The sequence below is a fragment of the Schistocerca piceifrons genome, chromosome 2 (assembly GCF_021461385.2).
Source record: "Schistocerca piceifrons isolate TAMUIC-IGC-003096 chromosome 2, iqSchPice1.1, whole genome shotgun sequence".
Taxonomy (NCBI): Eukaryota; Metazoa; Arthropoda; class Insecta; order Orthoptera; family Acrididae; genus Schistocerca; species Schistocerca piceifrons.
This window is the reverse complement of record NC_060139.1, coordinates 756,764,471-756,908,649: the sequence shown is the minus strand read 5'-3', so window position 1 is coordinate 756,908,649 and position 144,179 is coordinate 756,764,471. Positions and strand designations below refer to the sequence as shown.

Genomic DNA, 144,179 nt, shown 5'->3' with positions numbered 1-144,179 from the left:
TACAGTACTGTAAGTTTATTTCGATTACCAAATGCAGATAACTTTGCATTTGATTTCTCATATATATATATATATATATATATATATATATATATATATATATATATATATATATATATATATGTGTGTGTGTGTGTGTGTGTGTGTGTGTGTGTGTGTGTGTGTTTTTAAAATAAAATTGGTTTAGTCAAAAACGATCAACTGTATCAGAACGAATTTCGAAAGTGAATAAAAAGTCAAAATATTATGTATATAGTTGAGACACCCAAAACAAATTTAGACATCTGATTCAGATTTTGGTTTTCAAGTGGCTTATACTTACCAATGAAAGAAGAAGCGGAATAAATTGAAGACAAACAATTTTGCTTCAAAAAACCATCCAAAATTTTATTTTATACCTTTTTTATATTACCCTAGCACTGAATGAGAAAAATTTTATGTAAAGTTGTTAAATGTTCTCAAAACTACAATGGACTCACCATATTTTTTAATATAAACCCTTGACTTACATCCTTTTCACAAACTCAGTAAGGCACTTACAGCGTTTTTCAGAAAACGAGAGGATGGCACTTACTTCTTTTTCCATGTACATTTTGTTCCCTTTATACATATTCATAAAAAACTGCTTTCATGTTTTGTAGAGGCATTTTGATAAAATTAATATAATCATCCAATATTTTAGACACATTTATATACACTCCTGGAAATTGAAATAAGAACACCGTGAATTCATTGTCCCAGGAAGGGGAAACTTTATTGACACATTCCTGGGGTCAGATACATCACATGATCACACTGACAGAACCACAGGCACATAGACACAGGCAACAGAGCATGCACAATGTCGGCACTAGTACAGTGTATATCCACCTTTCGCAGCAATGCAGGCTGCTATTCTCCCATGGAGACGATCGTAGAGATGCTGGATGTAGTCCTGTGGAACGGCTTGCCATGCCATTTCCACCTGGCGCCTCAGTTGGACCAGCGTTCGTGCTGGACGTGCAGACCGCGTGAGACGACGCTTCATCCAGTCCCAAACATGCTCAATGGGGGACAGATCCGGAGATCTTGCTGGCCAGGGTAGTTGACTTACACCTTCTAGAGCACGTTGGGTGGCACAGGATACATGCGGACGTGCATTGTCCTGTTGGAACAGCAAGTTCCCTTACCGGTCTAGGAATGGTAGAACGATGGGTTCGATGACGGTTTGGATGTACCGTGCACTATTCAGTGTCCCCTCGACAATCACCAGTGGTGTACGGCCAGTGTAGGAGATCGCTCCCCACACCATGATGCCGGGTGTTGGCCCTGTGTGCCTTGGTCGTATGCAGTCCTGATTGTGGCACTCACCTGCACGGCGCCAAACACGCATACGACCATCATTGGCACCAAGGCAGAAGCGACTCTCATCGCTGAAGACGACACGTCTCCATTCGTCGCTCCATTCACGCCTGTCGCGACACCACTGGAGGCGGGCTGCACGATGTTGGGGCGTGAGCGGAAGACGGCCTAACGGTGTGCGGGACCGTAGCCCAGCTTCATGGAGACGGTTGCGAATGGTCCTCGCCGATACCCCAGGAGCAACAGTGTCCCTAATTTGCTGGGAAGTGGCGGTGCGGTCCCCTACGGCACTGTGTAGGATCCTACGGTCTTGGCGTGCATCCGTGCGTCGCTGCGGTCCGGTCCCAGGTCGACGGGCACATGCACCTTCCGCCGACCACTGGCGACAACATCGATGTACTGTGGAGACCTCACGCCCCACGTGTTGAGCAATTCGGCGGTACGTCCACCCGGCCTCCCGCATGCCCACTATACGCCCTCGCTCAAAGTCCGTCAACTGCACATACGGTTCACGTCCACGCTGTCGCGGCATGCTACCAGTGTTAAAGACTGCGATGGAGCTCCGTATGCCACGGCAAACTGGCTGACACTGACGGCGGCGGTGCACAAATGCTGCGCAGCTAGCGCCATTCGACGGCCAACACCGCGGTTCCTGTTGTGTCCGCTGTGCCGTGCGTGTGATCATTGCTTGTACAGCCCTCTCGCAGTGTCCGGAGCAAGTATGGTGGGTCTGACACACCGGTGTCAATGTGTTCTTTTTTCCATTTCCAGGAGTGTAATATTGAAAATTTTAGTTTGTGGCACTTACATTTTATTCCATTCTTTGTACACAATTCACGTCTCAAAATAGTTCATGGTCACTGAATAACAAATGTAATGTAAAGTTCTTACTCAGCATGGGAAAAGTGAAATGAAACCAAATTGCACAACCGAACTTAATAAATAGAGAAAAAAGTTACAGTCATCATGCAACACATCACTGATAACCAGCTAGGCAGCAGATCACTGCCTTCCATCACTCAAGTGGGTTTCCTTTAGTGGAGGGTCTTTCTCTTTCTGCTTTGCCTTACACAACTTATTGTGGTCTGTCCATTCTACCTGTGCACCCTCGGATAGTGCTGCATTTATTGTCAACATCTGGTATGATCAACCAGGGCGCCTTTTCGTGAATGGAGTGTTCTCTGCAACTGGTCAGGCTGGAAGGTCATACATGTGAGGACGTTCCTGCGTTAAATATAGCCTTTAACTTCTAGAGTTCCTTTCAGTTTTCCTCCAATTTGCATAGTTCCTGCGTAAATGATTTCGAAGTATCCCACGTTAAATATAGCTTGTAACTTCTAGAGTTCCTCTCAGTTTTCCTCCAATTTGCATACTATTTTATTCTCCAAAAAGAAATATGGAAATTAATATACATAACAATGTTTACACTTCCACTGAATATTTTTTTTATCAGATTACTCATGACTCCTATGATGCACACCCCCTTGCATCTTTGAATCCAAGTGGCAGACTAAATTGAGCCCAATTCACACTAAACATCCATGGAATGGAATGAAATGTCAGGCAGTGTGACTGCCAAATTATATTTGTATTTCTTTATTCATCCTGTAAATGGTGATTTAATACATAGTTTGCACAAAAAATATAAGATATATCAGATTTTAAATAGCACACACAAATTTATACCTAATGTGATTTAGAAAACGACATTCAATAAACGTTGAATTTTGGTAAAATAATTATAAAAACAATAAGAGAATTGAAAAAATAGTATGGTGAAGTATATATGATCCAGTACACTATATTTTCTTGGTGCTTCAAAAACTCAAAACCAGAATAGAACCTGTGATCAAGCAAGTACTCTTTTGGTTTCACTTTAAACTTGCGTGAATTTTGTATCTCTTTCAAATAGGATGGCATGTGGCTACACAATATTGTGCCAGTATGATACACTCTCCTTTATAAATGGTTGTACTTAATGTGTTGACATGCAGGTAGTGCTTCTGCCTAGTATCATGAGAGTAGAAATCATAAATATGCTTGAAGATAATTTTTTTCTTTTAATATGCATACTTTTATGAAGATAAGTATCTCGTAGATATCTAAATAAGGAAGAGTCAGTATATTGAGACTTTTAAATATTGGCCTACAGGAGTCTCTGAATTTAGCATGTGTTAGTGTTCTAACATTTTTATAGCCTAAATATTTTTCTGCTACATATGGAGTTCCACTGAAAGATAATTCCATACGTCAGCAGTGAATGGATAGTGCAATGGTACCTTGTGACCACTGATGTACAATTTCTTTTTATGAGAGGGTTCTTACAGCATATATGACTGTATGTAACTTTTTATTTACATTATTCAGGTGTGGCTCCCATTTCAGGTTATCCTGGATATGTATACCTAAAAATTTTGTCACATGAGACAGTTTTCAGTCAATGCTAAAAACTGGTGTTGCCGCATGTAGTTTCTGTGAGATGTGTAAACTGACTGCCAATGTTTTTACAGAATTCAGTACTAGTTTGTTTGTTCCAAACCACTGTGTTAAATTTTGTGTTACATCTGCACCTGTTTTTTTGTAGGTGTCTTCATCACAGGAGTTAATTAGGATATTTGTTATTTGGAAAAGTACTGCTGTCCCTTTGTTTAATTTTCTAATAGATAAGTAACATAAAGAATGAAAGTGAATGGGTTCAAGGACTGATCCTTGAGGGACTTGAGATGGATATTTTTCTGTTTATTACTATGAAAATGAGAAATTTTGTGAGTTTTTAATCTGTATTTATTTGAGTGATCTGTTGATGGTCATGCAAGTAAGAGTGGATCCACCTGTTTGGTAGTCCTTTTATTCCATAATTCCTTAGCTTCTGTAACAGGATATCATGATCAATTATATCAAAAGCCTTACTAAGATCAAGGAATATGCCAGAAATAAGTTGCTTATTATCGACTGCAGTTAGAATTTCGTCCAGGATGGTAAAGATGACTGATTGTGTTGATATGCCATTTCTGAATCCATGTTGTGAATCACTTATTAACATTTCCTTATTGAGAAAGGCTTTAGTCTCCTAACAAACAGTTTTTCAGGAGTTTTGCCAAAGCGTGACACTACTGATACAGGATGAGTTGAAAATATCTGTTAATGGTTCTATGATAAATACTGCACTTACTTTGATGATAATACCTACTATTTTGTCAGCACCTTCTGAACATTTTGGGTAATCTTTTATAATTATAAATAATTCTTCAGGTGTTGCAGGAGACATGAACATAATTCTTGTACAATATATGAATCTGACTGTAGTGTGTTGCTGTCTGGTTATGATTTGTAATGTTTCATAATCAGGTGGTGTGCTATATTTGAAAAGTAATTGTTAAATTTATTAGTCATTACTGTGAGGTCAGTTATCTGATTGTTATTTTCTTATAAAGTTCTATGTTGTCATGGTCTAATGACATAGTGGCTGTTTCTTTTTTGACAATTCTCCAGAGTGCTTTACTCTTGTTCCAGAAATTTTCTATGTTTTTGTCATTTTCCTTCTTTGCTTTTGATAAAAATTTTCTAAGTATTCGTTTGTATTGTTTAAAATAATTAACAAGGGCAAGATTTGTGGTTTGCTTCAGGTATTCACATAATTTCCTTTATGGCATCACATTTTTATTCCTGTTGTGATCCATTTATTTGCTCTGTACACAGAATTTATTACTGATGTTTGTTCAGGATAAGATATTTCAAAAAAGTGTTTGTAAGTGGCCATAAATTTAATGAACTTGTCATCTGTGTTGTTTGAACTTCAAACATCATTCCAGTTTGCTCTTCTCGAGGCAATCTTCATATTCATCAATTGAATTTCCTGATATCAGATAAAGTTTTTTGGGGTGTTGTGTCTCCTGGAATAGCTTTTATTACTATTTGGGCATTGTGATCACTAAAACCGGTGTTTACAATTTGTGTGTTCTGGGTATATTTTTCTGTATTTAGAAAAACGTGATCAGTGGCTTCTGCTGATGTACTAGTTGGGCTAGTGACAGTTGGTTTTAAGTTAAACGACTTCAGAAGATCTTTGAATCGATTATTAAATTTATTGGGCTTGGAGAAATCAACATTGAAGTCCTCAAATATGAAAATATTTTTCTGGAGGATATCAAAATTCTCTAACAGCTCTTACATATTACTTTTTACAACTTTTTTATCACTATCCCGTGACTTACGTACACAGATGATTACTGTGTTTTATTTAGTAGTTCTGCTATTAACAGTTGTGTGTCTCTATCTCTGGATAACCTATCAGATTTGGTTACATTATTGAATTCTATATTTCCTCGGACATATGTGCAGCTACCACCATATCTGGGTATTTTTCTACAAAATGTGCCTGCTAATTCGAACTGAGGTAGATGTGTCAGTGCTCAATAAAACATAAAACAGAAATATCACTCAAAGCGTTTAACAAGGCTTATGTTTCATTCAGCTTGTTGGAAAGAGTCTCAACATTCCGGTGGAGCTATTTAAAGTTTGAACCAAGGATTATATTGTGTGTTGCTTAATCACTTACCTCAGTTTTGGATGTACCATTGTTGGGAGTAAAAAAATTCTCCTCATTTTGAGCGGTGGATAATGTCTTCTTGCTAGATGGTTCCCTGGTTCTGCTTTCTTGTGTTATGATACTTCTAACGATAATCCACTTCTCGAGTTTTCATTTTTAGCAGTTGCACATCACTAGGTTTCAAACTGTTTTTACTTCTCTGAAACACTGATTTATTCAGGCAGACTTGTTGTTTCTAAGACAAATGCACCTGTATTGTACAACCGCTAATTTTAACTAATGAAGAAAGCCTACTGCATACTTACTCCTTCCCCTGTCTGTTCAAGAGAAAATCGTGACGTGTGGATATATTACATGCCACTCTTTCCATTTCAAAATTTATTAATATACTGCTTTTGTTACACGATTTCGAACAGTTCACTGTTTGCACTAAATGATGATTTACCATGCTTATTTTCTTTTTTATGTATTATTTGTCGTATTTTTTATGAACTGGGCGTAAAACAACATTTGTCTTAGTACTGATTTGGAGGACACTTGGTTAGACATTATCAGTGTTTTCAAGAATGATATTGTATGGGTCTTTAGTATCGTTTGACCCATTTTCACACTAGGTCCAACGTCAATGTCAGTTCAGTTAGCGTATCGTTAGGAAGACTACAAATTAGAGCCTCACACAATTGACATAAACCTATATTTTGAAAACACTTCCTGCTTTTCAAGCTATTTTATTCAACTACTGCACATGTGACGCACTCGCTGGCATTTATTCGCGTATATGATCAAATGTAGACAAAAGCCCACACAAGAAGTGCAGATCGATTTATGAACGATGTGTTGTACTTGATTCTATCACAGTCTATACTCTATAGACGGTGATTCCATAAAGATCTGAAAGCGGCGTTACGTATTTGGGATCGAAAGTAAATTATGTATCGTTCGGTCACAAAATGCATAAAATTTCCATTTAAAAGCTTACATACGTTTATGATAGTGGATTTTTAATGAAGTAAAGGCCACATCTTTCAAATTACAGATTATGAAACTGAAAAAGCGACAAGAAAGTAGCCGTTCCAGAGAGTTCCTTTAAAAATCTGTTTGACAAGCGAGATCTCCTTTCTGTTGCCATCATAAACACCCGTGGGGCAAGTGTTGAATACAGTGGGGGAGTGTGAAGGTAAGGCCGTATGTCTCCGGCTTCTTGGCACTGCTGTGCGAAGTGTACTATGCGCTGGGAAATTGTGCTGTCTTAAGCGCTACGACAGCGAATTGTTCGCAGCGCTGTCGGAATGTTGAGTATACTGTTCGTTGGCGAGGACCTGCAGTTATAAATTGTCTTCACTTGCGGTGGAGCAGATAAAGACGGATGATGAAAGGAGAAATGTCTGTGTTTTTCTATTGTAATTTGTTAATTTTTACCTTATTTACGACGTGTAGCCCTTCTCCAGCTTCGCCTCACATTCATGCGCACAATCGTGGCCAAGAAAGAGAGGAGGATGGCGGTTATGTTCCTAGAGATGCTCAACATTATGCTGGAGGCGAACATCATTCGGAATTTGACCATGTAGCTATCCTAGGTAAGAAAATCGTCCTACAATGAATAGAAATGGTAATTGTTTTGGTACAGAAAGTGTCAGAATCAAGCGCTAAGCAGCTAACATTTTTCATTTATAATTTTTGAACATTACCTAAAGCAGTCTGAAAATAAAATAACTATTTTTGTACCTATCTCGGCAGTTATTTTTAAAACACTCTGTTGCGTATCTATTGTGCACTTGTGTTTTATTGGATGACAAGTTCACATGCTTGTAGAAACGAATGTCAATTTTTGTTTTACTGATAATCCGCCTTTATTCGTTTTAATCACAGAACCAGTAAAGATCATCATAGTTAATTTAGCATACGCATATTTTTTACCTAAGTTGCAATAGCATTGCTGCCTTTGTGGTGGTTATAAATGGACTGTGTTCAACAATAGTTATCCAAGCGCCAAAACTGAGATATTCTTAGATAATAGCCGTCGTTGCCCTCAGAAGGGCTTCTCTAGTTTAGAAAAAGAACTAGGCCCACACAAGGACAGTAAAAACAATAATTATATGCACTGTTCCGTATTTCTATTGAAGCATGCCCCTTCTTACACACTGCCTCAACAATAATGTGAACGAGGTTTCATCATGAACGAATTAAGCCTAATTGTGAAATGACGGAAAGAGGGGGGGGGGGGGAGGGGGTATGCTAGTTGCAGGTAGAAGGAAAGCAGAACAAGTAAGTTTCTCACGCTATTAAGACATAGGAAAACCAATAATAAAATCCATATTGGAAACGGGGTAAGAACATAATTTTAGAAGTAATGGGATAAAAATACTTATTTTTCTTTTTTTACACTATGCTGACCATTACTTTCTTCCTGACTAGAAGCTTTTAGTATGTTGTTACCTGCCATGTATAACAATTTAGGATACAGCTAATTTCACAATCGGGAGACTTTTGGCAGCTGCCCTTCTCTCATAGTTGTTTATTGTACTTTGTCCATGAGAACTTCATTGTCAAGGGAGATCAAAGTTTGAGGGATTGGGTTGCCAACGATGATGTGTTCATTCAGTAGATGTGAGCTACCTTCAGGTATTGTAACGTTTTTATGGCGCTGATTAATTCTCGTGTCTATATGACAATTTGGCATAGGGAAGAGTAGGCAGCTTCAGGACAAAGTTGTAGATCTGTGAATAGTAAAATTCGCCCTGTATATAGCTGGCAAACTAGAGTAATGTGTGTAATTTAATAGCAATTGTAAAATCCTGTATTTCCAGTAGGAGATAACAATGGACTTGCATATGAAGGAGTGCATTTGTTGTTTGAAGCATAGTGGATGTTATACAGCATATACATTGTTGTACAAAACTTGAGGTGAAAGTAACATTCACATAGAAAGAACTGCTACACTGTAGTAGAGAAGCTTACTGAAAAGATGGTGTAGTGAGGCAACGGAAATAACAAATTTGTTCAAAGACAGTAATTGCACTGAAGTCATTGAGATTCAAGATGGTTCCATTGAAAGTACAAATGGCAGGATATAGTTCGTAATAGGTCGTGTGGTCACTGAGGGCAACACTTCAACAGTGTGCTCCCATGCTGGTCACAAGGTTGGAGGAGGATCTGGTGGTAGAATGTTCCATTTCTCCTCCAGCTAGGTTGACAGCTGCAGGATGGTTGTTGGTGTCTGTGGACGTGCTGCAGTACATCTCCCCAGTGCGTCCCACATGTGCTCAGTAGGTCTTTAGTTGGGGGAACAGGTACGCTAGTCCATCCGCTGAATATCCCTTTGTTCCAAGAACTCCTCGACCTTTGCTATTCGATACAGTCATGCATAAAAATGAAATTAGGGCCAAATGCAAACCTCAAAAAATGCGCATGGTGAAGGAGTACAGTGTCACAATAATATTAACTGGCAAATGTACCACGTTCAAAGCTTTGGAGGTCAGTATGTACATGCAGTATTATGCCTTCCCACACTAGCAAAATGATAATGTACAACAATGTTCTTGGATGCCTTACATGCTCCCACCACTCACCATATGAGGGTACAGACTTGTTAGACATGATTTGTTTTGGTGGGCGAGGTTTTGTGGTGTGGGGAGGTATGATGTCACATGGGCATTCTGGCCTCCAAATCTTTGAGCAAGTTACTCTCTAGTCAAAGTTATTGTTACACTATACTCCTTTTCCATGTGCACCTTTCACAGGTGAATTCAGTCTGACTTTGTCTTTATGGATTAAAATATGCAACTGTATGAAACAGCATCAGATTGAGTAGCTCTTTGAATGATACGATATTCAACAAATGGACTGGTGTGCTCGTTCATGCCCTCCTCCCTCCCCACCCAACTTACATCCCACCAAGCACATGTAAGATGCATTGAGGACATATTTCTGCTCATCCACATGCACCAGCAACCATGCAGTAGTTGGCAACCATGCTGGTAGAGAAAAGTAACACCTTACTGCAAGAACTGCTTACAAATTTCATGGCCAGCATAGGAGCATGTTTCAAAGCATGCATTGCCACCCCTGTGGTGATCTCACACCCTATTAGCAGTCATATTCGTAGAATCATCATAAATTGTCGTGTCTTCAGTATAATTATTGTCTTTAAAGAAAAGTATCATATTTTGCAAAAACAGACATAATGTCTTATGGGACAACCGCAATCAGTGATTTTATAATGTTACTTAAAATCCGGTCATATGAATAATAAAAAAAAAAATTTGCAATCAAGACGGATTTTAAGTAACATTATAGTATCATATTTGTTCGTCTGATTGCATATTTCTTTATCTTTTGCACTACACTGTTGTAGTATTTTCTATGTGTGGTCCAAAGTCATTCAAGCTATGTTGCTTGGCAGTGACACATCATACCAGTGTTGTTTTGTCCTGGTGTTTTGCTCACCAGTGTAAAGTTTCCTCACACAAATACTTTTCAGAGTCTTTTTCTCAATGAGGTGTTGGGTAGTTTATTGAAATATCATTTTTTCCTTGATTGGATTCAGCCTACTCATTAGGGTCCGATCTGCCCTCTAATTATCAATGTTGTTCTGTTGTGCCACTATTCAGAAGTTTTTGTTCTCTTCTTGTCTGAACTGCTTACTGTCAATGTTTTACTTCCGTACAAAGATTCACTCCAAATACCTTCTTAATGATTAAATGTGTATTCCACTCACTGAACGGAAGTGCTGAGTTGTTGACAGGCGCACACACAGAAGAGAAAGAAAAATTGTTACTTTTGGCATTGGTCCTTTCTGGAGCTAGAGTAAAAATACACACACAAACTTGGCCAGCATTGGGGCAGGGGAGAAATACTACTATTAATGCATCATTAGCTAATCCAATTCCTGCAGCACTGCCTTATTTAATGACCTCTTTGCAAGACCTCATCTATTTAGGTCAACTGATCCTCCAAGGCGATTCCACAGAATTACAGTGTCACTGGCAAACTTCAGTTCTTATTTCATCTTCCTAAACCTTAATTCTCTTGCCAAATTTCTTTGTAGTTCTCTTTTCTTGTTGCTCAGCATACAGCTAAGCTAGCTGAGCTTGTTTGAAACTACTGAGAATTTGTAGCCTCTGATGTTTGATTGTTAGGAAATGAAGCATTAGGACACAGAAAAATGTGTAACAGAAATAAGAAGAGGGTGACAATACCAGCCACAAAATCCTGCATTGTGTGTTTCCTTTTGTTCTCATCTGTTGTCAGCATTTCTTGTTTACATTTTTTATGTTACCATATACTAACAAAATAAGTGTAGTGTACAAATGATATCAATTGTTTTGCCAACATTTTAATAATAAAAGAAGTATGTTCACTTGTTGGTACATTAATTTTCTGTAATATATGCAAGTCCACATAATCATTTTCTACTAGACCATATAAACCGTGTTCAGATGTGTGTTACAATTTTCTTTGAACAGGCAGTGTAAAGGAAGCGGAGGCATTTGATCAGCTGGAACCAGAGGAAGCCAAACGAAGGTTACGGATATTGCTCACCAAAATGGATTTGAATAATGATCAGATGATTGACAGAAATGAGTTACATGCTTGGATAATACGTTCATTCAAGTAAGTTCATTTAATTGTTTGTGTTTGTTTCTTTATCACCTGTTTAGGGTAATGGGGAAGCACTTAATGTTCTTCGTTTTACCTCCTCTCGTTTCCTAAATTGTTTCATGCTTCACCTCCTTCTCTTCTGCCCATTTTCTTAACAACTGTTTCCTTCTTTGTCAGTCAGTGAGATGAACAATGCTTGGCATAATTGCCTCTTATTCATGAGGATAAAGAGAGTAGGCCTAATCCTTTTTAAGCCATTCAGATTTGTCTTTTGTGGCTTATGTAAATCATTCTAAGTGAATTCCATGATTGTTCCTTTTGAAAGACCATGGCTAATTTCTTTTTCCATCCATATCCAATATGGGCTTATTCTCCATTTGTAAAGACTTCATAATTAATAGATCATTAAATCCAAATCTTTCTACCCTCTTTCCTTCTATCTCCCCATTGGCGAGTATGTTCCTACTCTTTATATCCTTTCATTGAATGGTAGTAAATCAGTGTTTGTATTTTTCTAGTACACATTTTCATATTACTCCAGTCCTTCCCAAGTTATTGAACCAACTTGATTCCTGTCCATTGTCTTTATAATATTTAGCTTCAGATTTCTCTCTTCTTTCTCTGGTCATTTTCAACTGTGTCTTTGAAGTGTTACTATCTCAAATGCATAGATCACTTAGAGACTTCAGTAACCTTGATTCATAGGATCTGATATGAATATTCACTAATATAATAATGTTGTTATACACTTCTCTGGTCATATGGTAGTCAGTCGTTTTTATCCTGACTTTATCCTCTCATTAGCATTTTTAAAAAATTTATTAATCTTTCACATGATAACTTCTGGCATTTTCAGTGTACTTGTCTTGATTTATAGTTCTTACAGCCCTTTTTGCTCAAAGTTTTGAGCTGTTGAAACTTCGTGACAGGTTAGCCACACCAGAACTCAAACCAGGAACCTTGTCTTTCACAGGAAATGTATTCACTGACTGAGCTACACAGGCATCACACAAAATTCAACCTCACAGCTTTATCTCTACAGTGCCTCCTCCTACGTTCCAGACTTCACAAAAGCACTCTTCCTCACCTTGCAGGATTAGCACTTTTGGCAGGAGTGATATTGAGCAGAAATGTTTTAGCCACAGCCTTGAGGATTATTTTCATAAAAATCTAATCATTTGCCTATTGAAGCATACCGATTTGTTATTTGTTGTATGCGCCTTCACGGTGCTGCAGTTTTAAGGACAGCACTGTACGGCCTTTCCGTCGAGAGAGGAGTGTGATTTATATTGGTGGATTGCTGACATTATTGTGATGTAGCCTTAAAACACTACTGACAGCCATGGGTTCTATTGTCTGTTTAGCACTGAATGCACACTGTATACATAACCAATCTTCATACATTACTGAGAGGACTGTAAATAATCTTCATTATCCATATGCCTAAAGGAGGAAAAATAAGTGAAGAAAAATAATTCACAGTTGTACACTGATGGCAAATTATATTATTATGTAACCAATTGACCCTTTATTTGTTGATGTGTAAAATTTTGTTGAAGTTTTGTTGTCATCTGAATTACTTTTAATTTTAATCTCTGGTGCTACATTTATGTATGGCACCCTGTTACATGGTTTTGTTAGTAATCTTCTCCTATAAATGTAGTACTTACTCCAGTTTGGAAAAGAAATTTATAAATCGCAGGATTTTGTGGGATAGTGTTGCTGTGTGTAACTAAATATATTAGCGGGCAGCTATATGGAGAAATGTACTAAGTCTTGCACCTTAACTACCTCCACAAAATGGAATTTAAGATTATACAGGCTAAGAGTTGTGTAGTTATGCAGTCTGCATTGTGCTGCACATTAAGTTTGTAGGCTTTACTTTCATTTTGTTTTAATTAAATTTAAATTTTATGTCTTGATTTATTTTGCTAATTATTGTGTACTGGATTCCATTTTTAGAATGCTATCAGAGGAAGATGCAAATGACCGTTTTGAAGATGCTGATGAAAATGAGGATGGGAAGGTGACATGGGCAGAATATGCTGCTGACTCATTTGGACTGGGTGCTAATGAAGATGATGATGTTTCCAATGATAGCAATGACAGTGATGCAAAGGTCTGTAATCGTTGTTGACGTATAGGCCTACACTTACTGATTGAGCTTTTTAAGGATGTTTGTGTCCAGTTGTAAGTATAAGTTAGATCTAACAGATGGATCACATGCCGACTTTCGGATTACGGTGGGTGTGTTCTTAATATTGGCGACGCCAGATTTTCAAAACTGTTTTGTTTTTTTCTGTTAGGCCTATATGCTTTATCCTTAGTTCAGTGCCTTATACTTATCCGTATTTCCATTTTTTATGCAGAAAGATAACTTACAGAATGATTTATTAGGCCATACCAGTTTATTAACTTTCTGCATATAATGTGCTGAATCTTGTACACAATTGTATTTCTTCCATATCAAAGGTGTCAAAAGAAAGGAAAAAGAAGAAATAGTAAAGGAGTAATTGCGTGTCTAATCCATCAGTCAATCCATAAAATGGCCAATGTTACTGAGGCTGGGGTCATGCGTGAAAATTATTTTGGGGTTGTCAATTCTTTTCCTGTCCCAAGGGTTTACAGATTGCTTAATCCTTCCAGACTGACTGTTGGACTGTCAGACATATGGTTTTCTAGTACAGCTCCAATGTTGGACTATGTCAGCCAAGTTTCCATTATTGTAAAAGTAAAATAAAAGATCGGGAGAATGTAGTGAGTAGAACAATTGGGTTGAAAAGGATTAATTCTCATTGTTTTCTTCTCATATCCATGTCAACAGATCTGTATTTATTCTCTTAATGTAATGTTGAACTGAAAGTGTGGAATGGGTAGAAGTTCTCCATCAAGTATTACATAGCCAGTTGCAGTGGCTTTTTTCACAGCTACTATAAATTGTGCATTGTGCCTTCTTGGAATGGACTGTGATAGATAGCTTTTCAGGTTTGTGTTTTAAGGGTTGGATGTATAAATTTAGCTGACAGAGGCTCAATTTTGACCCCATCCCAGAAAACTAATGCAGTTAATACATTCACTATGTTATGTGGCACTTAACTTGCTTCAAATGAAAGAGGTTTATTGTTAATATAAATTAGGACAATATATGCATGACAACACTGGTGAATAAGCTATCAACATGGTTATAATTCTTAGATCACAGATGTGACATGTACATAATAGATACACAGTATTTATTATTGAAGGTTTTGTGTTGTAAAGATGGAAGAAAATAAGCAAAAGAAGGTGTTCTAAAAAAATATTTTCACAGCTATAAAATATTTTTTGCTAGAACTAGTTTTTGAAGAGTAACTTATAAAATGTTAATAATAAGATGTACATTGCAGTTAGTGATTGTTTCCTTTTTGGTTGGTTGCAGTAGTAGTTCTGTTTTTTTTTTAATTGTTGCAAATAATTTTTGTCCAGAAAACACATCAGTTTCATTGTTTATCATTCAGTCAAAAAATTGGTTAACTCTTTCACGGAATAAGCAGCAAGATCATTGGAACTCAGTTTTCTTCCTGTTTTACAATAATCAGAAAAGTTAGATATCATCTGTAATGTAAATGGAAAAACACAGCAATCCTCTAAGACTCTTGCACACAGAAAGCTCCACACTACAATAGCCCAGAATGTAGAAAGACAACAGGAGATGGTTTCAAGTCATGTGGTTTTATAAAGAAGTGTTGTCAAAATTCTCTTTATGACCAATACCAATGAGTACATCATCTGGTAGCTGATAATACACAGTCACCTGGTTGCTTGGTGCCATGGCTGATTCGACTCCGAACACAACCTGGTGCCAAGTATGGTGTCACATTGCGATACATCTTATGTATCATTGGCCATGGATTTAGGTAGTTTTCTGTGTGGATGAAAGTTCCAATAGTTAACAGGTTTCAGGTCCTCAAAATTCTAAATAAATTGTTGATGCAGAGAACGACAGAGTTATGAGTAGGTTGAGCTATTGCCAATCTGAAGGTTGATTTGAACACTACAATTACCTACTGGGAATGATTCTCTTCATGATTATTTCCTTGCCTTCCTCTGATCTTCTAAGTAACTTACCCAGCGAGTTATTTGAAAATGTCCAGTTTGATGTGGTTAATGAACATTGGTTCAGCTCAGCATTTTCAACACTAACAGATGTTGCCAGAGGTAAAAATTGATAATTGCAAGCAAAACTTTCTGAATGACTAGGAACTGAAGCCCAGATCTTTGTGTCCGTAGACCAGCACATAACCACAGTGCTACTAAACTTGGAGGCTAGTAAAGATATCAATGGTAATTTACCTACATTTGTGCCATCATCATTGTGCATGCAGTTGTCATACCAGTTTAGACATTGTGGACAAATGGTTCAAATGGCTCTGAGCACTATGGGACTCAACTGCTGAGGTCATTAGTCCCCTAGAACTTAGAACTAGTTAAACCTAACTAACCTAAGAACATCACAAACATCCATGCCCGAGGGAGGATTCGAACCTGCGACCGTAGCGGTCTTGCGGTTCCAGACTGCAGCGCCTTTAACTGCATGGCCACTTCGGCCGACTAGACATTGTGGACATCCAGCACCAAAATTACCAACATTCTGTACACATTGATTTCTATAGAATTTATGTACAGGGCACTTTTTGCTGTTCAAGCCACAAGATGTGTTCAATCATTATTAGCTACTGTTGATCTGCAGACACTTTTGTGCACTGCAAATTTTCCTTTCTTGCTTTCACAGTGTCTATGAAATGTGTTTAAACTCTTCCACATCATTTCTTATGGGAGTAATTATCTGCACTCATGACTTAGGCAGCAGACAGTTTTCTTAAACTAACTTCACAGGTTGGGGAAAAAATGTTCAAACCTCAGCAGTGCATTCAGATATTTACTTACGTATCTTTTGTGGTAGGAACTAGTTCTTAATTATTTATTTCTTTTAAACTTGTGTTTGCACAAAATTAAATCTGCTTTTTAAAGTGTTAATAGGTTGTGAACTGATGAGTGCAACTGAACTTCACTTGATCTGTGTAATTTTGCTAGTTAAAGTTGATACCAGTTCAAAGTGAAATAATGTGTGGGGAGAGATTTCAAAGTTCAGCCTGATCAGAAATTAATTTTTTATCTTAATGTCAGATAAGTTGTTTTAGACACTTTGACCTAAACAAGGCAAGGATTGACAGTGTAGGGCAGATTTTGTTTGGTAGAAGAGCTGTGATTCCTTGCATGTGGGTAGGAAAGTTGTTTTCATTGAATCTTGGTATGAAAATCAATGAGAAGTCTGACACGACTTTGATTTAGTTCAAAAGGCAACACTGCACAACACAAATTTCAATCCAGAACAGCGTTGGGGATGGTGACAACTGCAAGTTTGTAGGTACATTGGTTTGGTGGTTCTAAACATCTCTAGAATAGGGTTGCCAGCAGGATAGTGAGCAGGTTGGCAGGACAGGTTTGGAAAAAAAAGGATGGCTGCTGAGAGCCGGCCAACCATTTTGAGAAAGAGGAATTACCACAATGGGAAAAAAAGATGAAGATCCTGGTCTGAGCTGCCAGAGTTGGCAGTCATCACAGCATGAGGTGGGCTTGATTGTGAGAGTGAATGGTGTAAGTTCTTCTTCTTTTTCTAACAAAGGTTGTGAATGAAAGCTTAATTGTGCCCATCTGCTGCTTAACATGTCGTCTTGTCAGTAAGTAGCAATTTACGAGGGCTGTTCAATAAAGAATGATCATAATTTTTTTATGGTCATAATTTCTCGCACTAAAATTTGTTTGATATTCTGTTAGATTAATGTGCAACAAACACACTGTAGTAGCTTCATTGTTGGGACTCCTGGTTCCCACCTATGAGAGGCAGGCAAGGTTACCCATGTTCAGTATTGCCTACTGCTGCAATGAAGGTAACATGCGGAGAACAATATGCAGCTTTGAAATTCTGCTTTCATCTCAACAGATCTTCAGCTGAGGCCTATACAATGTTACGGGAGGCCTATGGAGAGTATGTTCTTCCCCACAGCACAGTTCGAAGGTGGTTCAAAATGTTTAAACAGGGGAGAGAATCAATTTCAAAGGAAGGAGGACCCGGTGCTCCAGTTACTCCTCTTCCAGAAGGAAACATCAGCATTGCTGGTGTCATTGTGAGAGAGGATCAATGAATTACCTTAAGATCACTTTATGAAATAAAGACCATTTCATTGGGTGCCACCCACATGTTGGTGACATAAAAATTACACGTGGCATGTTTCTGCGCGATGGGTCGCAAGACTGTTGATTCCCAAACAAAAGGACATTCGTGTGCAGGTCTGCGTGCAGTTAAAGTTGATGTTAGAGGAAGATCCAGAGTTTCTTTCAAATGTAATCACTGCTGATGAAACTTGGCTACATCATTTTAATCCTGAGAGCAAACAGCAAAGTTCAGTATGGAAATCTCCATCACCAACCCCCAAAAAAGCAAAAGTGGTTGGTTCTGCTGGGAAAGTTATGGTCATATCATTCTTTGATATTCATGGAATGGTTTGTCAGCATTTTGTACCTGCACACACATCAGTTACTGGACAATACTACAGGGATGTCCTGAAAACATTGCAAGTCCATATCAGGCCCAAAAGACCACATTTTCGTGAAGCAGGCTGGATGCTGCACCAAAATAATGCACAGCCATTTATTGCCAATGTTGTTGCTGAATCTCTTGCAAAAATCAATGTGAAGTGCATCCCTCACCCTCCCTATAGTCCAGATTTAGCCCCAGGTGACTTTTTCCTATTCCCTAACATGAAGAAATGCTTTTGTGGGAGGCATTATCAATCATCAGAAGCAGTGGTGAAGGCTGCAGAGGCGATTTTGAAGGACCTCAAAAAAAAAAAAAAAAAAAAAAAAAGGTTTCCAGCATGTATTGGAGGACTCACAGAAACGCTGGGACAAGTGCATCGCATTCATGGGAGACTACTTTGAGAAGGACCATCAAAATTATGAGGATGAGTAAAGGTGTGTTGTTAAAAACAAAAAAATAAATAAATATAAAAAAAATCATCATTCTCTATTGAATAGCCCTCGTATCTTTTCCTACACCATTAATAATGATTAAGATGTTTTTCCAAATTTAGGTCATATTATTCTTCTGGTCAATGTCTTGAAGTGTGACTATTTCATATGCTGATTGTTGTAGCATCTGTGTGTTAATGTTTATTGTAGGAACAATACAGTATTAAGGTCTCTATGTGCAGATACCAATACCCCCAGAAGGCCGCTGTCTGCGAGCCACAGCGCCTCCCGAAAATGGTGCTTGCTCACAATGCTCTGTGTCGCTACTACACATTCTGTTGAAGGATAGCACTGCCTGAAGAAAATGCTCCTGTTAGCTTGCCAATTTATATCAGACATAAAGTTCAGGAAGAACGAAATGGTAAAAAGAAACACTTTCTTCCCATTAGTACTGGCAGGTCCTTTCTTGAGCTCATCACCCCCCCCCCCCTCACGCCACCCCCTCAAGCACACATGCACACACATGTGATTGCACATAAGTGTGAGGGAGGCCGAGAAACCTGTCTTCATTATATCACAAAAAAGTGAAGCACCCTGGACAGCATGAAGATATGGAGTGATTGGTGGGAGATAGCACCTGACAAGAGTTTGAAACGGGCCTCATTGTGGATCTTCCTTTGGCTGCCTGGGTGAATCGTGCAATATCCAGGTGTGTAAGCATTAAAATGTGACAGTGGAATGCAAGGGAAAGTGAGAGCAGGCACAGTTGTCATCAAGGTTCTGGTCAACCACATCTGTCATAAGAGAGGATTGTTGTATCTGGAACCAAGCACTTTGTAACCTACTTCACATTTGCACCTGCCATCCAAGAACAATTAATAATCTGTGTCACCCTGCACAATTGGTCAAAGATTAGCAGCAGTTTGGATAAGAATTACCATCCTATGCGTAAGCTGCCATTAACACCACAGCAAAAACAGGTGCCTTTGGAGTAGTGCAGTGACTGGGAAGCATGGACTGCTGATGAATGGGGTTGTATTGTGTTAAACGATGAATTGCTGTTCTTCACAACCCCAGGTGACCACTGTTGGCAGATGTGGTGGTGGCATGGTGAGAAGTCCCATTCTTCAAATTTTTTGGGAAGGCACAGCAGTGTTGTTCCTGGCATTGTGGTTTGGGGAGCCATTACATATGACCTCAGGTCAGGGCTGGTTGTGGTTGAGGACTCTTACAGCAGAAAGGTACGTCTAGGACATCCTGTGTCGTCATGTGGTCCTGCTCATGTGACAGTATTGTGGTGCAATTTTTCAACAGATCAATGCTCATGTCTCCATAAACTGTCTGCATGATATTTGGAGACTCCTGTGGCCAGCAAGATCCCCAGATATGCCCCCAGTAGAACGTGTGTGGGACCAGCTTGGACATAATCTGTCCCAGTGCCATTATCCAGGATATCAAGGACAAGTTAGAACAATTGTGGGCCAGCTTGCATCGGGAGAGGATAAAACAGCTTTTGACACCCTTCCCAAATGAATCAATACATGCAACCAGACCAGAGACAGTGCAGTGTAATACTGATATCTGGGATTACACTGCAAAGTTCTTTGTAAATTTGACTCGGATTTTGTAGTCATTGAAATATCATATACAGTCTCAACTCATGAAGTTTCATTTTGATTCCTCCTCCATTCTGGGTGCTTCAAAACTGTCTGGCAGTGTATTTAATTTGATTTTATTGTATATTAGATTTTGTTAATCAGTTCCTGTTACCTCCCTAATCTCTGCTCTAAATTCAGCTGTGTAACATATTTTCCAGTTTGGACACAGCAGCTTTCAACCATTGTGCTAAGACAGATATTACATTCTGATCCGCTCAATTCTTTCTCCTTTATTTTCAGTCTTCTAAAGCACTGAAGTTTTCAGTGTTGTTGTTATTATCTCCAGTCCAAAGACTGGTTTGGTGCAGCTCCTCCTGGTGGTCTGTAGGTAGTTCTCTGAATAATTGATCTGCGATTAACTACTGCAGTCTACGACCATTTAACTTGCTTGCTGTATTCGTGCCTAGGTTTCCCTCAACTATTTTACCCATGACACTTATCTGCCTTACCAAGTAGACTACTCCTTGATTCCCCAGGATGTCACTTATCAGCCAGTCTCTTCTTTTAATCAGGTTGTACCCTAAATTTCTGTTTCCCCAAATTTTATTCAGTGCCTCCTCATTAGTTATCTAGCCTACATATCTAATCTTCAACATTCTTCTACAGCACTGCATTTCAAAAGCTTCTATTCTGATCTTGTCTAATCTGCTTGTTGTCCACATTTCACTTCCATGCAAAACTACACTCGAGACAAATTCTTCTTAAAAGACTGTCTAGCACTTAAATTTGTAGTCTTTGTGCATTCTAGTCAATCACTCCTCCAAGTCTTTTTGTCATCTCTGACAGAATTAGTCTCATTGCCTAACCTCAAAAAGTTTCACTTCGTATCCCTGACCTTTAATTCCATTTCTAAATTTCTCCGTGATTTCTTGCACTAGTTGCTCAATGAACAGACTGAATAGCATCAGGGATATGCTTCAGTCATGTCTCATTCCATTCTCAACTGCCACTTTCTTTTCTCATCCTACTCTTATAACTATAGTTTGATTTTTGTACAATTTGTAAATAATGTCTCACTCCCTGTATTTTATTCCTGCTATCTTCACCTTCCTTGGAGTTTGTTCCAGTCCACATTGTCAAAAGCGTTCTCTAAATCTGAAAGTGCTATCAGTGTAAGTTTTCCTTTCTTTAAACTATCTTCTTAGCTAAGTTATGGAGCCAGTGTTGCCTTGTGTGTTCCAACAGTTCTCTGCAACCCAAATGGATTTTCCCTGAAATCTGCTTCGATATCACTGTGAAATCGTCTCGAATTCACCTACTTCTTGTACCTTTTCTATAATATTGTGACCTCTTTACTTAGTTCTGGCTTGTCATCTGAGCTATTCATATTCACACAGCTGCTTTTCTTGTCTCCAAAGATCTCTTTAATTTCTCTATAGGTGGCATCTCACTTTCCCATAGCTGTGCATGTTTCATCAGCCTTGGATTTGTTCTCTTGCCATTTTTACTTTGCCTGCTAGCACTTTCTCTCAGTTTCATTTTTAAGATGTCTGTAATCCTTTGACCTGCTTCATTTGCTGGATTTTTATATTTTCTCCTTTTGTTAGTTAAATTTTTTATTTCCCTTGTTATCCAGGGATTTCTACTAGGCCTTGTCTTTTTACGTATTTGGTCCTCTGCTGCCATCACTATTTCCTATCTCATAGCTACCCATTTGTGTTCTGTTGTATTCCTTTTGCACTGTTTCAGTCCTACATTGTATTCCTCTGAAACTCTCAACAGCCTCTGGTTCTTTAATTTCATACAGATCCCATCTGCTTTACTTCGTATGTTTTTGCAGCTTCTACAGCTTTAATCTGCAGTTACTGACCAATAAGTTAGTCAGTACACATTTTCCCTTGGAAATGTTTTGTAGTTAAAAAGGTGATTTCAAAATCTGTTTTACCATCTGTCTTTACCTGTGGAATGTTTTACCGTGGGTGATACCATTATCTTTAAGCCATATAGTAGGGCTGCATGCCATCGGGAGGGGGAAGGGGCGAGGGTCAAAATGACTATAGTTTCCCTTTGATTTCAACCATTTGCAGTACCAGTACAGCAAGGCCATGTTGGCTAATGTTACAGGGCCAGATCCATCAATCATCTAGGCTTTTGCCCCTGCAACTACTAAAAGGGCTGCTTGTCCCTCTTCAGGAGTCACAAGTTAGTGTGACCTCTCCATGGATATCCCTCTGTTGTGGTTGTACCTACAGTGAGAGCATTTGTATCATTTAGGCATGAGACCCATCCCAACTTGGCAAGGTGCATGGTCCATGGGAGTACATTTTTGATAACAAACAAAAGTTCCTGGTAACAGTGCTTTCATTGCCTCATTATGTAGGGGCAAAACAGTGTCAAGCAAATTGTTATTCTGCCCCAGGACTGCTCGAGAAGATTGGTACTGAACAGCAGAAAGGGAGGAAGAACTTGTGGAGTAAACTATGATACAAGATTGTTTCAGACCAACAGTATGTTCTTGTTTTGTCCAATTTCTACTCCCTCTGCTTGCAGAAATAAAAATCCACTAAAAGAAAGCATTACTGCCATGTGGTAACTCGGAAGAGAAATCCACCATTGCATTGTGCAAGGCCTACGGTTCTGGGGACTCTAGAGATCTAACAGGAATAAGTCAGAGAATCCGTGGAATTTTTCCAAACTGAAAATTCAGAAAAAATTGCTTTGAGTTTGAACATCAACTCTTTACTTAAGTCCAGTAACCTGAAAGACAAAAATAGAATCCCAATTCAAGCTTTTAATGAGAGAGAGAGAGAGAGAGAGAGAGAGAGAGAGAGAATATGTAATAGAAACTGAAAATTTTCTCGATCAAATTAGCAATAAATAGTGCGAAAAATGCAAATGTTAGATGCTGCATTTTATGTTCATAAACAAACAGATAATGTAACAAAATTCAGATCAAGTTTAGAAAAGCTCTGTCTTCTAACTTTTAGGTGCAAAAATAAAAGGTACACCTTTATTAACCGTTGAGCTCCAATAAATGAAGGAAACAAGAATCCAAGTAAAACAGAATTCTAACACCTTCTGGGAAATGAATTATCCAAAATACTAATAGCTAAGGTTCTGTTATTATTTAATTATTTCAATGTACAAACAAGCAAAGAAACATCTTTCCAAAAATAGAATATCCTGCACACAACACAAGCAATAAAAATGCCAAATGATTAATTACTCTATGTAAAACCTTCCATTTGAAATTTCCAATTTCCTTCAAAAATTTGCAGTGAAATAGGGGACCTCGAGGTTAGTTAACTCAAGGTTAGGTGAAGTCCAAGTGGACAATGTAGCAGTACCTCTAAGAAACGTGAAGAAAATCAAGAATTTTAAAGCAATAAGAAGTATTGAATTTGACTTGGTTCATTACCCCTTTAAAGTTAAATTTGAATTCCTATATCCCACTCTGTAGAAAAGTGGCATGGTCAGACCTATCCCTAAGACTGAAAACCTACAGTCACCTTGTAATATATCCACTGTATCCAAAGCCTTGGAATATATTCTTCACAATTCGCTGACTGAATAACTAATACAATAGCACAAATACTGCACAAATTGAGGTAACTGAGGAGCTGAAATACGCTGTGGACAATTGTGAGGCCACAATGTTGACGCAACTATACTTACGCAAAGTACAATTAACTTTGATAGACTCCTCAGAAAATTTTGATGGCAAAAATTTGCTGCGAGTACACTGAATTGGTTTGAAAGCTACTTGAGAAATACAGCATCGTGTTGTATGTGAGAATGAAAAGTTGCCCTGAAAGCACATTCTCTCAGGATTGGCGAGGGGCTCACTCCTAAGCTCACTACTGTTCTCGTTGTATGTCACTGGCATTTCATGAGATGTGGTTTTCTGTAAATACTCTTTGTATGCCAACAACCTCCAGCATTACTCAAATGCCTGATGTGAAGATATAAATACTGTCATTGCCAACATGAATGATGATCTGCCTTCAGTTTTCAGATGGGTGCAGAACCTGAGACTCAAGATAAATGGGAAAATGTTCCAAGTAGTTTTAGTATTCCATTAGAAATTAATTAGCCCAGAGTTCCATGAAAAATATCCTCCTGTAGTTCTTGGTGGTAGCTCTCTGTTGTATCAGAAAATGGCGAAGATATTGGGTTCAACTTTGAGTGAACATGAGAACGGGCAGGGAATACTGTCACCACATGCAGGAAAACTTCCGGTTGTCTACATGCCCTCCAGAAGTATTGGGGGATGTGAAGTGTGAACTAGTGCAGTCACCAGCTCCGCTGAACCTCCAATTGAATCCAACACAGCACGAGTAATGAAAACCAACCATGAATGTTTGTGTGCATTGCATCTACAACAGACATCTGTTTGAACAAGTCAATGATTTATATGTCCATTTAAGATGGTAACAGTCAGGCAAGTTTTGTGATTACCATATGCAATATCTTAATTCATCAGGTCACCAGTGCACATGTATGCAGGAGCTAGTATGGCCCATCAGAGATAAAGTACCTGCCCTCTTATCAGAGTCACAACACAGGATCTCACTTAGCTAGTTTTGTAGCCATACACATCCAGTGAACAGAAATATTTGCAAACTCACTCTCTGTTGCCCCCTGGAAAAAGCTATCCTGTATTTTGCACACAGTTCAGTGTCCCATAGGAAAAGAAACCTACTACTTTCTTCTGCAAAACTCATTAAAAATTTAAACACATCTAACCTGTTTCTCTATGCCAAACAATAAAGTGAAAACTTTCCAATTTCTCATTGTTCTTTCCATTTCTCAATTGTTCATTCCACTTTCTTTTTCCCTTTCTTCAGTATGTGTATTCCATCACATTCCTCTCCTCTCCCCCCCCCCTCCCCCTCCTCCAGCCAATCTTTCTTTCACGTAAGTTGCTGTCAAAACTTGTAGTTTGAACTTACCTGGTTGTACTTTGTCATTGTTGTTTCACATTTTGTTAACAAATATAAACTGCCATTTTCACTTTTTATATCCTAGTTCCCATGGCATTTATAGACTTTCAAATAGAATTCTGAAAAGTTGTTCTAACTTAGTAAGTAATGTCCTTAGTGATATAAATGATAGTCAAAAACAGCCTGACAACCTTGTAAGTGTGTTGTAGGGTAGGTTGTGCTGAGAAATAATTGTTAACACTCTCAGTACCAGGCCTATTAGAACCCAGGCAATTTTGCCATTATTTAAAAAATCACTGCATCAAATCTACTTTTTGGATTGTGGCAAATTTGGTACCATTTTGAAGCTGCACTTTTCTACTTTAATTCTGTAAAAAAGAAACTACTTTGGAATGCACAGCTTTAATGTACAGTTATAGAAATCACATAGGTGTTTTTAAGAATTTAGAAAAGTCATACGGATAAGAGAATGCAATTTTTATTTATTTTTAACTAATATTATGATATCAATATAATGGAAGGAAACATTCCACGTGGGAAGAATTATATGTAAAAACAAAGATGAGGTGACTTACCGAACAAAAGCGCTGGCAGGTCGATAGACACACAAACAAACACAAACATACACACAAAATTCAAGCTTTCGAAACAAACTGTTGCCTCATCAGGAAAGAGGGAAGGAGAGGGGAAGACGAAAGGAAGTGGGTTTTAAGGGAGAGGGTAAGGAGTCATTCCAATCCCGGGAGCGGAAAGACTTACCTTAGGGGGAAAAAAGGACAGGTATACACTCACACACACGCACATATCCATCCACACATACAGACACAAGCAGACATATTTAAAGACAGAGTTTGGGCAGAGATGTCAGTCGAGGCAGAAGTGTAGAGGCAAAGAAGTTGTTGAAAGACAGGTGAGGTATGAGTGGCGGCAACTTGAAATTAGCGGAGATTGAGGCCTGGCGGATGACGAGAAGAGAGGATATACTGAAGGGCAAGTTCCCATCTCCGGAGTTCGGATAGGTTGGTGTTGGTGGGAAGTATCCAGATAACCCAGACGGTGTAACACTGTGCCAAGATACGTTTCATCCCTATGAAATCCCCAAACCACCTTCCCTACCCTCTGGCTCCTATCCTTGTAACCGCCCCCGATGCAAAACCTGTCCCATGCACCCTCCCACCACCACCTACTCCAGTCCTGTAACCCAGAAGGTGTACACGATCAGAGGCAGAGCCACGTGTGAAAGCACCCACGTGATTTACCAACTGACCTGCCTACACTGTGATGCATTCTATGTGGGAATGACCAGCAACAAACTGTCCATTCGCATGAATGGACACAGGCAGACAGTGTTTGTTGGTAATGAGGATCACCCTGTGGCTAAACATGCCTTGGTGGACAGCCAGCACATCTTGGCACAGTGTTACACCGTCCGGGTTATCTGGATACTTCCCACCAACACCAACCTATCCGAACTCCGGAGATGGGAACTTGCCCTTCAGTATATCCTCTCTTCTCGTCATCCGCCAGGCCTCAATCTCCGCTAATTTCAAGTTGCCGCCACTCATACCTCACCTGTCTTTCAACAACTTCTTTGCCTCTACACTTCTGCCTCGACTGACATCTCTGCCCAAACTCTTTGTCTTTAAATATGTCTGCTTGTGTCTGTATGTGTGGATGGATATGTGCGTGTGTGCGAGTGTATACCTGTCCTTTTTTCCCCCTAAGGTAAGTCTTTCCGCTCCCGGGATTGGAATGACTCCTTACCCTCTCCCTTAAAACCCACTTCCTTTCGTCTTCCCCTCTCCTTCCCTCTTTCCTGATGAGTCAACAGTTTGTTGCGAAAGCTTGAATTTTGTGTGTATGTTTGTGTATCTATCGACCTGCCAGCGCTTTTGTTCGGTAAGTCACCTCATCTTTGTTTTTATATATAACTAATATTATGGCACTACATAACATCTTTCTGTCAGTCTACAACAATTGCATACAAATTTCACACAGAATCATATTGTTTTTTAGTGTGGAAAATTTTGAAGCAAGATTCCAGGCAGTGTGTAACACCACACTGTTCACATTTGTACCGTGTCTCTTGCGAGAAGCTTTGCCGTTCTCTTTCTTGCTCCTGGCACTACACACGTGACACACACGAGCAGCATATTTCTTTGTGTAGTTGGAGTGTCTCTTTGTTAGCCGACCTATAGTTCCTTTATTCCTTTGTATGACTTCAAAGTGTGTCATCTTCAACAAGCTGAGCTGCAAGCACTGTTACGAAGTCTGTTATTGTGAGTTTCTTGTTGTGCCCTGCATTGTATAGGCAAAAAGCATTTGATACTCCCATCAGCAGCAGATGGAAATATGATTTTCGCCACCATTTCACAGTTCTGTGCTGGAATGGATTGTACTGCAGGCACTGGTCTTCAATATCCACTCCAATTTTATTCAAATTGTAATCCAGTACCTGAAGTGGTTTCATTACTACAGACCCATTTTTATTAGAATGCATACCAAATGTGGCCTGAAGCCTGGTAGACAATGTATACACATCCCTCTTATCCTTCCACTTCATTGCTAATACATTATCTTTACGCTAGAAAGACATTTCGCCCTTTCTCAGCTTATTAGATACTAAATCTTTAGGTAATCCTTTCCTACATTTGTTCACAGTACCAACAGCTCCAGTAACTTTGTCAGCCAATCGTTGAAAAAGCTCTGGACTGGAATAAAATCGGTCTAAATACACAGTATGGCCTTCATTCAGCAAGCCGCCGTCAGACAAAAATCGCAATAGAACAGCGGACGAAGAATTTTCAACAATATGCTTACCAGCATAAACTTATAGTTAACAACATAGCCCCTATTGGCTTCAGCAGCAGCATAAACCTTCAGTCCATACTTATGAGGCTTACTTTGCATGTAAATGCAGAAGCTCACTTGACCTTGCAATGGGCGTATTCCTTCATCAATTTGTCAGTTTTTCTGAGGGTCGATATGCCTGGATACGTCGCTCCTTCAAATTCTTTTAATAAGGTAAAACTTTATGAAGTGGGTGAAATCCATCTTTACCTGGTTTTTTTAATGTTTAGAAGTGTCTACAAGATGCAACCACGACACTATCTGAGTAAAACGCAAACAACTCATAACTTGAGGACAGAAGTTACAACTAAGAACAGGGTTAGTGTTCCAGTGGTCCACAATTTTTGGCTTTCTTGAAATACACATGTGGAAAAGCATACCCAAGAAATGCCTCATCTCACTTGTAGTTGCTGGCTTCCAGGAACTCAAAACTGAATTAGGCTTCATATTATTTCCTCTTCTTTTCTTCTGGATTGTTTTTGATGCATACAAATTTGCCTGTATCTTGAGTTCTTGTACGTAACTGTTAGTAAGGAACACTTTACTGCAACCCAGTACAGAACTTGAGTCATCACTATTCACTAGAATCTGCCTGGGTGTAGTGTTGACAGGAAGAGGTCGGTAGTTGTCAAATTCAATCCAGTCAATATCTTTTAGATATGTTGGATATGGCACAGTCACTGGATTTGCAGTAACACCATCATCATCATTCTCATTTGCATCTGAAGACAAGCTGTCGTCAATGTCACTCTCTAAAAGGAATATCACATTACATGTAACTACATATATCTCTTACAGAAGACACGTTCAGCAGAAATGTGAGTATTGCCCAATTACGAGCAGTGATATGCCGTTGTAAATTCGGGAGTATGTACACACCATTGTATTAAGAATCACTCTCTACATTATCCAGAGTGGCTCTATCATTGATCAAATCCGTGATTTCTGTGTCTGATAAACCCTGGTGGGACATTATTACAAACATGAAACAACACGATGACGTAAGGAAAAATGAGAATGCAAAGATAAGTTTTGACATGAATTACGCCACTGTAAACAACACCGCTGTGCCATCTATGGACGCATTTTGTTACTAAACATCTGTAAAACGTATAACACTGGCCAAACCTGTAGAAATAATGTTGCAATGTTTTGCATTAAATTAAATGTAGCGGCCCGTAAATTTTACAGGTCTGATGATTTTCGCCCAATCCTAGGCCCGTAAATTTTACAGGTTTGGCGCTTAGTATTAATCAAAAAATATGATGCAGTGTACCATCCCCAATTTAATTAGCAATGAAGTTAGCCAATTAGGTTGTTTCATGTGCAGATTCAAGCAGCATGCCAAATTGGTGTCAGTTTTTCTCATTGCGTTGATGATATTGCACAAGACTGCTCAGTCTTTGACCTGGGTTCGGTCCATACTACTATCCCATATCCAATTATTGTATCTGTTTGATTTTAGGAAACCAGATGATTTACATGTTTGGTGATGCAGTCTCTGGCAAAAATGTAGTCAGCACATTTATTCTTTTGAATGAACAGCAAGGTGGATTTAGAAAGGGATCATCATGCTCAGATCAGATATTGATTTTAAAACCCATATTTCATAACAAATTGCTAAACTCAAAGAACATAGTTGCAATTTGGATTTATTTTAAAAATGATGTGCCTTGCATGGCATACACAGTCCCCGTTCTCGTGGTTTGTAAAGTAACATGATAATGGCAGACAGAGTATTTAAAGAGTACTTATATTACAGGCCGAGAAGCTTGAGAATCAAGCTTATGCACATGTTCTTTGTTTTATAAGTAGACTTTTGTGAAATGGGGTTATTATTTGTGCGATATTTTTCCTAGAAAACTATCCCACAAAACTTGTGTTCGTTATACTTTGAAATGCTGTGGTAGATTTGTAATACAAGTGTGGGACAGAAGACAGATGTAGAACCATTTTTTGCTGTGAAGTTTGTGTGAATAAGCTCCTTATACACATGTCTTATTAAACAGATAATAAAGGAGGATAAGATGATTTTTGAAGCTGCAGATAAAAACAAAGATGGAGCTTTAGACAAATCAGAGTTTGTAAGGTTCAGCCATCCTGAAGATCATCCTGATATGTTACCACTCATATTGAAACAAACATTGAGTGAAAAGGATACAGATGGTGATGGCTTCATAGACTTCAAAGAGTTTGTTGGCGAAAAAGGTGAGAAACTTGAATTTCGTGCAACTAATTAAAACTTTGTTTATTTGTACTGCAGTTTTGCCATTTTAATGGTACTACAACCTTTTCCTAATACTCCCAGGAATGTTTCTTCTAACATTTTTTACATATTGTCAGTACCTGCCCACCTTTAACTCTTCAAAAAAAATTTTCTCTTCCCTTTTCTCTGTAATGGTACAGGGAGGGGAATAGGAGAAATCCCCTGTTGGAGAAAATACTAATAAAAATGAACTTTCATATAATGTGATTGGTAATTTAGCCAATAGAAGATCTGTCTAGCTTTGCATGCAATTTCTGAGATTCCATATAGCAGTGCTTCTAATTGCTGTTATGACCTAATGAATTAAATTGTTATAAACATTTTAGTACTTGTGATCTACAAGTATTCTCTGTGTGATGGATTAATAGTGAGCTTGTGGGTATTCCGCTGAGTAGTTGGTTTCCATTTTCTGCGCTGTATTTTGAACAGTTGGATTGGTCATTGGAGTATTATTCAGGACAGTGAAACAACAACTCGGCTAAACACTTCGAAGCTCAGTATTAATTTTAGTACTTGTTTAACATCTGTTCTTTCATATGTTTTCCTATTAAAAATGATAGGTTACTTCGCACTGTGTTGTGATATGGTAATTATTCTAAAATTGTAAAGCGTACTGTTTATTCTTTATTTCTTTTCTTTTCAGCTCGGCATGAAGACAAGGAGTGGCTTATGGTAGAGAAAGAAAAATTTGATCATGACTATGACAAAGATTCTGATGGAAAACTTAACTCTGCTGAAATTCTCTCTTGGGTTGTTCCCAGCGATGAGTATGAACCTAATGATAAACATATATTACCTAATATTTAATTACACATTGTATTTACTGAAGTACAGGGCAGTTTTGTGTTGCTCTTTTGCTGTTTTCTGTTCTACCAGTTCTAAATTTGTGTACAGTAACTCCTGAATTGGACACTTCACAACACTTGCCAGGAGAAATAGTCGTCTTTCCCTGTTATTGCCTTGTTCAAGAAGGAAATGTCATTATGACCTGCATACTGCTGAATTCTCTGCGCACTAGCTTAAGACCTGTATTGAATCGGCACAACATATCGATTTGTCTCTTACACCAGCCAACTTTGGTGTTTTATTTTGTCACTCACTCATATTTAGGCAACTGCTGGTCTAATTTCTTACCACCACCACCACCACCACCACCACCACCACCACCCAGAAATACTATACAATATACACAGAACAAGAGTTCACATGATTCAGAAAGATGGCACCCATGACTTTTCTCTTTAGAAGTGACTGAAGATTGGAAAGACAACAAGGGCATCCTGCTGCAGATTTAAAACAACATAATTAGTAAATCTTGCATGAATACCTGTCTGTCATTAGTCGACACTGTCACAGCAGGATAAGTTCTAAAGAGATAGAAGCAGAAGGTATTACTTTCTTTAACTAGTGCTTTGCAATTGCTAAATATGTATGGGAATTGGATATATGACCAAATCTCCTCCTGCCCCTTCTCTTAGTGCATCATCTCCTACCCTCTGTCACTACCATCTCCCCCTCCCCCCCCCCCTTCTGCCCTTTACCCTTGTTTATCATTGTTGCAAACAAAACTTTGATTGGGAAGTGGAAATTGCTCAGAATGAATGGGATCATCATTTACAGCGTTATGGGAGAGGTCTCATCAGCTGCTGGATCTGTGAGGATAGTGGCACCAGTGATAAGACTTTACATATTTTTAATCTGCAAATGCGTGGGGTTACAAACTTTCAGATGATACAGATTCCATGCTAGTAAGCTATAAGTACAACTTTTGTACTCTATTGAAACTGACTGCGAAGAAGAAGAAAACAAAGCAACACGTTGTGTATAAAATTTTTGTTGAAAATTATATATGGGAGAAACAATTTGTCTAATGGTTTAAATGCCCTGCTATCATAGCTGCGGCGGTCTACCATAAAGTTAGGGTGTAAATGTTGTCCTCATTGCCTACGCAAATGAATAGTAGTATTGTGAGAGGTGAAGACTTCTCATCATAAAGTATCATTGTGTTCCATAGGTGCCTATAGTTGAGATGGTGTAAGTATATCCCTGACAGCTTGCACCACTGTTGCCAGTTTTCGGCAGTGAAGTGCTAATGGCTTCAGGGGAAAACAGTAGCCACCTACAGAGCTATGAAAACACTGAAATGCTGCTGTAGAAATGTGCACCAAATTGCTTTATGTTATTGGTTGAGATAGGCGTGCGGTACTGTTGTGGTCACCCCACTGCAACCATCAGGCATCAACTTATGCTGACTCGACTATAGTTTACAAAGAGTGGTTTCATGTCTGTGTGACATGAGCTGCTCTCTGAACACAATTTAGAGGAGGTGTTCTAAGAGGTCTTCCGGCTCATAATCCTTGCCCATTGAGCCTCTTTTGTATTGTCTGTATTGACACCTGCACTCCTGTAGCTGTTTGGAATTGCTACCACTGACATTTAACATTGTGTTGAGGATTTCTGCTTGCTGTTATGCAGAGATTTCAGTCCTGCACACCTTTAGTTTTTCTTACATGAAAACCTTCAACTGATCATGCCTCTAGAAACTTGTTACAGATTTTAAAGATATAACTTTTACTCACAGCAACAGTTGCTGTGACTTCCACATGCAACATTCCCTATTTCATTATAGTAACTATATGGAGCCTCTGATTATGCGTTGTTCTCCAAACCCCACTGAAGCAACAAAACTCTCGTAATGACACGCAGCACAAGTACTGCGGTGTTTATAGGTGACACAGTCTCCCCTAGACTGCTTATATTGCCCCCTCATGGTAGAAACATGGACTATTTCTGTTTGAATTATATTACCAGGGCATGTACGCCCTGGGACAACCAGGAAGCCTGGGAAAAGCCAAGGAATTTTTTCATCTGGGAAAAATCTATTTTTTTTCTTATACTTCTGTGAATCTTTGATTGTTTTATTTTCCTGTTAAATTTTTGTAATTTTCTCTGGTAAGAACTGATACTTTAACAAAGAATTTTACTTTTGCCCACTACTACAGAATAATACTGCAGCAATGAAACATAAATGAGAGAAAAACACCAATATAAAACATAGGTTGCAAAGAAAATGCACCATTTACAACAACAGAACACAGTGCATATTCAGGCATCTATGACAGCAGAAGTACCAGAGGCTTTGGGATGAAGACTGTGCAATACTTTGTAACAACAAACTGCTTTCAGTGAGCGTGACGTCACAACTATTCAAATTAGTCTTGTTTGAGCAGTTGCCAATTGGCACATGTGTATGTGCAGGGCTGAAGTTGCATACGAGCAGTACCTTCTCCTTATTTCAGGTATGGCTGTTAGCTGTATAAGCAGTAGTTGCAGGCAGCCAGATGCTACCCTGAAAAATTTTTCTGGTGTGCCCAGGCTGCCAGATTTGTGCATGCATAAAGCAGTCCAAATTGTAATGGGGAGTAATTTCTACGTGATCCTCATGTATGTTTTGTGATTTTTGCAGCTCTCTTCAATTACAGTGCTCATGCCAGATGAAACAAAATGGATTTGTGTGGCCTGGAGCTATCAAATGAATTAAAATCTTCACATAATTACAGATTTTATTTTATTTCCACGTTATTTGCAATCGAGCATTGATCACTTTGCAGAACAATGAAGTTATTTTTGTTGGTTTGCTAAAGAAATTTGGCTTTTATTAATCTTTTCCACAGAGGCAGTCAATTTATTTGAAATGAAGTGTTTCATTCCACACTACATGCTAGTGTAAACTCTTCACAGAATTTCAAGCGCACATTTTCATATTCCGACATGTATGACATTGTGCCATAATAAAGAACTAAACATGAGATAATAGAGTACTGCTTCTCCAGCAAAACTGATTTCCTGAAAACCACACTGAAAAGCTTCATAGTTTTACGTATCAGCCATCCAAGAGACATTGTTTTTCGATCACAAGATGTGCTTCAATACTAGGCTGGTACTTCCTCTAGGCTTGACAGTATAATCTAAACTTGTTAGTTAGACATCAGTTACATCACTTATCAGGCGTAGAAATTTGAAACCAGAATTTCCCTATAGGTGGTGCCATCCATCTGTGTAGGGCACACGAGACCGTGTCTGCAGCGCCATCTGCTACCTGTAACAGCTGACGATGAATGTCAACACACAGTAACCCAAGTCCATACATCTTTATCTCTTTCAACCCGTAAACTTGCTTAGTTTTGTACCTACGAACTATGATTTGCAGATAACATTGGTTTTCTATTATCATTAGAAGAAAACTGCTGCAGAGTCGCATTGAATGCTTTTGAAGCTTTCGGCGAACATTCTCTTGGGAAAACACAGTGTTTAGAGTGGTGATTTTGGCGTGAGAAATGATGAGTGTGGGAAACCACCGAAAAAGTTCAAAGATAACGAATTGCAGGCTTTGTTGGATGAAGATGATACTCAAATTCGCAGAATAATTGAATGTCATGCAGTGATGCAGAAAGCTGTGTCTCTAAGGTTGAGAGCTATAGGAAAGGTGGAGAAAGTGGGTTCTGCATGAACTGAATACGACAGCAAGCACATTGAAAGACTACTTATGAAATGCTGCTCACCAGATAAAAAAGGAGGTTGTTTCTCTGTCGAATAGCTACTGGTGATGAAAAATGGATATATTTTGAGTCCTAACTGTCATAAATCATGGGTGAATCCAGGCAAACCATCAACATCCACTGCAAGACGAAATTGCTTTGAAAAGAAGACAATGCTCTGGGTTTGGTGGGATCAGAAGGGTGTCATTATTATGAGCTGCTAAAATGTGCTGAAACCATTAACACTGATTGCTACCAACAGCAGATGATTGATTTAAATCGAGCCTTATGAAAAAAAAATGACCGGAATATGGAAAAAGGCAACACAGTCACATTGCTCCATGATAATGCCCCATGACACACAGCAAAATGATCAAGGTGTTCAGTTGGGAAATACTAGGATGTGCGGCTTGTTCTCCATACTTGGCTCTGTCCAATTATCATCTGTTTGAATCACTGGGACACAGTCTCGCTGAACAATGCTTCAGTTTGCATAAAAATGTACGAAAATGGTTCGCTGACTGGTTCACTTCAAAAGGCATGGGCTTCCTATGTCATTGTAGCTGCGCATGCACAGTTACGCCTGTTTTCTGGCATGCTCTGGCAATTGCACAAACGAACCTATTTCTAACAGGTTGTGAGGAAATATTGTGAATGGTGGTTTGAGAAGCGTTACTTTTAAAGTAAATTTCCTTTTACGTAAGATGAATTGTTATGTTGAGAATGTTGTGTCCAGAAGACCAGCCATCTGTCATTATTTAAAATTATCCTGGCACATCTTAAAGGGCAACACACACAAAAAACGACAAATATTGTATGTGAAAACTTAGATGTTCTTGTAGCTATACTATTTGCATATTAATTTAAACTCTGAACTTTTCCTTTTTGTGTGTTTTTACTGCTGAACGGTGAGGTTGCTGATATCATATGTTCCATGCTCTGAATATCTACTGTAATTGACGTGAAATCACGTGACCTGAGCTATGATTTGCTGACAGAAGTTTGTTGCAATAGCGATTTCATTCCTTGGGAAACAAATGTGCTGTGTTTGGTGGAATTCATATTTATTCTTTAGTAATACAAAAATACTCGGCGTACATGTTGCTGTGCACCAAATATCTTCCCAAAATGTGTACGCAGGTCTATAAAACCTTTACCATTCAAAGGATTGGTAAGTTTTAGAGTTAAAAGGGAAAGTATGTCACTTAACACAGAGAAAGTGTACAGGGTGTCTGAAAAGTCTTTCCCTGATTACATAAATTGATAACTTGGGCTAGAAGTAAGATACAAATATGAAACTGGTGTCTAATTGTTTACAAACTACCAAAGTTTTTTTTCACACATCAGTAAACTTCCACATGAGCACCCTTGGTATCACGTAGCACATGTAGGCGATATTAAATTTCCGTGGCCCATCACGACCAATCCATCGCCCAGGAAAGGTCATATCGAGATAGGCACGGGCGTCCAAACCCCAATGAGGCGGTGCACAGTCTTGGTGAAACAAGACATGAAGCAGCTGAGGAACAGCATACAGTTGCAACATGTCCACAGACACTGCAGATGTGATGGTAGCCTCGGCGAAGAAGAATGGCCCGATAATTCTATCGTGCAATAGCGCGCACCAAACATTCGCCTTTGGACTGCCTCTGGTGCACTCCATGACCTCGCCAGGGGGTTGTGAGCCCCAAATGCGCACATTATGGCAATTCACTACTCCAGTGACAAAAAAAGTCGCTTCATCAGAAAAGGCAATTCGTCTGAGATAACTATCATCGTCCTCAATATGTGATAGCATTTCGACTGCAAAGTCATATCGACGTGTACTGTCATTGGGCAACAAGGCCTGAATGGTTTGTACTTTGTATGCACGAAACAATAAATGTTTGTATAAAATGTCATGCAGAGAGCTTTTTGCATCTGTAATTCATGTGAGGCCCTGCGCACCGATTTCTTCGGACTTGGCAGAAAAGACTGCCTTACAGCTTCCACCCTGTCTGCTGAGGTTCTTGGTTGACCAGACCTCAGAAGGTCAGCAACCGATTCTGTGTTCTTGAACTTCTCATACCAGGCTTTAATGCTCTTGACATCAGGTGGATTCCTTCCAAATGTTGTCTGGAAGTGTGTCTGCACTGTGGCTGGTGATCGTGTTTCATGGTACCACAGGACACACTGTGCCTTCTACTGATTGGTTAACATGGCTTCTTGGGCACTGCACCTCATCCACTACTTACATACTGCGAACCTAAAACAGAAAAAAAATTTGATAGTTGTAAACAATTCGACACAAGTTTCATATTTGTATCTTACTTCTAGCCTGCGTTACCAATTTATGTAATCAGGGAAAGACTTCTTGGACATCCTGTATTTTCATCTGGGAATTTTTCTTCTTGGCGGCATGTACAGCCTTATTATAAACAAACCAACGTATTGATACTGAAACGTACTTCTGGATCACAATGTTTATTTTGCAAGTTTTGGCAATATACAAAATTCATTTTGGCCATTGTATTATTTATATATATATATATTTATGTTTACTTTCAACATATAGTCCTCCAGTAGGTATATGAAAATATGTGCATGTTTGAATGCAACATTGTGTCAAAATACCAAACAGTCGATGAAGAACTTTCAGAGACTTAAGATTTCAAAGAAACGAACATTCACATATTTATTTATATAGATAACACAGGGTAACACCGATTCTGTGGCATCTGGTGTATTAATCAATTTCAGGTAATTTTCGTCTGCTGAGTAAGAAAGAAATGTTTTTGCTATACTCGCTCTACATTTGGAGATACAGGCAATGTAATTATACTGGAAATTAAATTGTAAAAAAGAGGAATATTTTTAAAATGTTTAAAGTTATCAGATGATATCAAACAAACAAATTACTATAAATGATACAAATAATAATACCAAAATTAATCATAACCACAAAAATATATCGTTAAGAAAAACGTTCTGTGTGGGATTTTCTAGTATGTTTTTGGTCCAGACGTTGTCTGAAATTCATTTTCGCCAATTTGCATTTTGTCCCCCCTCTGCTTTGGCAATCGCCAGTTCTTTTGCTGCCCAATGAGTAAAACTCATCTCCTACTTTTAGTGTTTTTGTTTCATGATTTCATTCCTTTAGTATTGCCTGCTTTAATTCATCTACCTTCCAGTACCATTTCTTACTTTAATTAATAATTATAACACATTTTCGAAAAATGTAGTCCATGTTGTTCATATCCTCTTCAAAGTCCCTTGCTGTCTCTGACAGAATTACAATGTCATTAAGGTTTTTATTTCTTCTCTCCTGACTGTAATTGCATTTCCAGGTTTCTCCTCACTTTCCTATAGTGCTTACTCCATGTGCAGTTGGATAACGTCAGGGATAAGCTTCAGCATTCACTCACATCCTTTTCAACCACTGCCCCCATGCATGTCCCTTGATCCTTACTACAGCAGTCTGTAAAAGCTGTAGATAACATTTTGCCATCTGTATTTTATCCCTGCCATCTTCAGAATTTCAAAGAGAACATTCCAGTCAACAGTGTAAATATGTTTTGATTGTGATTCATTGTTGGTGCTGTTGTTCTACTGTAGACAGCAGCACAGTCTTGGGGAGCAGCATCTGTGGTGAGCAGTGCATAAAACTGCAATGTATGCACGTGGGGCTATATAGTAGAATGGTTTATAGCCCTGGTATCAGTTTTCGGGACTCTGCAGCAGTAGTGTCTCCCCTAAAAATGGCAGACAGGTGGATTGCAAAAATATAGTAATGTTTCCCACTTCTGGTATTGGCAGCTAGAAAGGGCGTGCAGTTATTAATAACCTTTGTAAGAGGTGACTAAAGGACGTCTTGCACCAGTGAAACTTTTACAGTGACGACTTCGGCCATTATTTGAACACGTGCCAGTTTTAGCTCATTTCACAACATTCCCTTCAAAATTTTTGTGCATAGTTACTTACAGTCCCATTTTAGTGTTCCACCTCCACTTTTCTTAATCTCACAGAAGTGTGGGCCATTTGGGGAAGGACACCTTGCCTGGTGCCTAATCTATCCACCACGTGCTGTGATCCTCTGCAAATGTTTGAACCCAAAATTCAGTGTGGTAGCCAGTCCATTGGGAGTGGTCAGGAGGGGGAGGGGGGGGGGGGGGGGGGGGGTTGTATCCCCTCTGACAGTGGACAATGCAGCAGACTCTGGATAACGGTTATTACCCCAGGTACCCTTTGCTGTGGTGGGAGTGGGTGGCACGAGGGCGGATGATCTGCAGTGAAATGGATCAAACTCGCCCAAATCATTGGCTGTGCTAGGACGGCTGTCTTGGTGGGTAGAAAGTAAGATTTTAATACAGACGCTTACAACCCCATGGTATTTCGGTCTCGTCATGCTGTTGGACAAGAGTCGGGTGAGGAGACAAGGAGGTTGACAGTTTGCCCAGTTCTTGGTATGCTCGAGAACTGAATGAGAATTGTTCGCAACAACAAAGCCACTGGTTTTAGTTGAAAATATTTAGGATCAGTTCAGAGATGTCCTGCTATAGAGACAATGAAAAATGGGTCTTCATTGACCAAATATTGAATGCCAATCTATTGCCAGCACTTCAGGGGTGTGCTATAATTCGGGGAAATACCTGTTACCATCTCTCCTAACAGACTCAGTATTTAGGGGTGTGCTATAATTTGGGGAAATACCTGTTACCATCTCTCCTAACAGACTCAGTAGGATACAAAGTGTCATCATCTACCATTGGGACTCACACTACAGATGAAGAATTACCCACTAACCAAGAGTGGTATGGAGTCAATTTTGTTCATTGCGTCCAGAGAGGATCTAAAGATAGTAACATGGGCACTGGAGCTGTCATCATAACCTTCGATGGAAATGTTTTACAGAGAACATTAGTCATAGTTTATAGGTGTGATATGAAGACTTTATTTTCCTACTGCTGTACTAATGAGGCTGCTTGTGGGACATCCAGTATGATAACGCACGAGGGGAGCTTTTGCGAACTGTCCTCTGTATGTGTAAACTCCCCAGAACACCACCCCCCTTGTTTGCCAATGTGTTCAATTTTCAATGTAGAGAAGAAAATCCAAGAATATAAAAACTTGACTGCCTGTTTTATCAAGACTCCAAGGAAAAGTCTGAACAACTCCACCTAATTGATATGATGGCAAAATCGCAAACATTGTGTCAAAATTCAGTCCTAGTGTGATAAGATCTCAAACACCAACCCCTGGCCCTAGTCACAGGTCATTACCTATTTTTCAGGTGTGCGAGGGTACACTGGCTCCCTCGACCCCCACACGCACAACACCGGTGGTAATCGCCCCATTGGTGCCCTCTCCCGGCATCCTACTGAGGTGCCCTCCTTCCAGGACGAAACAGACCAGCAGTCTACACCAACCAGTGACCAACAGAACATAGGTTGTGGGTTGTAGAAAAGAACAGTCCTCCTCTGCCCCAGAAGTCGACAGGAAAACCCCCACAGATACTGAAACCTCATAGGGACAAGAATAATATATCTAAAGTTAAACTATATTGTGCTGCTCTGGTCTATCTGCTCCCTGTTCCATGAGAGGTCGAGCCTGTGTATACAAATGAAGAACAGCACATTCAGGTGGAGTGCGACTCAGCAGCAAAGTAACTTGTATTTCCATTTCCCCATTGCTGCCTTCTCAGAACCCAGTCTGATGTTTCTGGTACCACCATCACTGGCTGAACGCCATCAGTTAATGACTACTTTGCAATTGGCGTCACGCTTCAGGAGACACTGTTCTCAGAAACATAACTCCTTACCCATACAAATTACAAATCCTACTGTACTAATAGAGTTAACACTAAGACAGCATTTAGAGGAGTCTGCATGCTTTTCCTGAGCATTTGCTACTAATCGCTGTGTTAGAAGCAGTGGCTATTCATGTCCACCTGTCAGTTAGGGTAACAGTATCTAGTATCTGTTTACCCAGATAAACCTACACGATATCACCATCTGGTGGAACACCTACCTCTGACCTTCCTCCTGGCAAACTTCAGTGCCCACAATCCCTTGTGGAGCTTCCATACCACATTCTAGAAGGGCTGCAGCCTGAACATCTCATCTTTAATCTTGTGGTATGTTTTCGGCAAATCTCTGTAACATTTTACTATCACTACCTCTTTCTTAACCTATTGTACAATGAAACATGGACCACATTGGTCAATATAACCACATTGGTCAATATGAAAAGCCAGATACAAGGCTGTTATCTCCAAAGCAACTTTCGTGGCCCATAACGAGGAGGATACCAAAGGAGTGATACAGGATACTGTTGACATGGTTATGCACACTGTGGAAACAGTGATACCCTATTTTTAGGCTCTTCCCGAGTGATATCGGTGCCATAGTGCTCTGAAAAAATAGCTGCAGCTGTGGGAGAGAGGCACTTTAAACACCACAAGCACCATCCTCTATGGAACATTTAATAGCATCCAAGAGAATTTGAGCAAAGGCTCTGTTTTTAATGAAGAAGAGAAAGTGTGGGTGTTAGGTTTGGTGTGTACCATCTGACAGGCTACAGACTGTATGTATGGACTGAACTATCCTGCATTTGGCCCCCAACCTCCTCTCATCCCAGGAGTTCCTGGTATGTATGTCAGGGGCAGTGTTTGTACTGATCAGTGTTGAATGTTTCGTGCACATCACCAGTATACCCACATGCATTGACTACCACCTTAATTTTCTGATCCAGAAACATTTGGTGGAGTGAAACTCCATCTTTCCATGTACAAGGCTTTGAATGGCGCACTGTTCCATTTAGTGAATGGGGGATCTGCAGCTCTTAAGCAGAATGTAGAGACACAGCCCCTTTCCCTCCCAGTGATGAGAGGATATTATTATTCCTACCTTGAAACTGGGAAAAAGACACTCAGATTTTTACTAATTATCCATCAATCTCTTACAAATGGGCTGTACAAATTATTCGAAAGAATGGTCATACAACTGTGTTGTTGCCTGGAAGCTGGAGAACATGTATCGGTTTCAAAGTGGCTTTCTGGCATTCCAGTCCACAACAGACAAACTGATTTGTCTGGAATGTACAGTCGTGGACAAAACGAGCGAGATCCCTCGCCTTTTCGTTATGCTGATCCGCACGGCTTTAAAGTCTGCTACACAGCATAACAGGCAAGGCGACGAAGTGCTACCAACATACTATGCACAGGCGTGAAATTGACAAACTATCTGAACTTTTTTAGGCTGTTTTCAATAATTTGTAAGACTATATTAATGCTGATTAGTGTGTTAAATACAACACATAAATATAAGACAGAACTGAAAAAAGAAGCGCTAATTGGTATGAACTGTACCAAAAAAATGAATTTCAACTTATCGAGATAACATAACTGTTTTAGTAGGACAAAGAACCCCAGATCGTTACGAATTAGCAAAATATTATCTGCATTTGGCCACGAAATGGTCTGTGTCAACGTGCAGACCAGTCATACTGGATTACCGTTGCTGACCTACCATGAAAGTGTGCAAATTTAGCAATGCGTGAAGATTCATAACAATATTCAGTTAAACATCATTCAGTGCCACGCCTAAGTCAATTCCATTATTGACAGAAGTGGAAAAAGTAGGCAGTAACATGTATGAAATTCTACAAGAGCGTCATATTGACATCCACAGGGTGTCAGAACAGAATAAAGGTAGCGATAAAACGTATTGGGGGCACGAGAATTTCTTAAAATTGCTTTACTGATATTCTACCTGCCTCCATCGAGATTAGAACCGAAAACAAACCAGACCTTCCTTTCACAACGCTAGCAGACAACCCAGGCAAACAGCCCTCTATTATTACCCCAGACATGAATAAGCCGGCAGTTTCGCAATGAAAATGGCAAAATGATCTGCAGTTTCTGTTGCATAGAGCTTTCTGGACTCAAAAACATGAATTTTCTTCCTTTATGTCACTGCTTATGTGACAATCATTCGGGATGTTTATCGAAATAACAAAATACTGGCATTAGAGAGTAAATTTAGCAGGATAATTCTGCACCACCCCATGAAATAAATGGCTACATAGCTGCCAAACGTATTCTACACTGTTTCGAATTCTCCACTAGTCTCGCCACAGCCAGAAAACGTTCATTAGCTGAAGTGTTTCTTATGCTAGCTAGCAATGGGAATGTTCGCACTTCTAAAACACGGTGGCATTAATACTGGGATGTGAATTACCACGTGTATAGGCAAATGGATTCGATTTGCATTCCTGTAAACGTGATTTGGATCAAAAGTGTAGCTACGATTAATATGCTGATGTATCGACTGCAACTAGAACATTTCGAATAAAGAGTAGGGGGTGTTATTTATGCGGCCCTCATCTTCAGTAGCTGTCGTAGCTGTTTTCGTTGTTAGGATTTCGTCACCTAAACCGGTAAAAATGGAACCCTACTAGTCTCGCTTTCTTGACCGTCTATCGGTCTACCCAACCCTTAAAACCTGTTTACCTCGAGTACGGGTATACATAATAGGCGGAAATGTTTCGCACTTCCTGCGGTATACGGTCCCTTGGTGGTGTAAAAAAGTGAGCTTCTATGTCAACGCAATCTAAAGATATGGCCGTTTATGTAAAGAAAATTTACGCGAAAGGTCAAAAAATGACTCTAAGAACTATGCGACCAAAATGCTTAGGTTATCAGTCCCCCTAGACCTAGAACTACTTAGACCTAGCTAGCCTAAGGACATCACAGACATCTATGCCCGTGGTAGGATTCCAACCTGCGACTGAAGCAGCCGTGCGGTTCGTGATTGAAGCGCCTGGAACCTCATGTATAATGGTAATATATACTGTCTAGTGAGGATAAACTGTATTCGCCATCAACTCAGATCGTTTGATCACGAAACTTTTACGAAGCTACATTCAAACTTTGTTCGAAGTCGTCTGCAATATCCATTTATAAACACCCTAGGAACGTCGTATGCGATATCCACTTCTGAAGACGCTGGCAGATACAGCAGTACCATAACAAGTAGGTAAGAACTTATTGTTATTGGTCCATGCACGACACTTTATTTCAATACCAATTTAACGCACCTAGGTGTTCGTATATGGCTGAAACTAATGAACAAAAAGTAAATAAACAGCAAACAACTTCGATGTTCAAATCAAATGAAAGTCACATGTAGCAATTACAACATAATTTCGTTGTTACATCTACATGACTACATCAACAGGATTTCTTTGCAATCCAGACTTACGTGCCTGGCAGAAGGTTCAGACTGTTTCTCTACCGTCCCACTCATTAACAGTGTGCGGGGAAAAAGGACCACTTAAATCTTTTCTTGCGAGCCTTGAATTACATTATTACTATGGTTTCTTCCTGTGTAAGTTCCCGAGCAAATAATGTTTTGGCATTCAGAACAGATGTTGGTGATTGAAATTTCGTGAAAAGATCTCGCGACAACGAAAAACGCTTTTGTTTTCATGAATGTTACCCCAACTCGATTATCACATCTGGGACCCTCTCTCCCCTATTTCGTGACATTACAAATCGTACTACCGTTCCTTGGACGGTTTTGCGTGCACAGTCAATCACGTCTGTCAAGGATATTATAGCAGTGGACGGACAAACGTAGTGTAGACAGTGTTTTTAGTTGGCCTGTTGCGTATTCTTAGTGTGCGGCCAAAAAAACGCAGTCATTCGTTTGCCTTCCCCTCAAAAGTATGTTTTCGATCGTTCCAGTTTAAGTTTTACTGGATACTGAGATGAACTGACAGTGCTTCGACTTGTGTTTTGTCATGTAACCGAAAGTTAATTATTGTTATTGGACGCAGCTTTCGTGTTTAATGTATTCCTCATTCAACAGAGTACACTCCTCGTACACCACACATAACTGTTTCAAAGTATTAAATTGTTACTGATGTTACCAAGTTGCAGTGGTCATCTTAACTTGCCGTTTTGAAACAAAGGAAAATATTACAGCGAAATGTAGCAACTAAGAAGCTGGGTATCCAAATAAACAAACATTTCCGGTTTAAGGAGTCGCAGTAGGTCTACTACACAGTAACGTGAATTAGGAGCAAAGTCCATTAGTAGATCGTTATCAGGAAAACCAGCCCTCATAATGCAAAGTGCCACTACAAGAAAGAAAGTTTCCAAACATGTCAGTGAGTAGTCGAGGAAAGTGGACGCATTCTGTCTACTGAATCCCTACGCCACTTACGAGGGGACACGCCAAGTGTCATACCCCGATCTTGCTGAAACTTAGCTCAGTGAAAGAGCGGACAAAATAAGCAAACACGTGTCTCGGCTTATCTGCTTACACTCTACCGCTTCTGAGAAAACAACGGTCAAAGTTTTCAGTGCGCTGTTGCTATAGTGTAGATACCTCTTAGCGGGTAAGGATTCAACTGAAGCGGTGGCTCTGCGGCTACCATAGCGACTTTGGAACTTTGCACTGCGAGTTCGAAACCCGGTTTTTCCTTCCCCCTGCCTCACTCTCTGAATTATCTAGGATGTTTATTCCAATTTATGTTGAAACACTGTTGTCGTTATTCGGCAGTTAATTTACTGTGTAAAGAAAAGAAATAAGTTAAAAAGGGAACACACAGTGCGTAGTGGGGCGATCACTCTGTTGTAGAAATAATTCAGAAGCCAAGAGCGCTTAAATACTGTTTACTGTGGTTAAGAGGTGGTTCGACAACCATAGTAATATTACTGTAATGGAATGGCCACCTAAATGAGCTGACATGAATCCCATTGAGAATATTTGGGCAGAAATGGTCAGAGTAATACGAGAAAAGGGGCAGTCACTGTCGACTCGCCGACAGCTTTCTGATGTGATTCATGACGCTTGGAATGAGTTACTTGAATCTCCTAGTTATGTGACTCGAGTTGTGGGCTCAATGCCCAACAGACTTCGAGCTGTTGTGGAAGCCGAATGAGGCTATATGCGATACTAAGCAGCATCAGCAGAGGTGTCTTTTTTTTGAACCCTTCACCAATCAGCTGCAACAGCTGTTTCAAGACATGTATTTTATATAATTTTAAGGAAACGCAGTAAGTGGAATGTGGACAAACAAATTAATTCACAGCAAGATATATAATATTTAATTTGATAAGAGAAGAAATCCTCACCTTATATATTCATGCAGTCTCTAAAAAATACATGACACACGTGTATATGCAAGAAGGGTACAAAACAATTGCAGCTTAGAACAGTGTTTTCAAATGTCTGACTTGTCATTACATAATCTTTCTGAAACCTTCCAGTTTTTTCCAGGTCTCTTCCACACATGTACAGCTGTCTGCCACAATATTTCCACCAAATGTTATCAGTAATTTAATCCTGCTCTTTATAAAATTATACCAGGAGGCTCCCTCTATATACCTTTCCCCCGGTCCATGTTCTCCTGTGTCTCCTTCTCTTCTGTTTCCTGCTATTGAATTCCACACTTCAACTTTTTTCATGTCCATTTCCAACCTGAGTAATTTTATCTCTTATCATAACTCTTTCAATCTCTTCATCTCTGAAGCTAGTAAACACATAAATAAGTATTACTGTATTAATTGGTGGCTTTGCATCTATCTTGGCAAGAGTTACTTATCTACTTTGCTGCTTATAAGAGTTTACCCACATTCTTAGTTTATTATTCATTATTAAACCTACTCCTGTGTTGCTCCAGTTTCATTTTTTGTTGATTGACCTTTTCATTCTACCACTGTACTTCACAAATTTCCATTATATTTAACTCTAGCAAATCCATTTATCATTTTAAATTCCCCAACTTACCTTCCTTATTAAGGGATCTAGGATTCATTGCTTGGGCCCATATAACACTAGTTTTTTTGCTTGTCCTCAGTCTCCCATTCTGGTCTCTGGGTGGGTCCAATATTTTAGCTATGGAATGTTTTGCCAAAGAGGATGCTATCATTAAACTATCCAGAACAGCTGCATACCCTTTGGAAAATATAGGGGCTGTGGTTTTCCCGTGCTTTGAGCCATTTACAGTACCAACATAGCGAAGCTATAATGGTTAATGTTACAAGCCCAAATTGGACAGTTACCTAGATTGTTTCTATGCTGTTACCCTAAAGGCTCATCTTCAGGAACCATATGTTATTGTGACCCATCCAAAGATACACCTCTGTTGTCTTTCCACGTACAGTAAAACTGTTTGCATCTTCGATGCAAGCAAGTCCCTCAGTGTGGCAAAATTGGCAGATTGCGGGAAGGTAAAAGTTGTGTAAATTCTACCGTATTAGATGTAATGGAGTTGAGTCTGGAGTGTACTATTTGCTTGATAGATTTGACTGGGTAACCATCTTCTTTTAATAGTTACATTAATATCGTCCATTTCTAGTGACGATATTTATCATGAGCATTTCTCCTTCTTTATGTCTTTGTTTATTCCACATGAATTTAAGAGGTATGTGTTAAGAACTCAGCAGCAGATATTTACCTTTCAAACTTGCTGGAAAATATTGATATTAGTCATGTCAAGTTAATTCATGTTAAAGTATACATGTAAAGTTGCAAAGAGACAGTTGGGTGGCCAGTACATACTTTTTTGGAGGCTAAAGTTAAAGTAGGAAAAACTATCCTATCTTTTGGAACTATCTTCTTTCTCATGGGGGAAGGAGGAGGTTGTAATTAGGGACCAATCAGACCTCAAGTTTAGAGCGAACCACGTATTGTGAGGACAAGGAGAGGTAAGAATGATAGAGAGGTGACAAAGAGAGTATGGCATTTACAAATTAACTATCATTGATAACGTCCTCCTCTCTTCGTAACCTCCCCCTTTATCTTCATGTGTCCTTGTCCTCACAACAGGAGAGTTCCTTTCAACATGCGATTTGCATGACAGTCCCTTCTTTCCAAGGTTCCACAACACATCTCTCACTCCTGCCTGCAGAAGGGACTAACAGATCAAAAAGTTAGGATAGTTTTTTTGTCTCTCCCTGCTTTCAAATGTCTGTTGGAAGTACTTGAAATTTTACCCCAGAAGATTGATTTAATTCTAGCTAGCTATTCTGTCTCCTAGTTACTTGTAAGTTTTCTGTAGTGAATTGTATTTTGATACAATAATGTATAAATGATGCCATTTCTTAAAACTTCTCAAGGTTAGTGATTACAAATTATGGATATGGTGCTCACAGTAACACAATTGTGGTAATTGTTGTAACCTAAGGATCTCTATGCATGTTTCCCATGAGCTTCATGTGTACATGCTTTAAGCTTCTTGAAGAAACTAAAAATCAAGGGAATTTTATTATGTGGCCTGCATCACTATCCAGACACACTGGATGAAACAAATACAGAATGTAAATCACAGACTCATTGTCATCCTTCATTACATTTTTTTTCCATGTGCACTTGCCTTCAAGCTGAAAGCAATATATGTGGGTACCACATGTCCAAGTCACAATGAAGAGCCTGATCATGTAAAAATACACTAGGCTCTCGCTAATCTGGCCCTCAGTAGTCCAGCCTGTCGGTAATCTGGTGCACATCCAGAAACACGTGCACAATGAATTATCATATTCAACAATGGTTAGTTAAACAATGCTTTATATACTGTATTCGAAATTGTAGCTTCCTTTACAGTTCGGAATCATGTCTTCTAAAAGGAAACACGTTACACTAGGCCTCAAGCAGAAACTCGGAATTTTAGATAAGTTAAATTGAGGTTCTTCGCAGAAAGCCATTGCTGCTGAGTTCATTGTTGGACGAGCAACTATTTATGACATCAAACAGAAAGATGTTATTCGACAGTACTCTAGTCGAATGGGTAGCGTTGGGAAAACGGAAGATTATGTGAAAGAGTGAGAATGAAAAACTGGACGTAGCTGTTATAGATGGTTCATAAAACAATGCAATAAAGGAATTCCAGTCAGTGGCCTGATTATAAAGGAAAAAGCAGCTGCATTTAACAAACAACTTGGCGGCAGTAACTTGTTTGCAGTGAGCGAAGGTTGGCTATCAAACTGGAAAAAACAACATGGCATTCGGCAGCTGACAGTCATTGGGGAAAGTCGCTCAGCTGATGATAAGGATGCTGAGTCTGTAAGCAAGATATGGAAGATAATAGAGGAAGAAGATTTAACTGCCGATGTCTTGTATAATGCTGATGAGACAGGACTCTCTTAAAAGATGCTTCCTTCAAAAACAAGAATGAGAAGGAAGTTTGTGGTTACAAGCAACAGAAACAGCACGTAACATTAATGCTGTGTTGTAATGCAAATGGCAGTCATAAACTACCGCGTATGGTGATTGGAAAATCCAAACGTCTACAAAATCTAAACATCCTCGTTGTTTTCAGCACTCTGACATGAGTACTCTACCAGTGCAGTATTGCGCTCAGAAGAAAGCGTGGATGGACAGAAAAATATTCTCTCAGCGGTTTATGAAACGTTTGTACCAGCAGTGAGAAAAGAGCTAAAGAAGAAAAAGCTTCCACTGAAAGCTATCCTTATAATTGACACTGCTCCCAGTTATCCTTCAAATGTTTCTCTTAAAGTCCGATGGTATACAAGCACACTCTCCCACCCAATGTGGAAGCCCTAATTCAGCCCATGGACCAGGGAATTTCGGAATCAATCAAACGTCATTATCGACATTCACTTCTTGTCTTCTTGTTGAACGAAAGTGAAAACGACTCTATTGAGACTATGCTGAAGGTGTGGAAAGCAATTAACATATGTGATGATGTTTTCCAAGCAGCCGAAGCATGGGGATAAAGTGGAGAATGCTACCATAATGAAGAGCTGGAGAAAATTGTGGCCATCCGTTGATGCCAAGTTGGATCCAGTAGTGAGCGATGGCAATGTGCCAGTCGATATGGAATTATCAAATACTTTGTACACAGACATGTTCCACAACCTTCCAGGAGGAGAAAAAATTGATGATGATGAAGTTACTAAGTGGCTGAATGAGGATACTGTGATACGGACAAAACTTTAACAGATGTAGAAATAAGTGTGCAAGAGATTAATGATGAAAGTTATGAAGAAGAGGACACAGGAGGAGAATGGAAATGAAGTCCCATGCTTCTTTACAGAGCGTAGGGGAACGATGCGGGAGACCCGCACCGCCTTACTAGGCAAGGTCCTAATGGAGGTGGTTTGCCGTTGCCTTCCTCCGACCGTAATGGGGATGAATGATGATTATGAAGACGACACAACAACACCCAGTCATCTCGAGGCAGGAAAAATCCCTGATCCCGCCGGGAATCGAACCCGGGACCCCGTGCTTGGGAAGCGAGAAAGCTACCGCGAGACCACGAGGGGCGGAGCATGAATATTTCTCACACTGCTGGTGCCGAAGCTGCTGAGGTCTTCCTGGAGTACATTCTGCAACAACCAGATACATGCAGTACCAATGTAATGCTTGTAAAGCGGTTGCGTGATAAAGCGTGCCACCGTCGCGTATCATCGTTGTGACAGTTAAAAATTGGGGACATGTTTCATAGGAAGTGATACGACTGTATAATTATGTACAGTATACACTCAAGGACTTAAGTTTTCTTTGAGAATTAATATATTTATGGATTTTATAAAGTATATCCTTTATGTTTCAAAATTGTATCCTTCAGTTTAATAAAGTACAGTACGCTATATCCCCAATGTTTTCAAGATAAATAAAAAACAAAATAAATGAATAAAATAAATTTCAGACACTCAATAATCCGGCACCCATATGTGCCAGGAACGGCCAGATTAGCGAGAGTCTAGTGTAATGGAACATTAGTGATGTCGTCAAGAAAAGTAGGACAATAATTCTTAATTCATTGGTTATTAAGATAAACATTTTTTAAAAATAAGACATGTTTGGTTGGAAATTAAAATTCCTGTAGTGGAAGTAAAGAATGCATCCACTATAAATTATAAGTATGTCTAACTGCACTCAGAACACACACCTTAGTGGTAAGCCATTCTGTGCAAGGTGCTTGGATAGTGCATCTGGCAATTAAAAAGTGGGGTGTCCAGGTTTGGATACGAACAATTATGAAAAGGATAGATTGCTACTCACTGTAAAGGCAACATGTTGAGTTGCAGACATGCACTCCTTTCACAGTGGGCTCCACTTTTTCAAATTCCACCAGTCCCTGTCCTTCACAAACCTGGTACTGCAAAAACATATCTCTGTGGCACATCTGTTGCCTCCACAAGATAATGCTACTGTGCAGTCCCTACTACAAATTGTGCGACTCCTCCACCTGTAAACTCTGCTGGAGGGATCCTATCACAGAAGTCCAATATAACCTCCAACGCTTGCTTAGAGCTGTAGGCCCTTCCCAGAACCTCTCCCCTGAATCCATTTCCCTGTTCACCCCCATGACTCGCTGCACACCCACCTACATGCTCCCGGAAATCCACAAACTTAAGTCATTGACCCTCCCTTGTAGCTAGTTGTGTCCCCACTGAAAGGATTTTCTACTTTCAAACACTGGTTTGGATTGTTATATTTGTAAGCAGTATAAGAAAAAGTTTCCTTAGATTTAAATTCAACACTTAAAAAAACTTGATATGCTTCTTGTGTTTTAGGGAGATAGCAGAAGATGAAGTTTCCCATCTGTTTGCTGAGTCTGATGACAATGAGGATGGTATTTTATCATTTGATGAAGTAATTAACCACCATGAAACATTTGTTGGTAGTGAAGTTACTGATTACGGTGATCACCTGCATAACATTCATGTCTTTCAAGATGAACTGTGATCTTCCTGGTTTGTGCCACAATAATATTTATTCTTAGTATTTATTGTTTTTTTTAATGTGTGTAAAGAAATGAGTGACAGAGTGGATTTTTTATTGTCATTTGTAAATTGCCCCAAAAATTATGAACAGAAGATGCAACAAATATTGTTACACTAATTTTCTGGGTAACATTCTTTGTACTGAGCAAACACCTTATTCCTTTGTTGGTATGTTACTACATAAAGTGATATTTCTGGCATAAATCAGTTATGCCTGAAAGAAATCAGGGAACTGAATACAAACATCTGTGTCAACTATTTGTTTTGAGAAAAGAAGTGTGTTTTTAGCAAGCAAACGGCATAAGTATAACAAAATTTGGAATTTGTTTTACTTGTCATTTTTATTTCTTAATGAATTGTTGTTACTAGTGCATTTTCAGAATGCAGAATTTTCTCACTGCTTGTTGATCCAACAGACATGAATAAACATGCTACTCATTATATTATGAATACATTGTAACAAACATTGAAATGAAACAAAAACACTGTACCATTTTTTTTGAAGCTTACATTACTGTAGTGTGTTAAAAATAAGAAAGGAAATAACCCATGCATGTGCGCCACTTATGCCTCATCAACAACAGAAATGTAAGAAGACTTTTAAGGCAGTTGTGGGGAAAAAAAAAAAAAGAAAAAAAAGAGAAACTTGAACATGGACAGAAGTGCAGTCAGAATGTCCTGTTCTTTTAGTGTTTTCCTGATGGAGCTTTTTGATGCAGATCAGTATTAATGATTTTTTAAAATATTTTTGTCAAGTGTTTGTTTATTAAAATATTCCACTAAAATAAATGATTTTTCCAGTAACTGCAAATTTGTGGCAAGAACAATAAAAAGTATTGTAACGTGCACACTAGAGTAGAAGTTTCATTCCAAACTAAAAGCATTCCTGAGCCGCTGGAATAGAAATGTTTACAGTTTAAAATGCTGTAGAAAGAGAACTGTTGCCCAGAATGAAATCAGATTGGAACAGCATATTATTGACCTGGGGAAACACCATGGAACAATAGAAAATTTGACTAATAGACTGTGCTGTGAGGGTCACGGTACGCACACCAACGGTGCGGCACATAGCTCTTTCTCAGTTTGTGCCTGAGGTGCTCAACATGACTGTCTCCAGTGCTCAGCATGACTGTCTCCATGAAGAATCAAATGCTACTGGTAAAGTTTCACAAGAATGGTACAATGCGCCCTTAGCCCTGCACAAGTCCTGGACACTCATGGTTATGAAAAATGCATTTGCTCCAATGTCTGCTAAGGTCTGGCAAAAATGGTTACAAAACTTGAAAAAGACAGGTTCTATTGAATTGAATTGCAATGTGACAAAGAGAAAGGAAAGCAGTTGATCCCACTCCTGTCAAAGATTTGGCCACAGCATTGTAGGAGTGTCGAATGGTGGTTTGCAGACATGCTGTGCGTGGGAAATTGCCTAAATGTAGGACATGCCTGCAACCATGGTGCATAAAATCCTATGAAACATCCTGCATTACTATCCACACAAAACCACCCATGTACAGGAGTTGCTTCCAGCTGACATGCCAGCAAGACAAACATTTTCACTCTGTAATTCCTTGCCCGCACTGTAGTGGTCAATGAATAGCCGTAGAAAATTCTGTGGAGAGATGAAGCCTGTTTCTATCTCTAAGGATAGCCAGGGGACTGTATACTATTGTATACACCTCAATCGCCAATAAATTTAAATTTCATTGCAGTACCCATACCACATATAAATATTGATACAGAGTAATCTTTTGACAATTACTCATAGGTCTAATACGGACACACGTAGGTTTGTCAATAAAAAAATTTGTAGTTTGGTCAGTTCTCATAGCCGCCCGGGACTGGTGTAGTTTCCCATTTTCAATTCAGGACAAATGCCGGAGTTGGTCCTTTACAATAGAGCACAGACAATTTCTCCTGAATACCTTTCTTTCCTGACAGATTTAGTTCCCTTAAAGATGGGGCCTCTCTGCTTAAATAAAAAGAGCTGTATCGAAGATGAGTAGAGCATCTCTTTGGAGACCTCCAGCACTAACAGTGATATAATAAATAAATAATAATCCAAGTTCTCCTCATTTAGGCCTCATGTATTTGTCTGCTAAAACATTCTTTAATGCAGAAAATGATCTTCCTTACATTTCAAGAAGTGGTAATTTGGGAGAGTGTAGGGTTGAATAATTCCAGATCCTTTGCATTTCCGCCACATAAAATTTTCTAGCTTCTCTGTCGAACAGAGAGCTCTTTATTCCAAAAGTCCAGTTAGTAATAATCGCAATGTGCCAAAAAATAAGCGCTAATGCATTCCTGTTAAGTTTCTCAGCTCAAATCCAGACTGAGAGGAGGAGTGTATAAAATGATGTTGGAGCTTGACTGCTTCATAGTGGTTTGCCAAAATACAGCACTCCTAAGTAACAAGAGTCTATCCCTGCTTTGTGAAAGCACCGAGATCATTTTCAAATAGAATGGTTTTTTGTGCTTTATGGAAATTTTCAGGAAAAATGAAAAACTTGTGTGTTGTGCACATTGAACAGTACAGATGGTGTAATGTGCAACTCAAATCACAGACCCCATATTGCGATTCATCTGTCATTTTTAGTCGACCCTGTTTATATTTAGAGGCTTACAGGGCCATTCACTGATAAAATTTTCAGTCCCCCCCCCCCCCCCCCCCCCCCCCCCCCCCATGACATTCCACTTGCGTCAATAATATGTTGTTCCAATTTGATGTCATTCTAAGCAATGGTCCTCTTTCCACAGAGTTTTGAAATGGAAACTTTAATTATGGACACCCTGTGTATCTTGAACATAAGAGTAATAATAAATAATAGCTCAGACAGTACATATGTGACTGGAGCAGAAACCATAATATAATGTAAAACAGAAACTGTCTTTGCCACACTGTAGTGGTTCCTAAAGTACAGATGGAAATGAAGATAATTTCCACTGAATTCAATTAATTCTTTGTAATGATAGTGGGAAAATGGGGACTAAAATAATCAGAGTATGTGTTATATTTTTGCAATGTGATGTCGCAAGTGAAAGAGTTAAAACTCCCAGTTAATACCTTTTGGCTTCCACATACATATAATAAAGCCAAGATCTTGAACCCTTTTGATTGTTGTGCATGCTACCAACGTGCCTCAGCTCATTTAGAGTCCATTTTGTGTGCTACGACTGTGCCCTGGCCTGCCGATGCTCGTCTATTTGAGTTTTTGGAAGGGCATGGACACTTCTACAGCTGCCAAAATTGTGAGTGCAGTATTAGATATGACCAAGTGCTAAAGTAGTTCAGTATTATTTAAGTAATTAAATCTCTTGTGTGGAGAAAATGTTGGTGAAAACAATTAAGTACCCCATCAAAATACGTTGTAACATACACACAACTGTTTTTCTTCCTCTAGATTTAGTGTGCACTGCACATGTGGATATCTTACGTGATGTACGATGTACATCTGCTGTATCCAATGACTGGTCCTCAAGAAACAAAGGAATAACATAATGCATTAGGTAGTATGGGTGAGAGCACACATTGTGATCTAGCGATGGGAAATAGTTATGATGGATGTTTCACTATCAGGTCAGCCGGGCACACGGTATCAGGTGAGACTGAGACTCTGCTGTGGCTGCTGCCTTAAGGCAGTCAACGTGTTGCAGAACATGTTAACACTGTCAAGTCTTAGTCACTTTGACAAATGTGAAAACAGACTATCACCAGTTGAGCTTTTGTCTTCTGTTTATAATGCATATTGATATGTCAGCAAACCAAATACACAACAAAAAAACCATAATTGCAGCCTGATGGTAATATCTGTATGGAGTTCCACATGTGTGTCTGTAACCTAGGGGTTATCATTGACACAGAAACCCATTGCTTAGTTCCCAGTGATTACATCAAGTGCCCCCCTGCCAGTGTGGAAGTCTGAAATGAGGTACACTTAGCTTCATTTGGCCAAATGAGGATCTGAAAATTGTAGTACAGGTCGCTGGCTGTTGACAGGCAATTATAAGCCCGTCCAAGATTTCCAAAATACCCTAGAAGAATGAACTGCAGTATCATGCTCTTGCAATTAGAGAATAATACCGACTAACTGAGATTTAAATTTTCATTAAGAAGTGCATAATAAATAATAAGAGGAACAACTTTACACACCACGTACTTTTCACTTCTAAATCTCATCTAATTTAGAATCTGTTCTAGGTTCTGCCTTTTTCCATATAGACAGTTTGCTCATATAAAAATAAAGCAGTACAGCATGGAGAGCACCAACAGAAAATTTATCAGTCTTTTGAGACCAGGTTTCACTGCTGGACAGGACAGGACAGAACAGCACAGTCGTCCATGTTCATAGGACTATGAAGTAGTAGTATTACTAGTTCTGTTATATTCAGAAAATGTGTTCATACCTAAAGAAAAATAAGTGAGTCTTGATTGAAAGGTTTTTGAAATTCTGACTTTTCTTTTTAAACCAGTGAATTTGGAAGCTAGCTTTGTTCAGTAGTCTCAAATATTTGTAACCATGTGTACTGTTAAAAGCAAACTTCAACAAACATGGAACAGATTTTTCCTTTGCTCATTTTGATCACTAATGTGCCTTCTCAGCTATGTACTGTAATATTTCACTGTCAGGTACTGAGGACAGATGGGTTCCACTTTAGCCAGACCAGGACATAGTGAGATTTTCCCAAAAATCATCTAGGCACAGTACAATTGAAGTGTTTGCTTCATTCTGAATGGGTTGTTCCATTTAAAGGCTGACAACTCAGGAATGCAGACAAACATTAAGGTATTATTAGCAGTGTTCATGAGAGAATCTGGCTAGCAGTCACCATCGGCAAGTGCCACAACAAAACACACCTGAGAAAGCCACAGTGGTCTCGATGTCACACGACAGTCACCATTGGGGGAATATTGACTCACAAGGTCTGAAATTTTGTAACTGTATGAAGATGGGAGAGAGGGTGTGTGGGGGGGGGGGGGGGGGGGGGGGGGGCGAGAGAGAGAGAGAGAGAGAGAGAGAGAGAGAGAGAGAGAGAGAGGTGGGGGGAATGAACAAAACTGCCAGGCAGCGACGGCCACAAGATCAGCCAATAATCGGCTGAGCAGTGAGAAGTCTCAAAAGATGTCTGAGAACTGATTTGCATGCTGGTTTGCACAAAGGGTTATTTTCCCTCAGGAGGCATGTCAGTCTATTATATGTCAGTATATTCAGACAGTCTGATCCCTGCATTAATTCCGATGTCTGTTGTAACTTTGTGATAACTTACTTTCCATTCCATGGGACATACTTATTTTCCGTTCCATGCTGGATGGATTTTCTTATGCTCCAATGCTTGATTCTTTAAGCATCTGACTCTGTTTTCCTTGTCTGACCTTCAGCTTCCAAATATTATGCTGATGGGGCCCCTGCAGACAGTTGACACCATCTGCACAGAAAATAACACCACATTGGCCACTGGGGCCAGTATGTGGAGGGACTAGTCTGCATTTCATCCAGCAAAAGAAAGGAAGGAGTTGAGCTGGCCCAGATCATCACCTCAGAGATGCAGGATGTGGGAGCTTGCCTTTTTCTCGCATGATATCCTGCAACTAACAAAGGGGAACAGGCAGATTCCATATTCATAGATTCCCACAAAATGTCTGACAGTGCATCACTTCAGCCCGTTAACGCATTGACTGCAGCACAGTCGCCGCTGGCCACAGCAGACTCTCATATCTGATACTGTGCGTCCAGTGGTGGCCACAGCTAATGCTAATGGTCACAGCTAATGTCATGTGCCTGGCCTAGTGGTGGAACATCCATCACTAAGTGTGCACCAGGCACCATGTTATCGAAGGTCTGAGCATATGGAGTAGGTTCCCAGACATGTGAGAGACTTCGTATAGAACACTAGAATGATTTTCTCGAGTCCTGCTGGAGTGTTTGAGGACTGCCCCAGGTCGGATTAAAGAAAAACATTGAAGTACTACAGGGGCATGGCATGCTGCCACTAGTATATTTGTTACTAGTAAGTTCATGACAGGAACACATTCTTTTTGTGAAACACCATTGAGAAAATTTAGAAAACTGACATTTGTGGCTGGTTGTAGAACGACTCTTCTGCCACCAACATACATTTCATGTAAGGACCACAAAAACAAGATGAGAGAAATTAGGCTCATATGAAGGTGTATAGCCATTTGATTTTCCTTCACTCCATGTGTGAGTGGGACAGGAAAGGGAATGACTAATAGTGGTACAAGGTACCCTCTGCCATGCACTGTTGCTGGCTTGTGGACTATGTATATAGATGTAGATGAAGCCTAAGGATATGTAAATGTAGATGTTGACTACCAGCTGTCAGCCCGCAGTCATGGCACGAGAGATCTATACGTTGGGCATAATTGCATCAGCCAAACAACTGTTATGTAACACCAAATATGTCGAATGGTGAGATGAGGGGATTAATCCCCCACCCCCAAACTACTGAGCTGTGTCTGGGATTATATTTGTATTGTTGACTGAATAATGCTTGTATATGAATAACAATAAATATGAATAATAATTGTATTGTCGATTGAATAATGATGGTGATAATAAATGTATTTATTATTTTTTAATTTAATTTGTTTTTTGCACTTAGCATGAGGCCATTTGCATATCAGTCCCTCAATCTTAACTCACTACATTTTTGTGCCTGTATTGTGCAACATCAGTACCGTCCTGATGTCACATAATACGAGATTCCTATGTGCTTTATGGTTGCATCTGTGTTGGATTTTATGCTTATATATTTTACTTTAAGTAGTGATTATATTTTTACAGTTACTATGTGGGGTCACAAGGAGAATGTCATCATGACAATGACATGTTTTGTTTAAGTTTGTTTCGAGTATTAAGATAAGTTTCCCAGCAAATGTGATCAGCTTTCTTCCCTGATGATTAAACTATTCATTTAGTTTCACTACTGACAGTACATAAAACGTAGGAATGTAATTAGACTAACTGAAAGAAATCAATTGCTGTTTACCAATCATATTGTACTAGATTCAGAAATAACTTTTTTTGATCTCACCTTTATAATTAAAATAACATAATTTCTTGTAATTGAGATCTTCTCTGCTGAAAAGTTGATTATAATAGTAAATAATTATGAACACTAATTACACATATTAGAAACCACTCTTACATATTGCTGTGAAAAGTTAACATACTTTGGCCAGACAAAATCTGAATCGTGTAGGTCTCTCAAAATATGCTCAACGTATACTGCATTTAAGGAAAATGTTTAGATGACAAAAGTGAAGGCCTAAAACTGAAATGTATAGTTTTCACATTCACTACTTTTTTTGTGCCACTACAGATTAATAATTTACAAAATATGATTCGTGGTAACAATGTTTGTGGTTATGAAAGATCTTTTCACAGATACTCTAAATGGTTTCAAAATTTAAACACTCTGTCTAATGTTGGCATACAGTCAAAAATTAAATGTGAAAGTGGTACATAGGTTATCAGTAAAAAAGCTGAACATGCTTTTTAGTGTGTTTGTTTCATTTGTTGATGCAATCAATTAGACCTACAAGTGAGTCAGTCCATCCCCCCACTCCACCCCCTTCCCCTCTATTTCTTAGCTTCTACAAAACAGAAGTTTCTTTCCATAGACAACTAAAATTAGGGGAAAAGGACATCAAGTACTGTGAAATTAGTACACCATTGAATGGAAAGCATGTTTAAAAAAGAGATTTATAATCTTTAATCCTAATGTAAATAAAAACATTGCAATGGACAGTGTAAAAAGATCAAAAATGGTTCAAATGGCTCTGAGCACTCTGGGACTTAACATCTGTGGTCATAAGTCCCCTAGAACTTAGAACTGCTTAAACCTAACTAACCTAAGGACATCACACACATCCATGCCCGAGGCTGGATTCGAACCTGCGACCGTAACGGTAACGCGGTTCCAGACTGAAGCGCCTAGAACCGCACGGCCACACCGTAAAAAGATCATTCCCTGTTATTTATTAATGTCTTATTACAAATTTCATTACTTGTTTTGGAATACTGTGAATACTAACTTAATGACAAGATAAGGGTTTATACAAGGGCGATGTACTTGAGGACAATATTATGGAAATGGAAGAGGATGTAGATGAAGATGAAATGGGAGATAAGATACTGCGTGAAGAGTTTGACAGAGCACTGAAAGACCTGAGTTGAAACAAGGCCCCGGGAGTAGACAACATTCCATTAGAACTACTGATGGCCTTGGGAGAGCCAGTCATGACAAAACTCTACCATCTGGTGAGCAAGATGTATGAGACAGGCGAAATACCCTCAGACTTCAAGAAGAATATAATAATTCCAATCCCAAAGAAAGCAGGTGTTGACAGATGTGAAAATTACCGAACTATCAGTTTAATAAGTCACAGCTGCAAAATACTAACACGAATTCTTTACAGACGAATGGAAAAACTGGTAGAAGCGGACCTCGGGGAAGATCAGTTTGGATTCCGTAGAAATGTTGGAACACGTGAGGCGATACTAACCTTACGACTTATCTTAGAAGAAAGATTAAGAAAAGGAAAAACCTACGTTTCTAGCATTTGTAGACTTAGAGAAAGCTTTTGACAACGTTAACTGGAATACTCTCTTTCAAATTCTGAAGGTGGCAGGGGTAAAATACAGGGAGTGAAGGGCTATTTACAATTTGTACAGAAACCAGATGGCAGTTATAAGAGTTGAGGGGCATGAAAGGGAAGCAGTGGTTGGGAAAGGAGTGAGACAGGGTTGTAGCCTCTCCCCGATGTTATTCAATCTGTATATTGAGCAAGCAGTAAAGGAAACAAAAGAAAAATTTGGAGTAGGTATTAAAATCCATGGAGAAGAAATAAAAACTTTGAGGTTCGCCGATGACATTGTAATTCTGTCAGAGACAACAAAGGACTTTGAAGAGCAGTTGAACGGAATGGACAGTGTCTTGAAAGGGGGATATAAGATGAACATCAACAAAAGCATAACGAGGATAATGGAATGTAGTCAAATTAAATCGGGTGATGCTGAGGGGATTAGATTAGGAAATGAGACACTTAAAGTAGTAAAGGAGTTTTGCTATTTAGGGAGTAAAATAACTGATGATGGTCGAAGTAGAGAGGATATAAAATGTAGACTGTCAATGGCAAGGAAATCGTTTCTGAAGAAGAGAAATTTGTTAACATTGAGTATAGATTTAAGTGTCAGGAAATCGTTTCTGAAAGTATTTGTATGGAGTGTAGCCATGTATGGAAATGAAACATGGACGATAACCAGTTTGGACAGGAAGAGAATAGAAGCTTTCGAAATGTGGTGCTACAGAAGAATGCTGAAGATAAGATGGGTAGATCACGTAACTAATGAGGAGGTATTGAATAGGATTGGGGAGAAGAGAAGTTTGTGGCACAACTTGACTAGAAGAAGGGATCGGTTGGTAGGACATGTTTTGAGGCATCAAGGGATCACAAATTTAGCATTGGAGGGCAGCGTGGAGGGTAAAAATCGTAGAGGGATACCAAGAGATCAATACACTAAGCAGATTCAGAAGGATGTAGGTTGCAGTAGGTACTGGGAGATGAAGAAGCTTGCACAGGATAGAGTAGCATGGAGAGCTGCACCAAACCAGTCTCAGGACTGAAGACCACAACAACAACAAGTTGAAAGCACTTAATACATACCAAAATTTTAAAACATCCAATCCTTAAAAAAAAAAAAAAAAACAGCTTTTATTTACAAAAAACTTGATTTTATAAAACAAACTGACAATGAAAGTATAGGCTGTGATTACCAATCTCGTTAAGTAGAGAAGCATTGATCTTGGGAATCAACAAGAGTAGGTAATTTCTGAGGGAAACGAAAAGTTTACATGAGTAGTTAATTTTACCAAGGAGATGCTTACTGTTCCCATCTACTATAAGTTGTGTAAGCTCTTATAGATATTTTGAACTGACTTGATAATTAGGTTAATTATATCCACCTTATGAATTCTTATTGCATTGTCCCAAAAGTGGCTTTTTTTTCCTACCTCTACTCATCATCATTTGTTCTGAAACTATAATCATTCTACTTTTTGTGCTGCAAACTTTTTTTAAGCACAGGGCAGAATAAGTTTTTCATTGGGATGTCTCTAAATTGCTGGTTTCAACATGAGACCTAAGTTTCATAGCTGTAACAACATGAACAGATCATTTACGAAACTCAAGATGCTGCAAACCTTTTTTAAGCACAGGGCAGAATAAGTTTTTCATTGGGATGTCTCTAAATTGCTGGTTTCAACATGAGACCTAAGTTTCATAGCTGTAATAACATGAACAGATCATTTACAAAACTCAGTATGTTTTTTTTTTTTTTTTTTTTTTCTGTTCTGTTACAGATAAAACACTTGTAGCAGCAGTATTACAGAATATCCTTGAATTTGGCTATACATACTAATTATTTAGTATGTTTGTTAATTTATAGCTCTCCGAAGGCAAGCAAGTCAAAGTCATTTCTGAGTAGAGATATTTCCAAGAAAAGTCTAAAATTTTGCCCACAGAACCACAGTAAAACAACGTACTCTTAAATAGTGTATTAAGAATACTCCAGCAATTTGATTGTGCAAGTCAAACTCTTGAATGACATTTTTAGTATCACATTTAAGTTTCCTTGTGGAAATGAAAATAACAAGCCATATGACTGCTGAAGACCTGTTGATTACACTATTGGCAACTGCCCCTTTGCAGCACAGAAAGGTGAAGAGAACTAATAGTACTTGTAATGAAATGTCACAAATTTCTCCACAAAAATAACATCAATTCTACACAATCTAATAACAGAATTCTTCAATAATATGCTGCACAGATTCAATGGATTGTAAGATCATCAATGTGAAGTTCTTGGCTCAGCTGGGTTTGCAAATTGGACAACTTGTTCTTTAATACAGCCACACCCATTGTCACAATATTTTCAGGCCGCAAAGCTCCTGCACTTTCAACACAGAAGAAGAATTTATTAGGTTTCGCTTCCCATGTATATGGTGCCTCATCTGCAAAAATTGAATTAATTGTTAAAAGCGAAAATGTATATGCAGCCGTTAACAAAGAAACCAATAATGGTATAAATATCGCTTACGTTGGTCTTCTGGCAGTTCCGTGTAGTCACTTTTTGGCCATTCATCTGGCTTAGGGAATAGTGTGTGTCTCATGGAATTGTCTGGGTCATACTCAAATGACACACCAGCTGTAGGGTTCCATTTTGCATGTTCTTTTCCAAAGCCTTTCTTTGCATAAGCTCTTAATTTCAACTCTTGGCCCTTTCGCAGTTTTACTATTAAAATCTCTGGAAACATGAAAAACAGTAAGTACACAATTCACCAGCAGAAACAGACAGTATACAGCAAACATTTTAATGCAATTTTGTCATATGATGACATGGTTGGAGACCGTGGCTGTTATTTGAAACCAAATGTTGATAGTGTTGAGACAGCAACTAGCAGCAAATTTATTTTAAGTTCCTTTATTCAAACAGTACCATTACCAGTTTTGAATCATTACAATTCGTCGTCTTTTGATGCATGTTAGAAATGTATTCTGTGACAAATATGATACAAATTTATACGTGAAACAATAAGTGTGCGGTGGAAATGTATTCTTTGACAAATCTAAAGTGCTCAATGATAGAAATTTATGTTTGCAACAATAAGAAGGTGATGAAAACTACGAACATAATTTGATGGACGATAACTATGAAAACAAATGCTCCAGACCAACATTTCACAACAACTAATTAATAAAAAAATGCACCACATGTTCTAATGAAAGCATGAAAGTCGTCTGACGATGAATTGTAATGATTCGAAACCGGTAAGGGTACCTTTTGAATAAAGGAACTTAAAATAAATTTGTGGCTGGTTGCTGTCTTATATGGAAACATTCCACGCGGGAAAAATATATTTAAAACAAAGATGATGTGACTTACCATACGAAAGCGCTGGCAGGTCAATAGACACACAAACAAACACATACATACACACAAAATTCAAACTTTCACAACAAACGGTTGCTTCATCGGGAAAGAGGGAAGGAAAGACGAAAGGATGTGGGTTTTAAGGGAGTCATTCCAATCCCGAGAGCGGAAAGACTTACCTTAGGGGGGAAAAAAGGACAGGTATACACTCGCACACACACGCATATCCATCCGCACATACACAGACACAAGCAGACATTTGTAAAGGCAAAGAGTTTGGGCAGAGATGTAGTCGAGGCGGAAGTAAAGAGGCAAAGATGTGAAAGACAGGTGAGGTATGAGTGGCAGCAACTTGAAATTAGCGGAGGTTGAGGCCTGGCGGATAACGAGAAGAGAGGATATACTGAAGGGCAAGTTCCCATCTCCGGAGTTCTGACAGGTTGGTGTTAGTGGGAAGTATCCACATAACCCGGACGGTGTAACACTGTGCCAAGATGTGCTGGCAGTGCACCAAGGCATGTTTAGCCACAGGGTGATCCTTGTTACCAAACACTGTCTGCCTGTGTCCATTCATGCGAATGGACAGTTTGTTGCTGGTCATTCCTACATAGAAAGCTTCACAGTGTAGGCAGGTCAGTTGGTAAATCACGTGGGTGCTTTCACACGTGGCTCTGCCTTCGATCGTGTACACCTTCCGGGTTACAGGACTGGAGTAGATGGTGGTGGGAGGGTGCATTGGACAGGTTTTACACTGGGGGCGGTTACAAGGGTAGGAGCCAGAGGGTAAGGAAGGTGGTTTGAGGATTTCATAGGGATGAACTAAGAGGTTATGAAGGTTAGGTGGACGGCGGAAAGACACTCTTGGTGGAGTGGGGAGGATTTAATGAAGGATGGATCTCATTTCAGGGCAGAATTTGAGGAAGTCGTATCCCTGCTGGAGAGCCACATTCAGAGTCTGATCCAGTCCCGGAAAGTATCCTGTCACAAGTGGGGCACTTTTGTGGTTCTTCTGTGGGAGGTTCTGGGTTTGAGGGGATGAGGAAGTGGCTCTGGTTATTTGCTTCTGTACCAGGTCGGGAGGGATGTGAAAGCTGTTTTCAGGTTGTTGGTGTAATGGTTCAGGGATTCCGGACTGCAGCAAATTCGTTTGCCACGAAGACCTAGGCTGTAGGGAAGGGACCGTTTGATGTGGAATGGGTGGCAGCTGTCATAATGGAGGTACTGTTGCTTGTTGGTGGGTTTGATGTGGACGGACGTGTGAAGCTGGCCATTGGACAGATGGAGGTCAACGTCAAGGAAAGTGGCATGGGATTTGGAGTAGGACCAGATGAATCTGATGGAACCAAAGGAGTTGAGGTTGGAGAGGAAATTCTGGAGTTCTTCTTCACTGTGAGTCCAGATCATGAAGATGTCACCAATAAATCTGTACCAAACTTTGGGTTGGCAGGCCTGGGTAACCAAGAAGGCTTCCCCTAAGCGACCCATGAATAGGTTGGCGTACGAGGGGGCCATCCTGGTACCCATGGCTGTTCCCTTTAATTGTTGGTATGTCTGGCCTTCAAAAGTGAAGAAGTTGTGGGTCAGGATGAAGCTGGCTAAGGTAATGAGGAAAGAGGTTTTAGGTAGGGTGGCAGGTGATCGGCGTGAAAGGAAGTGCTCCATCGCAGTGAGGCCCTGGACGTGCGGAATATTTGTGTATAAGGAAGTGGCATCAATGGTTACAAGGATGGTTTCTGGGGGTAATAGATTGGGCAAGGATTCCAGGCGTTCGAGAAAGTGGTTGGTGTCTTTGATGAAGGATGGGAGACTGCATGTAATGGGTTGCAGGTGTTGATCTACGTAGGCAGAGATACGTTCTGTGGGGATTTGGTAACCAGCTACAATGGGGCGGCCGGGATGATTGGGTTTGTGAATTGTAGGTAGAAGGTAGGGGTGCGGGGTGTCGGTGAGGTCAGGAGGTTGATGGAGTCAGGTGAAAGGTTTTGTAGGGGGCCTAAGGTTCTGAGGATTCCTTGAAGCTCCGCCTGTGATGGGACACACATTCCTATGAAAACTCATAAAAACAAACAATACACCATTCACCAAACATACCATCTGTTTCTCCATATTCATTTGCATCATCTTCTCTGTGTCGAGATGTGACAGGCACAACACGAGGGTCACTTGATTTTAAATCTGCTGTTGTTACATGTCTTGTTTGGTCATCTGTGCATTTCACATCTAATGTAAACTCTACACTGCATTCTGGGCAGAAATCCATGCACGAACAGTCCTGAAAAACTATTCTTATATGGCAACACAAAAAAACGAGCAAACTAAGGAAAAATATAATGCTAGATTTTGTTGCTATTATGACAATTAAAACAGATTATTTACTTTACCAAGGATTACACCCTATCTGGTTTGTTACCTCCTCAAAAATCTTGGTCCATCCATCTCTTCCATATTTCTCCTCCTTTGTTTTACACTGTAGATTAGCAACGTCTCTGGAATTTACGGCTATGCCAACCCCATGGAGAAACACAATGAGCTTTCCATGCATAACATTTGTAACCCAGTTGGGGGATATTTCCTAAACTGAAAACCCTCAATGATGTGGATAATTAGACTGAACAGATTATGTACTTCAACTTTAATTGGTATTGACCATGATGAAATAACTACTGAAGCTGTAGATATAATTATTCACTACTGCTAGGTGCCTGTCTGGGGTAACTTCAAAATACAAACAAAAGTTAATATGATCAGTTCTTTACCAATGTGAATAAAACATTGACTGAACAAGTCAAGTTGTTATCATGGTTCATTCAGTAAGTATATTTATCTGTAAAATGTTTTGTAACTGGCTGGATGAGCCATTTGTCAGGTCAGAAGAAAGGAAGAGCATATGACACTCTTCCCGACATCCTCCCTATACTGTGCCCACAGATGCTTTCCATAGCCATTACAACTGTCACATCACCCTTGCCGAATTCCTGCTGTATTACCTCATTTACAAGTACACTATTAGTTACTTCAGCCACAACACTGAACATAGAACATGAAAGACAAGGCTACAAGCAAAACTACAAAATGGTTCAAAATGTGTATAAGCAAAACTACAGCTGACATGTTTACTGTACAGTTTTCTGTACTGCATGCATGCAGTTGATCGCAACCAAAACTGCAGGAAGTGAAATGGACGAGAATAAGGATTCTATCAGGTCCAGGGGGCATATTCAATTTTAGCAATTTCAGCCCCCCCCCCCCCCAAAACACTGACACTAATATCTATACCATTAATTTTTACAGTGATGTGAGAATTAAAAACAGGGACAGTGCTCCTGTACTTTCCTTAATAAAGGATCATTTAAAAAAGCAGTTAGATATCCCTGTTTTTTCTTTGCAACCCTCAATTTCAGTTCCTGTGTCATCCATTTTGGTGCCACTGATGAGCCAGAAGTTACTCTACATTTCTGCGCCCAAAACCATATGTTTCAAGTTCTTCCTTAGAATATGACGCTACTGTCTCTTTATGTAACTGAGTGAACAGATTAATCTTCCTACTTGCTTTAGTTGCCCTTTGCACTCCTTGCCAGAACTGCTTCATGGTCACTGACACAATTTTCAATGAGGAACTCCTCAAAGAGGTCAGCTTTATTTGTTGACATTTCATGTAATAGATATCCATAATGGTTGGGCTTCTGAACTATCTGTTCTAAGTGGTTTCTAGAGAGACCGTTTAGTATTCTGCATTGAATAAGGATATAACATAAATGTTAAAGTTACCCTTGTATAATGGATGCGGTCAACCACTTCATCAGATGTCAATGGTATTAATCCAATGCGATGTGCCAAAAACTCATCACTAAGGACTGTTGAATTGGCTTCAAGTTGCACCCAATCAATGGCCATCGTTGGTGTTTCCGCTATGAAAACTCTTCTCATGCTATTAGCAACACTGCAAAAACAAGTCAATATGCTAATATATGATACACTGGATAATGTTATAACAATACAGAATTCAACATGGCACACACACACACACACACACACACACACACATATAGCTGGTTGTAAGTTACTTTGAAATTATTCACTTACTGCGAATTCCTGTAATAGGTATAGATTTACGACCCAATAGTGACATCTGAAAATGTGTACCACTCTTGTATTTGTACCCGGATTTCCCGCATATTGCGAGTGCCACTCTGGCTATCTGGGCATGCTCCCCGATCCAACCCAAATTTCCATATCAAACAACGAAACTCCAGGTAGGAATATCAACATTGTAGGAAAAGACAGATTGCTACTTACTGTAAAGAAGACACCTCACATTGCAGACAGAGAGAGAGAGAGAGAGAGAGAGAGAGAGAGAGAGAGAGAGAGAGTGTGTGTGTGTGTGTGTGTGTGTGTGTGTATGTGTGTATGTGTGTGTGCGTGCGTGCGTGCATGCTTGCTCACGCTCTCTCTTTATGACGAAGGCTGTGAGCGTAATCTATATGTGTGCGTGTTTTTTTTTCCAGTTGCCTGTCTCCAACTTGATGCGTCCTACAAACTTCAATATAACAAACTGTCTACATCCTTCTATGGCAATCCTCTAAATTCATCCAGGGAGCATCACAGATAGCTGAAGTAGTTAAGACGACTGCTTGCGATAAGTGGGAAATCCAGGTTCTAGTCTTGGTCTGGCACAAATTTTCAGTCATCACCATTGAGTAGTAAATCTATACCATATACAGCTGATGTCAAGGAATCCACTTTCTATGAATTAATTTTGAAGTATTTCATACTGCTGTGGATGTTCAAAAGTAAGACATTATGCATGCAACTAAAAGATAATTGCATTTAGTGTCCCACCTGTGACAAAAAAAAACAAAAAGTTTACTGTGTATCTCAGCAATTCTGTTGATTTTGGGTTAGGAGTGACAAAACCTAATAAAACCATCTAGTGACCCTTAAAGCAGTGTTAAATATGTAAATGGCCACATACAGGATACTTCAGTATTCATTTTACACTTCAGAGGTTGTAGATCAAGTTTTACATACGAATCCATATCCCGAAATGGTTCATTCCATGTTTCAAGGAAAATATGATGTACAGATTTCACTCCTATTTACAGTGATATTACAATGACTGTTCAATATGAAGACCATACAGTTCAGTGCATAGGCCTACAATGCGTCTGTGCACTAACTTCACATAAACTCTATCCAACATGTAACATGGTTAATCACTTTTGTCACTGCCACGACTCGTGCAACCAGATCTTCCCCCGACTGTACAGGTGTCTCATAAACAAGACTCTTCATGTGTCCACGCAAGAAAAATCGAAGGGGATCTTAGTGGCCAAGCATGTGGCCCACTTTGATCGATACACCTGTCCCCATAAACTACATTCAGATTGTTTTGGAGACAAACTGTAAAATGTACTGCTGCACCACCATTCATATCGAATGTCCAATGGCACCATTTCTAAAAACTCTGCCAGCACTTTTTTCCGTAATCTCAAGCACCTGGCACCCATTAGATAAGGTCAAGTACCAGGCACCCATTAGGTGAGGAAGAAGGATGTACGGCCCAATCACATGACCATCACAGATACCTGCTCACACACTGTGGCCAAATATGAGTAGAAATCTTCATGTACACAAGCCTTTAAGGTTTTCTTGATCCCAAATGTGGCTATATTAAGCATTCAAGAACATCTTCCCTGCTGAAGTGAACTTCGTTGGCGAACAAAATTCGCCTTGGAAACTGAGGAAAATCCACACGACGGTATAAAAACCAATTATAGAAATTGACACGTGGCACAAAATACACAGGAAGCATGGCATGCACCTCCTGAGGGTGATATGGGTGGAGTTCTCGTTCATGCAGAACATGCCCAACAGATGAGTGAGATACGTGCAGTCAAGTGCAATGGCTCATGTGCTCGTTGTTGGGATCTTTTCAACTTATTTCCCCTTCAAATAGGACAGTGCACCGCTTTCTTGGAGAACCATAGTTTGCTCAGTAGCTTTTGAATTTCCCACTTTCCCACAGCTCTTGTTTTACTCAGGCAAACATGGGATGAGATGGAGTCACATGATTTGGAAATTCCTTGCGGTACAAACTTTGAGTTCTCTTCCATTATGGCCAGCTTCATCGTAAATTAACAACATATCAGTGTAGTCTGTGAATGTGTACTCAGGTATCCTGTTACTGCAGTACCAATCACCATGATGTCAATTGAAGCAAAGCATCACCAAGAAGCATAAAAGCAAGGCAGATGGAAACAGAGAACATTGTAACATTCATGATTGTGGGTAGCCTACCGTAACATGCGAACTGCGCAACCGGCATCTAGAGCACTATTGAGTAGCAACTGTTTTCCTTGTAACATGGAAATGTACCATATCTAGGTATGGGTTCCTATGTAAAACTTGGATCTACTGAGCCCCTCCACATCCTCTAGAAGCATGTAACATGAATTGGCAAACACTCTGTACAAATATTCAAAAGTAATTATGTCACACTCGCAACAGTTTTTTGGATTATTCGTAAAATCTAAATCATTTAACATTTTTAAGTTGTGTTGGTTAGTATAACTAAACTCCACCGAGATCCAATCGTACTTCTTTCTCACATGCCACACGCTTGCTGTTCTGCCTATTTTGTGGTTACAAATAGTGCCTTGTGGAGTGTGGATGGATGCATTTCAGCAACACTGACTCCCGTCACTGCAGTTTGTCAATCACAGATTAATCTGACTTCAGTGCCTTAATGGTTTACACTAACATGACTTACTATTTATTTACGAAATGGGAAGAACAATGTCAGCAGAGCATGAGAAAAGTTGCAGAATGATGCCAGAAAATACAACATTCATAAAGGAAACAAAAGAGCACAGGATAGAAAGACACAGGAAAATATGAAGATAAAGGCAATTTTTAATTGAACATCACATGAAAGAAGTTGAAAGACGCAGAAAGCATAGGTTTAAACTAAAATCTGCGCTGAAGATAAGTTTGAGACCTATGCTTCCTGGATAGGATCATATAAATGTTATTACTCTACAGGCAAAGTTGTTTCTCGGGTAAAGACGGTGCTCCCTTCTCTACTTTGGGCTAGAGTACTCCTAAAATCCCCCATTTGGGATGGTCACGACGTACACTTGATGATTTTATTGTTTTGGCTGTATAATACAATAAAAAGTTTTGACCCAAGATCCACACAGATTAATCAAATATACATTGACTTATGACCTAATTACCGGTTTCTTCCACTGGCAATCAAACTGATCGATGAAGCTTATAGTGTAACCAGCAAGCAGAAGCATTCATTGTAATAACATTTAGCATTCATCAATAAATGAAAATAGTAGTCACAAACATTGAGATTTACACTTGATATGCAGTAAGCATGAAACAGTTGTGCGCGCAGTATAATTTGCATACAGATTAGACAAATGTCACCTGCGTAATATTACACGCACCTCAAGTCTGTGTCCTCAATCTGAAATCTCACATTTTCTTCAGTCAGATCTGTGATATGTACAGTCGGCTGATTAGCATACGGCATTTTTTTTTTTTTTATAACAGACAATATAACTCTGCACTACAATAGAAAGTTACAACAACAACAAAAACTACACTGTCAACTGTCAAGGATATCTTTGAGGTTTCCACTTTCGGACACATTCAACTTGTTTAAATCGATCACGGTGAAGCCAACATATCCTTCGAAGATCTTTGAGTAGCACGTCCCTATTCACATGTTGAGATATTTCTCACGTACAAATTAAAACGCACTGTTAGTAATCACTGCAGAACTGTGCGTATTATTCACAGTGGTTCTATTGTGTGTGATGTGAATCAGAAAATAAATCACATAGCTTTCCTTTATCAATCGACAATTCATTTTTGTCTTCCGGCGCTACAAGTGGCATGTGGATATTTTGAACATCTTTGAATTCCGCAACAAGTGGCGTGTGCTTCGACCATAGATACTATGGTCGAAGAGCGTGTGGATGTTTTGAACATCTTTGAAGTCAAAAATATGTCAACATAAGTTCATAACACTTGTTTTGAAAATGGCAGCGCTGACAGCGTGGTCGCCGGATAAGAAACATAGTGACAGAGAAAGGTAACACAGTAGCGGTTTTTATAGCGACCGTGGTATATATGAAGCATCGCGTGAAATGTGTTTTAGTTGTTGTAATAGGTAACTTACTGGTAAAAGTGCTACGTTGTAGAGTCTAATAAACCACATGAACTACTAACATATTGGGTTGTAGTTTTATTTTAGGAAGAAATTGTTCCTATTCAGTAGTTTTCGAGATTTAGCATGCGTTCCAGATTTCTGCTTATATAACTACTGCCCCACAGAGTGCTATTGCTGTACAGTTTGCAGAACTGGATATGAAGGAACAAATATGGGAAGCACAAACATGAAAAAGATTTGCAGCGTAGACCTACTCATAGCGGAAAGCAATACTGTATAGATTACTGCGCTGATAAGGTGGTGTTACTGGTATTGTCTTGCAAAACATTTGCCTTCTTGTGCAATTCTGCTACTTGATATTTCTCCATACAAATGCGTTTTCTACTAGTTTTACATTAATATTAGTTAAGAGAGACTGTCGGGAGAGGAAATTGCTTGCTGCTAGAAATCTACTGTAACAGTGTCATGTACCAACAGTTACATATTTTATGAGCTGTTTTGGTTATTTGATACAGTAGATCATCAGTTTTCCATTACATTGGTAAGAAATTAAGTTAGTACTGAAGCATTGTTTCTCTGTTGATTTAAGACTGACAAACATAACTAAACGATGCTGTATATGAGTAATTTTTATTCTATTTATTTATGTATTAGTTATTTGATCATTCAATGCAACAGTATAAGGCATGTCAGATACACTTCATATATAAAATGTAAATGAATGTGGATCAGATTAGGCAAGGATGGGATAGGAAGTCAGCCATGACCTTTTCAATGGGACCATCGCAACATTCAGCGTAGGGACCCGGGGAAGCCATGGAAAACTCGGGCCAGGATAGGTGTACCACACTTGTCTGGAATGCAAGGCCTGTGACTTAACACTGTGCAGCCTTGCTCAGTATTTTATTTCGGAAGAAAATTGTCAGCAAAACCACACAGATATCGAGACCCTTTTAGTAACCTCCATGATACAAAAGTATAAACAGTAACATTATTAGAACATGAAACTTTGTAATATTACAGTTCTGGGAGGGGAAAGAACACACCAACTTGAGCCCCTGCTATCACTAATTCCTACACAACTATTCTTGTATCTGATTGTCTTTACTGAGGTGGTGTATTGCACCACGACCGAACAGAGAAAACAGGAAACCAGCAACAGAAACACTCTTGTGCATAGACAAACACAGCCAAGACGGGCTACTACTTTTGTTACCTATATTTTAGAAGCTCTTCTCAAGTAGAAATGTTTTTAACTCTGCTTGAAAAGCAGTTTCGGAAATACAGAAGCATCCGATTCCACCCATCTACCTTGACCCATGATGTCACAAATATGGTGGAAACGACCATACACCACGACTCCAATATGGTGCCTATGATGTCATTACGTAAACATGGTAACACACACGAAAAACCAACACACACATGTTCCACAAAAAACCTAATGACATAATGGGACAAGTGTGGGAAATTGGGGGTTTTTGGGTGGGGACAAAGTAAATATAAACAAATTTAGACACACACCCCCGTACCAAACTACACAACATGACAAAAAAAAAAAAAAAAAAAGAAAAGGTAACACAAAACTCCCCAAATTCCACTAAACACAGTATCTTCTAAAATTGGACACTTCCCTTGACCTATATAGCTCAGCAGCAGCTTCCGATCCCACAAATTGGAATCAAACACTTCCCTTAACCTATATAGCTCAACAGCAACTCCCGATACCAGAACACCCATAGCCACTACCACACATTGTAATGGAACACTTGCGTCGACCCCAACATACAACAAATACACTAAGAACATGAAAAATAAAAACTTGCCACAACCTAGGTCACCCACCACAGTCACACACCCATCCACAAACACACACAACCACAAACCAACGAAAAAATACACAACCAAAAGAAACACCCAACCCACCCACACCCCACCCCCCCAACCCAACCCAACCTCCCCCCCTCACCCCAAAATAAAATACCTGTAAACAAAAACAAAACACAAAATAAAAAAATCTCAATCACACACTACATCTCAACAAAAACTGCAACAAAATAGATGCTCCACAATTAAATCACAAACCAAACCCCCCCCCCCCCCACAAACAATACCAACAACTGAATCACCCCCCCCCCCCCGAGCCGCAGCCACCCACGCAAACCACCCTAACTAACCACCTTCGGCCTGTACATCTCTTCCCCTCCCAAGAACTGACTTAACGGCCCCCCACATCCCCTCTATAGTATTCGTACAAGCCCCAGTGTCATAATGTTTAAACTCTAAACTATGGTTAACAACTAAATGATTGTAACCCCTCTGACCCAACCCCCTATAAGAAGAAAAAGCATCTGAAACTACAGTGGAACCCAGTTCTACAAACTCCTCAACTAACCCCACTAATTCTGCCTTAGACCCCCCCTCCCCCCGCCCCCACAACCCTGAAAACGTTCCGAACACCCACCTCCTGGTACAACAGCCCCCCACACCCAGAGACCAACCACAGACTTATCCCTGCCATACTTCCTTTTCCCAAACTGCGACTCGTCCACCTCCATGCACAAAAACTTTGAGAGGATCTATAACAAAAGTAATACGTCAACAACACAATCTCGCGCATGCCCAACCTAGACTTCTCGAACCAGGAACTGTGACATATAGAGTGCCATAGTTTATTTCTACGGCACTGCCACATATAACTGTCCCTGGTCCAAGACACCGGAACTTTTTCCAATGTCATTTCCTTCCGACAGACAGCACACTTGACCACCTTCGCAATCAACCCAAAAAGCTGTAGAAATTTGATCAGCTCCAACTGAGTCGCACTCATTATAGCATGGAGTCGCACCCTATTTATTTTATCAGTCATATCCATACCTAACAAGACCAACAACAAATTCAGTTACTTACATTAACATACAACCTACAGCGAACAGCACTACAATAACTTTCACACAAAGCCACTAAATCGTTAACTCACTGAAACCAATTCTGCTCGAAACACAGCCAAAACGCGAACCAGCCACTATAATCAGTAAGACCAAACTGAACGAAACACACAACATTTTAAATGGTGACTTGCAGTGTGCCTTTATAGCACCATGTGTCGAGAAATGGCCCTTTTCAGCAATTTAAAAATTCCATTTATTCAACTGTTAGTTTTACCCCGAAATACTATTCCATAAGCGTGACCTGTGTAGATTGCTGTACATGTCAGCATACCCTTCTGCGATGCAGGAAGGCACGCTGACCCCGGGTCGAATCTGCCTGGCAGATTAAAAATGTGGCCAGTGTGCTGACTTGTCTGGATGTGGATTACTCAGACATTTCAAAAATATTTTCAGTCTTTTGAATTGAATAACAGTAAACAAAAGGTGGGTTACATAAATTCCGTCATGAAGATACAGGATAAGACAAGGAAAAAGAAGGCTATTCCATAAACCACAGAGGAATTGGAAGTAAATAAAATAAGCCACTCCAGCACCTTCTGTGTGACTTGTGAAATGATTCACAGAGCAAAACGTGTGTGAATGTAGGCTCTCCTGGCATGTCTTGTTGGTGAAAAGCTCTCGGGTTTCCATTTGGGTGGCAGTGTTAAATACCATGACTTCTGGCATCCCCAGACGATGAGTATGACACTCGTAGAACATTGCAGTACTTTTACACTGCCACCCAGCTAGAAACTTGAGAACTTTTCGCCAGGAGCAAAACATGCTGAAACGAGTTTCTGGGAGAGTTCCAACAGACATTGCTAACAGTTTTGTATATAATATTCCTCGTAACTCATTACCAGTTCTATTTGTAAATCCTTTTTCCCATTGAATGTAATGTTTTGTTCACAGTGAGCATCAGCCTGTTGTCACTGATCCATGAATGCAAGGACTTAAATCAGTTATTGCCAGCAGAGACTCGTTAACACTGCACATTATTAAACTATCATCTACAGTCAGCATAATCTTAGCTGCAGTGTTTGAGGTGTGTTTATCATTTATATAAACAGGGAAGAGAATGGGGCCTAAGACACAACATATTTTGACCATCTTTGCATCTGACTTAACAGATCAGTACCTTTAGAATGATCCAAACGAACTCTGCATAATCCATTATTGTTTTTTCTGTTCTTCTGCAAATTTGAAAACCACATTTATTGCTATTCAGTAACATGCGGTGATTTCAGTATGTCATGATTTGTTGTTCCATTACTGTCTTGAAAAATTTAGAGAGTGGTGAGAGGAGTGATATGGGTTGTGATAGTTTCCCGCTTTATGCCTATGACCACTATTTAGTAAAAGTATAACGGTTAAAAAAATTTAATCACTCAGGAACATTCACTCAGTAAACGATGAGTTAGTGGTGTGTGCCAAGGGCTTTGCAGTTTGTGAAGCAGTTGATATTATGAATGATACAGGTACTTCATCTGCATCTGTTGATACTTTTCACTTCAGTCTTGTAATCACCTTTACTATTTAGTGTTGACCAATTAGAAATAATCTCATACTATGTGGAGAGCTCCAGTATTTAAGTTTACACTGATTTGTGAAATTCAAGCTAAGCACTTGCAAAGCATATATAAAGCAATCATTTATATAGTTTGACAGGTCTTTCTCATCACTATTAATGTTATCTATGTTTATAAGTCAGATTTTGGTTTCTACAATTTCCCACACAGTTTATCTTGTATTCTTATTAAGCTTTAATTTCTCTGCACACAAAATTTACAAATCTTTTTAATAAAGTCTCTTAATAGTCAAGAGCACATGTAAATAACATTAAATGATAACTGGTTTCAGCTGATTGTACATTCATCTTCAGATCAGGAATAACAACAGAAAATTGCACTAAGGTAGAATACTGAAAGGGATTAGACAGACTGTAATAATACACTTAAACCTCAAAAACTATTCAAAACAAAAACAAAAAACAAAACAAAAATGTTGTCCCAGATAATAATAACCCCAACTCTAACAAGTGAACTTGACAAAAAACAATGCAACAATTGGCAAAACCTAAAAGAAAAGTTCATCAAAACAGCATAAAATTTAATTCCAATTTGAAAACACCCTTGGTGGAATGCGGATTGTAAAACAGCAGTTAAGTCTGGGCATGAGGCATTCAAAAACTGGAATAGTAGCAAAACTGAAAATGCAACACCTTTTTAACTGTAAGAAGAAAAACATCTAAATTAACCCAACAGACTAGAAAAACATCTAAATTAACCCAACAGACTAAAAGAAACTATGAAAATGCCCAACTTTTAGAAATCAAAAAAGGATTCCAAAAGAACAAGGTAAGAAACTTTTATAAAACATTCAAACCAACCAGTTACCAACCTCAAAGTCTTTGCTTCAAAAATGAAAATGGCAGTTTGGCTTTTAGCAACCAGGAAAATTGTAAAGTACTTGCTAATTATTTTGAAAGACTATTAAACTGTCCAGAACCAGTGAATAAATTCCAACCACAGCAAACTAATAACACCAGCCCTAACTCTAAGAACCGAAATAACTAAACAAGATAATATAATTGCAGAACTACTAAAATCAGCTGGCCCTAACGCTATAAAAGAGACCACTCAATTAATAAGACATATCTGGCAAACTGAGAAAATATCTGAGGACTGGAAAACTGCCCTAATTCATCCATTGCATATAAAAGGGGATAGAACCGATGTTAATAATTACTGAGGAATCTCTCTTCTTCTGGTCACATACAAAATTCTCTCACAGCGTGTACTTTATCGAGCCCAAGAACAGTTAGAACCTAAAATTGGTGAATACCAAACAGGCTTTGTACCAAACATATCCTGTGTGGAACAAATTCTTAATTTAAAACTAATCCTTAGGCACCAAAGGATTTCTAGTAACAATATTATATGTACATTTGCGGATTTTAAAAAGGCCTATGAGTCAGTTGATCATGAATCCCTTTTCCAAATTTTAAAGGAGCAAGGGCGTTATAATTAAACTCTAAGACTGATTAAGGAAACATTAACCGACACTAGCTCTAAAGTTAAATTCATGAGAGAAATTTCTGAACCATTTGATATAAAGACTGGTAAAAATAAAAAGGGGTGTGCTGTCGAAAAATGGCAACTGCATTCAGATTAAAACAAAATCTTTATAATAAAAATCACTTTCTAAATTCAGTAAAGTTGGCATTACAGCACTGTAATCAAACCTGAGTGTCTTTATGGAGCAGAAGCTTTAATTTTAAATAGAAAGAGGGATATTGAACAAATTCGAAAGAAAGAAGGAAAGAGAGGTTATTAGGAAAATATTAAATCCCAAAATTACTGATGGAGAATCGTATAGGCTGAGAAGTAATAAAGAAATAGAAGAATACACAGACATACATGGTGATGCAAGAAAGCAAAGACTTAAATTTTATGGGCACATTAAAAGAATGGCACCCACTATGTTGACAAAACAAACAGTAGAATTCTATGAAAACAGAACTAAGGCCAAAACTGAGCCAATTAAATGGATGGGCTGTGATTAAGGAGGATGTTACAGTAGCTGGTATAACTCGGGCAGATGCTTAAAAGATATTTGATTGGAAAGTTGGTGAGAGAGGAATTAGAAAATGGACTGGAACACCATGGTGTGAAGAAAGAGACTTCATTCTGAAAGGATGAAACAAATTTGGACACAACAGAAGGCCAGACATCAAAAGTGACATCGATTGGTTGTACCTCCTGTACATGAATAATAATAATAATAATAAGCAAAAGGTCAAGTACATACCAATTATAAAGTGTGTAGTGCCTTCTGGCAAAATGAGACTAAGACTCTATTCTGCATCACAGTGCGAAAAGGATCTAGGTAAAATAATAGTATAAACCATTAAGACAAAATATTTGGTACTGAAAAACTAAGAAGTAGATAGAGGTCAGTACAGAATAAAATACAAACTGCAATAAACCAAGCAAAAATGTGCAGAGTACGAACTCATCATAAGAGCCATAATTGATATATAATGTTTTGTGTACAGTATTCTTACACCACTTAGTTGTTAACCAAACAATATCATACACAGGAATGCTATTGGGCCTAGCAGTATGTGGCCCATCCAGAGTTGTAAGCAGACTGTAGTAGGCTGTGTGTGCTCATGCAGGCCCACAAGGAAAAGACAGTATGGCAGTAGATGGCACATGAGTACACAGTCACAATAAGTAAGAAAATGTAATCCATACAGATTATAAAAATGTGTGTAGCACATCACCTCCTAAGCCGCTGGAGTAATTTAAACCAGACTTGGTACACATATCACTTATTCGGGCGCTAATGACCATAGCAGTTTTGCGCCCTAAAACCAAAACAAACAAAAAAAAACATATCACTTACTGTCTGGACAGAATCATTGTGATCCGAGAACCTCCCATCTCCAAAGGGGTGGAGGTAAGAGAGCAGTGTAGCCCATGACACGAGAATACCCGTACTTAAGTTATCAATTATTGGAGAATGAGAGCACAGTGTGAAACACTTCCATAAAGGTTTAAAATTATCTTTAATAATTGTTGCAAGTCTCTGACAGTCTCCACAAAATGATAAAAGGAAAGAAAAAAAAAATGTTACTTACCACATTTTCACTGTTCATGCAGTAAAACTGCCACATGAAACATGACATTTTAATTTATTACTTCTTTGCTGCTTACTGTATTTGTGATACTTTTAGCAGAGAGTATTCACGTATACCACTGATTGTACCAGAAAAATTACAACATTGTATGACACTTAGTTCAGGAGGTAAAATTTCATGAACACTGAATGTATGAAAAACTTACCACACCATGCAAGGTATTGTAACTTATTACTTGTTTACTACAAGTGTATTCATGACACATTTGGCAGAATATAGGCACGTATAGCACTGGATGTACCTGCAAAATTATATCATTGTGCAGCACATAGTTCAGGAGATACAGCATCGTAAACATTAAGCTGCGTGAAAATGAAACTGCAGGGCAAAATTCGCTAGTCATACAAGTGAAATGTAATACACATGAAATATATTAAATATGTGTGAGATATGTTTAACATGTGCATATGTGAGCAAAGCCAATGGTAAAAAGCTGATCCTGAACCTCTGGAATGATTTCAGTCAAATTTGCTACACATATTAGTTACAATCTGGAAAGAAATGCTATAGCCTCTTATTCGGGTGTGATAATATGGAGAGAGAAGGGAGAATGGGGAGATAGGCAGAGATAGGAGAATGGGGAGATGGAGAACACAGATAGGAGGAGGAGGAGATGGAGAGAGATAGTGGAGGGAGGAATGGACAGAAAGAGGGGAGAGGAGGAGATGGACAGAAAAAGGGGAAGGAAGAGAAAGACAGAGAGATGGGGGAGGAGGAGATGAACAGAGAGGGGGAGGAGGAGGAGGAGGAGCAGCGGACAGGGGGAAGTAACAGATGGACAGATGGGAAAAGAGTAGGTTCATAGAGAGAGGGGACAGGAGGAGTTGCACAAAGAGAGGCGATGGGTTGGGAGAAGGGGGAGGAGGAGGAAGAGGAGGAGGAGGTAGGTAAGAGGTGGATAGAGAGCGGGCAAAGGTGGACATGGACAGAGACAGGGAGGAGGAGGTGGACTAATAGTTTGCAGTAAATAAATACCTAAGCAGTTCTGGGTTTTTCAGCTAGTATGCATAATAAAATGCAATAAAATAGTGGATAGAAGAATTAATTAAATGATATCCACATAAAATCATAACACAATATAAAAGTTAAGAAAAATGCATACAAAAATATATGCATATAAGGTGCGTAAATAAACAATTATTTTGACCATTGGTAAGTGATATAATTGCATGGAATCAAGAAGGAACGAAATGGGGTACAACTACTGATTAAAAAGAAGACGATATAGACTAGGCTGCAAAATGATGCAACACCAACTCTCCACGGATTATCAAACAATGAAAAGTCAAAGATGAATTGCTACTCACTGCATAGAGTGTGCGCACGCGTGCTCACACACACACACACACACACACACACACACACACACACACACACACACACACACACCCACACACACACATATGGCCACTGTCTCTGGATGCTGCGGCCAATCAGTGGCTTGCAGATTGATCTCTGTCTAGATGATGTTACAATTTGGCTGCAAGTCCAAGAAGAATGTCTTTAGTCAGAATTCTGGGAAAATCTATGTAGTCATAGGAACTGACCATAACCTTTTTGGAGGCAGCTGGGAAAACTGTTGACCCAGACAGTACCCAACCTTCTTCATATGATCAGTTTGACCTCTAGGCATCTATTACAAACAACAGTACAACGCATTCCTTCCCAGCACTGTAATGTGCATAGAAGGTGGGCAAGGGACGAGGACTGGAACCTGGATCAGTGGTGTCATTCTCTCTTCATCCGCAGCTGTAGGGTTTGTTTGATGCCTGATGTGTAAAGAGTGTTGAGGTAGCCACGATGTCCAGACTTTAGACATTTGTCACTGCTATGGAGGCTGATTTGATGTATGTGTAGTACTGGGACAGGATCCTGCAGCCACTTGTCCAGCGCTACAGCCAGAACTTCAGCAATAGGTACATTTTTCAAGGTGATAATGCAATCTTTTATTCTCTGCTCACCCTAGTATATAGCTGCACACTTTTGCAGCTGTGCAGGTGGTGCAAAAATGTCCTTGGACAATTTTTATTCCATTACACACCCTAAGGTGTCCCATAATCCTCTTTTCTTATCACACTAGTCAATTGCCTCATCACTTATAGTGTATGACATCCTAGGGCCAGAACTATTTATGAACCAGATGTTTCCAGAAGAAATCCTTCAATATGCAGGGGAGTGTGTACTATTATAAAAGTTTCTGAGACATTGTCTCACTCTCGGGTTGAATCTGAACCCTTGCCTTTCATTGAAAATGATCATTCAGGCTGAGATATCAAGGCATGACTCACTCTTACAGCATTGATTCTCCCAGTGCTGTGCTTCTCCTTTCTAAATTCTACAGTAGCTTTACAGAGTGCTTTGCCAGACAAGCACTCCTAAGGCACAGTGTATCTCAGAGGATGTCCACAGCTCATGGTCTTGCAGTAACGTTCTCGCTTCCGTGTACGGTGTCCAGGGTTCGATTCCCGGTGGGGACAGGGATTTTTTCCTGCCTTGAGATGACTGGGTGTTGTGTCGTCTTCATCATCATTCATCCTCGTTACTGTCTGAGGAAGGCAATGGGAAACCACCTCCACTAGGACCTTGCCTAGTACAGCGGTGCAGTCTCTCGCACCGTCCCCTGCGTTCCTCGGAGTATGGGATATTATCATCATCATCATCTCAGAGGATAGTGCATCACAGCCTGTTTCTGGAATGAAAGAGGCTTTGATTAATCTATTCTCTGTGGTAATGTTGCTTCATCAGTGTTAATCAGGCAGTGTTTGTAGAGGAGTTTATGCAGAGTTTGGAAAGTAGGAGAAACACTCTATCTGCAAAAACAGACGTTATGAGAAATGTCTCTGTAGTAGAATTATAAGGATCATTACTTATATACAGCACCCAGCCACAAGTAGAAGAAAGATACTGGTGGAATTGAAGCTATGAAGGCAAGTCCTGAGTTGTGCCTATATAACTTAGTTAGTGAAAGAATTTCTTTCAAAAGTCAAGAGTCCAGGTTTAAGTTAAGAGTTAGGTCACAGTTATAATATGACATGAAGTTTCAAACCACATGCTTAGTCATGGGAATCAAGATCGCCCATACTTTGCCGACATTTTCATGGACAACATAATAATAACCTGTCTGAACTACCAAAATAAGTTTCTTGTGTTTTCTTGCAGATTAATAGATGATGGCTCTTGTAAACTAGACTCACTGGCAAGAAAATAACTCCATCACTTCCTCCAGCATCTTGATACATTTTCTAAACTGTGATTCATGTGGTGCTTTGGGGGGGGGGGGGGGGGAGATATTCATTACACCTGTGGTGTTTGTTAAGCCGCATGTGCTTCCAATCTAAGGTCACTTAGTGACAATGACAAGCACTTCCCATAATCAGTACATTTTATACTAACAAAATATGTAGATAGCTTGTTTCAGTATCTCCAGTTTAGATAAGCAAACTTTTAAGAGACTGTTTTTGTACACTGTATTCTGTTAAGTGATGGAGAAATGGCAAGATGTCAACATTTCATCAGGTAACCATCCTAGAGTGTGTAAAAAGATGGGACAATGTGCATTTAAAGCTCAATTACAATTAAAACTTAGTTTCTTTAAAGGTTTTGGGAAGTGCCAGGATATAATGAATGCTGATGGAGCAGACCTGCTCATAGAGTGGGAATAAGAAGGTGTCTCACAAGAATGTATTATTATGAAAAAGCTAGTTGGCATGCTGGAGAAACTGCTGCCTTTGTTCTAATTTTTAATATGTCTTTCTTACTTGAGAACATTAAAGCAAACTTCATTCAACTAAAAGTAAGAGCATGTGGTCCAAATTCATTATGATGTTTCAAATGCCAGAGTTTTGGAAATTTTACATTGACATATATAGATAAAATGTGCAGAAGATGTGTTGATGCTCACCGTCATGCATTGTCATGCCAGTAAGCATCTAGCCTGGAACTGAGAAAGCCCAAAGTTCATTGGGAAAGACAAAATAGGAAAAAGAAAAGTAGAGTAATGGGACACACACCGTATACTGAAGCCCTTCTACACTCATGAAGCCTGCTTTGATAACACATATACTTGTACATCTAGAGCCGTACTTGAGCTAAAAAAAAAAACTGCTTGTGTTGGGTGGCAGGCCAATGGAAACAACGAAGGAGGTCTGTCACTCACTGATATTCAGAAAAGTAGTTAGTGTATATAACATATACACAACTAAATCTGTGTACCACTCACTACAAAAGGGGAAGCAGCAGCCAAAAAGTTGAGGCAAAACCCAGATCACAAACTGCCAACAACCTCCAATATAGAGGACTGAGCTATGTGCATAGCTGCATTAGTAACTGGACCATATATTCCCCAGGATCCTCCCCCTCTTTCCCCAAAGTCACTGCCATGAGAAAAGAGAAAAGGGGAAGGAGAAATCTCCCATACTCCAATGGAATTTGATTAGCTACTGGACTCTTGTACAGGAATTAAATATTATATTGTAGACGAAACATGTCTGTATATTCCTGCAAGACACACACTCCAAGCCCTCTTGATATACCCATACTAAGAGTTCCAAGTTGTACAGCAAGGATGACCTGAATTAAAAAATTTGTTGCCATTAGCACTCAGCTACAAGTGAGTGCTTTATCAGTGATTTTCCTTTTTGCAGTTATAGTATGTTATTTTCCTTTAACCCTCACAAACATGTTGTCAATAATGCCCTCAGAGAACTGATTGGAGGACTCCTCCACCATTTCTCCCTTTTTTGAGATGTCAGGGCAATTATGTGCTATGAGCTCGTTGAACACCTATCATTGGGGTTGAATTATTGAGGGTTTTCTTTTATAAGAAGATTGGTTCTAAATGTGACACTCTTCAGCACTATGACAGTGTCATTGTGTGTGCTAGACATCTCAACAAACTCCTCAGTCCTTGCAGATGCTACTTTATGAGAAGTGGTGAACCATTTGCATTCTGTGACAATATCCCATCTTAATCCATCCAGTTGAGAGAGTATGATCAAGTGAATGAATGTTATGTGTTAATTGATTGCTTTATAGCCAGGTGGCTGTGATGATGTACTGTGATAGTGTCCAGGAGTAGGTGAACCACACGATAAGATTATACACCATGCATCCACATTGTGAAATCTGATGTTTATTTTAAAAGAAAGCTCTTCCCTGTATGGGTTAGTGATTGTGAATCTGCCTTTAGGGACAAGTAGATACTGCTGCAAAGATTTGTTTATCAGTTTGTCTGCAGAAAACGTAGCATGTTTTGGACAGCAAGGCTCAAGGATAGAGGCATTTTCAGAAGAGCTCGTGGAGTGAGTACCTACGCCAAATAAACTGCACTCCATTGTTGACCAACGTGTAGGAATCTACAAGCTAAAAAAAATGTGGGTGAGAACAGTTATGTCTTTTTGCTACAGCAGTGTGAAATGACATTAATTTCTGCTTGAGAGAATGTAGTCCAAACAATGGCAGAACACTTCTATTAAATTTGCATCAGAGTAAAAATAAGGAAGGTAAGATCTAATATTGTGTTGATGATGTCATTGGAGACAGACTTCAAGCACAATTTGGACAAAGATGATGAGGAAATTGGGCACATATTTTGTAAATGAACTGTCCCACCATTCACAGCAGTCAATTTAGGAAAACCAGGGAAAACCTAAGTTAGTATAACAGAGTGGAGATATGAACCCAGCTCCTACTGAATGCAAGTTCAGTGTACAAACAACTGTGCCATTTGTTTTTTATCAGAGAAAACCATTTGCAAAACTTTAAAGAAACTGTATCTTTTTAAATATATATACTGAAACTTTACATTTAAATTTTAATAATTAGTTCTAATTTTTACTGTACTTTTTGCATCACATATAAACTTTATTGCCATATCTCAAGGACTAAATAAGTCAGATGTCAGAAACTATTGAACATGTTGCCCTAGCAAAAACTTCTTGAAAACTTTTGAGGTCCTAGTTCCTGCAATTGTACAAAGTGTTCATTCAGTTTGGGCAGACATGTTAGTTTGTTGGATCACCCATTATTGTTCATTGTATCAGACTCTTTCCAACATACCCAGGCAACTCATTATAAGAAAGTGATTTAAAATGTGCATTCTTCTGTTGGGAGTGATATCATGAACAGGATGTGGCTTTGTGCAGGAGACTAAACAAATTGAATCAACAATGTCACACAACTATCAAGTGCCACCACTATTTTTTAATTAGATAGTGCAACAGTCAGTGCAGACTTTTTCATGGATTGTAATTTGATCATATAACTGTATGGTTACTCCTAATGAACTGTCTGTTCGGCAACAGTGCCATCTACACTCTGTGTAATCTTTACCATATGGAAGCCTTCATTGTGTAGCAGTTATATTTCAAACCAGGTTAATGTATTTGTAATATTTTTACATTTTTTCCCCATCGGTAATCTAAATAAAATTGTATGTAGTACCAGATACTGTGATTTGTTGTGGTATCTGTTATCACCTGTGCGTAACACATTGACTGCTGCATATTTAGTGATGGACATATTACCACAAGGTTGGGTGAGGCAATGGTTTAAGGTGTGAGGCTCTGCTGTGGCAACATGGCAGTCAAAGTGTTAATCATCTGAGTACCATCTCTGTAATAAGGTGCTGCATAAATGGTACTTACACCAAACAGCAATAATGATAATAATAATAATAATAATAATAATAATAATAATAATAAGCAATTCATTCTACTCACAATTGGAAAGCCCCTGGAAAAGATAAAATAGCAAGTTTCTGGCTAAAGAAGTTCACCTCAACACATTCACATCTAACTAAATTATGTAACAGTTACATTGCTGACCCATACACATTCCCTGATACACTTACACATGGAATAACTTATCTGAAACCTAAAGATCAAGCAGACACAGCAAACCCAGCTAAATATCGCCCCATAACATGCCTACCAACAATATACAAAATAATAACTTCACTCATTACACAGAAATTAATGACACGTATAACAGAGAACAAAATTATAAATGAAGAACAAAAAGGCTGTTGGAAAGGAGCACGAGGATGTAAAGAGCAACTGATAATAGATGCAGAGGTGACATATCAAGCTAAAACTAAACAAAGGTCACTACACTACGCATATATTGATTACCAAAAAGCTTTTGATAGCGTACCCCACTCGTGGTTACTACAAATATTGGAAATATACAAAGTAGATCCTAAATTGATACAGTTCCTAAACATAGTAATGAAAAATTGGAAAACCACACTTAATATCCAAACAAATTCAAATAGTATCACATCACAGCCAATACAGATTAAGCGTGGAACATACCAAGGAGACTCATTAAGTCCTTTCTGGTTCTGCCTTGCTCTGAACCCACTACCCAACATGCTAAATAATACAAATTATGGATACAATATTACTGGAACATACCAACACAAAATCACACATTTGCTATACGTGGATGTTCTAAAACTACTGGCAGCAACAAATCAACAACTCAACCAATTACTAAAGATAACAGAAGTATTCAGCAATGATATAAATATGGCTTTTGGCAGACAAATGTAAGAAAAATAGCATAGTCAAGGGAAAACACACTAAACAAGAAGATTATGTATTGGATAACAACAGTGACTGCGTAGAAGCGATGGAAAAAACAGATGCCTATAAATATCTAGGATACGGACAAAAAATAGGAATAGATAATATAAATATTAAAGAAGAACTAAAAGAAAAACATAGACAAAGACTAACAAAAATACTGAAAACAGAATTGACTGCAAGAAACAAGACAAAAGCTATAAATACTTAGGCTATACCAATATTGACCTACTCATTGGAGTAGTGAAATGGAGTAACACAGACCTAGAAGCACTCAATACACTTACATGATCACAATGCCACAAATATAGAATACATCACATACATTCAGCAACAGAAAGATTCACATTAAGCAGAAAGGAAGGAGGAAGGGGATTTATTGACATAAAAAACCTACATTATGGACAGGTAGACAATTTAAGAAAATTCTTTATAGAACGAGCAGAAACTAGCAAAATACACAAAGCAATCACTCATATAAATACATCGGCTACACCACTGCAATTTCATAACCACTTCTACAACCCTTTAGATCACTTAACATCAACACATACGAAGAAAGTAAATTGGAAAAAGAAAACACTACATGGCAAGCACCCGTATGATCTAACACAGCCACACATCGATCAAGACGCATCCAACACATGACTAAGAAAAGGCAATATATACGGTGAAGCGGAAGGATTCATGATTGCAATACAGGATCAAACAATAAACACCAGATATTATTAAAGATCCCAATACCACAAAACATAAATGCAGACTTTGCAAACAACAAATAGAAACAGTAGATCACATCACAAGCAGATGTACAATACTAGCAAATACAGAATACCCCAGAAGACATGACAATGTAGCAAAAATAATACATCAACAACTTGCCATACAACATAAACTAATAAAACAACACGTTCCCACATACAAGTATGCACCACAAAATGTACTGGAGAATGATGAATACAAATTATACTGGAACAGGAACCATTATAAGAGATAAAACAACACCACATAACAAACCTGACATCATACTCACCAATAAAAAGAAGAAATTAACACAACTAATTGAAATATCCATACCCAATACAACAAATATACAGAAGAAAACAGGAGAAAAAATTGAAAAATACATGTAACTGGCTGAGGAAGTCAAGGACATGTGGCATCAGAATAAAGTTGACATTATACCAATTATACTATTAACTACAGGAGTCATACCACACAATATCCACCAGTAGATCAACGCAATACAGCTACATCCAAACGTATATATACAACTACAGAAATCTGTAATTATTGATACATGTTCAATTACCCGAAAGTTCCTAAGTGCAGTGTAACATTTACCGTACAGTTAAAAGGAAGTCACGCTTGATCAAGGTCCGCATCACTTTCCATTTTTAACCAGACATAACGTCTGAGAAAGGAAAGAAATAATAATGATAATATGAAATTTTATGTCAGTTAACACCTATCCTTACTTCTTTGCCTTTGTTTGATTTGCCATGTTTCTCAGTACTTTTCTTATTCATCTGCCTCTCATCTCTTTTTTTTTCTTTCCTATTCTCATTTCCACTTCTTTATATTATACATTTTTACATGGAGATGACATAGCCAGCTTCCCTTAACAATGTGGCCGAGTGGTTCTAGGCGCTTCAGTCCAGAACTGCGCTGCTGCTACGGTCGCAGGTTCGAATCCTGATTCGGGCATGGATGTGTGATGTCCTTAGGTTAGTTAGGTTTAAGTAGTTCTAAGTCTAGGGAACTCATGACCCCAGATGTTAAGTCCCATAGTGCTCAGAGCCATTTTTGAACTTCCCTTAACATGGTTGCAGAGTATGTAGATTGAATTCAGTGCTCTCCTCAGTGTGTTTTCTGGCTGCCATTCAGTATGGAATCATCACTGTTAGAAGTGGCAGAATGTCGCTGTTGACTGATCTATTAAATGGTACATTTCCTTTTGTTACTGCCTGTCTCGTCTTTAACTACCTTTGTATATGTGAAATGTTCTGATGAAACTGTTAAAAACACATTAAGAGTGTTGGACCCCACAGATTCACAGTAGAATATCCAGTTCGCAGGTGAATTAGGTAGAAATGTTACCACAATTTGTCACAACTACCTGAGCAGAGCACAGAACCCAGTCGTCATATGCAAGAATAGATCATGCCAGTCCACAAGTACAAGAAGATAAGTGATACTCAGATTTACCATCCTCTATCACTCATCTCTCTCTGATATTACCTGATGCAAATCATAATAATGGTCATAAACAAAAAGATTTTCTCCAAACCAACCAGCATGAATTTTATTGACACCAATCTTTTGTAACTGAACTTGTGCTTCTTTAGCATATATTACAAGTAAGAAATAGCAGGAACCAACTGCAGCCAATGGTTCTGATGTTTTGAAAAGTTTTTGATTCAGCTTCATGTTGAAATATTCAAGAGGAATTTCACTCACACGGAATATGTTGCTACATATGCAACTGGACTGAGGACTTCTTGACAGTAAGAACACACCATGAGATCAAGAAACTGAGTGTCTCATATTCCAAAATTACTTTGGGTATGCCTCATAATCATTTCAAGTTATATATTAATGACAAATTGGACAATATCAGGCATATCTTCCAGCCAACTGGGACAATCTAGGTGCCTGCAAAAAGGTAGCCATGCAGGCAGTATTCCTGTTCTCCATATTAGAGAGTAGGGAAGTATTACAGGGAAAGCACAGTTGAAGCATATATTTGACTTTATGTTATTTATTTATTTATTTATCATAGATTGGTTTTGTGTTGACAACAATGGACTTACGTATAGAATGACATTTATGTCAATCTTCATGGTAATCTGCAATGTGAAAAAACAGTTTGCTATTTACCATAAAGAAGGCACATCAAGTTGCAGACAGGCACAGTTAAAAGGCACTTGTATAAAACTTTCAGTCACAGCAATCATCAGTAAAAGAAAGACATACACGCACACCATTCACACAAACAAGCAAGCACACCTGACGCACATATGACCACCAACTCCAGCATTTCAGGCTGGAGTGCAACTACAAGCAGCAGTCTAGAGGGAGCAGAGAAGGGGAACAGATGGTAGTGTATGGGTGGGGACAGAGACAAACGCTGTCTGGTGGAGCTATACTGCCAACAGGCACAGCATCAGGAGGTTGTGGGGCAGGGAAGTGGAGGAAAAAAGGAGCAAAAAAGGAGAGGAGCAGGAAAAGATGGGGGGATGCATCGACAGAGGGTTGCAAATAAACAGGATGAGAGATGACAGGACAGAGTGGGTGGAAACTGTTGGGTGGCGGGGTGTGCAGACAGTATGTTACTGTAGATTGAGACTGGGATAACCACAGGAACAGAGAATGCATTGTAAGGATAACTCCCACCTGCACAGTTCAGAAGAGGTGGTGGTGGAGGGAATGATCCAGATGGCTGGGGTAGTGAAGCAGCCATTGAAATCATGTGTGTTGTGTTCAGCTGCATGTTGTGCCACAGGGTGGTGCTGGCCAGTCATCCTGGTGGACAGCTGGTTGGTAGTCATACCAATATAAAAAGCTGTGCAATGATTCCAGCAGAACTGGTAAGTGGCATGGCTGCTTTCACATGTGGCTTGGCCCGTAATATAGCCTCCCACATCAAAGACACCAACCACTTCCTTTATGGAGTCTCCACCATCCCATCCTGTTTACCTCCTGGATCCCTACTTGTCACTGTTGACGCCACCTCCCTACAGACCAACATCCCTTATGCCCATGTTCTTACTGCTATTCCCAACTTCCTTCAGACTCCAAACCCAGTACCTCATTCCCCATCCACGTTACTAACTTTATCCTAACTCACAACTATTTCTCATTTAAAGGGAAGGTATATAAACAAATCCACAGCCATGGGTATCTGCATGGCACCCTCCTATGTCAATCTTTTTATGGGCCAGCCTCCCAAGACATCAAACTCCTAGACTGGTTCAGTTTCATTGATGGTATCTTCATGACCTGGATGCAAGACCAAGACATCCTACTTTTGTTCCTTCACAGTTTCAACACCTTCTCTCCCACCCTCTTCATGTGGGCCTCCTCAGCCCAGTGTGGCACCTATCTGATGTTGACCACCTCCTCTCTGATGGCTCTGTCTGCACTTCTGTCCACATTAAACGCACCCATCACCAACAGTATCTGCATTTTGACAGCTGCCATCCCTTTCACACCAAAAAATCCCTCCTGTACAGCCTGGCCACTCGGGGACAATGTATCTGCAGTGACAAAAACTCTCTTGCTCAGTATTCTGAGGGCCTCACCAAGGCCTTCACAGACAGGCACTATGCCCAAGACCTAGACCACAAACAGATCTCCCATGCCATTTCCCCTCACACCCCCAATCCTCCCACCGCCCCCAAGAACCAGCCACAAAGGCGTGTCCCCTTCATTACCCAGTACCATCCCAGCCTGGAACAACTGAACCACATCCTTCGCCAGGGCTTTGATTACTTATCATCATGCCCTGAAATGAGGGACATTCTTCCGTAGATACTTGCCACCCCTCCTGAAGTGGTGTTCCAGTGCCCACTGAACCTCCATAACATCCTAGTCCCATCCCTATGCCACTTCCAATCGCAACCCCTGTCCACAAAGATCATATCCCTGTGGAAGACCCAGGTGCAAAACCTGCGCAATTCGTCACTCCCCTCCCCCCCCCCTCCCCCCCTGCGCAAAGCACTTCTAATTTATATCTGGTCACAGGTTTATCCTACCCCATCAGGGGCCAGGGCATGTGTGAAAGCAGACATGTAATTTACCAGCTCTGCTGGACTCATTGCACAGCTTTTTATAATGTTATGACTACCAACCAGCTGTCCACCGGGATGAACGGCCAGCACCAAACTGTGCCCAAGACCAAAGTAGACCACCCTGTGGCACAACAAGCAGCTGAACATAACACATTTGATTTCAATGGCTGGTTCACTACCAGAGCCTTCTGGATCCTTCCCTCCACCACCAGCTTTTCTGAAATGTGCATGTGGGAGTTACCCTTACAATGCTTTCTCCACTCTCGTAATTATCCTGGCCTCAACTTAAGGTAACATACTGTCTCCACACCCTCCTCCCAACAGTTTCCATTCCCTCTGTCCTATCATCTCCTCCCCATTCTCATCTCCCATCCTGTTTATTTGCAGCCCTCTGCCAATGCATCGATGCATCTTTCCCTGCTCCTCTCCTTTTTTGCTCCTTTTCTCCCCACCTCCTTCCTCCTTGCCCCAAAACTTCCTGATGCTGTGCCTGTTGGCAGTCTAGTCACTGCATACTCCATCAGACAGTATTTGTCTCTCTCCCCACCCACACACTACTTTCCCTTCCCTTCACCACCTCTTCCAGATTGCTGCTTGCATCCCACTTGATAGTTGCATTCCGGCCCGAGATGCTGGAGTTGGCGGTCGTGTGTGCCTGACGTGTGCTTGCTTGTGTGTGTGAATGGTGTGTGTCCCTCTTTTACTGATGAATGCTGTGACCAAAAGCTTTATATAACTGTCTTTTAATTGCACCTGTCTGCAACTTGATGTGTCTTCTTTACAGTAAGTTGCAATCTGTCTTTTCCTACATTGTTTATATTACTGGCTGGAGATTCCACTGTTTCATGACAATCCATTTCTCTCTCTCTTTTTTTAATTTTTTTTTTTCCCCTCCTATTTGAACATTGAACTAAGAGTACAGTGTCCAACGTAATATTTTTCTTTACCTTAATTTCTTTCTTGTACTATCACTTTAATATTTAGATAGCTACATATATGCTACTCTACATATAGTGGCAATCTTTGTCCACTGTCAGTCAGGTGTTCATTTACTGTTAAAGAAAGAGAGCCATTAATTCAAACAATTTTGACTAATTTTACGGTTATCTTCACACTTGGTGCTATCAGTACTGTAACAACAGCATATGATGCTGCTGCTGATAATACTACTACTACTACTACTAGTTGTAGTAGTCGTAGTAGTACAATAACAAACAATGCAGTTTTGCAAGTATGAAAAATCCCTACTACTACTACCACCAACTTGATTTTTGTGCAGCAACTGCTACTACTGAAAATTATGTTACTAATACTAACTCTAACACCAATACTTATTGGTCTCACATGACACATTGAAAGCTGTGGATCAAGGCAATCTGGTAGATGCAGTATTTCTTGATTTACAAAAAGCATTTGACTCTGTACCATCCCTATGCTTATTGTCAAAAGTACGATCATATGTGATACCATACGATCATATGTGGTATCAACTGAAATTTGTGACTGGATTGAAAACTTTTTGGTAGAGAGGATGCAGTGTGTTATCTTGGATGAAGAGTCATTTTCAGATGTAGAAGTGACTTCGGGTTTCCCCAGGGAAGTGTGTTAGGACTCTTGCTTTTCATGTACGAGGGTTGACTGAAAAGTAACACCTCCACCTTCGTAACTCTTCTACAGTTGGCAGTTTTGGTATGTGGCAGATACTGACTTGTTCCGTAACCTCTTCTCTACAGCTCCAGTTGGCGCGAAGCCTTAGCATTGAACAGTTGTGTTGTTACAGTGTAAAGTATGGAATCCTGTGCAGACAGCCGGTCAGTGCGATTTAAGCAACATACAGTCATTGAATTCTTGACACAGAAAATGAAAGCAGTTTATGGTGATTGTGTTGATGTGATTACTGTGCGTCATTGGGCGAGTACGTTTAAAGATGTCGAGGCAGGAACATCTGACCTGCGTGACAAAGATGTGGACGTCCTGTGACAGCAACCACCAAGTTTCACAAGCAAAATGTTGACAGAGTGATTCAGGATGATCGTTGTATTGCTCAGAGAGAAATTGTAAACACAATCGGCATTTCACAAGAACATGTGGGTCACATTATTGCTTTGCTTGGCTATCAGAAGATCTGTGCATAATGGGTACCCCGAATGCTGACTCCTGAAATGAAAGCGCACAGACTTGAAATTTGCCAGGAACTCCTCTCGCGTTATGAGTATGAAGGAGACGCCTTTCTCCATTCGATTGTGACTGGAGACGAAACGTGGATACACCATTACAACCCAGAGACGAAACATCAGTCAATGGAATATCGACACACAGACTCGCCCCAGAAAAAGAAATTCAAGATGCAGCCCTCAGCTGAAAAAAATCATGGCCACAGTGTTCTGGGACACAGATGGTGTTATCCATGTTTATTTCCTTGATCATGGAACAACAATAAATTCAGAGCGTTACATCACAACACTGCAGACTCTGAAACGATGGCTAACAAGGCTCCGAAAGGAAAAGGGAAATGTTTTTCTGCAGCATGACAATGCCAAACCACACACTTCACATGCCACCACAGCAGAACTTCAGAGACTGAATCTCCCCACCATATGACATCCTCCATACAGTCCAGATTTAGCACCATCTGACTTCCATCTGTTCCCGATAATAAGAGACAATATGTGGGGACATCATTATGCTTCTGATGAAGATGTTGAGAGAACTGTGAGACTGTGGTTGCGGAAACAGAGTGTTGACTTCTTTTGTGACGGCTTCAGGAAACTTGTTCATCGTTGGCAGAAATTTATCCAATTGGCTGGTGATTATGTGCAAAAGTGAATATTGGTAATTAAAGACCACATTCTAAGGGTTATTTCTGTCTTTGATTTATTAAAATATTCCCATCAAAACCCAATTAACGAAGGTGGAGGCATTACTTTTCATTCAGCCCTCATATATTAATGAACTTGGGGACAATATTGATAGTAATCTCAGACTTTGTGCAGATGACACAGTTATCTATAATGAAGTAATGTCTGGAAGAAGCTGCTCAAATATTCCATCAGATCTTGATAAGATTTCAAAGTGTGTAAAGATTGACAACTTGCTTTAAATGTTCAGAAACATAAAATTGTGCACTTCACAAAATGAAAAAAATGTAGTATCCTATGACTATAATGTCAATGAATCAGAGTTGGAATCAGCCAACTCATACAAATACCTGGGTGTAGCACTTTGTAGGAATATGAAATGGAATGATCACATAGATGCAGTTGTGAGTAAAGTGATGGTAGACTTTGATTTATTGGTAGAGTAATGTGGAAGTGCAATCAGTCTACAAAGGAGATTGCTTACAAATCACTCATGCGACCAATTGTAGAATATTGCTGAAGTGTGTGGGACCTGTACCAGGCAGGACTAACGAGGGATATTGAACTTATACAGAGAAGGGCAGCATGAATGGTCACAGGATTGTTTAATGTGAGGGAGAGTGTCACAGAGATACTGAAGGAACTGAACTGGAAGACTCCTGAAGATAGATGTGAAGTCTAGTAACAAAGTTTCAAGAACTGACTTTAAATGATGACTCTAGGAATATACTACAACCCCTTATGTAACACTCACATAAGAATTATGAAGAAATGATTAGAATAATTACTGCATGCACAGAGACATTCAAACAATCATTCTTCTTGCACTCCATACATGAATGGAACAGGAAAAAATCGTAATAACTGGTACAATGGGACATACCCTCTGGCACACACTTTGCAGTGGTTTGAAAAGTATAAATGTAGATTTATGTTTAGATATAATATAAGGGTCTCTGACCCTCAGAAAACAATTAAATATCATAGTGTCTTGGGCAGCTTCGTTGTTTCTCTTAATTGTAGTCACACACACACACACACACACACACACACACACACACACACACACACACACACACACACACATTGTTCTGTACCAGATCAGTCACATTGTCAGTTTCAGCAATATTTTTCTGCTTCCAGACTGCATGGCAACAGATGAGAGTGCATCACATATCTTTCACTAATTCTTCTTAGGCAGACTTGTGTCCACTTCCCTTCACTCTTCCTTTAATGGGCCAAACAATCCTAGAGCTATCAAGCTTTTGTCTCTTTCCCTTGGGCTGTGTGCAGGCCTTACTTATCTCTCCTGGGGTGTCTGTTAATTAGTTATGCCAGCATCAGCTAGAATATTTAGGATATCGAAGTCCTCTTTTAATTTAATTATGTTGTAAACTGTATTATTTCTTAAAGCCTTGCTATATCTTGAAACTAGGACATCCACACAGGACGTGACTGGTGTGCCGATTTTGCTACAGTCACAGCTAGTTGTCGTCCTCCCAGCAGCCATGTGTAGATATGTGAGATATGGCCTGGTCTGCAAAGGTAGTTGGCCATTCCCCTACTTAGTCGAAGCATTTTGTTTACATGACAAAGAAATTGAAACAGTCTGATTCCTGTGTCTGAGGAATCCATCTCTGCTGCCATACTAAAAATAACAAATTCCTTATTACTAGCAGATGTAATGCTAATGACTCTCCAACGTTGTAGCAGAATTCCTCACTGTGCCTTTCTCACTGTAGTAGCAACTCTGACTAGCTGAAATGCAAGTACTGGCTCTGTTGCCCCCAATTGCAGTTGATATAGACTTGCAGTGCAGTCTAATTACATTAAGGGACAAACGAAAGCTCTTTTGTCCCATATTATTAATCATTTTATTCATTATATAACTATCCATCCTTGCTACATATTCCATGTGGGCACAGAATGTCCAGTACTTGTCTAGGTACACACCAAAATACCTTCAAATTATTGCATGATTTATTTTAAGTGAGAGCCCAAATAAGTCTGCAAGTAACATATCTATATTATTAATTGACTAACCTGGTTCATAATTTTCGGTTTATTTTCCCAATTGCTCGTTACCTATCCTTCCAGGGGCAACAAAAATTTGATTTTCAGTATTTCATAAAATTAGCTCAAGTTTCAATAATTATAATGTTGTCCTAATATAACATTAAGAGGTTTAATCTTGCACTAAAGGTTGAGCACAGTAAGAAAAGTATTAAAATCAGAAACGGTGTGTATGCCTTGAGGTAGTGTAGTTCACTAGGTATGCAAATTACCCTGACTATATGCGCCCACTATTTGAGAATGAGAGTACTTAGTGACTGTCAACAAACTTTAAATGTAATTTCAGACCTTTATGAAACTTTGTCTTGCTGACCTCTCCCACAAAATGACGACAGGAAAAAAGTTTCACTTTTTATATTTTCACTGTTCTTGGAGTAAAACTTCAGCAGCAGGTATGATGTTTTAATTTATTAATTCTTTATTACGAACTCTGTTTGCAATACATTTTGCAGACGATATCCACATATACAGAATGAATATGCAAAATTATACCATTGTGCAACATATAGTTCAGGCAATATGACATCATAAAAATTAAGGTTTGAGGAAAACTAGGTTTTGCTTAAAATGGAGCTCAAATTACGCAGACTTTGTCCAGGGTTTCATAATGACAGCACTTAGTGACTGCCAACAAACTTTAAATGCGATTTCAAACCTTTTCTAAATGTTTACTCACTTACATGCTTAATATCAAATATTTAACACACTGACTCATTTAAAAAGTAATCAGACTTCAAAGCTATTTTATACACGGGAGTTCGATTCTTTAAAGAATCGAGGGTTTACTAGTGTTTGACTAAGAGAGGAAGAGGGGTATAGAACCAAAATATTAATGTCACAGTGTTATTTCAGTCTCGTAGCACAGAATGAGTAGAACACCCTAATTTGTTTTGACACACTCCTCTGTCATTATGTCATTCATTTTTGGAGTTATACACCAACTTAATTGTGAATACTTTGAGAGTTACCTTTGTGGAAGATAATTGGAAAGTAGAATTCAATATTTGTGTTTTTATTTTCCCCTTATCCGTAGTATGAAAAGGATAATTGCTACTCACTATATAGCAGAGATTCTGAGTCGCAGATAGGCACAACAAAAAGACTCTCAGAAAGTGAGCTTTCGGCCAACAAGGTGTTTTTCGGAAACAGACAACATTCAGATACTCATTCATGCAAAAGCAACTTATGCACATATGATTGAGTCACTAGCTGTCAAGGCCAGAGTAAACATTTCTGTTTTTACATATCTTTAGTGGAAAATGTGATTTGTTGTTGATCATAATTCTTTGTTTTTTAGAAACGAAGTGCCAACCATTTTATGAGTTCATGTAAAGATTTTTAAATTGCTTAGAGATACATTGTAACTTTTGACCAGAGATGCTCATTGACAAGGAATTTTAATGTTCCATAATGTTGAATTTCAGGTGGATATGTATATACCCAGCATATATAAATAGCAAGAAGACCAGAGCCGAAGGGAGAAGAATTCCAAGGGAGAAAGTAAGTGTAATAAATTACTATCTCATCTCTTCATTGACACAAAGGTGTAAATGTTAAGATGGCATTTTCTCTATTGATAATAGAGTGCCTCATTAATAACGGCCTGCGTATTTACACTGCATATGACTGAATGCTTGTTTTCATTACATTTGAATGAATTCACAAATCATCCACTGTACTTAGTCTATTGGCCATCTAATGCCTTTGCTGCCACATATATCTTGTTTGTATCAAAGGTTTGTCTTGCAACAGATAGTCCTTCTAATGTCACTCCAATTGGAGTCACTTTTAAGCATTTTCTCTTCCTCTGCTCTGTAATGCACATGGACTAGGAACAAATGGCATTGGTACAGCACAATTAGAATTACTGTCTTCCATGCTCCCCAAAGTAGTTTGCAGATTATGTATTCAGTATTCAGTCATTGCTGTAGAAAGAGAAGGTTGATTTGAAGTTGAGGGGGGGAAAAAAAAAAGAAAGAAAGAAAAAGGTTGGGGGAGATGGCAAGAAGCAGCTTATAAGAGACAGAACAGATGAAGGCACATCATCAGTGTGTATTTTGGGTTTGTATTATTTAGCTGCATGGGTACTTGATGATACAGATCATAAAATCTGAGCATGCATCCATGTGCTACTTATAGGGAATTGAGGTAAAAGTTATCAAAGAGAATGCATGTGCTTACCTCAAAGCATGTGTTGGTAATAGCTACTGGGAGTGATGAACAGTTAAAATGGTATACCAGCAACCAATTCTTAGTAGAGAATGACATAACAACAACATGGTATGCTTTTAATCTCAGGAACAAATAAGTATAAGTTTGCAACATAAAGCAGTAGTATTCAGGATTTGAATAAGTCAATTTTTTTGGGGGGAAAAACGTGTTGTGTGGTCATGGGAAATACAACTGCCACCAACCACAGGAGACACTGCAGATGTGTCTGTCACCACATCCGAAATTTCCTGTTTCATACATCACATGAAATCATTAATAACTACTTCAGTGCAACAGTTAACTGCAAACATACTATGTATACCAGTAATAGAAATAAAACTTCCTGGGTAGTTAAAACTGTGTGCTGGACCCGGACTCGAACGTCAAACCTTTGTGTTTTGTGGGCAACTCCTCTATCTCTGTGCAACCCACCCCCAAGACTTCAATTCTGCCATTACCTCTTCACCTTCCTTCCAAATTATACAGAAGTTCACTTGCATACCTTATGGGACTAGCATTCATGGGAAAACGATGGGTTAGCCACAACCTAGGGTAACTGTTCCACTGCTGCCCCATAGGACACAGACACTGATGCAGCCATCCCTCATCTCACTCACAGGCACGTGCAGCTAGTATGTCTTTCCACCAGGTGGCCCCATTACACACATTCTGCACGCACACTAACCGTGTGGCCAACTGTGCCCACATGCACTTGGCCAGTGCAGAACTATTGCATAGGCTGTGGCCCAGCTGCCTGCCTGCCTGAGCATCAGCCTTTTGTCAACCCCTGTCCACCTCTGCCCACCTCTGCCCGTGGGTGCCAGTGGCCTCTGCCGGGCACACAAGCTCGAACAGCTTATCCTAAGGAAATGTTTCCAGAGTGAATTTGAAATTTCATGGCCGATTAAAACACTGTGGTGGACAAGGACCCAAACCTGGGACCTTACCCTTTTGTGGGCAAGTGCTCTATCAACTGAGCTATCTGTGCACGACTCAAGACATGTCTTCAGGGCTTCACTTCTGCCAGTGCTTCTTTATCTAACGTCCAAACCTCATGTAAGTTCTCCAGCATACTTTTGCGGGCTAGACAATGATTGCCATAATTTATGTACTGGAACAAGGCATGTTGTTGTTGTGGTCTTCAGTCCTGAGACTGGTTTGATGCAGCTCTCCATGCTACTCTATCAGGTGCAAGCTTCTTCATCTCCCAGTACCTACTGCAACCTACATCCTTCTGAATCTGTTTAGCGTATTCACCTCTTGGTCTCCCTCTATGATTTTTACCCTCCTCACTGCCCTCCAATACTAAATTGGTGATCCCTTGATGCCTCAGAACATGTCCTACCAACCTATCCCTTCTTCTAGTTAAGTTGTGCCACAAACTTCTCTTCTCCCCAATCCTATTCAATACCTCCTCATTAGTTATATGATTTACCCATCTAATCTTCAGCATTCTCCTGTAGCACCACATTTCGAAAGCTTCTATTCTCTTCTTGTCCAAACTAGTTATCGTCCATGTTTCACTTCCATACATGGCTACGCTCCATACAAATACTTTCAGAAATGACTTCCTGACACTTAAATCAATACTCGTTAACAAATTTCTCTTCTCCAGAAATGCTTTCCTTGCCATTGCCAGTCTACATTTTATATCCTCTCTACTTTGACCATCATCAGTTATTTTGCTCCCCAAATAGCAAAACTCCTTTACTACTTTAAGTGTCTCATTTCCTAATCTAACAAGGCATAGTGTGACCAAAACTATTGTCTGTATTGCAAACCAATCATTCCTTGGTAAAACTTTGTCTTAATATCATGTAGGATGCATGTCAGTGAAATTAGCAGCACAACCATATCAGTATATACAAAAAACCCTATACAAAACAGCTACAAACTTGGCATATAAACACACTCAATCTAAAAGCAAAAAGGCACTTTATATGAATGCTGTATTGCCATATCATGAATTAAGACATCGTGAAACTGTAATTCCTGTTAAAAGGCTGATCATTGAAACTAAAGTAGTAGTAGTAGTTGTCATTGTTGTTGTTGTTATAATAATAATAGTAGTATAGCAGTGGTGGTGGTGGTAGTGGTAGTGGTAGTAGTAGTAGTAGTAGTAGTAGTAGTAGTTTTATTCATCTGTAGATGTCTTTTACAAGGATACTGGACATGTCTTAATAAGAACAACAAAATGAAGTAATGCACATATAAAGACATTTACATTCAGGTCTAATATGACAATGATGGGACAGGTAGCAGGCCATGGCATTATAGCAGGAACCATCCCAAAATTTGCCTGAAGTAATTTAGGGAAAGCAAGGAAAAGCTAAATCAGGATGGCTGGATGAAGATTGAAGTCTTCACCCTCCCATATATAAGGCCATTTTGTTTCAAACAGCACTACCTCATTCAGTTTATCCCTAGTGTACAAACACTTGTTTTATGAATAAGTTATTTAATAATGTAAAAGGGTAATGCTACAGTGCTCATTCATTTCTCACTCCCATTCATGGTGTTTCATTGCCCACATAATTGACACAGAATCCTGAATCCTGGTATGTCCCTATGTGACTCCCACTCCCAAAGCCTTGCCACAGGGGTCATATCCCTGTAGCATACCAAGTGCAAGACCTGGCCAAACCACTCAACCAGCACCTCTTACTCCAGTCTTGCCAAAGGCTTGTCCTATCCTATAAGAGGCTAGGCCATATATGAAAGCAGCCACGTCATTTACCAACTTTGCTGCAAACACTGCACAGCTTTTTATAGAACAAAGTTACTACCCAATGGTACTACATGCAACTGAGTCCAGCATGTTCAATTTTGAAGGCTGCTTCACAACTGAGTCCCTCTGGATCGTTCACTTCTACAATCATCCTGGCCTCAATCTCAAGTAACCCACTGGCCCCGCAACCTCCACCTGACAGTTTCCCCCTTTCTCTGTCCTGTCACCCCCTCCCAGTTCATGTCCCCACACTGCCTTTAGGTTGCGCCACTTCTCGCTGGCTCCTACAATCATGTATCACATGCCGAGACCATATACCTGCCACTTCCCCCTCCCCCATTCCTAGCTGCCAAACCAGCTGCCTCCCTCCGAGCTGCTAGCCACTCAGCCCCAGTCCCTCTCCCTCTCCCTGCCTCCCTCCCTCCCTCCCTCCCTCCCTCCATCCCTCCCTCCCTCCCTCCCCCCTCCCCCCCTCCCCCTCTCCCCCCTCTCCCTCCCCCCCCCCACCACCACCACTATCCCCACCACAACCAGTCCACCTGTTGAAATACAGCTTTAGTCCAGTCAGCACTGTCTAGGGATATAGGCAGGCATTTGTGTGTAACAAGTTTTATTTCTTTTATGAGTGGCTATCAACAACTCAACACTTATACTTTTCGGTGAGTGGTCTTCTTTAATCCAAAAGTATTTACCTTCTGCAAGAGCTTTTGTACGACAATTTTTAATGTGATGTAGCTTGATAACGCCCAGTGGGATGAAATACTGAATAATGAAATAAAATGTTTGTTTCAAGGTACAGTGTTGGGCAAGATGCTCAGGTATTTAAAAAAACCATAATGATGTGACTGACATAGAATATTCATTTTAATAAAATATGTGTGAAAGTGTTGTTCCAAACTATATCAAAGTTAATATAAAAACTAAGTTGAATGCAGGAACAAGTGTAAAAATGTAGGGTGCCATCAAACTAAAGTTTCAGAAGAAAATACTGAGTTTCCATTTCTTGCTTGTGCTGAATCTTGGTGTTTCTGTTATATTCGTCCAGTGACCTGCAGTCTGTGCATAGATGAACTGAAGGTGACTAGGAGCGTCCTATATGTGAGGTTAAGAAAAGGCCATCAGCATTTGCCCCATCCTTTGCAACAGCTTTTAACAAATAAAATGTTACCTTTCAAAAATGTCAGCTAAACTCAAACATCAAAATAAACTAACTTGCACTAACGAAGGGAAAATTTTCTCTGAGCCTTGAAGTGCTTCAAAGCCAACAGATCTTCCAAACAAAAATATTGTCTCCAAAAGGTAAAAAAAAGGCATCCTTGTCCATACAAACACTGTCACCTCAGAGTAAAAACAACGGTTCAGCCAAAAGTCGACCAAAACCAAACAAAATCAAATAACCTGAAAACTTTCTTCCATATAATCTATTGTACATCACCACCCTAGACAGAAATGGGGAAAATAAAACTGTCACTGATTGCTGACTCTCATAATTCAGTGGAATGTAAACAGAGTCAGAACTTGGACAGTTGAACTTAAACTCCTAGTGGATAAAAAGCATCTGCTCCTGCACCTGCAAGACACACACTTGAAAACTACTGGTGCACCTGTGATGGAAGACTCGTCTTTCAACAGAAAAGATGAACTTATTGGCAAAAAGGCGAAGTGTGCTGTAATGTTATTCATTAGTAACATGCACCACAGCTCATATGTCCACATTCACTAACACTTTGCAGGCAGTAGCTGTTGTCCTCCATGTGTCACTCAAAATCTTGTATGAACAGCATTTTCCCACCACAAGATCCAGTTGATAAAGACTATCCCATGGACATCATTAATCAGTGCCCTCAGCCATTCCTACTGGTTGGGGATTTTAATGCACACCATATACTTTGGGGTTTCAACAACAGTGCCACGGGTTCAGTTCTCGAACCCTCAGTGGCCCAACAGTTGTTTGCTTGGTATGGGCTTGGCAACCCCGGGTTCCTGAGGTGAGGAATGATAAGTGCCACCAGTTCTCTGTCACAGTAAGCTGTAGGCATGCTTCAGTGACCGCGGCAGTGGAACTTTGTGTACAACAGAGGACAGGCATCTTGGCTTGACCACCCTGTTCACGAGGATGATAAAACCTTCTATATTAAAAAAAACTCTCAATTTCAAGGTGTGCTGTTTGTTGATGAGGAGTATGTGTGTTGGAAGTGTAACAATCATTAGCGGGCAACCTCTGTTGTATAAGGCTCAGTTGTATAAGGCTTATTCAGGCAAATGGAGCTCTGTCTGAATGGACCCTTATTTCGTTAGCTGCTCATGGGACCAAGATGGAACCCTCAAAATTTCCTCCTCCTCTCTTCTCAGAGGAATGGTTGGGCTGCTGACAGGTATCAACATCCAGCCCGACAAGAGGGCTCTTATAGCCAGTCCACCTGATTCAAGAATTATTCAGAGTGCTGCCATTTATAGTAACGGAATGCATGCTTCTGGCCGGAATGTGTTTTTAATAGACAAACAGAAAGAGGGCAGTTTTGAGGAAGTTTTGGCTTTCTATACCCCAAAGGGTTTAGAGGGAATCTGTGGCACTTTAAAATCTATCAAGCACTTGTGCAGTGGGACACTGTTAGTGGAAACTTCTAATTCCCAGTGCGCAACAAAACAAAAAGCTAGATGTCTCAGTGAACATACTACTTAAACAGAACTCACATCATCTCGAACTATAGCAAAGATATTGTGTTGTGCAGAGATCGTGCAGATATTCTTATAGAGGAACTGAAAGCTGGGTGGGCCCTCAAACACTTTGAGGATATGCATAATATAATGAAAAGGGTGATGGCGATCTGGTTAAATCAGACTGATTCATCCTTACTTTCAGTAGCACAAAACTCCTAGAGCATGTTAAGGCATGTTTCCTTCACTTACATTTGCAGCATGCAGCCCATATGTCCCCAACAAAGTGCGCTTTTTAAATGCCAGCACTTTGGGTGCACTATCTTAGAATGTAAGGGTGGAGCCACTTGTGGAAAATGTGGCAAGGCCATCCATGAAGGAGTCTGTTGTTCATCTCCTCGAAAGTATGTGAATTGTTCTGAGGATCACCCTGTCTGGATTAGGGGGTGCAGTGTCTTCCTTGAAGAAAGGAAGATACACAGGATTAAAAGAATAAAACTCATTCCATATGCTGAGGCTCTAAAATATCTATAAAGCCATGCAGCCCTCCCATGTTTGCTACCTCCTTTGCTAAAGCTCTTCAACAGCCAGGTCAGAAAACCGCTGCTGCCCCACAAATGGAGGTTGCTAATGTCAGCACTAGTATCTGTATTTGTCAATGCACTCGTGCTATTGCAGTTCTTTTGAAGCCTGTACCCCCCACCAGAACATCAGAAAAGGCTGTGGTTGACAGTATTGCAGAGCTCCCTGCTTCTCCAAAGTTTCAGTCTGGTTCACTGTCCTGCACAGCCATTGCCACTGTCACTCCTTCAGCTGTGGCTCTGAAGCCTCCCCAGACAGTAAAATCAAAGGCAATGAATCAACTGCTGATGGAGATGAAAAGTAAGTAGCCAGACAGTGTCAATGTCTCTCTCTCTCTGACATCTTTCACAATTTGTATTCATAGTACAACACTGGATCATTAATGGGTTCAGGATACATGTGGAGGAACAGAAACTCCTCGCACAGAACACCCCCTGTGTTTGTGTTTACAGGAAAGGCATTTTAGAGCGTCTGATACCCGTGTACTACAGGGCTATCCCCTCCATCGCAAGGATGACCTGACTAGCAAAGAGGCCAAGGGAGGGGTAACTGTGTTTGTCAGTAACATATACCACTCCTATGCTCTCCCCATGGCTACTGACCTGCAAGCAGATACAATTGAAATTTGTGTGTTAGAGGATCACTGTTCTTACCTCCACAAGATGTGATAGACGCTGAGGCTCTCACTCACCATGCAGAGCAGCTCTCTCTGAGCATTTTTCCTACTGGGAGACTTCGGTGCTCATCGTGTATTGTGGGGCTGGACATCTACTTGCCATCGGGGTTGGGTTTTGGAGAGTTTCATGATGTTTCACAAGCTGTACATCCTCAGCACAGGCTCCCACTCATTTCTGTGCTGCTACTGGGTCATCCTCAGCCAGTGACCTCTCTTTCAGCTCTTAGCCCTCGTGGAATCTGTTCAGTGGGAAGTTGCTGATGACCTTTATTCCAGTGACATGTCCCACTCTGAGTTCACCTACTGAAAGGGTGCAGCTGTGATGGATGATCAGAAGAGCCAACTGGACACTATTCAGCCAGTTGGCTGTGTTTGAACACAACAACAGCATCCAGGAGTGGGTGGACCACATCACATTAGTGCTCCACCATGCTGCTGACTCTTCCATCCTGAAGTGTCATCCTAAAAGGCCACCTGTCCCTTGATGGACTAGTGAGTCTGTTCAGTGATCTGGGTCAGGCATATGGTTCTGCCATCAGGGCTACCCAGTGGTGAAAATCTTGCAGCCTTTCGCTTAGCAAGGACAAAGGTTCAACACATCATCAAGGTGAGCAAGGAAAGGTCATGCCAAGCATTCCTGGACTCTATCAACCATTCTGCTTGTTCTGCAACAGTATGGGAAACCCTCTGGTGGATTTCTGGTAAAGGCAGTCAGTCACTTATAATGGCATTATTGAAACAGGGGTGTCTCCAAACATCTGCAGATATCACACAGACAGTGACAGAGCATTTTGCAGCGACTACTGCTACTACCAGCCAGGATCCACCATTCTGTCATTAACCGTGTCACCGTGGAAAGGTGTGAGGTGGACTTCAAGTCCAACAATTGCAGGGGCCTACAACTGCCCATTCTCCATATGGGATGTGGATTTGGCACTGTCTGTGGCTTGTGACACTGCACTCTGTCATGACCAAATCCAATGAAGCATGCTGCAAAACTTGAAACCAGCATCAAAGAAAGCCCTCTTACAATGTTTTAGTTGAATAGGGCAGACAGGCTACTTTCCAAAATAGTGGAGGGAGGCAATTTTGATACCTCTCCTCTAAGCAGGAAAGAACTGAACATGTCCCAGTAGTTACCAGAGCATCGCCTTAATGAGCTGTTTAGGAGAGACCTTGGAGCAAATTGTTTACCAAAAACTGGTCTGGATGTTAGAGACCAGGCAGCTCCTAAGATGCTGTCAGTGTGTATTCATGAGATTTTGATCCACTGTCTACAACCTGACCTTGCTAGAGGTGGCTTCCCAGCAGGCTTAGGCTTTCCTGTGTAAATAGCATTGTACAGGTATGTTCTTCGACATCAGTAAGGTGTACGACACTACTTGGTGACAGTTTTGTAGGGCAGCTCCAACAATGGGGCTTCCATGGTCACCGCCCCATCTTCATTTGGTAATTCTTATCAAAACTCTTTTTTCTGTAACAGGTTGGTGACATTCTGTTGATTAGTTGCTAAAACAAGAATTGCGTTCCTCAGGGCAATGTTTTAAGTGTTACCCTCTTTGCCATAGCCAAAAACAGCATCACATCTATGGTGAGAAGTCATGTACAGTGTTCCTTTTTCATGGACAATCTTGCAGTTTCTGTTCCTCCATCAGGATTGCAACAGCAACCTGTCAGTTGCAACTTAAAGTAAAGAGGGTGGAGGAGGGGCTGCAAAGACTGATTTTATATTTTCTGCAGAGTAGTGTGTAAGTGTTCATTTTAATCATTCTTGTCATACCTGAATTGCGTATGTCGAACACCATTCTCCCTTTCAAAGATTGTGCAGTGTTTGGACCTAATGTTTGATTCCAAACTGTCATGGTTACCACACCAAAAGGCAAGGGCCCAGAAGGCACTGAACATTTTGAAGTGTATCAGCCACAGGTTTTGGGGAGTGGGCAGGTTGCGTCGCCTCAGGTTTTACAGGGCTATCGTGTGATTGCAGTTGGACTATGGGTGCAGAGTGTACAGGTCTGCAATGCCTTCTTACCGGAGGTGATGGACACTGAATGTCATTCAACATATGTTTTAATCCCAGGTGCAGCACCTCTCACTCTTTCTCAGTTGTGTTACAGTGTGTGACATAGAGTGATTGTGTGGTCACTGAGTGAGGTGGCGCAGTAGTCAATCCACTGGACTCACATTCAGGAGGATGACGGTTCAAACCCACATCCGGCCATCCAGATTTGGGTCTTCCGTGATTTCCCTAAATTGCTCCAGGAAAATGCCGGGGTGGATCCTTTGAAAGGGCGTAGCCAATTTCCTTCTTTATCCTAGACACAATCAGAGCTTGTGCTCTGTCTCTAATGACTTCAATGTTGACGGGACATTAAGCCTAATTTTCCTTCCTTGTGTGGGTAAACATGAGTGAGGTGTGAGTGAGTGAGTGTCATTTTGTAGGTTTCCTCCTCACTATGTGACAACAATTATAGTCATTTTATTCACATTAATTTCTTTTAATATGTTTGTAAGGGCATTGGTAACCTCACCGTTGAGTGAATGTAATCTTCAAACACGCACATTCGAGTTCTCGAAAATCCTATTGTGTCAGAAGAGCTCTATCTTCTGAACAGATGTCTTGTGACACGTTTTAGCTCTGCCGCAGGATAAATCTCAGCAGTTGAAGTTTCCTTCTGCCAACAACCTATTCCCTACCCTTATACACTTACCAGGCATAACCTGAAAGTAAGTCACTCAAGCATGTGCTCAGCAGAGTGAATTGGATGCTGTGAAACATCCATATCAAAGAGCTCAGAACACAGTAAGAGACAACATGTCATCTCATGAAACAATTAATGCTGCGTTGCAGTCAGGGTCAGGATCAGGTTCGGGTTCAGGTGAAGTTTGAAAACCAAACCATCAGGAGAGAACCTAACAGCTTTTCAGGCTTGAGGGCAAAAGCACTGCAAACAATCAAAGAGAGCAGTATACAACTGTAGCAAGACTTTCTGAATTCCATTAATCATTTCCCATCAGTCACGAGAGTATGAGTGTCAAGCAAGGTGATCTTGTGTAAAAGCAGATCAGCATCAATCTCTCCTATAATGAATGGTGGCATTATTTTGAGTACTCCAGCTGACATGGCAATGGCATGGCATAACATCTGATGGCAACAAAGATACAACATTCTTACACTGGGAAGAAGAGGATGTAGTTGGACTTTAGTTTAGAGAGCCGAGAAGAATATAATGGCGCCTTCTCTATGAGGAAATTGGAAACTTTCTTGTTTGCTGCTAAGGATACAGCCCCAGGACCAAATGGCACTTTGTATAGAATGTTGTCAGCTATGGGGGGGGACACCTACATGTGGTAATGTGGACAATGCCTAAATTCATGGAGGGAACCCATTATGACATTCCTTCTAAAATCATGTAAGAATGATACCTTCACAATCAGTTGGGACCCTTGCTGTTCATGTTGTATATTAATGACCTTGTGGACAATATTAATAGTAACCTCAGACATTTTGCAGATGGTGCAGTTATCTGTAAGGAATCGATCAGATATTGATAAGATTTCAGAGCGGTACAAAGATTGGCAACTTGCTTTAAATGTTCAGAAATGTAAAATTGTGCACTTCACAAAACGAAAAAACATAGAAGCCTATGGCTATAATATTAGGGAGTCACAGTTGGAATTGGCCAACTTGTACAAATACCTGGGTGTAACACGTTGTAGGGATGTGAAAGGGAATGATCATATAGTCTAAGTCGTGGATGAAGCAGGTGGCAGACTTCAGTTTATTGATAAATGCAGTCAGTTTACAAAGGAGATTACTTAAGAAATCACGTGTGTGACCAATTATAGAATACTGCTGAAGTGTTTGGGACCCATACCAAATAGGACTAACAGGACATATCGAATGAATGCAGAGAAGGGCAGCATGAATGAACAAAGATTTGTTTGATCCATGGCGAAGTGTCACAGAGATGCTGAAAAAACTGAACTGTAAGACTTTTGAAGATAGGATGTAAACTCTCCTGACAAAACCTACCTAACAATGTTTCAAGTACTAGTTTTAAATGATTGTAGGAATATACTACATTCGGATCTCCGGGCGGCGACTACTCAAGAGGACGTCGTTATCAGGAGAAAGAAAACTGGCATTCTACGGATCGGAGCGTGGCATGTCAGATCCCTTAATCGGGCAGGTAGGTTAGAAAATTTAAAAAGGGAAATGGATAGGTTAAAGTTAGATATAGTGGGAATTAGTGAAGTTCGGTGGTAGGAGGAACAAGACTCCTGGTCAGGTGAATACAGAGTTATAAATACAAAATCAAATAGGGGTAATGCAGGAGTAGGTTTAATAATGAATAAAAAAATAGGAGTGCGGGTAAGCTACTACAAACAGCATAGTGAATGTATTATAGTGGCCAAGATAGACACGAAACCCATGCCTACTACAGTAGTACAAGTTTATATGCCAACTAGCTCTGCAGATGACGAAGAAATTGAAGAAATGTATGATGAGATAAAAGAAATTATTCAGGTAGTGAAGGGAGATGAAAATTTAATAGTCATGGGTGACTGGAATTTGACAGTAGGAAAAGGGAGAGAAGGAAACATAGTAGGTGAATATGGATTGGGGCTAAGAAATGAAAGAGGAAGCCGTCTGTTAGAATTTTGCACAGAGCATAACTTAATCATAGCTAACACTTGGTTCAAGAATCATAAAAGAAGGTTGTATATATGGAAGAATCCTGGAGATACTAAAAGGTATCAGATAGATTATATAATGGCAAGACAGAGATTTAGGAACCAGGTTTTAAATTGTAGGACATTTCCAGGGACAGATGTGGACTCTGACCACAATCTATTGGTTATGAACTGTAGATTAAAACTGAAGAAATTGCAAAAAGGTGGAAATTTAAGGAGGTGGGACCTGGATGAACTGAAAGAACCAGATGTTATACAGAGTTTCAGGAGAGCATAAGGGATCAATTGACAGGAATGGGGGAAAGAAATACAGTAGAAGAAGAACGGGTAGCTCTGAGGGATGAAGTAGTGGAGACAGCAGAGGATCAAGTAGGTAAAAAGACGAGGGCTAATAGAAATCCTTGGGTAACAGAAGAAATATTGAATTTAATTGATGAAAGGAGAAAATATAAAAATGCAGTAAATGAAGCAGGCAAAAAGGAATACAAACGTCTCAAAAATGAGATCGACAGGAAGTGCAAAATGGTTAAGCAGGGATGGCTAGAGGACAAATGTAAGGATGTAGAGGCTTGTCTCACTAGGGGTAAGATAGATACTGCCTACAGGAAAATTAAAGAGACCTTTGGAGAGAAGAGAACCACTTGTATGAATATCAAGAGCTCAGATGGCAACCCAGTTCTAAGTAAAGAAGGGAAGGCAGAAAGGTGGAAGGAGTATATAGAGGGTTTATACAAGGGCGTTGTACTTGAGGACAATATTATGGAAATGGAAGAGGATGTAGATGAAGATGAAATGAGAGATAAGATACTGCGTGAAGAGTTTGACAGAGCACTGAAAGACCTGAGTCGAAACAAGGCCCCGGGAGTAGACAACATTCCATTAGAACTACTGATGGCCTTGGGAGAGCCAATCATGACAAAACTCTACCATCTGGTGAGCAAGATGTATGAGACAGGCGAAATACCCACAGACTTCAAGAAGAATATAATAATTACAATCCCAAAGAAAGCAGGTGTTGACAGATGTGAAAATTACCGAACTATCAGTTTAATAAGTCACAGCTGCAAAATACTAACACGAATTATTTACGGACGAATGGAAAAACTGGTAGAAGCCGACCTCGGGGAAGATCAGTTTGGATTCCGCAGAAATGTTGGAACACGTGAGGCAATACTGACCTTACGACTTATCTTAGAAGAAAGATTAAGGAAAGGCAAACCTACATTTCTAGCATTTGTAGACTTAGAGAAAGCTTTTGACAATGTTGACTGGAATACTCTCTTTCAAATTCTGTAGGTGGCAAGGGTAAAATACAGGGAGCGAAAGGTTATTTATAATTTGTACAGAAACCAAAAGGCAGTTATAAGAGTCGAGGGGCATGAAAGGGAAGCGGTGGCTGGGAAGGGAGTGAGACAGGGTTGTAGCCTCTCCTCGATGCTATTCAATGTGTATATTGAGCAAGCAGTAAAGGAAACAAAAGAAAAATTTGGAGTAGGCATTAAAATCCAGGAAGAAGAAATAAAAACTTTGAGGTTCGCCGATGACATTGTAATTCTGTCAGAGACAGCAAAGGACTTGGAAGAGCAGTTGAATGGAATGGACAGTGTCTTGAAAGGAGGGTATAAGATGAACATCAACAAAAGCAAAACGAGGATAATGGAATGTAGTTGAATTAAGTTGGGTGATGCTGACGGAATTAGATTAGGAAATGAGACACTTAAAGTAGTAAAGGAGTTTTGCTATTTGGGGAGCAAAATAACTGACGATGGTCATAGTAGAGAGGATATAAAATGTAGACTGGCAATGTTAAGGAAAGCGTTTCTGAAGAAGAGAAATTTGTTAACATAAAGTATAGATTTAAATGTCAGGAAGTCGTTCCTGAAAGTATTTGTATGGAGTGTAGCCATGTATGGAAGTGAAACGTGGACAATAAATAGTTTGGACAAGAAGAGAATAGAAGCTTTCGAAATGTGGTGCTACAGAAGAATGTTGAAGATTAGGTGGGTAGATCACGTAACTAATGAGGAGGTATTGAATAGGGTTGGGGAGAAGAGAAGTTTGTGGCACAACTTGACTGCAAGAAGGGATCGGTTGGTAGGACATGTCCTGAGGCATCAAGGGATCACAAATTTAGCATTGGGGGGCAGTGTGGAAGGTAAAAATCGTAGAGGGAGACCAAGAGAGGAATACACTAAGCAGATTCAGAAGGATGTAGGTTGCAGTAGGTACTGGGAGATGAAGGAGCTTGCACAGGATAGATTAGCATGGAGAGCTGCATCAAACCAGTCTCAGGACTGAAGACCACAACAACAACAACAACAACAACAACCCCCCCTCCCCCCCCCCTCCCCTCCCTGTGCTCCTGGTACTGCTGATCACTCCACAAAACAGCTTTGGAGCACACCATTGGTGACCCAGTATTATCCTTGTCTGTAATGTGTTAATCAGCTATTTCGACAAGGCCATGATTTCGTAAAATCGTGCCCTGAAATGAGATCCATTCTGTCTGAAAATTTTCCCACCGTACCTAGAATAGCTTTCTGTCGCCCTCCCAATCTCCGCAATATTCTTGTCAGACCCTGTCCTCCTCCTGCACTCATTTCCCTACCCTATGGCTTCTACCCCTGTGACCGTCCCCGCTGTAAGACTTGCCCTGTGCACCCTCCTACCACCACCTACAATAGCCCTGTAACTGAGAAAACATATACTATCAAAGAGAGAGCCACCTGCAAAACGACATGTCATATACCAGCTACTATGTAAACACTTGTTCAGCCTTCTACATTGACATGACTACCACCAAATTATCAATTAGGATGAAGGCAGAGGATATATACTGGCAACTCACAATATCCTGTTGCGTAGCATGCTCTACAACATGACATTTGTTACCTTGGCGCCTGTTTCACCACACACGGCATCTGTATTCTTCCCCCAGACACCAGTTTCTCAGAACTCCGAAGGTGGGAACTAGTACTAACAACATGTCCTTGGTTCTCGCCACCCACCTGGCCTTAATTTACGTTAATTTCTTCTGTCTCAGCTTTTCTTCACTGTAACTACTCTTTGCTTCACTCCGTTTTAATCTCCTACATCTTTCATTGTCTTTCCAGTCTATTTTTCATAGCCCCCACCCATTTCTGTTAAATACAATGCACTTAGCTTCTCACTCTTATTAACTTGTGCACGATGTTTTAGGAGTAATCTCTGTCTTGCATATTACTCTGTCTTCTACCTTTAAGCTCTCAGATTTTTAAATCTCGTCTGATGCAGTCGCCAACAATGTCTTTCCTTCTCATCCGGTATGGTAAGTCTCCCCTGACTTGCGGTTCTGGGTGACTTTCCCAAAATCTACCCTTTTTCCTAGACCTCTCCAGTCCTTTTCGTTCACCCTTCTTCCTCCCCCTTCGACCCTTCTGCCTGAAGAAGGCGCCACTGGCTCCGAAAGCTTGCCAATCACAACAGTCTTTTATATGTGTGTTCTACCACTTGGTGAGTAGATTTTTTTATACATCCAATTAAACAAGTTTATACAGATAAGGAACAGCAGAGGGCCTATAACACTACCTTGGGGAACACCTTTAATTGCTTCTATTTTACTCGATGACTTTCCATCAGTTACTATGAACTGTGACCTCTCTGGCAGGTAATGACAAATCCACTTACACAACTGAGATGATATTCCATAAGCACACAATTTCACTACAACCCGCTTGTGTGGTAGAGTGTCAAAAGCTTCTGGAAATCTAGAAATTCGGACTCAATTTGAAATCCCTCATCAGTAGCCCTCAACACTTTGTGTGAGCAAAGAGCTAGGTGTGTTTCACAAGAATGATGTTTTCTAAATCCTTGTTGACTGTGTATCAATAGGCCATTCTTTTAGAGATAATTCATAATGTTTGATTGTAATATATGTTTCAAAATCCTGGTGCATATCAGTGTTAATGATATGGTCCTGTAATTTAAGGGCTTACTCCTACTACTTTTCTTGAATATTGGTGTGACCTGTGCAACTTTCCAGTCTTTGGGTACAGATCTTTCGTCATGCGAGCGGTTGTATGTGATTGTTAAGTATGGAGCTATTGCATCAGTGTACTCTGAAAGGAACCTAAGTGGTATACAGTCTGGACCAGAAGACTTGCTTTTATTGTGATTGTTAAGAATGGAGGTATTGCATCAGCATACTCTGAAAGGAACTTAAACGGTATACAGTCTGGAGTGGAAGACTTGCTTTTATTAAGTTACTTCACTGTTCCGAGGATATCTACTTCTAAGTTATTTATGTTGGTAACTATTCTTTATTCAAATTTTGGAATATTTTTACTTTGGATTCTTTGATGGAGTAGTTTCAGAAGGCTGTTTTTAGTAACTCTGCTTTGGTAGCACTGTCGTCGATAGTATTTCCATTGCTATTGTACAGAGAAGGAATTGATTGTGCCTTACTGATAGCATACTTTACATAGGACAATAATCTCTTTGGATTTTCTGCCAGGTTTTGAGACAAAGTTTTGTTGTGGATACTACAATAAGCATCTCACATTTTAAAGTACACACTAAATTTCGAACTTCTGTAAAAGATCACCATTCTTGGAGACTTTGCGTTCGTTTAAATTCGGCATGCTTTTTTCGTTGTTTCTGCAAGGGTTCTGACCCATTTGTGTAACCAAGGGGGATCAGTCTGATATCTTGTTTTTTCTACTGGCGTCTTCCACGTATGTACTCCCTTCTCAAGGTTTCTCAAAGACTTGTGACCAGCACACAATTCTATTAATTTTTCTCCTTTGTCATTTCACCAAGAATGATCTCTCCAACTATTTTCTGTCACCTACCTTCACTGATGACCGTCTTCCAGTCTTCTACTATGATTATATTGTCATCCCCCTTATGATATTTAAGAGACAGTCAAATGAAAACAAGACAGATGGAAAAAGTAAGTAAACTGTTTTTTATTTCAAAAGTAATCGCTATATCTGCTAAATTACTTTATTCCACTGTGAGACAAGCCAGTCAATGCCTTCAAAAAGGTGTTTGCCATGGTCTATATAACCATAATTGTAATTGGGTGTGCACCTCTTCCTTTGAAACAAATTAACACAGACACAGACCGAGAGATTGGGACTGTATGGAGGATGTGTTAAGGGATTTTCAGCAAGACTTCTGCAGTATACTAGAAACAACCCTGATAACAGGTGGGCTCGCGTGTTGCCAAGGTTGTTTTGACTACGCTGCAGAAGATTGTCTTGTAAGCCCGTACACATCCTCCATATAGTCCTGCTCTCTCCCCATGTCATTTCCATATTTTTGGAGCCCTGAAGAAAGACTTCTGTGGTAGTCAATTTGCTTCAGACAAAGAGGTGACCACAAGGGTACGTACAATCATGGTTCAGTAGACAACTGCAAATGTTTTTCCATAAAGGCATTGAACATCTTGTCTCAAAGTGGGATAAATGTGTTTACAGCTATGGTATTACTTTTGAAAAAAGTAAACAATTCACTTATATTTTTTTCTGTCTGTCTCATTTTCATTTGACTGCTCCTTATATTTTATGATTTTGTTAATGTTCTCATAAACTGATTCAGTTTCCCTGTCTCCTGCGTCTGTCTGTGTTGTGTATAACTGTATGATTATCCATTCAATTTTGTTGTAAGCTTTTTCTTTTTTCTGTACACAATACTACATTCTGTTGTCTGTTTCCATACTCATTATTGTTCCCACTCCTGCTTCACCACTATCTGATTCAGTATGAAATAATCCTATAATCCCCACTCCAAAAATCTCCATCTTTTGGCCATTGCATCTCACTGATTCCTAAAATATCAGTTTGCATCCCACCAGTTTATACTGCTTGTATTTCTTGTTTTTCACACTGCCTGTGATATCAACATGCTCAACCTAATTAGAAAGCCTTCCAACCCCCCCCCCCCACCCCCCCACCCCCCACCGCCCCACCCCCCTCGACAGCTTCTTCTAAGTAGACACCCACATAGAAATGTGAATGTGGGATTATTTTATCTCCGACATATTTTATTTTACATATCGGTATTTTTAGCAGAGAACTGTGTATACTGAGAAAAGATAATGTGGTAGTTACTTGTTGTCTTCCACATAACACTACTGTAGCCAGTAAAGTAGTTCCTACTACACCCAAAGGCAGCATCACAGTTGCTTAGTTGCTTGGCATTGTGAGTAACTGAACTGGAGGATTCAGTCATTTGTAGTGATCTCAATGACAATAACATGGTGAGCACAAATAATGGGAACATTCTTTTTGCTATGTGCGATACAGTGAAGTTGTGAAGTGTTTAGTATGTAACAAAGAGTGTTAAGAAATGTAAATTACAATGCATTTCTCTGTGTGCTATGCCAACGAATATGAGAAATATCAAGGAGAAGAATATGTTGCAGTGCTATTGGAGTTAAAGGAACATGCTAATGTGAAGGACTTAAAAAGTAGCGAAGTGTCTGTCCATTTGAGTTACAGAATAGTTCTTCGTATAGCCCAAAAAGTAAGCCCATTTACTGAAGGAGACTCTGTGAAAGAAGTGACTGTGATGACCACTGAAGAAATGTGACCATATTTGGTAGAAGATTTTGAAAGAGTAAGTGTGTCTCCTTAGTTTATTATGTGACATATTCAGGAAATGGGTGCAGATGTGCTAGAGGAACTGGTTGTTGTGGCATGTAGGTTTGTGAATTATTCCTTAGCTGTCAGTTAGAATGGTGTCATCAGATACAACGCAATTAGCTATTTTTAATAGGTGTGTTGATGACAAGTTGAACGTCACAGAGGAATTGTTGGGTACAGTTCCCCTTAAGGGAACCACTGTGGTGTTGGACATTTTCAAGGGTGTTGAAAGAGCTGTTGAAAACACTGTCCTGGTCTTGGAGTTGGTAGCCCTGCACAAGGCCACACGTACGGAGACAGAGCTCTCGTGAAAGATAAGTAATTTAGGTTGTAATTAATTGTAGTTGAACACTTTTAACTAATTAAATACATTCTTTAGTGTACTATTCAAGCTCACCATTAAAAGTTTTTCTTTTATTTGGATAGTGTTCTAGTAATCGCAAAAAGTTCGTTTGTTTACTTACTGCTGCTTAGGCCTAATTTTTCGTGTGTGCATATTTAGCGTTATACCGGAATTGTAAATGCATTTGCTATAGTTTAACTGATTAAATACATTCATTAGGGTGCTTTTCAAGCTCAACATTAAATGTTTTTCTTTTATTTGCGTATTGTTTCAGTAATCCCTAAAAGTTCGTTTTGTTTATATTTCGCGGCTTTTCCTTACTATTCGAGTGTGCATACTTAGCGTTATACCGCAATCTTAAGTGCATTTGGTATAGATTAACTAATTAAATACGTTCATTAGTGTGCTGTTCAAGCTTGCCAGTAAAGGTTTTTCTTTTATTTACGTATTCTTCCACTTATTGCAAAAAGTTCGTTTTGGTTACATTCGGCTGTTTAGGCCTAATTTTTGATCGTGCATATTTAGCGCTATACCACAAATTTAAGTGCATTTGGTAATAGTTTACTTACATATTGGTTTCCAAAACATATTTAGTGTCCTTTTGCATCTGTGTTTAATATATTATCATTATCACTTAGTAAATCTTGTAACTAATTTCCAAACTACCATGGATACTAAGTGTGTGAGCTGCAGTAGGAAAGTTAGTTCAGGGGTTTTGTGCAGCTGTTGTGACAGGTGGTTTCATTGGGGAAATTGTAGCAGCGTGGGAATTGGGGAAGCAAACGAGACTCTTCCATTCTTTTGCAGGGTTTGCTCAAGAGAGAGGATTATAGCTGAACAGGAGGAGCGAATTAGAGCCCTTCAGGCTGATTTGGACAGAGCGAGGGAGGAACTGAAGAGGTTAAGGGGGGAGGACGGTAAACAGTGGTGGGAAGTGGTAGCTGGGAACAGGGGCCACAGAAAGAGGACAGTGTCTGACAGTTTCCCCAATTGGCACAACCAATAGATTTGCCTTGCTACCACAGTTAAGTAAGGAAGAGGCTCCAGTAGAAGTAGATGTAGTTAAGATGCAGCAGAATCTCACTAGGAAACCAACTGTTTTAAAAAAAAGTAGAAAGTAAGATGAAAGTTCTGTTGCTAGGTAGCAGCCATGGAAGAGGTGTGGGCCAGATTTTGCAGGAAAAAATAGGTGACAGGTAGCAGGTCACAAACTTTTTCAAGCCAAGTGCATGTCTTAGCCAGGTGGTAGAGGATATAGGTTCCTTGTGTAAGGGTTTCACAAAGCAGGATCATGTGATTATAGTGGGTGGAGTGGGAAACAGTATTGATAGGGATCAGGTCTACAGTATTGAGTGTGACCTGGTGAAAATAGCCTCGGCAACAACCCATACCAATGTTGGGCTGGTGTCTGCTTTCATGCGACATGATCAGCTCCAACTGAAGCGCTCTGTCAGGAGGGTAAATATGGAGTTGGATCAGTTGCGTAGGGCGGCCACTCTGACAGACATTGGATTGGTTCCTGTCGAGGCTGTTGATAGGGGGGATTTCACAAGGCATGGCCTACACCTCAATAGGAAAGGGAAGGGTAAACTGGCAGGGTTGTTAGCGAAATCCATAAGGGGGGACACTAGTACTCATTGATGTACCTCTTTTTTAGACTAATATCAGTGTCCAATGAGAAGTTCAGGCAGGCAGGTGATAAAGAGGTCCAAAACTCACAAAATTCTCACAACAGGAAAGTAAGTAATAATGTTACCATATTTAACCAAAATATTGGTGGATTAAAGAAGAAAGTAGATCCTCACAAAAGTAAAGTAAAAAATAATGTTACCATTTTTCACCAAAATATCCCGGGCTGAAGAATAAAGTAGATGAGCTCCTGGTTTGTATAGATGACACTGAATCTTATAATGTAATAGATATACTATGCCTGTCTGAGCATCACATTGTGTCTGATATGGAAAAGGTATATATCAGTGGTTATAAACTAGCTGCACATGTGAGTAGAGAGAATAAGGTGAGAGGAGGAGTTGCCATATGTGTCAAAAGTTATCACTGTGTAGAAAGCTTAGATACAAAAAATTTTTGTCTAGAGCAACATATAGAAGCATGTGCCTGTCAACTTAAACTGAAGGAGGGCTCTTTTATAATTGTAACAGTATATAGGTCCTCTTCAGGAAACTTTCATTTATTCCTGGAAAACTTGGATGCCTTGTTGTGCTATCTGTCAGATAGGGGAAAGCGAATTATTATTTGTGGGGACTTCAGTGTTGATTCACTGAAAGAGTGTAATAGGAAGAATGATCTGTAAGTCTTGCTCAGTTCTTTCAGTTTGACATCTGTCATTAATTTTCCTACTCGGGTAGTAAAGGACAGCAGCACATTGATAGATAACAGTTTTATAGACCAAGATAGGTTTAAAAACATAAATTCTTGTCCTGTCGAGAATGGCCTTTCTGATCATGATGCTCAACTAATTACAGTATATGACATAGCTCCATTCAATAATTCAAAACTACCCTCCCAAGTTGTGCATTCAATTAATGACTCAACAGTTAGAAATTTCAGAGAAAATCTTCAGCAGCTAGACTGGGATGAGGTGTACAAGGAACCTGATGCTAATTTAAAATATAACTTATTTCATGATACACTTGTAAGAGAATCTGAAAACTGTTTCCCCAAGAAAGTAGTTAAATCTAATTATAAGAAACAATGCAAAAAAACATGGCATACTAAAGGAATAAAAATATCTTGTAACCACAAAAGGGAACAGTATCTAACAACAAGAAAGATTAATGACCCAGAAACAGCCAAATATTATAAAAACTATTGTGCTACATTAAGAAAGGTTATTAAAAAGTCCAGAAGCATGTGCATCATGTCTGAGATTAATACCTCTGATAACAAAATCAAAACAATTTGGAATATTATTACAAGGAAGACAGGGCAACCAAGAGCACAGGATGACGGCATCACCATCAAAGTGAATGGAAACTTAATAAACAACAAGCCGGAAGTTGAAAACATTTGGAATAATCATTTTTTAAATGTTGTAGAGAAAGTAGGATCTAAATTTTCATTAGAAGAAGCAAGGCAGTTAATGGAAGAGACCTTACCCACACTATTTGATACAATTGAAATTCCACCCACCTCTCCTTCTGAAATTAGGAAGATAATAAACTCTCTCAAGAATAAAAGCTCACATGGAATTGATGGCATTTCCAGCAGGGTAATAAAAGCTTGTTTCCAAGAAATAAGTGGGATTCTTAGCCACATATGCAATAGCTCTCAGAAGCAGGGTATTTTCCCACATAGACTGAAGTCTGTCATTGTTAAAACACTGCATAAAAAAGGGGATACGTCTGATGTCAACAACTACAGCCCAGTCTCTCTTCTGACTACCTTATCCAAAATTCTTGAAAAGGTAATGTATTGTAGAGTAGCTTCACACCTTTGTAAAAATAAAGTTTGAACAAAATGTCAGTTTGGTTTACAGAAGGGTTTTTCAACGGAAAATGCTATATATACTTTCACTAATGAAATATTAAACGCTCTGAGTAACCGGAAGTCACCCGTTGGGATTTTTTGTGATCTATCAAAGGCTTTTGATTGTGTAAATCATGGAATACTTTTAGGTAAGCTCAAGAACTGTGGTATGAATGGGACAGTGCTCAAATGGTTTAAATCATACCTAACTGGAAGAGTGCAGAAAGTTGAAATAAGCAGTTCACATAATATGCAAAAAACTGGTGATTTCTCAAACTGGACTACAATCAAGAATGGGGTGCCGCAAGGTTCGATCTTGGGTCCTTTGCTGTTCTTAATATGTATTAGTGACTTGCCATTCTGTACTCACGAAGATGCAAAGCTGGTACTTTTTTTCCTATGATACAAGTATAGCTATCACACCCAACAGACATGAATTACCTGGTGAAATTGTAAATGATGTTTTTCAGAAAATCATTAAGTGGTTCTCTGCAAATGGGCTCTCATTAAACTTTGACAAAACACAGTATATACAGTTCCACACAGTAAATGGAATGACACCATTAATAAATATAGACTTCGATCAGAAATCTGTAGCTAAGGTAGAGTATTCAAAATTTCTAGGCATATGCATTGATGAGGGGTTGAAGTGGAAAAAACACACTGAGGATTTGTTGAAACGTTTGACTTCAGCTACTTCTGCTATTAGGGTCATTGCAAATTTTGGCAATATACATCTCAGTAAATTAGCTTACCACACCTATTTTCGTTCTCTGCTTTTGTATGGCATCATATTCTGGGGTAACTCATCATTGGGTAAAAGAGTGTTCATTGCACAAAAGCATGTAATCAGAATGATTGCTGGAGCTCATCCAAGATCATCCTGCAGATACTTATTTAAAGAGCTAGGGATCTTCACTGTAGCCTCAATATATATATATATATATATATATATATATATATATATATATATATATATATATATATATATATATATATATATATATATATATATATATATAAACACACACACACACACACAAAGATGATGTGACTTACCAAATGAAAGTGCTGGCAAGTCGACAGACACACAGATGAACACAAACATACACACAAAATTCAAGCTTTCGCAACAAACTGTTGCCTCATCAGGAAAGAGGGAAGGAGAGGGAAAGACGAAAGGATGTGGGTTTTAAGGGAGAGGGTAAGGAGTCATTCCAATCCCGGGAGCGGAAAGACTTACCTTAGGGGGAAAAAAGGACGGGTATACACTCACACACACACACACACACACATCCATCCACACATATACAGACACAAGCAGACATATTTAAAGACAAAGAGTTTGGGCAGAGATGTCAGTCGAGGCAGAAGTGCAGAGGCAAAGATCACTACTCAAGATTAAATCTAACTTTGGCTCAGAAGGGGGTAAATTATGCTGCCACAAAAGTCTTTGGTCACTTACATAATAGCATTAAAAGTCTGACAGATAGCCATATAGCATTTAAAAGGAAATTAAAAGAATTTCTTAATGGCATCTCCTACTCATTAGATGAATTTGTGGATATAGCAAGTGGGTAATTTCCCCAAACCCCACAAAATAAATAAATAAATAAAAATAAAAAAATTAAAAATATTAAGTGTTATGTAATATTTTGTGTAATGTAATATCTTGTATAGACACCTGTTATTAGCCTGACACGTTCCACATCATTACGAAGTGTCGTATCCATGATCTGTGGAACAAGTACTAATCTAATCTAATCTAAACCTGAATTGGAATATGCTTGTTTCTGTTGCAACAGATGGGGCACCGTCGTTGCTGGGAGTCAATGTTGGATTTATAACACAGATGAAAGAACATATAAAATGTGTTCTTGGCACAACACATGATCTCCTTGGAATCCACTGCATTCTCCATCAAAAGAATCTTTGTGCAAAGTACACTAAAGTTAAAAATGTTATGTTTTGTAATCGCGACAGGAACGGTTGTGGGGTTGCTGCTAACGAAAACGCAGCGGGACCGAATGGGAGTGACCCGCAAACAAACCAGACGGACGAATGGGAATGGAAGGACAAGCACGATGACAGAAAACTGAGCAAGACACCAAGATCAACCACAGAGTATTAAGCAAAGGGCTTCCTCATAAACGGGAAGTAAGCACACACAATGGAAACACGATGTCTGTAAGTGAGATATCAACCGACTCAATGCAAATACCAGACTGCCTCGCTGAGTGAGAGGCAGCTACCTAAATACACAACAGGGTATGTCGCTATTGGCCGCTGGGACCACGTGCTCCATAGTGGCGTCCTCACAGTAGACTCGGGCCCAGGAGTGTGCGCAGCCACGGCCTACGGTGTTACTGCTGCAGAGACCTCTAGTGGTCATTGAGTTCCATGTCATCTGGTGCGGATTTGAAACCTGTGGCGCTCAGTACCAGATTATGGATACCATGGTACAAATTTCATCCAGTCAAGCAACCTGAGACATAAGCAGTTTAAAACTTTTGTTGAAGAAAGTGGTAGTCAGTATGGTGATCTCCCGTGTCACTGTAATGTGCACTAGTGGAGTAGGGGTCATGTCTAATCAAAATCATCCTGTTCCTAAGTTGCAAGGAAAAAACCTGGACTTGTGACTTAACTAGCCATGCTGATTTAACACGTCACTTGAATGATTTAAACACCTCACCCCAAGGCAAGGGCATTATCAAAACAGATATGTATTATAGGATCAAAGGCTCCAAAACGGCACTGGATCTGTGGACAAATCAAATGCTGGCTGAAAATGCTGTGCATTTTCCAAAGCCATCACACGTGCTTACTGCAGATATTAGTCTATCTGAAGAAATCCTACAAAATCTTCGTAATCAGTTTGAGTTTGGGTTTCAAGGCATAGAAGTGTTGCCTGTTAAGTTTCAGCTCTTTGTAAACCCACATTCAGTGGCCAACAATTTTCCTACCAGGTATCAAAGGAAACTGTTAAATTTACAATTTGGCAGTTTGTTGAAGGACAAATATAATCACAAAGAAGAGATGACTGATTTCTACAAAAATGTTACCCAAACCAGATTTATGAGGTTGTATGCACCTTGCACATGGATATTATATATGTTTGGTTCGACGTATGTGAACAAACAATTCTTTTCTTTTATTAAATTATCAAAGTCCAAATCCCAAAACACCCTGTCAGATCACAACCTAACATGCAAATATAGCAAACACTGGTAAACTAGTTAAAGAAAAATGAAACAGGAAATGTCCATGTAATTGTTCTGTACTAGTAGCAAAAATGGTATTACATTGTGTTGTTAATACCAGATCTGTTTCCTGTCTTTCCTAATTGCTGCAACCCCTACACACCGCTTCCCCTGCACTAGTAGCAGTACAGAGGATGATGATGTCACATGCAGAGGTCCTCTTCCTTGGGAGCACATACAGAGGTGTGGGCTGATGTCACACTAGCACAACCTGTCTTCCCCCATACTGTAGCAATCTTCTTCTTGCCCACCAACAGGAGGAACTGCTGCATTCCTCCATACAATCCTAGCAATGAGGAGTGGTGTTACTTATGTTTCACGAGGCACATCCGTGGGCTGCTGTGCCCATTCACCTCTCAGATCCTTACTGTCTTCACTGTAACTTGAACAAGAGACACAAAGAACTACCAGTTGGGCCAAGATTTTTTTAAAGGGGAATTACTCCTCCATCATTCCCATTTTATCCTTTCTTTTACAGATAGAATGTGCTCACAAGGAAAAGTAATTGGAGTTATAATGCTGTATTAGTGTATTTCTCTTCTCTCACATTACACATTTTGCCTTTTAAGATAATGTCTGTTGATTTAGAGAAATCAAGAGGAGAGTTAGAAAGAGTTGTAAGATTATACTACTACACAGAAACAGAATGATTGCCAATAGTTACTTTTGAGTGGTGAAACTCCAGTAATGCCAACAGACACACATTAAATACAAAACACTAACCTAGTTTTCATGATATGGTTATAATAGAGGGAAAAATTCCATGTAGGAAATATATATCTAAAAACAAAGATGATGTGACTTACCAAATGAAAGTGCTGGCAGGTCGACAGACACACAAACAAACACAAACATCACACAAAATTCAAGCTTTCGCAACAAACTGTTGCCTCATCAGGAAAGAGGGAAGGAGAGGGAAAAGACGAAAGGATGTGGGTTTTAAGGGAGAGGGTAAGGAGTCATTCCAATCCCGGGAGCGGAAAGACTTACCTTAGGGGGAAAAAAGGACGGGTATACACTCACACTCGCACACACACACACACATATCCATATGTCTGTATATGTGTGGATGGATATGTGTGTGTGTGCGAGTGTGAGTGTATACCCGTCCTTTTTTCCCCCTAAGGTAAGTCTTTCCGCTCCCGGGATTGGAATGACTCCTTACCCTCTCCCTTAAAACCCACATCCTTTCGTCTTTTCCCTCTCCTTCCTTCTTTCCTGATGAGGCAACAGTTTGTTGCGAAAGCTTGAATTTTGTGTGTCTGTCGACCTGCCAGCACTTTCATTTGGTAAGTCACATCATCTTTGTTTTTAGATATATATAACCTAGTTTTCAGTTACAAATGAAAGCTAGAATAACTTTTCGTACTTTTAATGTGTGGCTGTTGAAGGTAATAGAATTTCACCTCCTGAAAGTAAGTACTGGGCAACCTTTCTGTTTCCTTGTACTTTTGTAGTTTTCTCCAGTGAATTTTTCTTTAGACAGAACCATAAGATTATTTAATCCAAACTGTAAAATAAGTGAGATAGATATGTCATCAAACTTTCAGGACAACCCTTAGTTGTTTACATTTACAAGGAATCCATAGTAATATTTTGAGACCTATCTTCATTGATTCAATACTTTTATATGCAGAAGAGAGCATAAACTTATGTGTGAACTCAAATCTTTGCTTTCAGAAAGAAGAATCTATGTTAAGTACAATGGAAATCACGATCAGTCCTTGGATAGCCAACTGTATATAGTGTACACCAAATACCTTGATAAACGTTTCTCCCCAAGAGTAACTACCCTGCAGATCACTGATCTTCGCTGTACTCAACACCTTCTTCCACCGAAACAGTAAAAGAAATTATTAATCATGCCATATCAAATCTTCGAATTTGGCTAAAAAGGGATAAGCCTGAAGAAACAATGAAAAAATTATCTATAGTTTTATGTGAGGAACATCATTTCAAACCTTTTCTTTTTGCTCGATGACACCCACCACAAATTAATGAAAGGAAACAAGTTCATTGCTTACTGCAATTTCGCTGTTGATGTTGTAAAATTTTGACATCACACATGATGTTTAAATTTATTACTTCTTTACTACTGACTCCATTTGCAGCACATTTTGCAGACCATACCTGCATATATCACTGAATGTATTTTCAAAATGATGCCATTGTGTGACACAGTTCAGGAGATATGATGTCATAAAGATTGAGATGTGTGAAAAACTAGCTGTTATTAAAATGGAACACACATTATCTGAATTAGTCTCATCCAGTATTTAATAATGAGAGGACTTAGTGACTTCCAACAAACATTAAAATGTAATTTTAAACCTTTTCAAAACTCTCTCATGCTTACCATCAAATTTAACATGTTAACTCATTTGCACTCAGACATTTGAAGCTGTGTTATATGTGGGAGTTCAATTCTTTATGGAGTCAAGGGGTGGGGTTTACTGGTTTCTTCTGAGATAGAAACAAAGAGGAATGCACTGAAATTTGTGGTCAATATATGATGCCGAACTCACCTAAAAACTCTGCTCAGCTTTTATAAGACCCATGAGATCAGTGTTGGGTTATGGCTGTGTATTTTACCACGATGGGGCAAGAAATTTGACATCTGAACTAAACAGACTTCACTATTGCTGTATTGAAATACACACTGGAGCCATGCTATTCACACCTATGAAGGCTGTCTTTGTTGAGGAAATTTGTGAATAAATTCACATTAAAATGAATCTCACAGATAGGACACCTTTTAATTAACAGATTAACGAAGTATTGGGCAAACACAAAAAAAGTACCTACTTCACTGGAAATGGAAGGGAGCCACTGATTATGAAATTCCTTCAATGTTAAACTTGGCATGAAAATAAAATATGAAACCATACCAGAATTTCTTGGGCCATTCAGCTACTGAAATGAAAATGTACTAACCTTCAGTAACATCCTACTATGTAAAGATTTGTCCAAACTTGAAGACTGAAATCAACATTTTGCTCAGTTCCACCTTTCTGAATTCACCAAAGATTTATACAGATCAAGCAAAGACAGGCAGTGACAACTCAGTAGGATGCATAATACTACAGAAAATTATCAAGTGTACGTGGAAGCCACCACTGTTAGGAAAGCAGTAAAATACTGTAGATCTTGCATTCAACTAACCAACTTCCTAAGTGCAGTGAAGAGCCTGAGAAAATCAAACGGTAACAAAAGTGTGGCACATATACTTATATACTTTATTAAAGAAGTCACTACAAATAAATCAGCAGGTGTACTAACAATCTGTTGTGGATTCAAGGGTGCAGTGGAATTTTTCATAAAGACACAAATGAGAGCTTGGTGAAATGAAAAATTAATTAGGTAAAATTCTGCTTATAGACTTGTTTACCAGGTTGAGCTCAGTCAATGAAAAAGTGACAAATATAACACACAGACACTATAGGATTGGACCAAGGTCTCAAAAGGATTGCATTACGGCAGGTTGCAACCTGTAATAGCATTATGTTCCTAGTTTACTAATTGGATAGAAACAAGTGGTTCATATCAACTGTTGTGCACTTGGGCTTAAATCTATGGCAAATTTCCAGCTCATTTGTTCTGAACAGTACTGGAGGAATCTCCATAGTGCAATTTTTGCAGTGTAAAAAAAAAGTGGGGGGGGGGGGGGGGGGGGAAATAAAAGAAAGAGAAGTGTACCATCCGCTACACTCTTGTGACAGATACAATTCATAACAAAAATCAATTATCGGAACATTGGTTAATGCAGAAGTTTCCCTTCCGACTTTGCCTAGAGTATTGTTGTCAGCCTTAAACATGTCATTCAGCTATTAAAATATATGTGTTCTAACTGTCCACATACACTATGCACATGGTTTGAAGGTGTTTTATATGACGATATGTCTTTTTTTTATTGTGTGATTAGTTTGAGTAGTTTCTAGTGGTGTCTCTTTCAGTCATTAATTCATACCAAGATTTTTTGTAAATAGCAATTAACCAAGTGCAGAGTAGAATAGCCATGACAAAAAATCATATAAATACAAATGGTTGCTTATGTGCTTTAATTTTTGTTCTAGGCTGTTGAAAATCCAACCCATCAAGAAATCCGAGATGTACTTTCTTCAGCGGGCTTAAAAATTGGAGTGGAGAATAAATACTACTGTCGAGAACGAAGCAAAGAGATGCTGTACAGAGGCCGAATTAGAGTGCAGCTTAAAAATGATGATGGAACACCATTTAATCCAGACTTACCAACAAGTAAAGTAAAATATTGATGAAAAATCATTGAGAAATGTAGTTTATAACACGTGAACCACAATGACTGGAGTCATATGAAATTTGCGTTAAACCAGATAGACTAGAAACAAAAGTAAAGTATAATTTCAGCAGAGCTGTTGTAGCAGTTATTCTGATTCAATATGTCTATCACGACATAACTAATAGTGCCAGTCTCCTAATTGAGCAGCCAACTATGTCTTTTATGATACAGGGTGACTTTTCACTTTGTAATGATATACAGTTAGTGCTGGAAAGAATCAAAACATTATTCGCCACTTATCATATTAACCAGTATTTGCAGTCATCACTACTTTATTGAAGCTCACAAGCAACGAGTTGAAAAAACATAAAACTTCTCTTCTTCTGCTTCGTTAGGACCCTTCAGGATCACATGTGGCTTGTTTTGTACATCTTCTTTCTTCCCAATACCTCTTCAAACTCTCCCTTCCTCTGTTTCTTTCTTCTTTTGTTAAGACAACTTTGATTTTGATGTCCGGCCACCTCTGACCGTCCACCAACCCTTTACATTTCTCCCTGTCATGTACTACTGCCTGCAGATTCCTTTCTTTTATTCCTACAGCTTTTCAATCATCTCTTACTTCCTTCACCCAGTTGTTTCCTGTATGACATGGTGCATTCCATATCTTCTTAATCAACCTCCCCTCATCCATCCTCATGATGTACCCAACAAATCGTAACCTCCTCTTCCGTATCTCGCTCGGTATGGGTTCAATATTTTCATACAGTTACTGTCGTGTTCTGTATATCCAGATATCCCCATGTTTTTTGGTGCCCCATATGCATCTCAAAATTTTCCGCTCCTCCTCCTCTAACTGTATACAAGCTCTCTTGCTGAGTGTGATCATTTCTGATGCATGCAGAGCAGCATTTCTCACAATTGCTGTGTAGTCTCACAATTTGGCATTCTGTGGCATTTTTCTTGCCATATGTTGTTTTCACCACATGCTGAAGCTTCTGCTAAAGCTGTGCCCTGTGTACTGTGCTACTGTTGCTCCGTATGCCACCAGTTATCTTCTCCCCCAAATAACGAAAACTGTTGACTTTCTCAACCACTTGGCCATCAATCTTCCAGACTGAGTGTTCAATGTGTTGATCTTCTTATATGCAATCTTCCGTCTGACCTTTTCTGCTGTTTCGGCTAGATTTTTAGTGCTGTCTTTCCCTCTTCTTCTGTCTCATTTAAGAGTGCCACATCATCTGCGAATGCCAGGCAGTCCACTGTTGCATTATGTTTGACCTTGTATCCTGTTTGCACACCTTTGATCTTCATGTTACTGTTTAGTTGTCTCCACTGTCTCACTACTTCGTCCAAAACTAGGTTAAATAAAATTGGTGACAGGCCAACATGCCGGACTCCTGTTTTTATTTCAAAGCTGTCTGACAGCGTACTGCGATGTCTGATCCTGGCAGTAGTGTCACTTAATGTTTCCTTTATTATTGCATGTGTTGTAGCATCCAGTCCTCTATCTTCTAACACATCAAGCAGAGTACTTCTGTCAGCTGAATCGTAGGTCTTTTGGAAGTCCACAAATGTCACTATTATGTTTTTTCCTTTCCTGTGCCTGTGTTCTATTATTCTTTTTGTTCCAAATATCTGTTCTGTACAGTTCCTACATTTTTTAAAGCCACACAGCTCCTATTGTCGGCCCCAGTTGTTCTTCAACTCTGTTTAGCTAGATTATCGACAAAACCTTGTGCCCTATGTTCAAGAGTAAGATGCCCCTGTAGGTATCCAGTACTTTCTTGTCCCCTTTCTTGTGTAGTGGTATTATAATGGCTTCTTTCCAGTCTATGGATATTTTCTTATTTCTCCAGATATCCATTATTATACAGTACATATTTCTTTCTATTTCAGACCCACCCACTTGATCTTTTCAGCACAGATACCATCATTGCCTGATTCCTTGTTGTTTTTGAGGTTTTTAATTGCCTCTCCTATTTCTACCCTGGTGGGTGCATTGTCTAGACTATCCTGACTTTCGTCCCTAGAGCATGTGTCCACTTTACTGTCAGTGCTTCTGCATTCAGCAAATCCCTAAAATACCTAGCCATTTTCTCACACACCTCTTTCTTGCCAGTTTTTATTGTGCCATCGTGTCCTATTACAGAGGGTTCTTTTGCCTCGAAGCCTTTAATTCTGCTCTTCATTTCGCTACCAAAGATTTGTGATTTGTGTTTCTTGAAGGCCTTGTTTGCTTCTTCAGATTTCTCATTCCATCTACTTCTCTCAGCATTTCTGAACATTTCTCTAGCAATTTTTCTTACATTCTGGAAGTTCGACTAGTCTTCGTGCTTTTTACAGTATTGCCATTTCATCCATACTTTCTTCCTGGTCTCGACTGTATTCTCACATTCAGTCGTCCACCACTCATGCTTCCTTTTCTTGTTCTTAGTAGCCAGTTGCACTGCCTCTTCTTCCATCATATCTCTCACTCTCTTCCAGTCACTCGGAACTATCATTCTCTTTGCATACTCTGCTCTGTGCTTTTTCAGAAGATCTAGGTCGATTCTGTGAGTGTTTATGGTCCTACATTTCCTTGCTCTGTTGGGTATCCATCTGCATTTTATTTCGACAGGGTAGTAATCTTATTCCATTCTGCTATTTTTCCACACTTTTGTGTTGATAATCTCTCTGTGATTCTTGTCACGGATTTCTACATGGTCTAGCTGTTTTTCCCCAATCCTGTTTCTAGGGCTGGCCGACATTGTTTTCTTGCTTGCCTTAATTTTGTAATGAGTGGTCATTATTCTCATCTTGTGTCTCTTACAAAGGTCCACTAATCTCTCACAATTCTTGTTTGTTCTCTTGCGGGCTGAATAACCTCCCACAGGACCTCTAAATGTCCTTTCCATGCGTATTTGCGCATTAAAATCTCCTAGCAAAATAGACACCTGTTTTGTCCACATCTGTCACTACCTTATCTAAAGTGGACCAAAAATGTTCAGTTCCTGCTTCATCTTTTTTGTTCTTATCATTTGTTGGTGCATGTGCACGTGCAACCTATTGTACAGGTTTTGGTTCCTATTTTCGTTGTCAGATATGACAGTATCTCATTTGTGCCCTTCTTCACATTGATACTATCCAGGCATCTACGATCTACTACAAAAGCTGTGCCAAAAATAAAAGGTTGCTTTGGCACTCAAACACTGGGTTTCCCTTTCAGAATTACATATCCCTCTGCTTCCATTGTGCTTTCGTCCCTCAATCTTGTTTTCTGTAGTGCCAGTATGCCAGTCGCAAGTTCTGTCATACTGTCAAGAACTTGCTTTAGCTTACCCACCTTCATCATTGTCTGTATGTTCATGGTTCCCATTTTAATAGTCTGTTTTGGTCTGATTTTGTGTCCATAATTTAGATTGGATTTTGAGGTACTGGTAGGTTCACAGTTTCGTTTCGCACCTGACGCAGGCGCCCCAGAATCTGATAGCCTGCTTGCTTTGACCTCGGTCAATAAGGGCTTAGCCCCCTGGGGTATATTTGTAATTATCACATGCTTCAGACTGCTTCACAAGCTGAAGTTTCACCTTTGGCTACTGCATTTGCAACAGCGTGGTTACAACTGAGGTGGTTAGCCCCAGAGGATGTAATCAGGCCGCCCCGCTGGGATCAGACACCTTTTGTGGCCGCTCCACTGGAGTACAGATGCCACTTTGTTGTGAGAAGGTTTTTCCGCCTTGATGACCATTGGGATTGGCCAAATATTCTTTTAAAATGACTGGCCATCTTCTTCCACCCATCAAGCTGTTGCCCTTTTCCCGCTACAATTTTGATTGAGAATGATAAAGAAAAAGGATAGGCTTAGCATAAGCTTGGGTTCTCCTTCTGGAAGCTAAGCTACCACTGACATAGCCCTCCAGATCCAGGGCACGCAAACCTCCTCACCCACAGAGATAGTTCTATGTTAAGGCGGTGTCCCCTTAGGAGGAAAAATATAAAACTAAATAATTCATATGCAAAATGATGATATTATAAAGATACCACACAGAAGTTTGATCTAAATGAAGCATGTTGGTCACAAGATGCACAAAAAGTTTGAGTTGTAAATGAATTTGTACTTCCTCCACGTTTGACTGAGTAGAACTACTTGGTGAATAAAGCTGAATGAATGTGACATACTTTTACGTTTATGTTAATTTCTCACATGGCTTCTCTGTCATCTGTGCATGGCTGACTGTTCCAGCCACTGAAGCTTTTCCTCTAAACTAAAGACTTTGCCTTTAATTGTATGCTACACTGTTGGTCAAACAAAATAACAGAAGATGAATTCTTGTCTGCAAGTTGTCTCTACTTTCTTCTGGCAGTATTTTTAATATGTGTCAAAGTTACAACAACATTTTCAAAAATGATATGTAAACATAATAACTTCAAATGAAGTCTCAACACAAGGACCTATTGGCTAGTAGTTAACTGTGCTAGAAGACTGCGCTAACAGTCTTTTGCTATATATGGCAGCCATTAAGCAGGAAAGTATTTGTTGTTGTTTCTTTAACTTGTGCTGGTAAAATGACAGAGCAGTCATTGTGACTTACTTTATGTACAAGGGTGTACTGAAAATTAATGCCTCCAAATTTTTTATGTGAAAACCCATAAATCTTTTTAAATAAAACAAAATTTATTAACATTCTACATCTTTATTCTTCATGTCTGCATATTTATTTCCCAACATAATCACCCTGGTGACATACACATCTCTCCCAACAAGAGACCAGTTTATTGACACCATCACCCCCTCTCTATGAATGTGAAGTCCACAAAGACACTCTTAAAGTTTTGGAAACAGCTGAAAATTGGTTGGGGCCAGTTGAGACTGTGTGGAGGATGATCGCTGACAGTAAACCCAAGGTATCTGATTCTTACAGATGTCATAGCCTTCGTGTATGGTCTGGAATTGTCATGCTGAGGGAAGGGTACTCCATTTGTGGAAAGTTAGAGGCTTGATTACAGCATACTTTTCCTCACACACCAACATAGTTACATTACACATCATCATGTTACACACTACAATTCAGAACGTTCTAGTGGCAGAGGAATGTAACTTGCATCAGCGAAACAGGAAAGTCGACCGAGTAAAATGCATGATATATATGACCAGCAGAAAAATGCTGATATCAGAGCACAAAAGGGGCAACTATGCTCCGGTTTTAAAGACTCTGACTGAAAAGAGGGGTGCCAGCTGCCTCACTCAACCTTCCTCAGCACCTTTAAAAATTTTCCAAAAGATTTCGGCATGCAAACATATTTGCACTCTTTTTAACTTGCAACCCACGTCTCACTCCCATAAGCTCCCCTAATGTAACTTGCTCTCACCCATTAGTTTATTGTTCTAAGTCACTCGTATCCATCCACTCTCACTTGCTCATTCTCACTCACTCATTCAACCCAACTCATTGTCATTATCTCTTTGTATCTCTCTGTCACCGTCTAATGTCTCACATCCACAATCTTCTTTTTTCTGCCCTACTACTGCTGTCTCCTCTCACTGTCACTGTCTCCTCTTATTGCTATTACATTCATTCCTTTGCACTGCTGCTGTCACTCTCTCTCTCTTCCTCATTGTCATAGGGTCTGTCTGTCATTGTCAGTGGCTCTCGCCCACTTCCACTTTTTCCTTTTCTTTATCCCTCTCCCACTGGCACTGTCTCCATCACTGTTTCCCTAGCACTGTTCAGTCACTGTCAGCTATGTTCCTTTGCCACTGCCCTCTCTTTCTCTCACACTGCCATTGTCTTCTTTGCTTTTTTATATCACAAATAATGTCTACTGTCATCCAGTTCTACATCTCTTTGCCACTGCCACTGTCTCCTCATTTCTGAGCATAAAAAATTGCGAATATGTTTAAGTGCTAAAATTTTTTAGATCATTTTTAAAAGTGCTGAAGAAGGTAGAATGAGCAGCTGGTGCTGCACTTTTCAGTCACAGTGTTTGAAACAGGAGCACATTCGCCTTTTTTTGTGCTTCAATATGAGCATTTTTCTGCTGGTACCCTTCTTTTCCCTGCCACAGCAGGGCATGTCACTCATGTGAAAAGAACTTTACAAATCAATAAAATTTTATTAGTTTACTTATGCGATATTGAAATAATGCAAAACTACTCACACCAGATTTTATGTGCACAAAAATCTTACATATTATTCAGTACTGCAACATTGAGTTTCCTGAACCCTCTGGATGATAATGGAAACATTTTACAGTGTATTTCTCTGCACTGTGTCACTTTATAAACTATATTTTTGCTTCATACCAAATTTTGTGTGTACAAGTAGGGTAACTTTGAACATCTGTATCTCAAACAGGGATAAAAATATCAAGAAAATCTTCCAGGTTGTTCAAGATTGAGGCCTTAGGAGTATATCGTAAAATTTACAACCATTTACTGTGCACAGCCATCTTGGAATCCGTGGCTCAGTTTTGGTACCCAAAAAAACATATTTTTGGGGTGTTTCTCAATAATGAGTAAAGAGTTTTGAAAATGGAAAGATACATGCATAACAATAGAGAGTATAATGTTAAAATTTGAGCGATTTGCTGTGGTTATTTATTCTTTAGATTTTGCTGCACACTGGAATTTGTGCATATTTTACACGTACATGTAAGGTAACTTTTAACCTTTGTATCTAAGAAATTGATAACAAAGTCAATAAAATTTTCGAGGTTGTTCTGGATTGGGACCTTAGCAATATGTTGTAAAAATTTCAGTCATTTACTGTGTATAGGCTTCCTGGAATCTGGGCTATGGTTTTAGTATGAAAAATTGGTTAAAACATTTTTTTTTGGGGGGGGGGGGGGGAGTTTCTCTGAGGAACTGCCCATTAGCTAATAACTTGGAACCTCTGTGTACTGGAAACAGATAAATATATCAAGAAAATTTTCAAGGTTGTTCAAGTTCGGGATCTTGGAAATATATCATAAAAGTTTCAGCAATTTGCTGTGCATGCATGTCTTGGAATGCACAACTCAGTTTTGGTACAAAAAATGGTAAAAAAAATCTTTTTTGGGATTTTCTAAGGATCTGCCCATGAACCAATGGTGCCTCCATAAGCCCCTTATGGCCCACCTTAGACCACATCAAATGCAAAAAGAATCAACTGATTTGCTACATTTGCCTAAGCAGGAGGAAGTATGTAATCTACGTACTTTGGTCCAGTACTGTTGGATAGTGACACTAGGATGATTCTTCTGTTGAATACCCAAATAGTCCCTAGCCTAAGGGCTGACCAAAACACTTGATCCAACCTTTATGTTACTACAGAACCTAAGGCATGAGCCCTGGAACAATCCCTTTTTATGTGCAGCATTTTCGAACTTAATAGGTAGCATGTGCTTTCACATGTATACTGATGTGTGACTGGTATTGGGATTGGAATAAGAAATTCGGAGGCATTATTTTTCAGCATGCTCTCATATTTCATCTTTTGACTTCTTCACTTGTTTTTGCAAATCTCTCTCTCTCTCTCTCTCTCTCTCTCTGTGTGTGTGTGTGTGTGTGTGTGTGTGTGTGTGTGTGTGTGTGTGTGTGTGGGGGGGGGGGGGGGGGCAGTGCACACAGACTTTTCCTTTCTTTGTTACAGTTACTGTTGTCATAAAATGATTGTTTTTAATATGTCAAAGAATTTTTCCTGACTTTATTATTGGCTTCATTTTATTGCTTTTTTGAGATATTTTTCTTCTCTTGCAATATTTGTTGTATTTCGTGAAAGAACTACCAAAAGGTGTGTTACATTTTTCATTGCTAAGTCAGTGTATTTTTTAACAAGTGAAAAAAAGTGGTATTGAATTTTGACCAACTACAAAGTAAGTAAAGAATGTCTTTTGATACATTTGTTAATAAGACTCAAGCAACAAGAGAATTTTTTCCACAGGTAAATGAAAAGTGAAAAACCAGTGTTGGAATTTTGGATTTTGAAAACAGTTAGTTGTTGAGTTGAGAGAAAAGTGTAGTGTAATGGCGAATAAATACGAGTAGGTGGAATCAATACAAAAATGAAGTAAAAGAAGTTCTTTATTAACAATAAATAGAACAGTAACATGGTTGCAGAGTGTGAAGATCAGTGGGTACTGATGGTAGTTGGCTAGGGAAGATTACAACCAAAAGTTTTTGATATATTGAGAATATAAGAGAGAAATTACATACAATACATCAAAAGAGTGATATTTAATGAGAAAGCATTGTGTGAATATAAGAAATGCTAGAACAAGTTGTGCTATTTCTAATTCCAAGGGGAGTGACTATTTTTTACAGACAAATTTCCACAGTAATTGGAACAAACTTCTACAAAAGGAAGTCATAAGAAATCGAAGTCATGTCACAAACTAGACTTTATGGTGTTCCCTAGGCTTGAGATCAATTAATAAATTGTAGCCCCTGCTCAATATAGCACTAATACTCCACAAATTCAACTTATCAGTGAAATATGATGACTTTGATAGCTGCAGTTGATTCCAGGTCTCTGGCCGTGAAGTTCACTTGTGCTGACAGGCTCTAACACTATGTGTAAGGTAACTTCTGATAAATAAAACATTTATTATATGACTGTCATCCAGCATGTTTACATATTGTTGCCAACCTAAATTTGGTTGGTGTTCATAGAAATAAAAGCAGTGGATATCTATGTGACTTACCAAATCATAACACACTCTCAAGTGACCTTTGGGATCTACACAGAATGTATTTAAAGGCGGCACTCCGCAGTAGCCTAAAGGATATGATGTCACAAAACATATGTAACAGTAGGTTAGGTTAGTTTAGGTTAGGTTAGGTTAAGTTCGAAGGCTGCATGAAGGCTGATACTTTCTTCCTCTATATTAGTACATCCTTTCCTTTTTTGCTGCACCCCCTCCCTCTTCCCCTCTCCCTCACTCCGCACTCCACAATCTCCAGATGCTGCACCTGATGGCAGTCTTGTCATGTCTCCATCTAGTCACTGCACACTCAGCCAAGAGCACTCTTCTCTCACCCCATCGGTACTCTGCTATCCCTTCACCTTCCCCACTCCCTCCAGGGTGCTGCTTTAGTTCCACGTAGATGTGCTTGCTCATGTAAATGTGTGTGTGTGTGTGTGTGTGTGTGTGTGTTTTTCCTTCCTTTTCTGAAGAACACTTTGGTCGAAAGCTAAATGTATTACAGTCTTTTCATTGTACCTGTCCGCAACTTCAACATGTTATCTTTGCAGTGAATAGCAATTGATCCTTTTCCTTATATTGTAAATACTGTATTATATTAGGATTAATAAATCAGTTTATACTATTTGTTGATACAAGTAAATAATAAAAATTGCCAGCCTACAACCCTTTGCTCTGAAAGTAGACCTCTCACTGAAATTTGAAATATTAGAGATCCGTTAACTACTACACATACTGTCCTCCAGATTGAGGGTATTTGAAGTATTAGAGACCCATTAACTACTACACATACTGTCCTCCAGATTGAGGGTATTGCCTGTAAATCACACAGCATTAGTTTTGGCAGGTGGTGAGAAACATTTCTTTATAGAACTGACTGAAATCAAGAGTATGTCAGATGAATGATAAAAGTAGTATCAGAATGAGTTGAGTCTTCATGGAAAGCTTATCTTGGGAATTTTGTGACAAAACTAATGATTATTGTGAAACAATATTTCTTGACAACTGTGAAAATCCATGTAGCTGACTGATGGTATCACTGAACAATTATTGGAACTGAAGACACCAGAACTAGTAATTTCCCAAGTGCAGTGATGAAGTCAAGCATCAGAAGGATTTTTTTATCAAAATTAATCAGCCATAGCCAAAAGTAAACAAGTTGATGTAGGGAACTTAAAATATAGTTGGGCTTATTTCCTAAGAAATTCAAAATCTTTAATTATAATAGGTTACAATAGCATTGCACATTCATTATTCCTCAAATCTTTTGAACTCAGTGACAAGTGCAAATCACTTAACACCACATAGATTCTGATTGTGGGGGAAAAATACAGGATGTTATTTAAAAAGTGTGCAGTTGTTAGATTTTATTCCACCCTTAGGCCAAACCATAACCTATAAACAGACAGTGATCACTGGGATTAGAGAACAAGCATGAAAATTTTAGATGTCACATTGTTACAGTCCGCAAAAAGTTATAATGAGCTGGGATGAGGAGATGTGGATTGTTATCTAATGTGCAAGAAAGTTGGTGCAGTATGAAGTGGAGAGAAACATAGGAAGTGATGATGTTATAGAGTTAACACCACTTGCTATCTGGCTATGAAGTCTCACAATGTAAGATCAGTTTTGCAGATGCCCATCGTTTTGTGGAGCAAAAGTATTGTAATTGCCTGTAGGCATCAAGGTTTTCACAGTCAGCACAAAAGAATATCAAGTGCTATGGTAGGCATTAATGTCCTGAAGTAGGAATGAAAATTTTAAGACAACCACATATGTATGTATACTCCACAAGCCATCTTCCAGTGTGTGGCAGAGGATACGTCTGGTACTACTATCATTTCCCTCATATCCTCTTCCATTTGTAAGTGGTGCACCACGGGAAGAATGACTGTTGACAAGCCTGTGCACGAGTTCAAATTTATCTGATTTTCTCATCATCATTGTTTCGTTAGACATATATGGATAGAAACAATATGTTGTCTCACTCTTCGTGGAAAGTACATGATTATAATTTCAACAGTAAATGTTTCCATGATGCACAACACGTTTGTTTCAGTGTCTGTCATTGAGATTATTGAGCATCTCCATAATGCACTCATACTTACAAAACGATCCTGTGATGAAACACATTGCTCTGCTAACACTGGAAAATTGATGAACAATTCGCAATAATTAGTCAAAGGTGTATTTTGTAAGCCACTTCTTTTGTTGATAAATTATGCTTCCTTATGATTTGTCCATTTAATCTCAGCCTAGCATTCACTTTTCTTAAAACTACTTTTATGCAGTCACTCTGGGCAGTTACTCCTAGGTACTTGTATTTTACATTTGTCATCAAGTCAGCAATTTATCGCGAACATTATAATCAAATAGGAATGGATCCCTTTTCCTGTTTATGTGCATCCATTACATTTATTAGTATACTTCATCAGCTGTCAGTCCCTGCACTAACTGTGAAGATTTATCCACTAGATTATTTATATATATTGTAACCATTATGTTGAACAGTGTGCTGAGCAGTTGTATGATCCAGTTACCAGCTGACCATAATCAAAAAGTGTCCACTCATCCAATGTGGGTGAATGATGTGTATGCTTTCATAGACAGCCCTTCTTCTGATGGGACAGAAGATGCTAATCACAGGACTGTTGCATGTGTAGTGGGCAGCCATATGGAATCGTTTTCATAGGGATTTGATCCATGAGGTAGGATATTAGAAACAGAAGTGGGATAGGGATGTATGACGAAATTGTGTAACTTCTGTGAGCGGGAGAATACCACCTTGGGAAGAGTGATACTGACAGTGGGGCAGATATTAGTCCAGTCAATGAAGAAAACTTAGGAGGAAAAAAATTGATTAGTAGCAAATTTTTGTACAGTAGTAGGAGGGAGTGCCATGACCAAACACATTAAAAATCTTGACCAGTAGAGTGTGAGTGTGGGAGTCAGGCATTTAAATGTCACATTTTCCATTTTCTTGAATAAATTGGAAACTGCAATTTGTAGCAAAAATGTTTCTCATTAAAACATAAACTATATTAAATTTCCTACGAAAAAGGGGTGTAATAGGCTGGAGAGGAAGAGGTGAGAGGTAGAACCATGAGGGAAGGTAGGGTGCCAAATTGTGGTCATGCACTTCCCTCTTTCCTAGCTCTGCAAACTGAAGAGTGAGCAGACAATTGCCCCCTCTGTCTACCACACTACACCTCAAGAAGCAACTACAGGATGCTTCATAATGTTATACTGATCCGTCATGACTCGCCTTACGAATTGCTGGTAATGCAGTGTGCAGACTTGCACGGGGGTGTTTATTTTCCATAAAATGCATTAACACTACATGGAATACAGGTTGTGTTACTAACAGTACTAATGCAAGAAACACACATGGACAAAATCTATGTAATTCTCTGCACACTATTCACACTGCTTGAGGGGAAATTGTTCTTAGTTATCATTATTGGCAATTGTAAAGTTCTTTTGTGAAATACAACTTCTCTCACCACAAGCACTGCTTGCTTTTCAGTTTACAGACGTTCTGTACCTGCCCAACATTTCCTGTCCGGTTCTCTTGTGTGAATAGACAAAATAACTTCACTGATCTCTTGTTAAGATAGTGGAATAATTTTTAGTTTATTAAGAAGATTGGCCTGAAATTAGTTTTCACCTTTTGTTATACGTTCTTATCACACAGAAGAACTAGACTCATACAATTTTTTTTAATTTTTTAGGAGACTCTATCATGCTTTACTTGGGGCAGATGATTCCAAAATTGAAATCACGCTCTGGGAAACAGTCTGCTGCTGATACAAATCAGGCACAGTCTTCTGGTGGTGCAAAAAAGAAATCAAAAGGAAGAAGATAATGTTTCACATCCTGTATGTTTTCTACAGCTGTATAAATTAATATTATGGCTACACAAATAAAAATTAATATATTATAGATTTTATTTTAATGTTATGTGTGTTTACAAATGTATATGTTAACTTCCCTTTTAAATGATTTGAAGCAAAACAGAAAATTGTGGTACATACTTGAAAACATTACTGAAAGGACTGCTTTTAACACACTTCATCATAATATTGACTGGTCCAGTAAGGACTGTAGGCATCCTGCATATTTCAGCAGCTCTCCAGTCTCTTAGTGTTTCGTTCACATCACAATCGCTATGCACTGAAGATCTGAAGCGTATTCTTTTTATTACACTGCTTTCCGATGCTTGATGTTCAAATAAACATAATTCACAAACTTAAAGAAATTTAACCTTCATAATAGTTTACTAGTGGTGTTTAGTATTTTATTTTTATTTTTTATTGGCATTTAGTGCACATTGCTTTCGGTTAGTACCTTATTAAATAGCTGGTACATATAATGATTAAAATTTTTTGTGTAAAGGTACACATATCACATAATAGCTGATAACACATCATGATAACATTAATATGTTTGATAATACATTGTGACAACATTAATATGCCCAGTACTTTGTAATTCCTCTGTGTTTATTTTACTTATTTCTCTTTGCTTTTGTTTTTTGCACTATTTGTGGAGCTAGCTTATTTGATAACATAAATGGTGTGCGTTTATAATTTTGTTGTGGATGTAGTTCTTCATTACAGTTTCATCTCACCTCAGCATCTGTGTCACTGCCATGAGAATTCTGCAAAGAATGCTGTTGTTTACTGCTGTCACAGTGTATGTGAATGTTAACGGATGAAGTGAAATTGTGTGTAATCATATCCAGTTTTTCGCTTCATCCGAAGACTAGCTCTTTCTATGTAAATTATCATACTGTTTCACTTAACAGCAGTCACCAGTAAGTCAGCATTCCAGTGTAAGTTATAGTGAAAGACATTTTCAGTGTGAATAGGTGGATGGCAAGTTCAGCTTATACTTTCAGCAGACAGAAAGGCCTTAACTATCTGTGTTTTGTCTGAGTTTTTGAGCCCATTGGTATGGACAGATTCTACTTGCATTTTCTTATCTTGCAATAGCCACTATTTTTCATTTGACCCGTGAGTAGGTATATGATAGTAAATTATGGGACTGTAATGGTGTGAACAGTGCTTGATACGTTGATCACATTGAAAGTTGTAATCCTGAGGCAGCCGGTTCAACTTCCTCATCCCTGCTGTTGCATGTTCTCTAGTGGAAGCAGATGCATATACAGTCACACTCAGGTTAGAACTAGTTGATTTATTTCTTATGTTCAGCATACATTGGAAATCCAATGCTACAGCAGGCGGGGAGTGGGCATCGAACCCGCAGTCCCAAGCAGCTATGCATTGTCAGTATCCTGGCCACAGCTTGTAAACATTGCAAAATGGCTTTTTGGGCACATGCTTGTAGATGGTAGACACTAGGCATGCCAGCGTCTCAAAGAGTCCTAGTTCGACTTTAGGCCCATCGGAGCTGATGCTGGACCATACAGGAGGCAGACCTGTAGGGCGATAAAGGATGATGTCTGCACCAGCAGACAACAGTAGAGGATCTCTAGGCCACATGACAGTAGCCTGCTTTACAGTGGTCACCAATCTGATGCCTCAAGCCAGCTGGGCAGCCATTATATATATGTGCTACAGTCAGATATGTTGACGTGCAAATGGCGTAAACATCACATAGCTCTCATCACAACATCGTATGCATGTCCTGGATTTTGGTAACACAAAATGCTGCACCAGCAGCTTGCTGAAGTTAGCACAGTGGTCATTGGTGCTACAGAAGCCTTGTAAAACTAAAGTGATGTAAAGTAGGCTATGAGGCTTTATCATTGGAGTCCTCGGATAAAAACTTGCTGCATCAAATTTGGAAAAAATCCCAAGCCACTGCCTCCATCAATTAGGGACTATGTTTGACTGTTGTGAAGGTGGTGAGTTCCCTCGTGTATGCCCAGAGGACAGCATCTGATTGGCTAGATTGCATCACGGTAATGACATGGATGATATTGAGGTGACCCTCTCTGCATCCATTTGTGTGCACTGTTCAGTATTGTTTGCAGTGCCACCACTTGTACCTGGTGTGAAGTCTTCCTCTATGATCTTTCTTTGTCGTGTGCACTTGCAGCTGTCATTGCCATCCCACACTGGCCACTTAGAAGCAAAAGGTGTCCATGTGTCACTGTTGAACTTCGATATTACTAAAAGTTCCAGTGTGTTGCTCATCTGAGCTCATGTTATGATGGTTTTTGCGGCATAGCACTTATCTGATTGTATTGCGCCAACCGTGCGAGGTATAGAGAAGCACAATTCATCACTTTGAAGACTATGACATGCTGAACAATTTGAGACCACTTTTCTACTGCTACCAAAAATACAATTAAGGTTCATTAGGGTGAGGAATGGAGTAACAGTCAAATATTGTAAAGTTACTAACTACTTAATCTATGATGATACAGTAACTATTACTTTGTCAGATTAAAAATCTTGGCGATACACATTAGCTGATGTGATGTACCAATTTTTGTTGGCAATATCACAAGTCACTGATACAACATGTTTATTACATAAATTTGATAGAAAACTGTTTAATCAAGTAAGATGCTCCACAAAACAGCACTGTGGCACGTGCTAAGGATATTATCATACATGCCATACACTATTTTTATGAGGCATGTTTTGTCTGGTTTATTATGCTGTATTCAGCTGTTTAATGGTTTTGTAACAAAAATCACCTGTATTTAAAATTTTATTAAACTTATGAGAAAACTGATTGCACCAATAGAAAGAGCAGGAAATTTTCTGTAGGAATGATTGCCACTTTTTTTAATAATACATTTTGGAGATTGTTAATAATTTAGTAAAATTGTGCAATTCTTTTTGTAAATTGTCGACGGACTATCCATAGTACAACTTACTTCAACATCTGGAAATTTCTGAATTAAAAAGTATATAAGATAAGAGAAAGGCGACCACTCACGCGTTGTGGACTGACGCATCGCACACAGAAACACGTAACAGAAAACAGTATCCACACTAGCTTTCGAGTTCTTGCTCTTTTGCTAGTAACGTTACACACATTCACAAACATAGACACACTTCAACTGGGGGAGACTGTGCTCAGGTGTCGTGTGTGTGTGTGTGTGTGTGTGTGTGTGTGTGTGTGTGTGTGTGTGTGTGTGTGTGCTTTTACTAGAGAAAGAGCAAGAGTAATTTTAATGTATCGTTTATTTTTCTGTCCCAGTTATACACTTTTTTTTAAAAAATATATGATAAATTTAGCTCTCCCTGTTGTGTCTGTGTCAGAACCACACATCAGTGTAGATCTGAAGGTGACCCAGAGAGCTCGAAACTAGTCATGTATTTAAAAAATGTGCAACCGAGAGGCTGAAAAGATAAGCAATGTATTAGAAATATTTTAAATGTCAGTATAGTTGAAAGCCAGAGTGAGTACTGTTTTCTGCTACCTGCTTCCGTGTGGCATGCTTCAGTCCACTATAGGTGAGTGGATGCCTTTCCCTTATTTTATAGATTATTTCAATAT

General features: G+C 39.4%; 3 protein-coding genes across 3 annotated transcripts; 2 read left to right on the top strand and 1 right to left on the bottom strand.

Annotated features, from left to right (window-relative positions):
• Positions 1-6,772: 6,772 nt before the first annotated feature.
• Positions 6,773-51,483, top strand: LOC124774900 (reticulocalbin-2). Its single transcript, XM_047249559.1, has 6 exons — positions 6,773-7,467; positions 11,356-11,503; positions 13,454-13,610; positions 29,903-30,101; positions 30,803-30,926; positions 51,226-51,483. Exons 1-6 carry the CDS (start codon positions 7,257-7,259, stop codon positions 51,395-51,397), a joined length of 1,011 nt encoding a protein of 336 aa, XP_047105515.1. The 5' UTR covers positions 6,773-7,256; the 3' UTR covers positions 51,398-51,483.
• A 9,500-nt stretch (positions 51,484-60,983) lies between these two features.
• Positions 60,984-71,058, bottom strand: LOC124774898 (DNA-directed RNA polymerase II subunit RPB3). Its single transcript, XM_047249557.1, has 5 exons — positions 70,844-71,058; positions 67,155-67,326; positions 65,478-65,658; positions 62,553-62,759; positions 60,984-62,466 (listed from the first exon to the last, which is right to left on the bottom strand). The coding sequence occupies exons 1-5, from the start codon at positions 70,927-70,929 to the stop codon at positions 62,285-62,287; spliced, it is 828 nt and encodes a 275-aa protein (XP_047105513.1). The 5' UTR covers positions 70,930-71,058; the 3' UTR covers positions 60,984-62,284.
• Positions 71,059-71,342: 284 nt separating this feature from the next.
• Positions 71,343-140,642, top strand: LOC124774899 (signal recognition particle 19 kDa protein). Its single transcript, XM_047249558.1, has 4 exons — positions 71,343-71,493; positions 97,941-98,016; positions 127,858-128,038; positions 140,432-140,642. The coding sequence occupies exons 1-4, from the start codon at positions 71,441-71,443 to the stop codon at positions 140,563-140,565; spliced, it is 444 nt and encodes a 147-aa protein (XP_047105514.1). The 5' UTR covers positions 71,343-71,440; the 3' UTR covers positions 140,566-140,642.
• The last annotated feature ends 3,537 nt before the right edge of the window (positions 140,643-144,179 follow it).

Excerpts from the sequence above, each read along its gene's own strand:
- LOC124774900 (XM_047249559.1), top strand. The coding sequence starts at position 7,257 with ATGATGAAAGGAGAAATGTCTGTGTTTTTCTATTGTAATTTGTTAATT. Across the intron at positions 7,468-11,355 it reads TGACCATGTAGCTATCCTAG|GCAGTGTAAAGGAAGCGGAG; the intron begins GTAAGAAAATCG and ends TTCTTTGAACAG. Across the intron at positions 11,504-13,453 it reads TGGATAATACGTTCATTCAA|AATGCTATCAGAGGAAGATG; the intron begins GTAAGTTCATTT and ends TTCCATTTTTAG.
- LOC124774898 (XM_047249557.1), bottom strand. The coding sequence starts at position 70,929 with ATGCCGTATGCTAATCAGCCGACTGTACATATCACAGATCTGACTGAA. Across the intron at positions 62,760-65,477 it reads TGAATATGGAGAAACAGATG|AGATTTTAATAGTAAAACTG; the intron begins GTATGTTTGGTG and ends TCATGTTTCCAG. Across the intron at positions 62,467-62,552 it reads GGAACTGCCAGAAGACCAAC|ATGAGGCACCATATACATGG; the intron begins GTAAGCGATATT and ends CAATTTTTGCAG.
- LOC124774899 (XM_047249558.1), top strand. The coding sequence starts at position 71,441 with ATGGCAGCGCTGACAGCGTGGTCGCCGGATAAGAAACATAGTGACAGA. Across the intron at positions 71,494-97,940 it reads AAACATAGTGACAGAGAAAG|GTGGATATGTATATACCCAG; the intron begins GTAACACAGTAG and ends GTTGAATTTCAG. Across the intron at positions 128,039-140,431 it reads TAATCCAGACTTACCAACAA|GAGACTCTATCATGCTTTAC; the intron begins GTAAAGTAAAAT and ends TTAATTTTTTAG.